The sequence below is a fragment of the Ptychodera flava genome, chromosome 2 (genome assembly GCF_041260155.1).
Source record: "Ptychodera flava strain L36383 chromosome 2, AS_Pfla_20210202, whole genome shotgun sequence".
NCBI lineage: Eukaryota > Metazoa > Hemichordata > Enteropneusta > Ptychoderidae > Ptychodera > Ptychodera flava.
The window spans coordinates 34807458-34949012 of NC_091929.1; the positions used below are offsets into that span (position 1 = coordinate 34807458).

The 141555-nt window shown below is 37.2% G+C and overlaps 2 protein-coding genes and 2 long non-coding RNA genes across 4 annotated transcripts in view; all 4 read right to left on the reverse strand.

Moving 5' to 3' along the window:
• Positions 1-52656: 52656 nt before the first annotated feature.
• On the reverse strand, positions 52657-120160 carry LOC139119607 (arylsulfatase B-like). Its single transcript, XM_070683452.1, has 17 exons — positions 120008-120160; positions 119504-119594; positions 117966-118028; positions 117645-117756; positions 117004-117055; positions 116018-116121; positions 115261-115376; positions 114674-114765; positions 114216-114317; positions 113827-113893; positions 113536-113633; positions 112099-112235; positions 80963-81027; positions 80186-80306; positions 57163-57221; positions 54817-54912; positions 52657-54466 (listed from the first exon to the last, which is right to left on the reverse strand). The coding sequence occupies exons 2-17, from the start codon at positions 119550-119552 to the stop codon at positions 54288-54290; spliced, it is 1512 nt and encodes a 503-aa protein (XP_070539553.1). The 5' UTR covers positions 119553-119594; positions 120008-120160; the 3' UTR covers positions 52657-54287.
• On the reverse strand, positions 59100-60297 carry LOC139119627 (uncharacterized). Its single transcript, XR_011548959.1, has 3 exons — positions 60231-60297; positions 59679-59776; positions 59100-59231 (listed from the first exon to the last, which is right to left on the reverse strand). It is a non-coding gene; the product is annotated as an uncharacterized lncRNA (long non-coding RNA).
• LOC139148133 (uncharacterized) lies at positions 64645-65682 on the reverse strand. The gene is made up of 3 exons (XR_011555886.1): positions 65579-65682; positions 65074-65164; positions 64645-64706 (listed from the first exon to the last, which is right to left on the reverse strand). It is a non-coding gene; the product is annotated as an uncharacterized lncRNA (long non-coding RNA).
• A 9134-nt stretch (positions 120161-129294) lies between the features above and the next one.
• Positions 129295-141555, reverse strand: part of LOC139149908 (uncharacterized) — a 14054-nt gene continuing 1793 nt past the window's right edge. The window contains exons 2-5 of the mRNA XM_070721957.1: positions 134815-134871; positions 133990-134085; positions 133137-133253; positions 129295-131261 (exon numbers count right to left, since the gene is read on the reverse strand). Coding sequence (XP_070578058.1) covers positions 131154-131261; positions 133137-133253; positions 133990-134085; positions 134815-134871 — 378 coding nt within the window. The 3' untranslated portion in view covers positions 129295-131153. The remainder of the gene's footprint in view (positions 131262-133136; positions 133254-133989; positions 134086-134814; positions 134872-141555) is intronic.

Genomic DNA, 141555 nt, shown 5'->3' on the forward strand with positions numbered 1-141555 from the left:
CAAGCGACTGATAAAGGAACTCCTCAGGGTTCCAAAAACGAAAGTGTCAAAAGGATTATAGTGTCTCAGACATAACCGACCCGGCTTCGTTTTGCCATGGCTAATTCTAAGACAAAAAACCGACACTCAACATGCCAAGTACTGCCGCCAGGAAGTGTCCGGTTTCAAACCGCTTCAACCCGTGAAAATCACGGGGAACCCGATTAATTGACATGCATTTATGCATGGATTAGCCATGACGTGTTCATTTTCTATGCATATATGCAGAGCGTAAGCTGTCACTCAAGACAGTGATTGTTTACTTTGGTGACAAAAGAAGTCAAGTATCAGTGTCAATCCTTGAGTGAAACAAAAAATCCAAATCTTTCGTATGTAAAAATGTGAAAGAGGCTCCCCACCTAACTATCCAAAATGTTTTTTGTGTCGAGTTTGTGTTTGATTCGTTTCGAAAATGTGTTCCTACATTCTTATCCGATTGTTTGTGTTAATGAAATGTTTGTTTCGCTTCGGATATTTGTAGGGAAGTTTGGATTAGTGTGTACGGTAATGTTTTGTTTGTGTGGGGAAAGCTTATGGCGAGACGCAGCCGGGCCTATGGTGTTACAATGTTGATAGAGTGGCCCTTTGACGCTTGCGTTTCGAAACCCGAGTGTGGTTTCTCATCAGTCGCAGTGTAGATTCTTTCCTTAGTTTGTGTTTGTGAAAATTTATTTTAATGCATTTTAGTGGTCTTGCTCTTCGAGTAGCGAGGCAAGTATATTAATGTTTGGGTCTCGTTGTGAGTCCGTTTGGTGGTTCGGTTTGTTTGTTCTATGTTTCTTTACTTTTGTAAATTTTGTTTAGACTAGTGTGTCTTTTAGATTTTTTGCGGCGGTTTGTGAACTTTTAGGCAATAAGTACCACTGCGGGGTACGGATTTTTATGTTTTTTTGGATCAAGATACTTATAAGTATCATGGTCGATGTGTTTCTTGTCGTACATTTTGTTAAACAGTTCGTGTAGGCTACTTGTGTACTGTTTGTTCTGTGTCGTCACTGTCTAGTTGAGTATAATACTGAGTGTTGCGTAATTGCTTTTCGCATTTGTGTACGTAATCTTTATGTTGACAATGACGATACCCCGACCCTTGTCGAAGGGTTTTTATGGTAATTTGTCTATTGTTTGCAAGCTGGTTTATCGCGATTCTTTGGGCACGCGACATTTCTTGTTTCCTTGTTTGAAAGGATATCTCTAGAAGTGCAAGTTCAGCAGCTTCAGATAGCTTTCAAGTTCTGTGTTTTTTGTTGTTCGGGGAGTCCAGCTTGATTTTTCCTTGAATGGGTGTTGTTGCGATTGTTTGTGTCTCATGATGTAGCGCAGTCTCACTTTGCGACCATATTTGTTGAAATCCTGAAGCAGTTTTATTCTGCTTGGTTTTGTTGGTGTCAGAATGAATTTTAGGCCTTTTCCTAGTGCTATTATTTCGGTGTTTGTTAGTTTGAGCGATGGAAGGTTCTTGATGAATTTCATGTTGTTGTCGGCTTTTCTTTGGAAGATGGCTGATTTATTTCCACGGCCATTTTGTCTGTTACGGTGTTTTATCATTTTGTTTTTTTTTTTTAATGTTGTATTTCTTTTTTGTTGTGTTTACGATTTTTGTTAATTCTTATACAGCATAAACGTTGAACTCGAGAATTCGCTGTCACAGAGAATAATGGAATAAGAACTGCAATTTTACCGTCGTTCGGTCGACTGAAGTAGCAGTTGGTGTTTATACAAAGAGTACAAAAGAGCGTCATGGATCTGGAGCCCGCTTTTGTTCATCAGCTAATCCCAATTAACGAGGGCCATGGAAGTTCTCCTCCCACTAATCCAGGGAAACCGTACTTGATAGTCCTACGTCATCAGCTAACGCCTCATTATGCTGATTTTATGCCATATATTTGAATACATAACGAGCCTGCGAAACCGGACAATTCCTGGCGGCATGTTTTCTCATGAACGCAGTTCACAGCATATATATACTACACTTTTTTTTTTTTTTTTTTTTTTTTAACGTTTTATTGGAGTTATCAAAAATTTTCAAATACTGTCTCATTAAATCTGAGAAAAAAAAGACATTACAGAAATCAATAAAGTAGTGATCATACATCTTATTGTGTATGTCTGTTGTGCTAGGGTCTTGGTGGATATTAGTACTGTAAATTCTCCACTTTTTATATTATGGGCAAAAATTTATCTTTTCTCAAGGCAATGTGATACTCAGTTTTTTGTATAGAGTTCACAAATCTTTTGTATGCTGTAAAGTTAGGCAAGGTCTTTTTACAACGACAAATATAAATGTACCTTTTACCAATAAGCAGTAGGAAATTCACAATACTAGAAAGTTTGGGATCACCTAGTATGATCTGCCATATTTTTGGTCTTACTCTCAATTTTAATTTTTGTCCCCATAACATGAAAAATGCTTCCCAAAATAGTTGCACATGTTGACAATCATGTAAAATATGTAGTAAAGTGTCGTCTTTCTTCTTGCAGAAAGAACAAAGAGCATTATCAACTGTGGGTATGTTCATTTTACTCAGTCTAGCATTTGTATACAGGATATTGTGTAAAATTTTAAACTGAAATTCTCTCAACTTACAGTCGATAGTTACCTTAAATGGAAGATGATAAATTTCGTTCCAGTTAGTAACATTGATTTTAAATTCATGTTCAAAATACAGTTCTGATTTTGGTGGTATAAAATTAATGTCATTAATCAGCTGTGTGATTACTTTTATATTACATAGTTCCACACTGATTGACCTGTGTTTCGATACAATTTTTACTTCATCTTCATCATCAGCTGTACTTACTACACTTAAATAGTGCAATGTGCCATGCTTTCCTGTGATTCGCTAAACTGCTAATGTGGCTTTTAATTACAATGTTGCTTTCCAAGTCACCTACCCAACAATTTTAAAGAGGTGATCAAGGTGGCTAGAACAGCCAATTTTGCATGCGATAGATATATTGACGAGATAAACATTGAGAACAGAAGGATTAAAAGAGGTTTGACTGGTCCGACCAGTGCAGTTTCTGTGTGGGAAAATTGAATGGGGCGTACTCTACTTTTGGATTACATATTAGGTCCGATTATGTTTTGGTTGGCACAAAGGACTAAACAAGCTTACCTTTCTCAAAGATGGTTTGTCTCCAAAGACGTATAGACTGGTCTGTTTTCAACAACGGACGCTGTCCGGATGGAATGTTGTGGCACAATGTGTCCTTGCAGTTTGCTATTATTAGCGAACTGTCATGTGACAAAGCTTGTGCGCACGACACATAGTTTTGTTCTTCAGTATGTTTAAATGATGCTGCCGCCCTTCGGTTTAAAATTGTCGTAAGCTCACATGTAATAAGTGAATGATCCCATAATACATACATACATACATACATACATACATACATACATACATACATACATACATACATACATACATACATACATACATACATACATACATACATACATACATACATACATACATACATACATACATACATACATACATACATACATACATACTATGAGAAATATTATGAGAAAAAAACTATTTCTGTTTGGTTTAGAAAATTAACAGGTCGGCGAATTTGCTTTGTGAATCAGAAACTCCTTGATATAAATGTCGCGTGTTGCCAGGTACGGTGTAGTTCGATATTTGTAGTCGTACCTAGGAAAACCGTGACAAAAAGGCTGAAAGATGTTAGCAGCTGCGTTCTCGACCGAATCAGGCTCTTATTAAACTACTTTTCTTGCACGGTCACGCCAAAAATTTGACCGTTGTTCTTGATTGTGGTTGCAGGATAAGCCATTTACGGTCGGACTTTTTTAAATCGACCTTTGCGCACGTTTTCGTCTTTTTCCGGGTGGCTTTTGTGGCCCTTGATTGAGTTTTCGCCGAAAAGCGTCGGTGTTAGTTTGCTCATAGACGTAATAAAATGGCCTGCTTGACGTCAGAAATATTTGCCATTACATCATGCCGGCCACAGTTACAGGCACCGTCGCAGTTGACAGCGCTTTTAGTTCAGTAGTGCTCACTATTTCACTAAAACGCTGCTAACTACGGCGGTGTCTGTGGCCACAGTCACAGCCTGTGTATAAAAGAAAGACGTCTGTTGTCACGGTGACCGTGCCGCGTACCGCCCTAGTTTAGGCCGCAGTTGTGTGTACTGTGACGCTTCTATGCATTCTCCACCGCAGAGTTCTTATGGGCGCGTCTTTCCCACAATTCCTTGCGCTGTCGCCGATAATGACTCTGGCACAGGTGTCCTTTTTAGCTCACGTGTTCACAAGTGGCTAATGTCTGTCTGTCTGTCCGTGTGTGTGTGTGTGTGTGTGTGTCTGTCTGTCTGTCTGTCTGTCTGTCTTTTTACACGATAACTCAAAAACGCCTGAACAAATTCAAGTCAGACTTGGTAGACAGGTACCATATGCTAATTGTAAGAAGTGATTAGATTTTGGTTAGTGTGGCTTGCATATTAATGAAGTTATGTCAAATGCCATTTTTAATTAGAATGTTTCCCTATGGAGACTACTCATTTGCATATTTAATGAACTTTTGCTATTAATGAAATAACTCTGAAATTCCTGCACTAAACTTGATAATACGTGCAACAAATATTGGTCTGATAAATATCTAATTATACATGGAAGCATTTTGGCAGTTTCAAGTTAATAAATAGCTCATTTGCATATTTTATGATGTTTTATAATTAGTCATATAACTCCGATACAAGTACACCAATTTGATGAATTCTGCTACAGATACTGATGTGACTTACATCTAACTGTGGTGTAAAGCACTTAGTAGTATCAAGATAATTAAGGGTTCATTTTCATATTAATGAACTTTGTAATTAGGTATATAACCCTGAAATTACAGCACCAAAGTCAGTGTAATCTGGTACAGATATTGATTTGAAAAATATTTAATTGTACTGACAAGCAATTGGGCAGAGTCAAGATAATAAATAGCTCATGTGCATATTTTATGAAGTTTTGTAGTTAGTCATATAACTCCGAAATTACTGCACCAAATTTGATGGAATCTGATGCAGATACTGATCCGACAGATATCTAACTGTGGTGTAAAGCAGTTAGTAGTGTGAAGTTAATAAAGGGTTCATTTGCATATTTAAGTTTCCAAGACAAGAAATTGACCAATTTAAACAAACAATTCTCTAGTGTTTAAGAAGCTCAGAACCCCCGTAAATTGTATATTTTCGGAAAGCCTAGATATAGGGGAACAGTTTGGTAACCATAGTGTCACCATTGTTTACATAACTATCACGTGACAGGTAATTTGCATAACCATTTAAAAATCGGTTTTCCCTATGTTTTGTTTCAACGCTTTGAGATATATGGCTGAAATTTGTGTGAGTGCAAGCTGTCCTAAGGGTCTTCAAAAGTGTGTCTCAGAATTTTTTTAAACCTTCTTAAACAGTTTTTATGTCAGAAAAACTTCCAGAGCAGTGAATTGAACCATAGTTGATTTCTTTAAAATTGTGCTAAAAAAAAACTAAGCAAGATATAAAAAATCTGAGACACACTTTGGAAGAGCGTTGTCACAGCTTGCATTCCAGCAAGTTTGAGTCAGATATTTTGAAGTATTGAGACAAAACATAGGGAAAACCGTTTTTTGAAAGGTTATGCAAATTACCGTGTCACGTGATGGTTATGTAAACAATGGTGACACTGTGGTAACCAAATTGTTTCCGTATATCTAAGCTTTCAGAAAATGTATACTTTACGGGGGTTCTGAGCTTATTAACCGTTAGAGAATTGTTAGATTAAAAAGGTCAAATTTCTTGTCTTGGAACCTTAAGGGCTCATTTGCATATGTAATGAACTTTGTAATCAGTGATATTACTCCAAAATTGCAGCATTGTATTTGATGAAACTTGCTACAGATATTGATCTGATAAATATTTAATTGTACTTAGAGCACTGGGCGTGTCAAGTTAATAATTCAGCTCATTTACATATTCAATAAAGTTTTGTAATTAGTGATTTGACTATGAGAGTACTGTGCGAAAGTTGATTGAACCTGCTACATATAATGTTACAACAGATATCTGATTGTTCTTATTACACGCCTCACACGAGTGTGGATATTTAGGTATGAATTAGTTTATTGACAGGAATATTGAAAAACATAATACAATAAATCTTCGTCAGAGATTGTTACTCTGGCAGAAGACCGTATACACGGCTAGTCTTACCTGTCAGTAGTCTGTCTGCCACTCCGCGTCAGTGCTCAATTGAACTGCTGTCAGAATTTGTCATTTCTGTCTTGCTCTTGTGTTTTGGTTGTGATTATCCTGAGGTCAGCAAATGTTGCGTAACATCTCCTTGCTCGTTGTTTGTATAATTTAATATGAGACAGGTCAAAGGTACAATTGTTTTACACAACTTCAGAACAGTCAAAAAGTATGCAGTAATTCATGTCATACTGTATTATTTCATGCGTCCAGTAGTGTCTGATAATGTCAATATATGTCGAGTCATCAGAAGTACATTTCAATGCTTGATAACCAAGTTTGTAGTTTTGTCAAACTCAAATCTGTACAATATTCCTTCCATTCAGAGGTCACATAAGAGGTCAAGTTGTTGTGTTTAGTAAATGAAATTGAAGTCTGTTTACTGATATCCAACATTCTGTGAAGCGAACTATTATCAATGAACCTGTTGTGAACACGTGAGCACTTTCAGTTCATATTGGTTACGTGGTGATTTACCACATACCGATCCGCCGTACCGGAAGTACATCAAAACCATGAAAGGACGGGATTTTTTTCAGAAATAAAGGTGAATTAGTTTAACTAATCATATTTAATGTAAATGTGTTGATTTTTTTCTGGAAAAGTAAATATAGCTTAGGAATTACTTCTTTTTAGCGTACTTATTCTGAAAGAAACGCGGTTTCAAACTTTGCCCTGACCCTTGACCTCAAAACTGTGATTTCCAGTGAACTGTCTGACAACAACTTGTTCCTTCAATAACCAGACTGAAGAATCGATTTTATTGCCATTTCGGTTGTGAAGGGGTATAGACTTGACAGTGCTCATTGTACAAGGACAAAGGAGATCAGTGGTAGCATATATATATATATATATATATATATATATATATATATATATATATATATGGTGGAAAAGTAAGACACAAACTTAAATCATCATTGAACGATCATTCATACAAGACAAATTCTCACAATTGACACCAATTTCTCATTGTTGATGTCCTGGTTTCCAGTATTTAATGGATTGCAAGGTTTATTTCATGTAATTAAACCTGGCCAGGTTTGTCATAGAATCACAATTGTGTCACTGTCTTAGTGAGTGAGACTGTTAACATTTAGTCATACTGGTTTAGATTATGAATTTCAGAATTCCCCCAGAGTTTAGTAGTACAATGTCTGATTGCTTTGAAGTTTGATGTGTAGTTCACTTGGGTTAACTCAGTAAGGTTTGTTCAAATGATGGTGAAATTTGCATAATTGCATTTCTTGGGCAGTTTTTGCTGTATTTTTGTAAAACAATCTTCTTCTCTGAAACCGCTTATCAAATTGCATTGAAATTCAATATGCAGGTGACCTCGGATACATTTCTTCAAATGTTGGTGAAATTTACATATTTGTATTTTTTAGGCAATTTGTGTCAAAAAAATCTTTGAAAATCTTCAAAACTGTAGGTCAGATAGCTTTGATATTTGGGAATTAGGCTCCTAGGGATGACCAATTTCATGTTTCTTCCAATTGTGCAGAAATACGCAAATTTACATTTCTAAGGCAATTCTTGCCATTTTCTGTCAAAAATTAATTTTACCAAAAGCAATTGTCTTATAGCTTTAACATTTGGTATACAGTTTCTTAGGGGTGATCAAAATATGATATATTCAAATTATGATAAAATTTATCATTTTGCATTTGGGGGTTAATTTTTCCCTATTTTGGTCAGAAAATTTGTTTCTCAAAAACTATACTCATCTGATAGCTTTGATAGTTATATACGTTCCTACAGATGAAAAAAATATATTTTGTTGAAATTATGATGAAATCTACAATTTTGTATTTTGGTGGCAATTTTTGCCATTTTTGTCAAAAAATTCGTTTCTCAAAAACTACCCGTCTGATAGATGTCATATTTGGTATAGATGTTCCTGGGGATTATCTTATGTATGATGTATTGAGATAGTGATGGAATTTCCAAATTTACCGTAAAAGAAATAAGGTGCTCACCTTTCTGTTTTCAAGAAAATTATTGTTTTACATTTTCTGAAATTTTAATTTATTTTTAGTGACAAATGTGATTGCCTGATCAAAACATTGGCAGGAAGAACACTGATCTTATTTTTTAATATAAAGAAAATAGTTGAAAGATATCTTGAGCAAAGTACTTATACAATTTTAGAGGTTTGTACCATGTAAGTTTAATAGTAAATGATGTATTTCATCAACAAAACACATGTATCCAAACATGTTGATTCATGCAAATAAGTATCACTATCATTTGTTTAAGCATCTATACATCAAAGCAAAACTATATACAAATTAAGTGTTTGCTATATTGGTATCTGGCAAAAGTGTGTATTTCAAACATATTGTGCAACTGAAAATGAACACAACATATATATTGATGAAAGTTGGCCTCATGCACAGTCCCACCACCACATATCTGGTAAGGTGACTATATGCACAGTCCATCCAAAACACACCTGGTAGAGTGACTGTATACCCAATTGCACAGACTCATCACCACACATCTGGTAGAGTGACTATATGCAGAGTCCCTCTACTAAACCTCTGATAGAGTGACTGTACCCAATTGCACAGTCCCTCCACCACACATCTGGTAGAGAGACTGTACCTGACATACATAGCCCCTCCACCACACTTCTGATAGAGTGACTGTACCCAATTGTAAAGTCCCTTCACTACACATCTGGTTGAGTGACTGTACCTCATGCACAGTCCCTCCACCACACAGCTAGTACAGAGACTCTGCATCAGGTCTACCAGATACAGTCGCTCTACAAGATATGTAGTGAAGGGACTGTGCATGAGCTCATGCACAGTCCTACAAGATGGTGGCAGATGTGTTATATTCTGTACTGTTGGATGATATGGGGTAAAGTCTACAATACTGTCAAACTTCTAACTTTGAGTTTATATATAGAATACTATGGGAATAACCTCATAAATATCAGACATGCTGTTAGTATGTTTATTCGACCATTCCCCTTTTGATAAGTTAGACAATACTGGTATGAGTGACTTTATCTCATACTATCGAAGAAGACATCTTCTTAAGCATCTGCTACCAACTCCCTTTCTGCAATATTTGACTGACTTAAAATAGAAGTGAGACAATATTGTCAATTTTATCTTATATTATCAGACAACATAGCTTTTTGTATATCTGTTGATATCTCCCTTTTCTAATAGTTGCTGCTTACATATTGATTTCACTTCTTTTGCTTTTGCCCTTTGTGTCACTGCAAAACTGCAGTGACTAAACAAGAGTGATAAATGTGGTCTTTGAAAATGTACGCTATCATTATCAGCGCTTGTCAGCTGGTATACTGGACTAGTTTTATATATCGTAATGAAGATCTTCCGCATAGGATCGAAACTTTGAAAGTCTTTATCTAATAAAAGTGTGTTGAACCATGGAACCCGATGCTTGTTCCATTTATCAAAACTATTTCTCCTACTCAGAAAATTAACTATAATTGTTCAATCACAGTGCTGACATGACAATCACTACACTCTGGGGCAAAGCTGATTCATGAGAACCATGTACATGTACAATGTGGTGGAGCCAACAGCCAATCAGTAAAACTGACAAGAATTCAAAAATTAAATGTTTATATTTTTAAGTCTTGTGTGCATGATGCAAAAGTGAAACATTTGACTGTTACTGAAAACAACTATGAGGTTATCTGTATGTACATGATTGAAACACTTCTAGCAACTCCTTGTTTTATCTTCATTGTATCATATTTATATCCTGCAAAAGATTCATCTACAAAGTAATGTTGCAACAAAAATTAATACAGGTTTCAGACTAATTTAAATTTATCAATATGTCTGTCCTTTTCACATTTGATTCAATACTCCCATTGTTTTGACCATCTTATTTACATGACACATTAAAGCCCCACCATTTGCAGCTCATACATCAAACAATGCAAGAAACATGCAGAGACTGAGAAGGGTGAAACCTTTAACATGATCAATACATGAACAATCATCATTAGTATTTAGGGTTTTGCCATTATATATATACATATATATATATATATATATATATATATATATATATATATATATATATATATATATAATATATATATAATATATGTGTGTGTGTGTGTGTGTGTGTGTGTGGTGTTTGTGTGTGTGTGTTTCATTAACATACTAAATTTAATTCTGGGCAATTTATTCACGACGAATATCACATAAACAGTCGATGTCAACAAGCACTAATACAGGAACTAGGGATTTCAGACTGCCCCTTTAAATAGAAGTTTTTAAGTCGGACAAAGTCCCCTTTTTACCTTTTCATGCAGCACAATTAGCTTTTTTGATTTAAGAAAATTAGCACAAATGCATTTGTAAACAACTAGTGAGTATGCAGAATACTAGTACAAATCCATGCATACTTAGGTTTCAGCTCATTCATGGCATATATCCTATGTAGCAGATTAATTTGCAGCTTAACTATAAACCAATCTATAAAAGCCTGGTAATAATAAACTGCCGTAGATTAACAACTCAAGAGACTACTGAAGACACAGTATACTGTCTCAGGGCATATGAAAACAAATTTATTTTGTACAGCCTTGAAGCAATTTCTTTTCCATGTCGTCGGGAGAGACAATTTTTCCCCTATTAATAGCCAGCAACCATTTTTTTCAGAACATTCTCCAGCCCCACCCTCAAAAGTCAAATGGTTCATCCTTAAAAGCCTGTTAGTTCAATCCTTCTTTTAATCAACATTTTACCACATGTATTTCAACCACACTGTACCTCAATTATTCCAACTTCACTCTAATGAAACAGTCAAACATGGCAAAAACTTTGCATTTGAAAACATTCACTAATAAAATAAAAAATTCAAAATAATTTTTTTTAGAAAATTTGTCTTTTAAAGATGAAAACTCAACCATTTCATATTTTTCTGCAGGTTCCCTCAAAAATATCCACACGGTCTACCATGAGCTATTGTCAACGTAGCCGACTCAATATAGGTACGTCGTGCTGTGTGAACCGCTGGTACACGTTCCGTTCACTGTGTACCCTACACTACAATGGGTCGAGGGAAACATACTGGATGAACACAAATCGCCGAACGCAGACTTAGGTGGCTGCAAATTTTGCCCAGACCAAAGACTACATGTAAATAAAACAAGAGCCTCGGTGGCTACTCTTGCGTCTGCAGGCACGCTAGTCCGCCCTGTGCGACAGGGCTATAATACGGCTACAGCGTAGTCATAGCCGAGCACTCTTGACTCATACCAGCCGTAGGGTAATAGCTTACCATAGTGCATCGGTTGATACCGTGACAGAAAATTACTTTAAAAGTTAGAGTTCTGATCTACCTTTGATATTTGGTATACAGGTTTATAGGGATGATCAAAATATGTATTCAAATTATGATGAAATTTACAATTTTGTATTTTGGAGGCAATTTCTGCCTATTTTGGTCAGAAAATATGTTTCTCAAAAACTACTCATCTGATAGCTTTGATATTTGGTATACAGGTTCCTACAGATGAACTAAATATATTTTATTGAAATTATGATGAAATCTGCAATTTTGTATGTATTTTGGGGGCCATTTTTGTCATTTTTTTGTCAAAAACATTGTTTCTCAAAAACTACTTGTCTGATAGCTTTCATATTTGGTATAGAGGTTCCTAGGGATTATCTTATTTATGATGTATTGAGATAGTGATGAGATTTTCCAAATTTACCGTAAAAGAAATAGGGTGCTCACCTTTCTGTTTTCAAGAAAATTATTATTTTTTGTTTACATTTTCTGAAATTTTAATTTATTTTTAGTGACAAATGTGATTGCCTGATCAAAACATTGGCAGGAAGAACACTGATCTTATTTTTTAATATAAAGAAAATAGTTGAAAGATTCCTTGAGCAAAGTACAATTACAATTTTAGAGGTTTGTACCATGTAAGTTTAATAGTAAATGATGTATTTCATCAACAAAACACATGTATCCAAACTTGTTGATTCATGCAAATAAGTATCACTATCATTTGTTTAAGCATCTATACATCAAAGCAAAACTTATGTACAATTTAAGTGTGTGTTATCTTGGTAACTGGCAAATGTGTTCATTTAAAACATATTATGCAACTGAAAATGAACACAACATAGATATTGATGAAAGTTTGCCTCGTGTACAGTCCCACCACCGCACATCTGGTAGAGTCCTATATGCACAGTCCCTCCACAACACATCTGGTAGCGGGATTGTACCCAATTGCATAGTCCCACCACCACACATCTGGTAGAGTGACTATATGCACAGACCCTCCACCACACATTTGGTAGAGTGATTGTACCCAATTGTACAGTCCCTCCACCACACATCTGGTAGAGAGACTGTACCTGACATACATAGCCCCTCCACCACACTTCTGATAGAGTGACTGTACCCAATTGAATAGTCCCTCCACTACACATCTGGTTGAGTGACTGTACCTCATGCACAGTCCATCCATCACACAGCTAGTACAGAGACTCTGCATCAGGTCCAGTGCTTTACCAGATACAGTCACTCTACCAGATGTGTAGTGAAGGGACTGTGCATGCGCTCATGCACGGTCCTACAAGATGGTGGCAGATGTGTTATATTCTGTACTGTTGGATGATATGGGGTAAAGTCTACAATAATGTCAAACTTCTAACTTTGAGTTTATATATAGAATACTATGGGAATAACCTCATAAATATCAGACATGCTGTTAGTATGTTTATTCGACCATTCCCCTTTTGATAAGTTAGACAATACTGGTATGAGTGACTTTATCTCATACTATCGAAGAAGACATCTTCTTAAGCATCTGCTACCAACTCCCTTTCTGCAATATTTGACTGACTTAAAATAGAAGTGAGACAATATTGTCAATTTTATCTTATATTATCAGACAACATAGCTTTTTGTATATCTGTTGATATCTCCCTTTTCTAATAGTTGCTGCTTACATATTGATTTCACTTCTTTTGCTTTTGCCCTTTGTGTCACTGTAAAACTGCAGTGACTAAACAAGAATGATAAATTTGGTCTTTGAAAATGAACCCTATCATTTCTCCCATTCATTGCACCAACGCTTGTATTCTGGCATTCTGGACAAGTTTTATCTATAGTGATAAAGATGTTCCGCATAGGATCGAAACTTTGAAGTGTGTTGAACCATTGAACCCGATGCTTGTTACATTTATCAAAACTATTTCTCCTACTCAGAAAAAATTAACTATACAACAGTGTTGTTATGTTCGATCACAGTGCAGACATGGAAATCACTACACTCGTGGACAAAGCTGGTTCATGGGAACCATGTACAATGTGATGGAGCCAATAGCCAATCAGAAAAATGACAAGAATTCAAAAATTAAATGTATTTTTAAGTCTTGTGTGCATGATGCAAAAGTGAAACATTTGACTGTTACTGAAAACAACTATGAGGTTATCTGTATGTACATGATTGAAACACTTCTAGCAACTCCTTGTTTTATCTTCATTGTATCATATTTATATCCTGCAAAAGATTCATCTACAAAGTAATGTTGCAACAAAAATTAATACAGGTTTCAGACTAATTTAAATTTATCAATATGTCTGTCCTTTTCACATTTGATTCAAACCTCCCATTCTTTTGACCATCTCCTTTACATGGCACATTAAAGCCCTCCATTGGCAGTTCATACATGAAACAATGCAAAAACAGTGCAGAGACTGAGAAGGGTGCCTTTAACATGATCAATACATGAACAATCATCATTAGTATTTAGGGTTTTGCCATTATATATATATATATATATATATATATATATATATATATATATATATATATAATATATATATATATATATTCAATTCACGACGAATATCACATAAACAGTCGATGTCAACAAGCACTAATACAGGAACTAGGGATTTCAGACTGCCCCTTTAAATAGAAGTTTTTAAATCGGACAAAGTCCCCCTTTTTACCTTTTCATGAAGTACAATTAGCTTTTTTGGTATAAGAAAATTAGCAGAAATGCATTTGTAAACAACTCAGTATGCAGAATACTATTACAATCCATGCATACTCAGGTTTCAGCTCATTCGTGCCATATATCCCGATTATTTGCAGCTTAACTATAAACCAATCTATAAAAGCCTGGTCATAATTAACAGCCGTAGATCAGCAGCTCAAGAGACTACTGAAGACACAGTATACTGTCTCAGGGCATATGAAAACAAATTTATTTTGCACAGCCTTGAAGCAATTTCTTTTCCATGTCGTCGGGAGAGACAATTTTTCCCCTATTAATAGCCAGCAACCATTTTTTTCAGAACATTCTCCAGCCCCACCCTCAAAAGTCAAATGGTTCATCCTTAAAAGCCTGTTAGTTCAATCCTTCTTTTAATCAACATTTTACCACATGTATTTCAACCACACTGTACCTCAATTATTCCAACTTCACTCTAATGAAACAGTCAAACATGGCAAAAACTTTGCATTTGAAAACATTCACTAATAAAATAAAAAATTCAAAATAATTTTTTTTAGAAAATTTGTCTTTTAAAGATGAAAACTCAACCATTTCATATTTTTCTGCAGGTTCCCTCAAAAATATCCACACGGTCTACCATGAGCTATTGTCAACGTAGCCGACTCAATATAGGTACGTTGCTGTGTGAACCGCTGTGTACACGTTCCGTTCACTGTGGTTACCCTACACTACAATGGGTCGAGGGAAACATACTGGATGAACACAAATCGCCGAACGCAGACTTAGGTGGCTGCAAATTTTGCCCAGACCAAAGACCACATGTAAATAAAAAAGGCCCTCGGTGACTTCTCTTGCGTCTGCAGGCACGCTAGTCAGCCGTGTGCGACAGGGCTATAATACGGCTACAGTGTAGTCATAGCCGAGCACTCTTGACTCATACCAGCCGTAGGGTCAATAGCTTACCATCGTTCATCGGTTGATACCGTGACAGAAAATTACTTTAAAAAGTTAGAGTTCTGATCTACCTCCATGGTTAGTAGCTCGCTACGATCGTGGAGCCAGGAGCGGAGCTAGTACCTTCATGCTATACGGCACGCATTGATACCTTGGTCATTTCATGCTAGTGTTTCGAATGTCGTTTAGGTCTGCATAGTTTTACCTCTTTGATGAACATTAGGGATGTATTGAAGGGAAACTGTGCGTAAATAAGAAAAGTAAAATCATGAATTTTAATAGACGTGGTGGATGTGGCCGATTTGCCCCAAATAGGCCATACGCAGCACGTCTAAATATGTGTGGGGAAAAGCTGTCATGAACCATGCGTCGGTTTTGGTGCCATTGTTTTGCATCTCCGGGTCAATAAATGCTAAAAAGTCATATTTTCGTGGATTTAACAATTTTCCTTAGTAAACCGTTGCCTAGATACTTCAATCCTTCGGTATCGCCTTAAACAAACTATTGTATATATGAAATCTTTACAACACTATTCCTTTGGCAAAACTAATATACGAAAACATTACAGGGCAAACTATAAAGGTAATGGTATATGTAAACTTTTATGCGATTAAATAAAAGACACCTACCACTTTCTTTTCACATGTAAATACTTCACTGAAAAGATAATAATATAATCTCATACCCCAAGGACCCCGGGTCTCACACGAGCCGCAGGCTAGTGTAAGACAAAATATCCCTAAACGAGTGTGAGAAATCTGATCCCAGGTCCTACATGACTACAGCAAAATTCACATTGGAAATACTGAATGTTTATCTGTATCAGCGACTAGCCTACTTTGTGACCATCTAGTATTCAGTCACTCAAGCGAACTCCGTGGCGAGTTCCACTGCCGATACGTCAACTACTGCTACGGACGAGATGTCCGATAGAAAAATTGCTACGGAGGAGATGTCCGATAGAAAAAATTGACTATGTCCAATGGTCCAAGTGGCCTATGTTCAACTGTTTTTTGGAAAACTGGGCCAGCTTTTGTCAGTCTGTCACCCATGACGTACAACATTATCCAAAAGCGTGACAACGCTGTCGTCTGCTACTGTAATCTGACCTCCTTTCTTTGTAGTTTTGGTCCGTATGCCACTCATCGTGCCATTAGATAAAATATTGCCCATGGAACGAAAGGTGGTTAACCAGAAGCTCATTTACTATATACTGCAGAGCGTGGGACGATTTTTGAGAGTGTGGGGTCGATTTTTCCAACGCCGTCGATCCCACACTCCCAGTGACCAGGAATGTGAGAAATTATTTTTACCTTCATTTAAATGAAGTTTCATTCTGGCAGCTTGAATTTTAGATTCAGCATTTTATATATCAGGCCCTTGCGGGGATAGACCACAACTTGGGAGACAATGTCTCAAAATTGACAAAGACCTATATAAAAACTCTGGAATCTAAAGAACACTGCTAAGAAAGACTCACAACTTATTTGCATTTAACGATGTACACTCGTTTTCCTTTAGCGTTTACTTGTGTGTATTTTTGTACTTACTGCCACTGCTTTTTTCAGCAGTGTTTGCTTTGGTTTTTAGAACAGTTTCGAAGGTAAATGAATAAATCAAAACTTTCAAAAATTTTTGAAAGTTTTGATATCTGTGAATGCTATGATTTGTATTTTGTAATCATCATTGTTGACATACCGATCATCAACAATCAATTCGATGAATCTGTAAATATAATGTTCACCTAGATTACGTAAATTTCAAACAGGAACTCAGAAACGTTTGTACAGGTGAAAGAAAACAACATATTTTACTTTACTGTTAGCCCTACTTAACTGATTACAAAATAGATATGGCATCATCCATCGATATATGGGCTTTCAGAAAATGTATTAAATAGATAGGGATGTGAAAGCTCAGCTGTTTGCTGCTTATTCGTTGTTTAGAAGGACCCAACAGCTGAATCCGTAAGTAAAAATGCCACTCATTTTGACTGTAAAAGGTTTACTTGTTTTTGAATGGCTGAGGTCAAAATCTTTATGGTGTTATGGTCGACCTGGTTAAAGAAATGCTTTCTTATAGGTTGGGAGAATTACATCCATAATCAAGGTATGTGACTTAATAAGAAACACAAAGTACTTGTTTGTGTACGGAATTTCTGTCTCGCCTCCAGCATGGGACACTCTGGCTAGCCTATTGTCTGGAGGTCGGCTGTTTTCTTGTCGGGTCACTTATTTTCTAAAGAAGCCAAGCTGACTCTAAAAATAAATTGTGATCAAAAGATGTTTATCCGACTCTTCTACTATTCAGTCAAATGACAAATATACACAAACACTACATGTCATCATTGAGGTTTGAAAAGCTCAATATTTCAAAATATATTTTAAAAAAAATCTAATAATACTACAACAGCAATAGCTTTCACATGAACAGTTCTCGTCGCTAAATTTGTGTACAGCTGGATTATGTGTTACACAAATTTCAATTCACTTGCATAAGTTCAAGTTGACAAAATATAGCAGTGGATCCTGAAATTAATGTAAGGAGTTCATGAGCTGAAAGGGCATTCTTTTCAAGATCTCCAGATTATATGTGAAAATCCTCGCTTAATTACCATGCTGAAGTTAACTTATCAGGCTACAGCCAACCTCCCAGCTTGCCACGTTAATTGTTAACGTCTTTCAAAAGTACAGCCTTCTAAGCAGTTGGGAGAATTTGCTTATAATCAAATGTGTAACTTGTATTGAAAAACACCAAACCTATGTACGTGCAGGAATGCTTGCTTATCTTAGCTCAGGGACAAGATACCTATTAAGTCTCTGTCTCTACAGATGTTATATTTACTGACAGTGGTAATTTGCTTATGTTCAGCTTATTCATAGACAAAGTCATTGACACAGTGACTATGACCTTCCTATACTTGAAAGCAAATCACAAAAAACAGTTACATGTGTTTGAGCTACTAAATATCAGAAGTGAACGATAACAATTCACCCGACAAAAGATATTGCACAGGGATCTCAGTTTACTGTAATATCTTTGCTATAATTTCTTAATTAGTTCTTAATTAAGTGTCCGTTAATTATATTGCTTATGTTTTAATTTTAGTAGCGAGTAGTGTACTGTCATTGGGACAGCCAATTGTCTGGAGGTCGGCTGTTTTCTTGTCGGGTCAAAGAAATTGTTGACCATAAATCGTAAACAATGCCTGAAGATAGGAAAATTGCAGATTTCATCACAAACTATATAGTATGTATATATATATATATATAATATATATATATATATATATATATATATATATATATATATATATATATATATATATATATATATATATATATATATATATATATAGGTATCACGTGGGATTTCACTCGCTTTTATTATCAAGAGAGAAACAGTAACTTTGATATGTTGTCGGACAGCTTCTACACGTATGATTAAGTGAATGTGTTTTGTACACTCAGTACACTTACACAAATAATAGTCATATCTCAGCTCAACCAGAAGCTCTTGGAGTCAGTTTGTCTCCTTGTCCAGTAAATTGGGTCAAGGAATTCGTATCTTTCATTGCCTGACATGTACAACCCTAAATGTGCATACAAATCCAAGATGGACACCCAAATGTCTGTTTCAGTATGTAAAGAGTCATATCTCAATACATTATGCCACTGATTTTTGTGTTTTTTGGCAGGTGTCAAAAAATTGGTATTTTTCGACTTTTGTAATATATTTGCTGTATTAGTCAGCCATGAAAATCTTAAATCGATACTAACAATCCAAGATGGCTGCCAAGCTGGTTTTCACAACAAACATCAAGGTACATGTATATCTTAGCTGAAATTGCATCCTAGAGACTAATACATGAGATATGGAAGGCTGAAGGATACGTTTCTTTCGTTACATAAAATGTAAAATATTTCATTGAAAGCCAAAATGGCCATCCAATATCAAAGATGGACAACAACAATGGATGCCACAAAAATAATGAGTCGTATCTTAACCAACCAAGCATTCTTGAGGCCTATTTTGTTGTGTTTGGTCAGGTTTTATTGTCATAAGCTTACAGAGGTTTCATTTCCCGTTTTCCTGAGCTCGAAAAATCTTACTTCTCATAGAGGGATTTGATCCCGCATTGCCGCTATAATGGTTGCCTAAAACATTACACCATATCTTAATTTATCCAGAATCTATCTTCAAAACAAGGTTGAACGTATTTGGGTCCGTTAGAGAGGTCATGGAATTCACATTTCCACTCATATGAAGGTCAAACCATGCATTTACATTCAATTATGATGAACTATATCTTCCCATACTACATGAAGGGTCATTGTATCATTTGTCAATCAACCACAATAAATGAGCTTCACTTATTTTAGGCAAATTTACTGAGCATGACTTTGCACTTTCATAAAGCTGACTTATGTTTGGTCATCTTTGAGCCAACCTTAGTCATCTGTCTTGTTAATCTTTTGCGCTCACTTAGTCAGTCAGATCACTGACAGAACGATCTTTACTATTGATGACCTCTAAATATATGATGGCAAGTGGGTGTGACAGAAGCCTTCTATTACTGCTTTTATCATTGCGGGCATGGTTTTCTGTTTTGACAATTAAGATACATGTCTTTTTGCCACTTTTTACGACCAAGTTTCATGTCGTCCGTCTATAGTTCTGCTATAGGCGGCAGGAATACCAATCTCTTGTGTTTGATACCAACTCAGAGCACTTTGAACGCCTAATGTATTAGTCTCTAGGATTAAATTTCAGCTAAGATATACCGTGATATTTGTTGTGGAAACCAACTTAGCAGCAATCTTGAATTGTTAGTATCAATTTTTAATTTTCAGGGTTGACTTACAGCAAATATAACAAAAGTTACCAATTCCTTGACCAATCAAACCTGCTGTAAACACCAAAATCAGTGGCATAGTGTATTGAGATATGATTCCTTACATACTGAAACAGGCAATTTTGCGGCCATCTTGGAATTTTATGCAAATTAAGGGTTGTACATGTTAGGCAATGGAAGATATGAATTCCTTGACCCAATTTACTGGCAAAGGAGACCAACATGACTCCAAGAGCTACTCATTGAGCTGATATATGACTTTTTACCTGTTTCGGGGGTCGTTTGGCATCAATCTTGGATTTTTTATGCAAATTAAGAGTTGCACTTGTTGGGCAATGAAAAAAAAATGAATTCCTTGGCCCTGTTTATCTGGCAAATGACACCAAATAATTTCCACGGTAGTATAGGCTTTGAAGATACAGAAACCACCGAGAACCATTGTGGGGCCGAAATTTTCGGTTTGGTGCTTCGGCACCAGACTATGAGGTATGTTTTGATTGTCGAATTAGGCATTGACAATATATTTTCTTATAGTTACACCTGGCACAACTTAAACAAATTGTCAACTCTCAGGTGTGACATATAAACGGCGCTAAACGTGGGGCATTGACTGGAAAAAGGTGGTGCCCAGTATCCAGATCAGGTGGTAAACAGTTGATGAAGAAGTATTAGACCAGCTTTGTCTGTTGCTTAGGAGTATTTGCATTTCGATAGCATTATCAAGTGTATAGTGTTACATAAATTTCAAAGTGATTTACTTTAAGTTGCTGTGTCCTGTGGCTTGTATTCGCAACTGTGACTTGCACAACAACAGGAATGGAATCGGATGAAACAGCCCCTCGTTCGTTGGGCATGGCTGGCATGGCTGTCCCATCAGCAGATACAGCAGTCGGTAGGAGAGCTTGCGAGCCACAAGACTTTACCCAAAAATATATAGAGAGAGATTTCACTTAGGCCTAGAGCAAGAGAAAACAAAGATGGAGAGCTGAAAGATGGTAAACAGTTAAACCAGGCAGCAAAGGAGCAATGGTTTTCAGATGAAAGACAAGCAAGAGAGGTTTGAAGACAGCCAATCGGGAAGAAGTAGAAGAGAGGTATAGAGAAACGAGAAATTGAACAGCGTGATTGGGAGCATAGAGAACAGTACAGGTGTGCGAAGGAAAACTGGGATGCTGATGATGGAGTCAGTTGTGGTGCGGTAGGAGGAGCTCGTGAGGCCCAGAGTACGCCTCACTAGGCGACCAGACCAATCTAGATCGCCCAATTTCACACCTGCTACAGGAGAGACTTCACGCCCCAGATCAGCAAGGCCGAGTATAGGAGAGTACAACATAATGACCTCTTCCCGTCAAGACTTGTTTGAAGACGAAATCGCTCGTCTAGACAATGCATTAGAGAAAGAAAAGATGACCATGGGAACATATGGTAAAAAGTGGCAAACTGCCGGCGCTACCCCTACGACCTACAGATGACAGCGATGGTAATTATACAGCATGTGATTGGGAGACAAACACAAGTTAAGTACATTTTCTGGTGATGTAAACCGCAAGTCTGATGTAGACTTCCAGACATGGGAAGGGGAAGTCATGACGTACACACATGGAAATAAAGAGTCTGCCTTGTCGATGTTAGGAACTATTAGAGCGTCGTTGAAAGGCGTGTGGTTTGACTAGTTGATGGAATGGGACCTACAGTCACGTTTGACCAAATGTTGAGAAAATTACACAAACGCTATGATAATGTTCAGTCAGCAGAAACCTTGCTTTCGAACTTTATAGTATGGGTCTTCAAAGAGACAATGAGATTAAAGCTGAGTTTGCTAACCGCTTGGAGGAAGAATCGAATAAGGGTACAGCAAAAGGATGGTATACCTAAGGAATACATTCTGGAGAGGTTTACGAGACAAAAGTGTTAGAGACAGTATTCGTCATCGCGTAAGCCAAGTTAACGATTTCAATGAAATGGTAGGGCATTCATGAGAGGCTGAGGAGGAGTCCGCGACTGGAGACAGCCCCATCTTTCGACATCGCATTCGAAATCATTGTTGCCACCAAATGATTGCTGATGAAGATCAGCAGATGGCAAACAACTCAAAGAAGACACTGCTTTCTGAAGAGGACATCAAAGATTGTACGGCTAGAGAGTTTGCCCGACAATTGGAGCCATCTCTGATTTCAGTTATACAATGCTTGGATATGTTAGAGGCGAAAGTAAGTTCTACTTTTGGGTATGGCACACAGGGTTCATGCTCTGCTAGCAACATCAACCAACCCAGACTAAGGCAACAAACAGATAGACGGTATGAGGCTTGCTGCAGAACACCTCGACGCTGTTTTGGATGTGGCGATGTGGTCCACCTGCTGCGTGACTGTCCAAACTCAAAGCAACAGAGCTCAACATGCTACCACTGTGGAGAGGAAGGACACTTCTCCATGGACTGTTCACAAAAAACCAAAAGACGACTCTAAACAAACATCGTCGGCATCTGGCAAGTCAAATAACAAGGATCATAAGTCTAACAAGGGTCAACCAAAAATGTTCGACCAGAACATGACCCACCTGCTAGGTGTCACGCAGGCGGTTACAACGTAGAAAACGGTATCATGTGTTCAAACAGAGATGACAGCACAACACCACAGGATGGAGACACAGCTGGTCCAGCAGGTGATGCAGACAGATATACGCTGCAGAGTAGTTGGACCAGTCATAGAAAGAGACGATTGCAGTGGATGCCATGATGCTCGCTGCCTAATGGACACAGGTTCGCAAGTTACTACTTTGAGCAAAATGGTTTTATGACAAACACTTTTGGACCACCGATTGGAAGCGTCAGCTGATGATTTGCGTATACTTGGAGCTCGTGACCAAGCAGTTCCGATGTTGGGGATCCTAGGAAGTACAGGTGAGACTGCCGTCAGCGGTAAATGGCATAGAACAGACGATGGACGCCCTGGTGATAGTTGTCCCTGACACCGAATATGGAGACTGGATACCTATAATCTGGGTACGAATGTGTTAGAACCATGTTTGCTAGCTGCAGCAGTCATCAGACAAATCAAATCGCAAAAAAGTTGACAAGATTCTGTCCCAGGAAGACAAGCGTATGACAGAATTCAGTCCAGGTACCGTTTCGCTGGCAAGGATGTCCATGTGGGGTCGGCACATGCCCTCCTGAAGAAACCAGTTACGATTCGCCCAGAAAGTAGCGTCATCGTGACCGGCAAATTGTCAGGCGCAACTGCAAATGATGAATACATAGTCAGCGTGAACCAGCAGTATCACCCACTGTGCAGCAATGGCCAGTCCAGTTGTTACAGTGATGCATTGCCAAGTGGATCAGTCTACAGTTCCTGTCAGGTTATACAATGGTAACAACCACAATATAACAATCAGAAATCGGAAATCAATGCAATAATATCTGTAGAAAGCGTCCCTATCAATAGACTGGATGCAACTGTAAACAGTATACAGGCTGATACCAACAGTGACTAATGTGATGAAATTAAAGGCACTACTATATAGGGTGTTAAATTTGACCTAGACCCGGCATTGTTGTCCAAAGAACGTCTTGGAGTGGTGTGTGATTTGTTTCGTCGGAACTAGGGTACATTTTCTACTGGCGATACAGACCTTGGGAAGTGTGACCTAGTGAAACATCGCATTAGACTCACAGACGACATACCCACACGAGAAAGGCATTGTCGACTACCGCTAGCAAAGTACGCTATTACCGCAGATTCATAGAGGCTTCTCCAAAATCACGAAACCCCTGAATGACTTGACCACATGACTCTACGTAAAGCACAGGACGAAGGACGGGAAGATGGTACGACAGAAGCCACCAGAATTTGTGAGGACAGAGAACTGTCAAGTGGCATTTGACACCTTAGTTGAGCGAATCACAAACCCTCCTGTCCTTGCATATCCTGATTATTAACTGCCCTTAGAGCTGGACACAGATGTGAGCCTACTCGGGCTTGGAGCAGCACTAAACCAGGTACACAAAGGTAATGTAAAGAGAGTAATGGCATACGCCAGTCGTTGGCTCTCAAAAAGTGTGGAAATATCCAGCCCACAAGCTGGAGTTTTTAGCACTAAAGTGGGCTGTGATTGATAAGTTCTCTGACATGCTGCTAGGCCGCCACTTCCTGGTACTGACTGACAACAATCAACTAGTGTACGTTACCACAAGTGCCAACCTGACGCTACTGGACATCGTTGGATGGCAAGGGTGGCAGATTATGACTTTCGGATTGAATATCAGAGTGAGTTCTCAACGATGACCAGTTAAAGCGATGAAATTCGTTTCTTCGCTTCGATGTAGTGTGTATGTGCGATGTATGATAGTGAGCATGCGTGCGTGAGTGCTTCACGAACTCTACAACGTGTTGAGCGGTCTCAGTCAGAAAAATGTAACAACTTAGCCGGCTATTGAACCACTCTTTTTTGGGAGTGGAGATTTAGCCGACTGGTTCTGTCTCAGGCCTCTCAGCTAGGCGACTGATGCCGTATGTTGTGGGTTCGAATCCGATTGAAAACTATCCGTATTTTCTATCCTGGGTTGGTAACACTGCTGGTGGACAGAATTGTCCCCGAGGTTATCGTTCGCCCAGTTAAAGCGATGAAATTCGTTTCTTCGCTTCGATGTAGTGTGTATGTGCGATGTATGATAGTGAGCATGCGTGCGTGAGTGCTTCACGAACTCTACAACGTGTTGAGCGGTCTCAGTCAGAAAAATGTAACAACTTAGCCGGCTATTGAACCACTCTTTTTGGGAGTGGAGATTTAGCCGACTGGTTCTGTCTCTGGCCTCTCAGCTAGGCGACTGATGCCGTATGTTGTGGGTTCGAATCCGATTGAAAACTATCCGTATTTTCTATCCTGGGTTGGTAACACTGCTGGTGGACAGAATTGTCCCCGAGGTTATCGTTCGCCCAGTTAAAGCGATGAAATTCGTTTTCTTCGCTTCGATGTAGTGTGTATGTGCGATGTATGATAGTGAGCATGCGTGCGTGAGTGCTTCACGAACTCTACAACGTGTTGAGCGGTCTCAGTCAGAAAAATGTAACAACTTAGCCGGCTATTGAACCACTCTTTTTGGGAGTGGAGATTTAGCCGACTGGTTCTGTCTCAGGCCTCTCAGCTAGGCGACTGATGCCGTATGTTGTTGGGTTCGAATCCGATTGAAAACTATCCGTATTTTCTATCCTGGGTTGGTAACACTGCTGGTGGACAGAATTGTCCCCGAGGTTATCGTTCGCCCAGTTAAAGCGATGAAATTCGTTTCTTCGCTTCGATAAAGTGTGTATGTGCGATGTATGATAGTGAGCATGCGTGCGTGAGTGCTTCACGAACTCTACAACGTGTTGAGCGGTCTCAGTCAAAAAATGTAACAACTTAGCCGGCTATTGAACCACTCTTTTTGGGAGTGGAGATTTAGCCGACTGGTTCTGTCTCTGGCCTCTCAGCTAGGCGACTGATGCCGTATGTTGTGGGTTCGAATCCGATTGAAAACTATCCGTATTTTCTATCCTGGGTTGGTAACACTGCTGGTGGACAGAATTGTCCCGAGGTTATCGTTCGCCCAGTTAAAGCGATGAAATTCGTTTCTTCGCTTCGATTAGTGTGTATGTGCGATGTATGATAGTGAGCATGCGTGCGTGAGTGCTTCACGAACTCTACAACGTGTTGAGCGGTCTCAGTCAGAAAAATGTAACAACTTAGCCGGCTATTGAACCACTCTTTTTGGGAGTGGAGATTTAGCCGACTGGTTCTGTCTCTGGCCTCTCAGCTAGGCAACTGATGCCGTATGTTGTGGGTTCGAATCCGATTGAAAACTATCCGTATTTTCTATCCTGGGTTGGTAACACTGCTGGTGGACAGAATTGTCCCCGAGGTTATCGTTCGCCCAGTTAAAGCGATGAAATTCGTTTCTTCGCTTCAATGTAGTGTGTATGTGCGATGTATGATAGTGAGCATGCGTGCGTGAGTGCTTCACGAACTCTACAACGTGTTGAGCGGTCTCAGTCAGAAAAATGTAACAACTTAGCCGGCTATTGAACCACTCTTTTTGGGAGTGGAGATTTAGCCGACTGGTTCTGTCTCAGGCCTCTCAGCTAGGCGACTGATGCCGTATGTTGTGGGTTCGAATCCGATTGAAAACTATCCGTATGCACCCCTGGGAAACCCTGTCAGGATATTCAACAGATGCTGAAGGAAATCCTCGTTGGCTTGATTGGGTCCATCCAAACCCTCAAGAAACAGCCGTAATGAGCAACCAGATAGTCGCGGCAATTCTTGAAAGTAAACTTGTCCCCATGGTACCAGCCATGGAAATAATCGGCAAAATTCCGAGATATGATGTCCAGACATTGGCTGACATGGTGCCAGAAGGTACTGCGACATTACCCACCATTAGTCGTGCTGAGTGGAAGGATCTACAAATGGCAGATCCGATGATCGGCATGATATACAACTATGTCCAAAGAGGTGAACAGAAAAGAGTTACTTACCACCCAGCCATAGAGAGACTGCCATGGATGCAATACACGACGAGATGGGTCATCTAGGCCAGGAGCACAGTATAGAACTGATGCGGTCACGATTTTACTGGCTGGGTGTGACAGATGACAGAATCAACAGAATCCGTCAGTGTGAGAGGTGCACACGCCGGAAGATTGCAGCTGGAGGTCGTGTAGTTGCTCCCTTTGTGCCTATATTGACAACAATGCCCTTAGAGTTATTGTGCATCGACTTCCTCTCCCTTGAGCGATCAAAAGGAGGATACCAGGATATCTTGGTCATGACAGACCATTTTACTAAATATGCCATAGCAGTGCCGACTAGAAATCAACAAGACAACTGCAAAGGTCTTGATTGACGAATTCTTGCAGGAAGTCGGCATCCCTACCAGGATCCATTCCCATCAAGGTTCGAACCTGTTTTCGACAAAAAACACATTGCCCGCGCCCATAGGAAAACAATGGCATCTACTATCTGCAAATTCATTGCCGCTATTGTGCCGATCACTTGCTTCAATATATTTATTTCATCAGCTACGAATGATATCGTATAAACTTAATGAGAGAAAAGTACACATAGCTTTTGACTTCAGCAAGATATCGAGCTGTTCTGAAGGTTTTTGAATTTGTACATCTAAATATCACCATTAGAAAATAGAGCCTGGAATTTTGCAAAAAATGACTGGGTTCAAATAAATTGACTGTTTGCAGATACTTGCTAAAGAAGAAGTAAACTTGTCACCAAAATGGTACAACCAAGTCTCCTCTTTGCAGCATTCAACCCGCCAAATGTATTCCTGCGAATAATAAAACAGGGCTCATTGGTTTTCAATTACCCCTCGAATAGACAGACATCCAAAGAAGATCGAGTAATTGATAAGTAGATCTTTGACGACGAGGGACAAACCCACAAAGCTACTTTGTATAGTAAACCCATCGGAAACAACGAGGCTTTGAACTTGGCTTTATCTCGCTGAAACACCAGCACAATAAATACTCTTTTTATTAGATGACAAGCCGAACAAATCTACTTCCAAAAGGAAGGTTTTGCCACCCTCACTGATCATTTAGAAGTTTTCGGTCTCTCGAAATTATTTGGTCTGTCATGAATTCTAGTCAGTGAGCATCATATTTGATTTAAGGAATGTATGGTCGGAACTAAAGTTTCTCTATTTATTGCCCATCATTTGACATTTATTAGGCACAGACTACTTTTCGTGGTTATAAAAGGGGAATTTTGTAAATCATCTTCAACTCTTTACCAAAATATTCTTGAATTGCAAGTGCAGTGACATAATGACAAAAAGGAGAAACATATTTCAGCTGTCTGACTATGTTGAAAAGAACAGAAACTGCTTACCAATACAGTCACAAGTTGATGGATTAAATCAATATTGGCCTGAACATCGCAAAATGCATCCTAACCAGCAGTGCGCTGGCTGCCGTCGTTCCTGCCCTTTCTGACACTGCCATCGAGATCATCAACACTAGCTCTGAGGTGGCTGGGAAAAAGTGAAAGATACAACCAGTACTACATCTTATAAAAGATGTGGAAGTACAGCTGGTTGCTTGCGAGGTATGGGAGCACCTGTGGGAGATCTCTGGTGCTGCTGACTTGGCTTGAAATCTATATGACCAAAAGAGAAAAGTTCGTCACCCGCCCAGAGATGTATTCTGGGACGTATTTGCCCAAGGAACACACAGGACACAAATGTCTGGTTTGCCAGCCCTGACATCCACTACTGGCCCAAGCACTTAAAATTTGCTATTTGGTATGCAACGAGCTGGGACCAATTTTTGGACTCCAACCTGCCCTTCGGATGATATCCTTTCTCCGTTTCCATGTGTATTTTACTACCAGGCACATTCTCTTTGACATTGTGGTTGTACTGCCTGCAGCTGACGATAGCATTTTCAAGGTTTGGAACAACCACCACGACAAAGTTGTCTACGAAGCCTTCTGCGAGGAGTTTGGCATCAGTAACAACAAATACTTCAGGTACAACCGGGTCGAATGGAGGCAATGGCAACAGCTACATGTATGTAACCCACAACGCCAAACTGCTGAGTAAAGGCTTTAAGTTTAAAGGCCAGGACTTTTTCATCAGCCGCGATAGCAATATTTCTACACCAAGGACCTCTTTGGCCGGAAACACAAACATACAAGGCCAGACAGTGAAAGGGCCAACTACTATTTCTTCAGAAATGATTGGGCAAAAGGTAGTTTAACTGGTTTGTCAAAGCATGTGGTCGCAGGGGCGCATTCGGCGGATTGATGAAGTCGGTCAAGGCCAGACTGAACAGAAGCAATAAGGGCTATGTTTACTGTGTTCTGTGGATCAAGCTTTCATTAGGAGCACCATGCATTGGCAGAACAGGATGTACTGAACAGGTACAGAAAGAGCTGGGTGAGCTCCCTGAAGATGAAATTGCCAACCTAGACAAAGTCGCAGGCTACAGAAGATGGAATGACACGATTGTTGCCACCAATGAAAAGCTGGACATGGCGGTTTCGCCGTTCTGCTTCTGATCCAAGCAAGATGCTGATAATCACCGCAGCATCAAAAGGTACATCAACGACTGGAGTATGCTAGGGCAAAATGCATTTACTACACTCTTTTCACACCTTGTCATTCTTATTGTTCACTACCCCACACTTCAGGAATGAGTACATCTTTGGTCACAGGTCAACATATGCAGTAACAGCGCATCTGGTACACTCGTCCTTTATGATACCCAGCGCCTTCTTATTATCCCTGCTGGGGAGAAGTGCTCTGGTGGGCAGTCGATGTGTCGTAGAGGCCCTGGTGCCAGGTAGACATCCTCTGTCTGGATACTGAGGAGAAAGGAGTCGGTGTCTGTTAGAGCAGCTTGCAGCACTCCCTGTACAGGGATTTCATCTGATTGTTGAAGAAGTCATTTATGATGAGCTTTGAGAGGTCCAGGATGCTCATGCCCGCTTACACAGGGTGGTGGAGGACAAGTCAGCACTTGTTGACCTGAACCACTGGAGATTGTCATCGAAAATGTCAGCCTTTGCAAAGATGGGGCCTGCCATCAAGAGCCAAAACTTCCCTTATCATGTGCGTGCAGAAGCTACATGTTGATCCCCTTGTGGAGGTTCTCCATTGTCTTCCCGATGACGAAGCTGTTCATCAGCTTGTACAAGTCCTTCTAAAGGTACTGGTTGCACTTCTCTGGAGCTTTGTGTTCATCCTTGTGTAGGACTCCATCCAATGGCTCTGATGTGAATTTAGAGCCTTAAAGATCTTCAGGTACAGGGCAAGGGAGAGATACAGCTAAACGTTGTTGTAACAAAGCACATAATATTCCTTGTCGCATATAGGGTTGGAGACTGGCTATTCAACCTAAGAGGGCCCCACTTCCTCCCAGAGAGGTCTCTCTGGTATGCTGGAAGGCACTTTCCTGAACCACCGTGCACTCCATGGTCAGAGGGTAAGTGTTGTGAGACTCATACAGTTCGACAGGGTATTCGAGGTACCCTCTGAGAATGTAATCTTCAGGGCTCCCCAACAGATGGAAGACAATGGTGGCATGAGCTGGCCATTCCTCAACAACCTGGAAACCCCCTGTTGGCAGAGCCTGACTCATTGCCCAGCCGAAGAGGTATTGCCATCTAGATAGACGATGTTGTTGGGCTTCGATGGATCATGGCCCTAAACTCTGTGTATCTTTTTGCACCATGAATATGCTTCCACAAAAACCCTTTCTCGATAAAGAGATCCTGTTCATAATCTGTGAGCAGGTCGAGCTCTATTCCATGTGCTTTAGCAGTGGACCCAAGAGAGGCTAGCGCTGGTGTATCAGTGGGCATGATCTAGTCTGCACTGACGTAAGCATGTCTTCCGGCCTATTCTGGTTATGTACTCATAAGGGTAGACGCCCTTCTGGAGCAATAGGCCGCATCATTCTCTGCTTGGCTCGTGCTTGACTGTTATTCGGAAAGTCTCAGGCTGGTTGGCTGCCTCAAGCTTGTCGAGGGAGGCCAGCAAGAACATGGCGCTGTCGATGAACCAGAGCTGCCCAGGGAAGAAGGAAATGTATTTTCTGTGTTATTAGGGATGCAGGAGATCTCTCACTCCATCCTAGAGATGGCCTGCATCAGGAGATGGGAGTCATAGCCCCACAGGTTGCAGAAGGCGATGGATGTGGCTGTGATTTTTGGGCTCAGCTGCATCTTGATGTTACAAATGTTGTGGGCTGTGCCTCAATACTGCCCTGTGATGTTGCTTTAGGATATGTGGTTTTTAGGCATACCACAGGGTACTGCAAGTTGGCAATATTCGTCAATCACTGAGGGCCAGAGACTAGGAAGCCTCATTACTCGCATAAAACAGCATGTTGTTCTTCCTTGCCATCATGTCCGCTTTTCTCTGTAGTGATCTCACTTTGTTTTTCTGTGAAAAAATCACTTTTTGCTGTTATATACCCCTCCCAGTACACAGAGCTGGTTTCGAACGCCCAATCGACATTTCGGGTTTGCCTTCTTGCCACTCCTCTTCCGGAGCCCAGCGTGGTGAATCTGAAAATCCCTTCCTTGCAGTTCCGGCCACACAGCTGCCAAGAGCCTAACAGCAGCCTCTGCATATGTTTTCACCCTTTGTCGTATAATGTATGACCTTTGACAAACGTATATCTAACAGTAGAATATATGCCATCAACATTTCAGAAAAATTTTGAAATGGTAACAGGGTTTATAAAAAAGTGAAATACAGTTACGAGAATGATTTCTGTGCTGAAACTGGTACTCTACTTGGTATCACAAAATTATATTTAAGTTGAGAATAAAGAAAACAGATCAATTGTTATTCTGTTTTGTCAAATAATGGAATCCCCAGTTAATGAAAAGACATAAAACGGACAATAACCTGCTATATGTAATTTAATCATAAATCAATAAAGGACGATCAGAATAGGATACATTGTACCATGTATTGTGTTGCCTTACAGGACCCAGTAGTAAAATTAAATTTCAGACAAACATTTTGTGAGAGAGAAAAAATAATGTTTATTCTAATTATTGATGTCATTAATCACAGGCGCAACAAAAGTGCCGAATCCATCAAAGCTACCGCCAAGACTCTAGTTGTTTTAATTTGTGTACAAGTATACTTGATGTTGTGATTTATGTACAACGCATGTGCAGCATGCAACATATTTTTCCATTCAAGGCAGCGAACAAAGCTTTAAAAGAGTTCATAACGGGTTTTCTGCTAGAAAATATCTCTTGGTGGAATCTGCATAACAGATACAACCACACGTAACAAAAATAATGTTTTACAGCCCTGTGGGTGTATAAGGAAAGAGATTCATCAAGAGAAAAGCAAAATTGATTGATAATGATCACATCACATGTTTAAGGTCAAAACTCCGAAACAAACAAATGTACTGCGTTTATAAATCCATTTGAAAATGTTGAAACAATATTAGTTTAAGCCAACGAAAAAGCAGCATTTTGTGCATTGCACAAACTAGTTTGTGTTCTGGCCACGAGTTAACAGATTCACATAGCCATTTGAGTGCACTCCAACCAAATTCTATTGAAAAACTATGAATACATAGTTTCAAAAATTTACATGTCACCACGACACTAGTCAATACGTGTCAATGTGAACAAAATTGACGCAAAAATTAAAAGTCCTAATCCTGACATATGTTGGAGGTGCCACTGCAATGTGTCATACCCAAGTTCACAAAGTTTTGACACTCGAGCATACTGTTATTAAGCGAAATGTTGACTTAAAATAATTTTTCTCAATAGATCCTAGTTTGCCAGGGTACAGATTATCACAAACAGTCATAAACCATAACATTTATAGCAGTGTGCATTTTTAAATTGACAGGAACAGGCAGTTTGCAAACGGAGACAATGGAGCCGGTGTTTTTTGATTAGCGTCAACCAAACTCAATTGGCAACTACACAAGATCACTAACTAAACCTTTGAAGTTTGCCTTCGATAGAATTAAACGTATACATGATTTTTGCATGCAGCTAAAAGGAGTTAAAGAGACCAGTATATTGATTAATAATGATCAGGTCACATGTTGAAGGTCGCAACCTCGAAACTGCTAAGTCCAAACACCCCACAAGATGTTGACAACAAACACTGGACAAAATGCTTGATATGCCTTAGCATATTTACGTAATAATACGTAGATGGAATACAATATTAATTGCATACGCAACGTATATCTTTGTACATGGAACATTCCAATACATTGATATGTGTAGCGTATTTCAATGCAGATCACGAGTATGCGTAATGAAGATCTTTGCACACTAAGTGTACACTGTAATTTTGCATTTTATCAGTATACGTGTATACGTACATATACGACACATGAACAGAATCAGTATATGTGTATATATTGTTATACATCAAGCATTTTGCCCACTGAAAGTTAGTTTTCGGCGCACCAAAAGTACCATTTTTGCTGCCTTAAATATGTTTGTAATCTAGCGATGGTTGGTCAACAGGTTAAGCAGAACCTTTTTGAGTACAATTTCAACTTAATGCTTAACAAGATATATTGAAAACTTATGATTGCGTAGTTTCAAAAATTTATACATCACCACGAAAGTATTACTATACATGTCATTCAGAGGAAATATGAGTAGAATTATTGCTACACAATCCATATTCTATATCATACAAATGTACATGTCAGATCATGGGCCATGAATCGGGAAACTTTAATTCTAGTGAACATCATGCCTTCAAAAACTCTAACGTGTCGAAAGACCAAAAACCTTTATAGCAACATACATATGAAGATCGACAACAACACAATAGTTTTTGGTTAAATTTCGCTAAGTTTATCATCGAGCCGAGTAACATCCATTACTTCATTCATCACGTAGAGGTGCAATAAAACTGCCGCATCCATCCAAAACACTTATGGGTACCCTAGTTTTTCGATTTATGCACAAGTACTCTAGTTGTAGTGATTTATGGACAAGTACTCTAGTTGTTGTGTTTTATGTAAACCCCTGTGCAGAATCTCACGTATGTCCTTTCAAGGCAGCAAACAAAGCTGCTAATGTGTTCCCAACGGATTTTTATGACTAGAACTGGGCTTTTCTAGAATCACAGAAAACATTACGCAACCACCAATAACATGCTATGTTATTATGTTTTGCTTTACCGAATTGTCACTTCACTTACCAACCATGCAGCCAAAGTGTATTTTTCATAAATAAATTTATTGATAATTGTCAGATTACATGTGAAAGGTCGCAACCCTGAAAATATCTCCAACATTTAATGACTTCACACACCCACTTTAATATGTTAATAACAATTATAGCTTCGGCCAACCAAAAACCACAAACATGTGCTAGCGACGGGTCAAGAGGTCAATGTATGTATTTTTGTTCAACAAAGAAGTATGGACAAGGTGAAAGAATCAGAACCGTATGATATTGCTGGTCTAATTTGAAATGTGGTCTATATATCATGAGGGAGGTAGCTCTCTCGTATATTCCAGAGCAGTCACGATATGCATTTTAATATATTTAAGATGGCCGCCAAAACATGTAAACGGTAATATCTCAGCTCTATAAAATGTTGTCAAAATGATTTTGGTGCCAATCAAACAGGGACAAGAAATTCATTTCTTTCACTGCCCGACATGTGCAACTCTTAATTTGCGTACAAAACAAAATTGCTGCCCAAATAACCTGGAAAACGGGTAAAATGCCATATCTAAGCTCCATGAGGAGCTGTTGTAGTCATGTGGTCTCCTTTGCCAGGTAAATGGGGTTAAGGAACGCTTGTCTTTCGTTGCCTGACATGTACAACCCTTGATTTGCAAACAATCAAAGATGGCTGCCAAAACGACGTCCAAAAACAGGTAAAATATCATATCGCAGCTCTATGAGAAGCTGTGGGAGTCATTTCGGTATCCTTTGCCAGGTATATCTGGTAAAGCAATTCATATCTTTCATTGGCTGACATGTTCAAGTCCTTAATTTGCAAAGAAAAATCCAAAATGGCCGCCCAAATGCCTGTGTCAGTATGTAACTAGTCACATCTCCATACACTAATGCATTGATTTTGTGTGTCTTTCGGCCTAGTCATATCTCCATACACTATGCCATTGATTTTGGTGTCTGTAGGCATGTTTTATGGGTCTAAGAATTGTTATCTTTTGTTATATTTGCTGTAAAATCAACCATGAAAATCCGAAATGGCACAGTCCAAGCGTCAACAAAGACAACACACACTTCTCAACATAAAATTGACAGCATTGAAAATCTTTGGATTATGCCTGACCTAAAACAAAATGGTAGACATGATGTGCTCTATTAAGCTGCATGGCTTTTTTCTACATAACTTAAACAAATGAATTATGATCACATCAAATGTCAAAGGCGGCTAATCTTACACATGCCTGTGTTTTCACGGAGCTCATGCACCAACTTGATCATAATGTTAGTGTTAGTGCGCCTGAAGAGCACGTTTTGTGTGCATGCCACATAGTTGTTATTGACTGGCGACGGGTTGGCTGGAGATTAAATAGAGTCTTGTAGGTAAAATTTTAAGTTTTTCACACTGCAATGCTTTAGAAAATTAATAGAACCCTGTCAAAGATATATTAACGCATATATTAATAGATTTTCGAATCCCAAGACGCCCATTTTGTATTTTAGCAACGTTTTGATGTGCAAAAGTCATAAAATGGGAATGTGGACTTTATCCTACAGTATGTAATGACCGAGTCAACAAGGAATTTCACGTTGTTTCCTTATTTTGGTATTCGCTTTGGTGAATGTTAAACCCAAAGGAAATTAATTGAAATCTGATTACTGTATTACAATTTAGAAATTTGTATGAATATGAATCTATTTCTTAAGATTGGCCAAATTCATAAATCATAGGCAATCGCCTGAACATCAGCAACTCCTCATCATATTGCTAAACACCGTAAACGGAGGTAATGCTATACAAATGTATCTGCAAATATAGAAAAAAATATTTGTATCATTAGGGGACGACTGCATTAACTTGCATGGTACCAGAAACCCAAGTCCTTGCCTGAGCAACTCGGTTGACAAACAGAAGACTTTTAATCCCTAGGTGTGAATGTTCCATTGTTATGTTTATCTAATCCAGCTGGTGCTATTGTAGTACCATTGCAGGAAAGGCAGGTCTGTGAAATTGATCCTGTAGGGAAGTAGGGTATTCCCAAGTTAATGGAGCCTTCCCTTAATGTGTTCAATGTATCATTACAATAATGCAATTTCAAAATCTTTCAAGTAACAAAATATTTTCCGTTTTATCTGCAAATAATTGTTCGGGAAAATGGTAGCAATTTAGTTATGTCTACATATTGGCTTAGAATCGCCATGTTAGCCGCGAGGCCAGCACGCTATCACGTTGTCACAACACACACGTTACCTCTGTGCAAATCGACCATGCTTCACTGATTTCAAATGTTTGGCGCAGCTTGCACCGAATATTACAGGTGGATATTTTATATAACTTGAATTGGTAAATAATTCAGAATTCAATGTATCCCAGCATTCATTCCATCAATGCTCAGATTACATTTTTACTGTTTTATAATTATAATTAAGAAACCGTATTCTCCCTCTTGGTGCCGCAAATAGTATTGCAAGGGAGCCCAATGAGCAACAGGAAAGACACCGGTCAGGCATACTACAAGTTTGAGAGAGAGAAGAGAGAGAGAGAGAGAGAGAGAGAGAGAGAGAGAGAGAGAGAGAGAGAGAGAGAGAGGTCTAAATAGGTGACTAAACAGGTGTAAATTTTGGTTACTTATCTTTCTCTACTACTATAAAAGCTACATTTTGTCTTTTTATTCTACAGAAAAGACTGATGTAAACGTACTTGGCACCTGTAGTATGGTTCCGGTATAACGAATCGTGTAGATGATGTCATAGTTTCGATACGTGCTGAGGTCGATTCTGTACATGATATAGATCGAAGACGGATTTTGCGCACACCTAATACTTACTCTACGCATAGAGATGTACAGAGTGTGTGATTTAATCTGGGCTATTTTTTCCATGGGTAGGAGCAAGTCGTGTGGCAGAGAATATCATCAGGAGACTTGTCATGAGAAAGATGAATAGTTGGACTAAAAAGGTGTATAATAATAAGATTATTCTCAAAATACATGGATTTATATCCTCGTACATTGTACTCTTCGGTATTGTCTGAGACGCTACGCGTCTTGGACAATACCTCCGCTGCACGATCACGGTACTCGGACGTAAATTCCAGCGTTTTGTGAATAACCTTATAATAGTGTTACTTTAAAGAATCTCAAAGTTTGTGTGGTTTTAAAAACCAAAAACCAGGTCTTTGACTTCCCTTTGTCAATTACTAACAAGGGGTCGACTTACTCCAACATAAGCAAGCTATCTTATCTTTGTTTATCACAAAAGCTACACATTATCAATTTGGACCAGCACAATCTCGCAACGTTTACCATGCCTATCCCGACGTTTTCTGTAAATGATTAATGCAATATTCTGCCTCGAATGTTATTAAAATCTAAGCAATACAGACATGTGAATATAATGTGACCATGAGGTTAACAATGTCAAGATATGCGATTTCTCAATGTGCAAAGTACACTTAGGGCGAAGTGCCAGTCGTGATATTTGTGACAGTTTCTATCTTAGATCAACTCAATCAATTTGATCACCATTCATTGTGTTCACTATAAACTTCCTTTATTTAGTTTTAAAGCCCTCCAAACGCGTTGTTTTAAAACAACTACATATTTAACAGTGCAGGAAAATAATCACAATCATACCAATCAATAAAAAATAACACTATGTCAAAATTCGTTATACAAAGTCAATTGTTAAATCATAGACACAAAACAGTACAGAACAAAATGTAAAGAAATTAGTGGAAATTGCAACACATCTCCACGCAGGTACTGTTAGAGCAACTTGTCTCAGCAAAGAAAGAGTATCTGTCTCATAATGTATCTCATACACTATACTCGGTATATCACTTGTATCGTCATAGCAATTGGGAAAAGTCTGTAGAATTTCACCTGCCGGGCAAAATCTACCTTTACTGATCAATCTCTTGAACAGGAATTTCTTATTCTGCTTTACTTTCCACTGATATTCGTCATTTAGGGAGCCTTCAGTAATTACAGGGGGTGGGTGGGCCAGGGGAATGGGGGGAGGGTCAATTTTTAGAAAAACAGTTCAGGGGGGAGGGTAACTTTTATAAACCTATCTTGGGGAGGGTCACTTTTGACAGAAGCTGATGAGGAGACTTTCTTATGAGAAGTATGACCAGCCAGTAGATCTCGGAGAATGAGAGATTTAGTATGGAAGGGAAAATATGTTCTTTGCATTCGACTGTTCTGACAATTTTTTTTTCCCTTCAAGATTTTAATTGCGCCAAATTGTATTAAGCATACGGACATCAATATGAAGAAAAGTGCCAGGCCGGTGGTTTCACTTAATGCTCCATGCTTTGGAAGTTATTTTTATCGATATCTCTAGGTATTCCGACAGAAATCAAACGTAGACATGATGTGCTGCACGTATTAAATGAAACAGGTTGAGCAGAGATAGCAAAACCCATGTAGTCGAATTTACTATTTTTTTCGAGATAAGCATGATTGATTAATAATGATCAGACCACACGTCAAAGGTCGCAACCCCGAAATAAGCTAGGACATTTGCTGTTTTCACATGCCAATTTGCAGATGTTGATAACAATATTTGTTCTGGCCCGACCAAAAGCACCGTTTAGTGCATGGCACAACATGTTTGTTGTCTAGCGGCGGGTTAACAGGTTACACAGAACCTTTTGGTAAAATTCCATTGGATTCCTAACCAGGTCAATGAAACTATTTAAAAATAACGAATATAAGCACAAAGTTTTACACGTTACCAAGACACTAGTTCTGTACCTGTACCTGTAAATGTGAACGATATTGGCTCTACAATTAAAAAGTCCTAATCCTGACATATAGGAGGTGACACTAGAATGTGTCATACCAAATGTCACGAAGGATTATTATAAACTTGAACCATATTTAAAACTCAAATGTTTTACATTAAGCCACAACTTGACTTCAAAGATAAATACACTCACTTAACTTTTTCTTAGTTTTCCAGGCAATAGCTTGTCACAACCAGCTATTAAACCGTAAAGTTTATAGCAGTGCGCGTTCCAGATTGATAGGGACATTCATGATTCAAACGGTGACAATTTTGCAGCCAATGGAGTTTTTAGTTCAGCGTCGACCAAAACAAGAAACATTTCCAACCGGGAAGACAATTCGCAAACGCTTTGAAGTACGCCTTAGATAGAAATCAAACATATTACGTGAAGTGCCGGATACAGCTAAAAGGCATTAAAGAGACAAACAATTAAATCGATTAATATGATCAGACAACATGTCAAAAGTCGTAACCCCAAACAAGCCTATGCAATTAGTGAGTTCACACACCCAAGTGAAGATGTTGATAGCCAATTAACTAGATAATTCTGGCGTGCCAAAAAGTAGAATTTGTGCATGCAACAAACATGCTTATAATCTTGCGATGGTTGATTAACAGGTTAAACAGAACCTTTTGAGTACAATTTTAAATTCGTCAATGGTCGATACACAAGCTTCAATTCAATTTAACATCAATTATTCATTTACTGGATGTCTAGCAGTCGAAATATTTTATCGTTTTCGGAATGGATGTTGACGGGAAAATTAAATGTTTTAGACACGTGTCAAAATCTAAAGATCTGCATACGTGTACGTTATATATACTAAGAAATGTGATAATTTCAAGTCATTCTGACCAGAACTTCAATAAAATATATGGCTAGCTACTCTGAAACGCCAAATTCAAACAGTGTAAACGAAATTGCCACGTAAAATCGATAAATATAATGAAAAGGGTAGGTATTGCCGTTTATTTGACATTCGCAAAAAGCTTCTAGCCAAAGATTCGTAGAATAGATGTGAGTACTTGTTTGTTGAACCTATATTAACTTATCAAACCTGCATTAGAATGTATAGTACTATACCTGCCTGTAGCAGAGCATTTGAATTCTCGAAGGCAGAGTGTATTGAAGTTTTAGCTGTTTGCGATCAGATGTATCCTGGCAACACCATAAACCATAACACATTTACGCCGTACATTTAATAAATGACGGTTGAGTACTGTAATCAGCCTCGTGTATTTCGTGTATTGGAACCTACTTTCAAAGAATAAAGGGTGTAGTGCGAGAGATTCTGATTGGGAATGGCACAAGAGAATCTACAAGGCTCACAAACTGTTACCATATTCGTAATCTCTCACAACCATCTCCTAAGCCTATTTGATTCACCATTAAAGTTCAATCCTCAAATAAATTTGTTGACAAGGGGAATTTCGACTGCTGCTCATTCAAAGCTAAGAGCATGGCAAATGCTTAGACCTCAACACATCCTGGACTCAAACATGTCCCAATGTTTTCAATTGAACTTGATTCCCACACAGTGTATCGAATTTTTATACATATCTTGTTGGTATGACGTTGTAGAACTTTTAACAGTTTCAGTACCGGTTTGTTGTTTGAGATATTTTCGTCAAATGAACTTATTTCCATTACGCATTTAATTCCAATTGTATTATATCTAGCGAGACCAGCCCGATCTACGAGTCAATTTTTTTTCACTGCCTTAGTTTTAATGATGGCGTTATGGAATAGCCGTAAACGTATGCGCAGTTTGACCAAGGCAGGTGCTCGGGAACGGGATTGGGAACTCAATTGGGTGAAAAACATGTGCGGTGTTTATACTCTTTTACCTCATTTGGCCAACTTGGATTAACTTCGTGTACCTTTCTTTTGAATTTGGGAGAAATGGGATAAACACAATCTCTTAAGACCATATGATGGTAGTGAAAAAATAATCTTGGCAAATATCCGGCCTACCAAGCCCTAGGGCAGGGGTGTACATAGTCGATTGTGGTTCGATACACGGTGAGGGCCCCTGTCGGCATTAAAAATATTCTAACTCTTGTCTGTACGTACAGAGAAAAATTTACGTCAAGGAAGCAGTAACAATTGTTGACCTGAGGGTCAGACGAATGGCCTCGACAATCAAAGGTAGTCCCCTTTTTGGACAATGTGGAGAGGAGACAAAAACAGTGTCTTCACGATGTCTGTCCGTGTTTACCTGTCTGCCTGTCATTCCATTAACCTTTGGAGAAATTCGTTTGTCACAACTTAAAACCGACTTCCACTTCATACTTTCGTACATATCATCATCAGGGGAGATTTGGATCAAATTCGATTTTATAGTTGATATGGTCTGCGTAATTTACTATCATTTGCATAATTGATGAACTTGTCTATAAGGCTATACAACAATGCATTGTTTGGTCGTTTTCTTCCATGACCAAACAAGTTCAAGACCGTTTAGAACCGTCAAACCAACAAATGTCATGTTTGTGCCTGTTGAGTAACCCTTTCTCCCAATAATAAACATTTTGATACCCAGTAACGCCAAAAATGTACCATGCTTTAACTAGTATAACAAACCACATTATTGAATTAAGTTGATATACTTGACTTAAGTGTCCTGGGGCGACCTCTAAATTGTCCCTTGACAATCTCATGATGATACACTTTTGCTGTATTGTCCAACAGGTTTACTGATGTTGCAAATGCAACAACAATTTTTAGCCAAATGTGTCAACATTGGCCTATAAAATGCCCTGTGATAATTTGAGGATGATATGCTTCCACTAATGTAATAATATTGCCTTTGTGCAATTAGTTTGATTTCAAAACCGCCTCTGTTTAATTTTGTTGTTATTAATATAATTATGATAATTAAAAGATATATTTGACTTCAAAAGTGTTCCTCTTGACCGCTTACGTGTTCAGTGTAATTCTGTTGACTCTATGTTTCCATTGCAATATCTGATTGATTTTGTTTAATGTAAGCAAACCCTTTGACTTCAAAGGTGTCGCAGAGAATCTCAAAATGTTCAATGATAATCTGACCATTTAACCTTTCCACTGTTTGAACCAAATGATAGTGTTAAAAGAATTAACATTTGACTTCAGAAGTGACCCAATTTCCTCTTGAGTTTCCCATGGTTATCTGATGATTATATGCTTTCACTGTTGTATCAAATACTTTTTTGCTCACGTGTTTCACACACGTGAGCATATGGTTTAGCAATGTCTGTGTGTGTGTGTGTTTGTCTGTGTGTCTGTGTGTCCGTGTGTCTGTACCCCATTATCTCAAAAACTGCTGAACGTATTTCAGTCAAATTTGGTAGACATCTTCAAAATTCAAATGGCTAGAACTGAAAAGGTTTTGGTGGGCGTGGCTTGCATATTAATCCAGTTATCACATTTTAATTTTTCTGATACATGGTAGTCTATGGGAAGCCGGTATCTGTGGTTTGAGGGCGCTATCCCCACGTTACACTCTGGCTAGACGATGCTGAAATTAGACTCGGTTTCGGATTCGGTTTCGGATTCAGTTTCGGATTCGGTTTCGGATTCTAGAGACTGAAAGAAATTATATTTTCAGCCAATTGTTACACTGTGGAATACTGGATTTCCTTACTTTCCCTGGACCCTTTTTTCAGCTAAAATAATATCTAATCACACTAAACAAAGTGAAAATAAGTATATAGGGATAACTTAGCAATACAAATTTTTTGACAAAATGTCATGTGATCTCGATGACCTTTGACCTTAAATATGAGTATATGTCCATAACTCAGTAACCACAAGTGCTACACCCTTCATATTTGGTATGATGGGAGACCTTATGACATCACATCCTGTACCTCATTAATTATGCGCATATCTAATTCTGAGCCAGCCAATAGAGCTAGAGGTCTGATTTTTGGTATATAGGGATAACTTAGCAATACCATTTTTTTGACAAAATGTCATGTGACCTTGATGACCTTTGACCTCAAATATACATATATGGCCATAACTAAGTAACCACAAGTGCTACACCCTTCTTATTTGGTATGATGGGAGACCTTATGACATCACATCCTGTACCTCATTAATTATGTTCATATCTAATTCTGAGCCAGCAAGTAGAGCTAGAGGTCTGATTTTTGGTATATAGGGATAACTTAGCAATACAATTTTTTTGACAAAATGTCATGTGACCCGATGACCTTTGACCTCAAATATACATATATGGCCATAACTAAGTAACCCCAAGTGCTACACCCTTCATATTTGGTATGATGGGAGACCTTATGACATCACATCCTGTACCTAATTAATTATGCACATATCTAATTCTGATCCAGCCAATTGAGCTAGAGGTCTGATTTTTGGTATATAGGGATAACTTAGCAACACAATTTAACTTGATTTTAGTCATTGAAACTTGCTATATACATCAAAGATACTGTGATATAACATTATTGAAAGTCAAAAGACATTTTTACTACAGCCAATTCCTAATTTGCATATTAAATGAATTTCATACTTAGGGATAATCATCTGAATTGACTTGATCAAAATTGATGTAACTTGCTATGTACATTTCAGACACTGTAATACAATATTATTGAAAGTCATTAATCATTTTCTCTTCAGCAAATTCCTAATTTGCATGTCTAATGAACTTTCCTAATTAGAGATATATATCTGAATTGACTTGACCAAAGTTGACAAAACTTGCTACATATATTGCAGATACCATGATACAACATTATTGACAATCACTAAGCATTTTTACTTAAGTCAATTCCTAATTTACATATTTAATGAACTTTGCTTATTAGGGATATATACTGGGATTTACTTGATCAAAGTTGGCAAAACATGACAACATTGATGATTATACCTGGTTAAAACAATATCGAAAGTCATTTCACATTTTCATGTCAGCTAATTTACAATTTGCATCTCTAATGAGCTTTCACAGCTCGGCATATATGGCTTGAAGGACTTGGCCAATGGTTATTACACTTGCTATATAAAATGGTGATACAATGACAGCAGTCAAAGAACTTTAATATTTTTATTTCAGCTAATTACATATTTGTATACTTCATGACCTTTGAGAATTAATCAGTGGTGATTATTGTTCATTATGTTGATCATAATTCTTTCAATGAAGTTGCAAACATGTGGCAAAGGTTCAAATTTACACATAACTGTATGAAACACGTGAGCTTTTCAGTTCATATCTGGTTAAAGGAGCAAATACCTAGATCTCAAAGTGCACCAGGTAACCTGTAGAGATGTGCCCTGATGATCTGATCACCGTACCCTTCAACCATTAATCCAACATCCTGTATTCAATGAAATTATGTATGTCAAGTGTCCTATGACCTCTGAAGTTGCCCTTGATTATCTGATGATTTTAAGATTCCACTACCATGTAGAACTAGCAGCATCCAATACAATACAAATCGTTTGACTCCGAAAGTGTTCCTTGCTGATACGATTACAGCACAATTCCAATGTTTGTCTAATTATTAGTGTTGAATTGAAAAAAAAACTACTTTATATGCTTCCACTGCTGATTCCAAGTACTTTTCTTTTATTAAGGCGACTTGTAAGACTTTTAATTTTTATATCTTTAAATACAACAGCCCCTTCTCCAGGCTTGCATTTTATATCCAACTTGGATTGTTGGATAGCAGTCATCAGTATGACTTAAACATTTCTCATATCAATAAAAAATATATCTTTGTATGAAAAGTATATTTTTTTAAGAACACATATAATAGACTTAGTTCTTAGATCTTTCTTAATATTTAATGTTATTCAATATTAAATAGCAGCAAGAATCCTTTTGAAAAGGAGGCATATCTTTGAAAATCATGAGTCCCAATCCCAGTTTCTTCTGTACCGGGACCTTATCTCACATCGTAATCAGACTTGATGTATTCAATAGTAGCAATTAACATGACTTCAAAGATCCGTTTGACCACAAATGTATCCCTTACTTTTAGAGTAATGCGAGTACAGCTAAAACGATGGGCAATTACTGCTTTTATCCGGCAAATGGCATCAACCCAGTGGGTGTAGAATGGCAAACTGTACTACAAAGGCTTGAAGCTAACATACAGTGGATGATGAAGACAATACACAGATATGTCATAAAGGAAACATAAATGCGTTGCAGGATTTATAAGAGATGTCCTTGGGAGCACCATTTAGAAAAGAACCAGGTAATCTAGGACAGGATTTCTGGATGGAATAACCTCATCACCGAATATGACTGAGCTGTTCACCCAGAGAGACAATAAACTAAGCCTTGGCCCATCTGGTTAACATCCTGAGCTGTCACCTGAGCTCAAAACCATGCAAATATCTACCACAGTATCGAAGCGCTTCTTGAGATTATCAGGACGTTTATGAAAGAATAGCTCCAACAAGGCCACTGAAAGAAGGGCTCAACAATCCACATATAAAGCTAAAAGCGAAGTAAAAGTGGCTGTTCAAATGGAAAGGGCTAACCATCGGAGTGAGGCTAACAACCACAGGGCTGGCCATCACAGCACTCCGCAACACAAAAAAAAATCAGAAACATATTTCAAGTGCAGGGAGATTTGCATGTAAAATTAAAGAACCGTGGTGCATACCTCAGTCTTTACAGCTGCTAATGTTGACGTAAAAACTACAGCCGGTTACCAGCGCAGTAATAAGTTGATGGGTCGAATCAATTTGGGCCTGAGCAGCGCAAAAGGCATCCTCATCAGCAGCGCACTGGCTGCTCTTGTTTCTGCTCTACTGGCAGCAAAATGGGCAATCGCCGTTTCTGGCGTCAACACCAAACAGAGTTTGCAGCCTACGATTATACTGACAGTATTTCGCTGAAATGCAATATCTGCACCACTGAACTTGCAATATCTTTTGATGCTAACACGGAATAAGGACAAAGTAATATCGAGTGATACTGACAATAATACTGAAAATGCTGTAGCTGCTGATAATACTTACTGGCACTGCAATATGCAGTGATTCTGACAGTACCACGTGCAATTTATGATGATTCTTAAAGGAACATCAAGATGGTAATGTCCTATGATATTACCTAACAGTATCACAGACAGTACATTTTTCTTCACCTGCCGACAATTTTTCCCTTAAATCTCAAGGCATCCCCGAAATAAATTTGGTTCTCCCCTTACCAGTAACTGTTACTCAAACTATAATTATCAATGTAGTGTAATCGACACCAAATTTCACTAGCAAAAACACAATCAAAGGAATCTCTGATGAATTAAATGGCTTTGTCCGACTGAGTTCCATGTTGACCACTTCAAGCAGTCTTGACTTCTCTTGACTTCTCTTATTATTGTACGAAATCATCAGCCTGGAAATCTTAAAAACTAAATTCAGCATTTTGACTCACTAAGCCTGATTTTATCACATGATTCCCTATACTTAAGGTTCCAACGAAAATCATTATATTTGAACTGAAAGTAATGGCATTATTAATGTACAATGTTGAATAACGGGCTAATAGAAAGTGAGGCTTAACTAGTGATTGTATTGAACTACTATCTGAGGGGCCAATAGATTGAAACCAGTGCTGCGCGCAATATCTGGTCTTACTGACAGGTGTCTTGTCTTTGTTGACGCTGAACTGTGTCGATGGTCACTTCTCAGTCAAAGTGACAACATTGAAAATCTTTGGATTACGCCTGGCATGAAAAAAGTAGATATGTCCTGCATGAGGCTGATGACGTTTTTTCGAGATAAGTAAAAAAAAGATGAATAATGAGTAAATCAAATGTTAAAGGCGGCTAACCGTACACAAGCCCGTGTTTTCACTGAGTTGAAGCACCCACTCGAATATGTTGAATATATTGTTAGAATCAGTGCGCCTGGAAAGCACGTTTTGTGTGCATGCTGCATAGTTGTTCATTGACTGGCGACGGTTTGGCAAGATATGAAATAGAGTCTTGTTGGCAAAATGTCAATTTCTTTCAAACTGTAATGCTTAAAAAGTCAATAGAAATCTGCCAAAATATATTAACGAATATATTCATGCCCATTGTAATCCCAAGACGTGCATTTGGTATTGTAGCCAAGTATTGATGTGCATATGATTTTCACTCATTCAAAAAGTCATACACAGGTGACAGAGACGGGCTATTGTAGGATGTAATGCTCGAATCAACAAGGGGTTTTAGGCTTTCTGATTTTGATATTCTCATTTTGTGAATGTCAAAACCAAATGAAAAAAATGTAATTTGATTGCTGTCCTTTGATTCAGGATTCTCATAAATATGAAAGTGTTTGTGAAGATTGGCCACATTCATAAATCATAGGCATTCGCCTTAACATTAGCAACATTTCACCATTTGCTAAAGACCGTAAACTGAGGTAGTGCTATACAAATAAACCTTAAAAGATAGAAAAAATATCATGTGGTCAATGTATCATTACTATAATGCTATTTCAAAATATTCCCGTAACAAAATCCTTTCTGTTTTCGATCCTCAATAATCGTCTAGTTTGGGAGAATGGTGGCAATTTTGTTATGTCTGCATATATGGTAAGAATCGCCATGTTAGCCAACAACGCCTGCACGCTATCATGTTGTCACATCACCCACGTTGACTATGTGCACGTAGACCTTGTTTCACAGATATGGAATGTTTGGCGCAGCTTGCATCGAATTTACAGGATAGAAATATTGGATGGGTAAATAATTCAAAACTTAATGTATCCAAGAACTCATCGCATCAATGCTCAAATAACTTTTTACTGTTTTTAAAATTATAATCAAAACCTTATTCTCCGCCTAGGTACCGCAAATGGTATTGGCAGGGAGCCCAACGGGCAACAGGAGAAAGAGAAGGTTAGGCATGCATAGAAGTTTTAGAGAGAGAGAAACAGAGAGGAAGAGAGAGAAAGAGAGGGAGAAAGAGGGGAGGGACAGAGGCGGGTCAACAAGTGTAAAATTCGGTTGGTTATTTCTCTACTTTCACCAACGCTACATTTTCTCATCCCCGTCGACACAATAGACTGATATAAACATATTTGACACCTGTTGTTTGGTTCTGAAGGAATGCATCTTGTTGATGATATCAAAGTTTTGATACGTGCTGCGATCCGAGTCTGTACATAATATACATCCGAGACGGATTTTCTGCACACCAATACTTACTTCGCGCATAGAGATGTAAAGATATTATGATTCACTTTTGGGCTATGTTGCCATGGGCGTGGCAAGTCGTGTGACAGAGAATAACATGAGAGACTTTTTATGAGAAAGGTGACCAGCGAGTAGGCATTTGAGACTGAGAGACTATCGTATGGAAGGAAAAATAAGTTGTTTGCATGGGACTGATATCAGATTTTCATTCCTTACTTCAAGATTTTAACTTCGCCCAATTGTATTTTATACATACGGACATCAAAATGGATAAAAGTGCCAGACGGTGGTTGCACTTAATACTTCATGTGTTTGAATTTATTTTTATAGGATTTCTCTAGGTGATCCAAAATTGTGTAGACCTGTGAAAACACAAATCCACCGCGGCTATAATGCATAATTTCATCTTGTCATGAGAAGAACTGATTTTCAAGAAAATATATTCGTCAACTATTGTATCTACACATTCTTGGCCCAGGGTGGAGTGATTATGTGGTATCGCAACCAGAGAAGTACGCCGCCTTCGACAGACGTCAAACGTAGACATGATGTGCTGCATGTATTAAATGAAACAGATTGAGCAGACGTAGCTATTTTTGGGAGCTAAGCATAATTGATTGATAAGGTTTAGATCACATGTCAAAGGTCGCAACCCCGAAATAAGCTAGGGCATTTGCTGGTTTCACATGCCAATTTGCAGATGTTAAACAATATTTGTTCCGGCCAAACCAAAGCCCCTTTTAGTGCATGGCACACACATGCTCAAGGTCTAGCGGCGGGTTAACAGGTTACGCAGAGCCTATTCATCAATATTCCAACTGAATGCCTTAATACGTCAATGTAATTCTATTTAAAATAACGAATATTAGGCTTTCATTTACAGCCGTCAGGCGGCGAAAAATCGCCGCCTGACGACGGAGGATCGCCGGTTGAAAACATATATCGATATTACTTCTTTCACCGGATTATCGGCGTTTACAAAGAAAACGGAACGATCGCTGGTTGAAATCAAACACCGATCGTTCCTTTACCCTTTATGATGGGCTTTTACACAAATTATAAAAAGTTGCATGTGAAAATGTGATCTACGCTTCAATTAAGGATAAATCTATACCGAGAACTTGCCTCGCTAACTTACTTCCGCATCATACGGCAGCTTCACTCAAAAGTCAGATAATGCTATGATCTAATTGTCCAATCAAGTCGATTGACATTGATGCGTCGCATCATCTGATTGGTTTTGTCCAATATCGTCAATGTCGGATCCTGTGATTCGTCTATTGTGTAGCCATAAAATCTCAATATTTTCTAGGGGGAGACCCCCTAACACCCTCCTTCGAGAAGGGGGCACATCCCCTATCTCGAGCTCTCCCCACTGTCCGATGGCCTTCGGTGATCGGCCGCAGCGACCTTCGGTCGCTGCCTAGCCTCCTGATAAATGTTTTCAGCCTGTAGATAAAAAAAACTTAATGAAAATCCTGTGAATATAGTCACAAAAGTTTATGTGTTGCCAAGACACTAGTTCTGTACCTGTAAATGTGAACATAATCGGCTCCATTAAATAAGCTAGGGCATTTGCTGGTTTCACATGCCAATTTGCAGATGTTAAACTATTGTTGTTCCGGCCCAACCAAAGCCACATGCTCATGGTCTAGTGGCGGGTTAACAGGTTACGCAGAGCCTACACATAAAATTCTAACTGAATGCCTTAATAGGTCAATGTAATTATATTTAAAAAAATAACTAATATAGTCACAAAATTTTACATGCTGCCAAAACACTAGTTCTATATCTGTAAATGTGAATATAATCGGCTCTAAAATTTAAAGAGTCCTAATCCTGACATATAGGAGGTGTCACTAGAGTGTGTCATACCCGACTTCACGAAGGATTGTTATAAACTTGGACCATACTGAAAACGCGAATGTTTTACATTAAGCCACAATTTGACTACAAAAAATACACTTACTTAACTTGTTCCTATTTTACCAGGGTATAGCTTGTCACAAACAGCCAGTTACAGTAAAGGTTTTATCAGTGTACGTTCAAGATTGATAGGGACATTCATGATTAAAACGGTGACAAATTTGCAACCAATCGAGTTTTTAGTCCATCGTCGACCAAAACCAGAAACACTTCATAACCAGATAAGATAATTCACAAACTCTTTGAAGTACTCCTTTGATAGAAATCAAACATATTACATGGAGTGCCTGATGCAGCGAAAAGGCGTTATAGAGACAATAAATCGACTAACAATGAAGAGACGATATGGGAAAGGTCGTAAACCCTAAACAAGCCTATGCATTTTGTGAGTTCACACACCCACGCAAAGATATTGATAGCCAGTTACCTAGTTAGTTTTGGCGCGCCCAAAAGTACATTTTGTGCATGCAGAAAAACATGTTTATGATCTTGCGACAGTTGGTCAACAGGTTCAACAGAACCTTTCAGTACAAGCCCTAGGGGGAGGGTGTACAGAGTCGATTGTGGCTCAATACACGGCGGAGGCCCCTGTCGGCATTAAGCATAATTCAGATCAAAGAGGTCAGCAGCAATTTCTCAGCCTGAATAGACTCAATTGACACAAGGAACAGTAAATGTAAACAGTGTAAACAAAACAGCCACAGAAATCGATAAGAATAAGACAAACAAAGAAGGTGTTGGTGATTAGTTGATATTCACAACAACCTAAGCCAAAATTTCACAGAAACGATACTAGTCCTTTTATGTTTTACCTAAATTAACTTGTCAAACCTGTCCTAGAATTAACAGTTTTACCAGTCCTGTACTGCAGCATTTCAAGTCTCGATGGTTTAGTAGTTTGCAACCAGGTGCATGCTGGCAGAACCATAAACCGTATCGATACCAGATTTGTGGTACAATGATGCCGTACATTTAATAAATGACAGTTGTGTACTGTATACATGTTATATTCTTGGTATGCTGGAACCTCTGAGTCCTTTCATGGAATAGATTATGTACAAATTGTGTATCTCGAAAGATCCCGGTGTTGTATTGGCAAGAGGGCATCTACAAAGCTCACAAACTGCTATCATATTTCTAGTAATCTATCAAATTCAAATTTGCAACCTACTGTATTGTCCTAGCAAAGACGTCAGTAATCCAAAATCATTTGCAAACATCCAAAAGGTGGCCTAACAATCCTTGTCTAATTCCTTCCAACCATTCTGATGTAAACGTCAAGCGAAAAACTGCCTTTTGCCCTTTTAGCTTTGTGATTTTTCACGATAACTTGCGCCCTCATCGTTCGATATGAATATAACAGAAAAGAGATTTACCTAAACAACATTTTAATTACCTCGTTTCAATAGATCAAGTCAAGACTAATTTTACATGACAAAGTCCCTCCAGGTGATTTGACAGTATGGCCACTGCTGCAGGCAATTCTCAAAGTAACAAAAGACTCGATGATAAATCATTTCCGATCATTCCCGCGTTTCCCTTAATCCATGAGCCACACTGAGCTATTGTTATATCGATGCCTGTGTGTCTGCCGATATCTGTCTACGACTGTCTCTGTGTGTCTTATATCTTTTGACGCGAATGGCTTATACGATGGTACATAGCAATGATAACAAGTTTTTAGATCCACTTATTTGTTTACCAGTATTTATAAAACAAAGAATACCACCGACAGGATATACATTACACTCGAGAATAATATTATTTACTTAGTTTTAAAAAGGTGTTGTGCTTCATTCCTCACTACCATTGTACTATCTTCAAAGTATCCTCTCACAACACCTCAAAACGCTCTTTCATTATCAATTAAAGTTCGATGCTTGTATAATTTGTACACAAACGGAACTCCACTCATGGGTCTTATAAATTGTTGCAAATTCAAAGGTAAAAACGTGATTTCTTTCGAACAAGAAGTGTCCGTTTCAATATTTACACTTGGCAAAATTCTTGATATACAACAATCTATACACATATACTGATTCTGTACATGTGTCAAATACGTTCAGAATACACGTACGTATACTATAAAATGCAAAAGTACAGTATACACTTAGTGTGCAAAGATCTGCATTATGTATACTCTTGATCTGCAAAGATATACGCTACGCATATCAACGTATTGAAATGTTCCATATACAAAGATATACGTTACGTATGCAATTAGTATTATGTTCCATATACGTAAATATACGTAAATATACTGAACGTATAGCAAGCATTTTGTCCAGTGTTAAATATTGTTCTTTGCCATTCAAAACCCTAAAATAATGTGTGTACTAAACTTGTAACATCACCTCACCAGAGTTTAGTTACGAGCAGCACCTCTTAAATTCATTACAAATGTATGTTTGCAATCAAGAAATACCCTATGAACTTCATGCAAGAGAGCGTTCAATGTCCAGTTTTAGTGTCACTGTTAAATGTCATATTTTTGCAGACTGTACTTGATTTTTATTTACTGAATGTAGATATTTCAGGAGATTCATTGATGATTATACTTGATTTAATCACAATCTCCTTTAACATCAATATTGAAAGACACGTGTGTGAGTTTGTGATGTGCTAGATCTTCTTCCTCTGCCTTATTTTGTATTGGTAGGGGAAAATAAATTTGATAAGACTTGCGTACAATAATATGGTAACTTCAAAATGCTAAGGTGATAAATGTGTCTTAATGTCAGGGCCATTACTTCTGTTTCACTCAGATGACGATGTAAATGTGATGGTACATTTTAAGGAATTAAGGAATTAACAATATAACGGATGAAAGTATACATATATTTCATTCCTAAACAACTTGAACATTTTTAATATTCAGATAAACATCTACCAGCTGCATTTACAAAATTTAGTCAACTGAAAAAAAACAAGTTTTAAAAAAACATGCTTCACAATGTATTAGCGTAGTTAGTAGAAGTCCTCTCTGGTATCAAATGCTAAAAATGGAAACTACTGAACATGAAATTAACAGAAGAATTTCTGACTCACCCAAATCAAATCAGACATTGTAGAGTTTGTAGCGCAAGAGGCTCATAATATTCTGTTATTTGTTTATTGAGATAGTGAGTCCACTGCATGTAGTAAATCAAAGCGCCTTGGAGCTTTTAATAAGATATTTTAAAGCAAGACAGATACCTTTCAATCTCCTGTTGCAATTTTACAAGTTTTTACAAATCTGATATTCTTAGGCTAACATTGTTTTTGCTGCTATCAGCGATTTCCCTTGACGTTGTAGGATTTTCTTTTCGAAAAAGTTATGATCACTTTGCATGTGGCGATTTTTTGTTTGACAAAAACTTTAAAACTACTCTCCCTCTTTTGAGACCCGTTCGGTTCTCTCACACTGTCCATCCATTTATTGTCGTATTGTGTGATTTGCGGCATCCGACAACATTGTTAAACTATTATTATTCAACAGTGCGCCCTCGTAGTTTTAAAATTTAAGATACTCGAATGCAACTAATGCATGAGGAAGGAGGCTTTGTCATCGTCGCAGTGTCAAATTGTCAAGAGAATTTTATTTCTGCTGATTACATTCAAATCTGATGATTCTATTTTTATTCGGAAGCCTGCTAGTTTTGCGTCTGGCTTGGTTAACTGAAGGCAATGTGATCAAACAAACTGTACGTGCCCGGATGCTCTGCGTTTCTGATTTTCTCAGGGATGGCGCAATTGATATCTGACGTAAATGAGGCCTTTTTAGTAGTTGATTTAGAGTCAGGTTTACCAGAGGCATCAAATAGTGCATTACCAAAGGAGGTAGGGTTAAACGTCCGTCCTTTGAGTGGGGTAGGGTTAGAGATGTCGTGGTCTCAGCACAGGTTTCTTGTTACTTTTGACTGTTCTGTTGCCAATAAACATATACACCACCAAACTTGGGTGTCTTGGTCATTTGTTTTGTTGAGATGTATCTTTTCCTCCTTTACTATGTCCCTTTACTATGTCATGCATTTGTCCTTTGCCAATCTTACGCGAAGATTTAGCACGATGTGTCGTCTACTTTCTGGTAAGATTACCTACCGTGGCAACATCTATGCATTATTTTTTATCTGTGGTGTGAAGAACAGCTGCTGAGCCTCTGAAAACACATATATTGTGATGTTGATAAATTATGATATTTTCAACTCATTTGATGATTTTAATGTTCCATGGTAAATCTTGAAGAAGAAAGATATCGAAGCTGAGACAAATAACTTCTTGAAAGGGGTCTTCAGTCACAAATAGTGATGTAAATTTTATTAAACTATAGACAAGAGATACACTATGAATAAAGTTGATTGGACAGAAGCATCTACACCACATACCTTTGCGAAGGGTAAATGGGTAATAACATTTGTACTATTCTTCTGTGTTTGCACGTTTTGTTTTCATGAATAATGAATATAATGACAAGAGTCTGTACCATACATAACTAAGACCTCACATTAATAACACATTTTAGATTCTAGTATTTGACACAATTCATAACTACTGAGGTTTAGACTGTGCGATGAATAACTTATCGATAGGATGTAGTTTTAATCATAAATTAAAATGTAAAGTCAGGTCGAAATTGTGATGTTCAATACATTATAGATTTTAGTTGATTGTACACCATCCAGTAGTCCACCAATTGTCTGTGAGGGCGGGATCACAGTTGGGATCGTCTGGAGGGAAGTCGGTCCATGTCACCGCTCTATATTCGTCCAGTTTAGCCTGCATCTGTGCCACAACATCCGGGTTATCATCGGCTACATTGCATTCTTCACTTGGATCAGCTGAGAAGAAAAAAGTTTGTACATTTTTAGAAGCTGCAGTTGCTGTTAAAATGCGGAGGTCTTATAAAACCCAGAAGCAGTGTTCACACAGATTTCAGACGTAATAAAAATAGTTGTGTCACAGTGTTGGCATGAAATGTATTTGTTCAGCTTCGTCTCAGTAGCACAATATTTAAAAAAGCGAATATTCCTTTTGTTTGTTTGTTTGTTTGTTGTTACTGTTCTTCTTCTTGAAGTTGTCATTGTCGTTGCTGTAGTGATTTATCGATGTTTTTTTCATAATACACAGTCATGTGTATGCACTCGTCAACATCAGGAAATAAAGAATAATTTTTCCAGAGTATCATCACCTTCCATGTCGAAAAGAAAGATTGCATCTTTATCAGGTAATGGTAAGTCTGCTTTTTCGTCAGGTTCAGTGTGGTAAGGCGTCTCATACCAGTACACTGTAATTGACATAAACATTCAGTTACCAATTGACTCTTAACGCGACTCATTACATAACGATTTGTCAAAGAAAATACAACTCTATCCATGTACGCATTCTAACATCTAATTGAGACGTTTTAAATGCCGCTGAAGATGTGTACAGCAGTAATCTGTAATATTTTTGTAATTTGTGATACTGCAGTAAATTGTAATAAACTGTGGAGTAATTTGTAATAATTGAGCTAGTGCAATTTGTAACAAAAGTTGGAATAATTTGTAATAACAGTCACTGCAGTGAATTGTAATAAAATTTGGAGTAAATTGTAATAAAGCTTTTTTTAGTGAACCAATCTCTAATTTGAATGGTGATACTAACTAGTCCATGAGCAGATGCTGATTACATATCCTTTCATTTCGAGCAAACATGTTTCCTTTTAAGCATGTTTTACCACAGTTTTAACATGTAAAAGGCATAGATGGATTTTCAGGTAACAGACGGCCTTCTATCTATCTAGTATCCACGGTAGGGGACGCAATGCTATCCTTTCTCTGAGAACCGAAACTTTTGATTAGCTTAAGCGGGGATATAGCACACTAAATTTTATGTCGAAAGAATCAAGGAGTTCATTGGTTATGTTTTATACCTGGAGCTATAGTGGCTGACTCCTTTCCATGCTTATAATTCTTGCATTTCTTTAAGAATAATAATGATTGGAACATTTTCAAATGTTCTGCAATGTATCGAAATTTTGAAGAAAAATCTTTGGAAATGGTAAAGGTATAGGATATTTTTCATGTAAATAGTACATGTTTGACCCAGAATTGCGGGTGGATCGTGCAGCGTTTAAAGAAAAGGATGTTTTTGAGCGAATATCCATACCCAAAGGCTCATGACACCTTCCGCCTTTTTGTGGTCGACGCGCTAAAAAGATATTGGTAGGCGACGACCTGTGAGTTGTGCAGTAGCTTTCCATTTACAAAGCAAGGAAATTCTTGGCATATTGTCAATTCCTTGAAACGTTTAAATGGTTTTCAATACAAGTAAAACAAAGACGTTCGGCCATGCTTGTAACCACCAATAAGATACAGTCACGTTAACCAAGAAATGTGCTTAATTGTAAACTTGGTCAGAATATTTTAGATTCTGTAAATGATGAAAGACGCCAGGGAATTGTTATAGCTCACACTTGAACTTGGAGTCAAATACAGATTTAATAAAAAGGTCAGCTTTATGTAGACGTACAATAGGGTATTTACCATTAAGCACCAGAAAAACATATTACAATGCACTATATACTTATCGATTTACACTTTTGCTACAGTGCATGGGGGACTAGCGAAAATATAAACAAGTTATTCAAATTACAGAAAGGCGCTGTGTGTGTTATGATGGGCACTAAGTATAATTATCCTATTGATTGGCTTTTTAGATTGCATATTTTGCCTTTACCTGATAGAATATTATGCAAAAATATGTGTTCAGTGTTGCAATCCTTAAAAGTTATAGCCCAATAGCATGTGATGGAAAATGTTCCAAATTATGTCAATCAACATCACAGCCGTGTGACCAAACCTAACTTCCTTGATATCCCTACAGCCAAACTGGATGTTTTAAATAAAAATGGTCAGTACAGGGAGTTATGAAATTGAATAAGTTGTAAACAGAAGTTGTATGTTCTGGGACACTTGTCTCTTTTAAAAGCAGTTACTGCCCATTGATATAATTTGCATTTCAAAAACATTCGCAGAATTTTAAATATTTAATGTTGTCCCTCTTATATGTGGCTGTTGTTATATGTGGTTGCTTGTCTTTGTAGTTTTTAAAATTATTTTTAGCCTTTGTTTTTTAAATTTTTGTAATGTCGAGGAGATAAACTCTCTCTAGAGTTTACCAGGCTACACTCAATAAAACCTAATAAGAATAAAATAAAATAAAGATAAAACACTGAAATGAGAAGTTTTGAAAAACGAATTCAAAAAGTGGTATGAAAATCCTAGATTTCAAGATAAAATAGCCAGATTATTCCTTGGTATACAAAGGAATGTGTGAAAAAAGTGACTCGGCATTTTTTTATCTTTTGATAAATATACTGAGATGAACTTTGGTTGTGGTCATCTCAAATTTCTCCGAAAGTCGCACGGGGGCTTTTGTTTTTTGTATGGTTGTTTTTACCTTTTTAGTTGATTACGTGGGATGCCGCTCATTAAAATTCTAAAGAGTAAAACTAATTATCTTGATGACACAAACAAAAACACAATTCACTCACGATGTTGTTCAGTAAAACTGAATGCCGGATATCCTTGGATGAGTTTCCATTTTCCATCTCTGTGAAGATAAAACATAGGATATCTAAGTTTGCCAAATGGAAAGCTGTTTGTCGCATTGATTTTTTCTTATTTTGCTCAGGACATATCAACAACTCTTTGAATGCCAAAGTCGGTTTAGTCACCTTTATCAAATATAACCAAGGCAATTTTTCAGCTCTGGATAGTTTAGATTTTCAACATTTTTCGATCAAAATCCGTTGCTCATCATGAAAAGTGATATCAACATGAGGGGATTGGCCGACACAAACCATGTAGGTAGACTAATCTCCTGAGAGCGGAAAATTCCGCATTACCGACTTAATAGCTTATGACTCCCCAGAAAGTAAATAAATACCGATCAAGTAGAACAAAATATCACAATGTTTATGAATATGACATCGCCCGTGATATTTGTTGAGCAATCACCAATTGACAGTCAGTTCACACCTCAAGTGAGGTATATTTTCATATGGAAATGATTTCGAACCTTCAGCGTTTGTGCCGGGGAATCTTGGCATGAATTTGTCGAAAATCATCAACATATTACAGGAAAATCCATAACAAGTGGTAAAAGTTGCACTAATATTTAGGTGGGAAAAATTACAGCACTGTAAGGATGAATGAGGACGTTCCCTGTAAGAGATGCAACTTGTCGGCATTACCTCAATCATACATATGAAAGTATTTTTTACCTTATAGCGGCTCCGTAGGACTCATTTGGAATATCTTCATCGATCGTGATCAAAAACCAGACCTTTTGGATTTCTTCTGTTTGGTAATCATTTTCCAGGCACTTACACCATCGATGTCGTCTGGCAACGACGAGTACATATCCAGAGAGAGAAGAGTGTAGAACAATCCAAACATTTCTTATATATAGTGCGCATTGTATGCACGTGCGCATGCGTGCGTGTATATTTAGGTAGGTAGGTGTAAATGCCAATAAAACATTTAATGGATGTACAGTTATGTACACACTTTCAATGTTCTTCTGATATTAAATGTCTACCTCGTAATCTATCTGTCTATAAAGTCATATATCTACATGTATATTCCTTCAGCGATCTATATATTATATTCCTTCAGTGATCTATCCATCCGTCTGAGAAGTCTTACATATGTAAATAAAATATATTCCCTCCACGATATATATATATATATATATATATATATATATATATATATATATATATATAATATATATATATATATCTGTCCATCTTTCAATCAATCAATCCATCCATCGATGAAACTCGTATTCAACATATTATATATGTCTATCTATTTCAGATTGAAGTTCTCTAACATACACTTACATTGTTTAGTTTTGCCGCCGGCAGCCTCAATTAAAGTAGGGAACACATCGACAGCATGCATCATCCTGCAGGTAAAATACTGTAGTTACGAACTTTTTCTTTCAATTAAATGAATAAGGTACCATTAAACGAAATCGATGTAAATTGTATAATGTATTTTGAATACGTTGACGTACTAGCTTGCAGAATAACGCGGTTCAAAATTAAATTTGTGACAATTACTTTAATCGTAGGTACCATACAATACCAGTAACGACATGATGGCATTGTTCGTTGCAACTATTCTGAATGTGAAAATGTTAAATATTTTTTTTTAGTCAACTGAAGCTGTGGCCGTATTGACAGTGTTGTAAAGTTTGACATATATAGACCAAATCAAATCCGGAGGTAGGTTTATCAATCAGTTTTACTTCAACGTCTGACCGCTGACCTCTATCTGGGGCAGCTGAGCTGAATCTGTGCAATTAACCCTTATATGCATTGGAGTACCAGAGGTCACCAACTTGGTTACGTACACTAAAGAAAAACTACCGAGAATTACAATTACTGGGACTATACATGATACACAATACTTACTCATTGCTTACGTAACCTGTCTTTTCAATTCCTTTGCCATGGGCCATGGCAACTGCCTTAATACCACCATCGAAGTACGTTCCTTTGTTTCCACGGAGAGGGAAGTTGCTCGCTGCGTATTTGACGTCCCCACCATTCTGATGATGTCAAAAGATAGCGTGCTAGTCATACAATTTTTGAAAGCTTTAATATCGAAGCTTAATACCAAAGCGATTTTTTTGGTTTTAAGGTTTACTTTGTTTTGTTTTTGTTTTTTTCTTTCTATGATGAACAAGCATCTTATTAAACTAAATTTGAAATTATGATATTCGTTGTCGGAATATTACACTATTTAGCATTTAATTAGATTGAAATGAGTCATACTATAACCCTTTTTAAGTGTCCTAATAATGTGAATAAAGTGTCAACATATTTATCACTCTAATGACGGAAGATATTTCCTCAATACACATTAGCTAATGGAGTTTTCAGTGAGCTTAAATGTCTTCCGATCGTTGCAAATTACATGTGATGCCATGTGTCTCTGATTCAATTATAGACTTTTAGGAAATAGGAGAAAGTGAATAATGCTATGCTATGGTCACATCAGAATGGAAAAGAACGAATGTGTCGTCCCACATTCCAGCGTCTTCCAAGGCGCTTCTAACGTTACCAATGATTTCATCCATAAGCGTCACCTGACCTAAAGATAAATACATATAGTATAATGGATACTGAGAATAATACGGGTGTGAAGTTTCTTGCAAGAACGTAGCATGGAAATGGTTTGTAAAAGTTGCACTACTTAACTCTTTGAATGCCAAAGTCAAATTTTTGTCGCCTTTACAACATATAATGTGGACAATTTTTTATCAGTTGTAGACAATATTTTTATCAGATTTTCTCTAAACTTTGGCTCATGCATTGTAGCAAATGAAAGGTGATGTTAATTCGTTCCAAAGTTATCAATTATATTAAATTTAAAAAAATTTTCAAATTTGATTACTTATACACAAAAATTTCTATGGCAAAAATTACGGCACCCAAAGGGTTAATTAATAAGTTGGCCATGGCTCATGACTTCGTTGTATCGCAATGCGGTACGCACATGCTATTGTCAGGGGGGCGTAAATAAAAACCGGATCAAGTACACATACCTGAATATGTCTTCCGATCATCATCAGTAACAATGCCATCATACATTTCTTTATATTCGTCAGGTACCTAAAACAAAGATAAAGAGTAGCAATCTTTGAGATATAAATGTAACCTTTCCGTGATGAACATCATTCAACTACTGATGTGGGTTTTTGGCTCTATGTAAATGTAACGATGTAAATTTTAAGTTATACCACTGTATTTCGTGACGATTTAGAATATTGACAACATACGCTCGAAATTAGTATTCAATTTTACTAAAAAAGAGAAGTTGTCCCATGCACTGATCAGAAGGAAGATCGTGGTAGCCGCTTTAAAACCTGGTATGATCTTACTGTAGCGGAAGAATATCTACTTACAGTGAGCGGTGAATGGGGTAGCTGGAACGCTAGGTAGAGGTACATCGGTGTGTTAGCGTCATGTCCATTGATAAAGCTCAGGAGTTTTTCACGAAATAATAGCTAGAAACAAAGACATCAGTGTATTGAGAGATGAGGTAAAACTAATTACATCAATTTGACGACACAATACTAGGTATGTGATCTCAAGCTATGAATCTAATCGTTGGGCTTTTGCACCATGCCATAACATTGCAAGAATCGACAGATTTCAGGCAGTGATTTTTCACACATTAATGAGAACGCTCTCGCCGTAATGCGAGACACCTCTACCGATTCAATGACGTAGTTTAGATCACGCGTGATTTTAACTTTTCTTAAACTCACAAAAATTTACCTTTAAGTTCAGAAAAAGCCTAACATGATAAGCTTTGATAAGGATAAATCCTTTTTCACATGCGGAACTTTCCTATTACACTTACGGATGAGTACACGCCATCAACGCCCTGTCCTTCTACTTTTTCACCATCATCACGGAAATCGAAACCATTGTATTTACCAATATCATATGGTCCTGTATAGAGAGTTGTTAGAGTTACATACTGTAGTGTTAAGTTTCAGTTTTCTTCTACAAACTCTATAGGTAACTCAGTTATCTATGGCTACTGTCCCAGAATAAACTCTTGGCCTGTATGCCTTATGCCAACATGAAAGTAGATATGTTTGTTCTTATTCTCTGGGGGAACACGGTTAAGACACAACGTGGTACAGGATAGTACGAAAATCTGAAAATGCTGTTTCTGAAAGCATGTCCCTCCTGGCACAGCAACTACGTTGATTATTATACAATCTGGTCAATAGTAAACAAATAGTTTAAATGGTTGCTGAAAGGGTGATCATTTCAAGCCTTTCCCGCTGATCATGTGACCGTGATGAAAATAGCAAAACGCGTTCCTCAAAGCTTGCCTTTAAGATAAGTGAATGAAAAAGGTGAAACACTTTTTTAAAATAAATTTTGTTTTTCTTTGTTCGTCTGGTCAACTCTGAAACTACAGAGCTTCCTCTGGTACAACTTACCTCTCTCTGAAGTGTAATGAGTGTAGTAGTCGACAGATCCGAGATAGAAACCGTAAAAGTGATCAAAACCTCGGTTGGTTGGGATGTAAGACTCGTTGCAGTAGCCTAAATGCCATCTGAGGATAGAAAGTATAAAGTGGGGTCAGTCTTCTGACATAAACTTGTATGTATGTATGTATGTATGTATGTATGTATGTATGTATGTATGTATGTATGTATGTATGTATGTATGTATGTATGTATGTATGTATGTATGTATGTATGTATGTATGTATGTATGTATGTATGTATGTATGTATGTATGTATGTATGTATGTATGTATGTATGATGTATGTATGTATGTATGTATGTATGTATGTATGTATGTATGTATGTATGTATGTATGTATGTATGTATGTATGTATGTATGTATGTATGTATGTACGTACGTATGTATGTATGTATGTACATGCGCGTGTATGTATGCATGCGTGTGTATGTATGTATGCATGTATGTATGTCATGCATGCTTGCATGTACGTACGTAGGTATGCACGCATGCATGCATGCACGCACACAACGCACGGAGGGAGGGGCAGACGTACGGACTAATGGATGGATGAAGGATGGCTTGATGGATGTTTTGCATGTATAGACGAACGAATAGAGAATGTATGTATTGAAAGAGACAAAAAGAAGCAAACAGAGACTGAGAGAATTAGCTTGGATTATAACAAACGCATAATAAGCCATGAACTCACCGACAAGAAAACTATACCATATAACAACTTTCTCGATTAATTGAACTCAAGAATTAATTTGAATATTCGGGTGCCAACTGACGCCAGAGAAACAATAATCACTATCAGACAACTCACTTTCCAACTCCGTACGTCGTGTATCCCTTGGACTGTAATACCTCAGGCAACGTAGTCAACCATGTAGGCAATCCATGTGGACGGTCAGGTATATAGACGAAATGCTGAAATACCAAACAATATAAATCATGAAATAGTGTATAAAACACGTTTCTTCAGACAAATTGTCATATATTTGCCATCTAGAGGTTAACGTTACACTATGTCGATTGATATTTCATCAGTCGACAACCCGAAACTGATAATTCAGGGTTCTTTCTGGACCACATCATTCACAAGAATTGTTCCTTCAACAATGTAACTTTTTCGCGAGTTCAAAATATTGATGTTTCTGATCGGATAAGTCCAAGTTTAATCCAGGATGGTCGACATGTTTCATATGTTCTGAATCTAAGACCTGCAAGAACTGATAAAGCTACCTTTGCTGAACATTCATAGAGTAAGCAAAATTTGCAAAAACATGAAAAATGATTTTAGTGTAACAGAGTCCGTCCACTGGAAGATTTTATTAAGTCTGTAATGAGTACAGCTGAATTTGTAAAAGCGAAACATGCTGAGATCTGAGTGTTAGTGTTTGTCTGTACACTTATTTTGATGTTTAGGATAAAATTACGGAGACAGAAAGTGAACTTTCGCCAGCGCCTAACAATGTCTTTTCGTAAGGTTTGTCACTGATGTTCTCTTTCAGTATGTTCGTCTTTCAAATAGCTGATTTCCTCTCTTTCGAGCATTCTTCATTTGTCTTCTGTCTTTATTTTTCTATTAATTTATTACCTGAGATCCAATCTTGGCTGAATAGTAACCAGTCATCAAGCAGGAACGGGTTCTTAAAGGAGACGAACAAGTGAAAATTCAGCGACTTGGAAAATCGGAAAAGCTCTGGACTACTAGTTATACTTTAATCACGTGACCTCAAGTGACTAATGCGGATAGGATGTTTGAATCACTATCATAAATAGCTACACAGCATACCCACAAGTTAACATCTATATTTGCTTTTGCGCACTTAATCCGGTGAGCTATTTTAAAGTTGAAGTCCGAATCATTAAAAAATGAACTGAGATAACTTTGGCAATTTACTTTATAGTGAATTTAAAAAAAAGCTTGGAATTACAACAATAGAGTGATAAGAAAAACATTTCTGCATTCATTATCAACGTTTTCTTCGACAGATTTTACAAAAATCCAATAAGACCTCCATTGTGCCAGAGTGAACATGAGTGTTGCCCATTGAAAAACTCACCCGTACACTGACTGATTGAACATTCATATTGACTTTATCACATTTCTCGTCGTTGAAACTGCACAGAACGCTAACGACAGTCTTTTTTCTGTGAAATGTTTACGGTCAGTACGACGATTGATGTTTCCTACACAGAATATATTTTGTATGTGAGAACAGTGGACTTTGTAGTTGGTTCAATTGTTGCGAAATCTATCAAAGGAGAATGTATGACAATGTAAAGAATGCAGATGGCGTTATTTTCTATCGCCAGAAACGTTTTTCTAATCATCCAAGCATGTTGTAATTCTGAAATTCTACGTTATTATATATTTGTTTTTTATGGAAGTAAATATTGACTGTTATTTACTTAGAATTGCCCCAAGTTTGTGGGCATATAAATGCCAAAACAGAGTAAATTTAAAGCTGATGGAAAAAATATACTTTGTTAGGCTTCTCCATATATCGCGTAGGGCTAGGCAAGCCTGTAACTACTGCGGAGAAAAGCCAATTGATTGAGGCCAGTTTATGATGACGTAGCATCAAATTAAATGACCGATCACCGGGTTTTTAACAGGTGAATCTTTCATTTTTATTACTGATTGTAGCAATACTTACGGACTGCAAGATGTCTGTACATACATGTTGTCCAAGATAACACCATTGTCAGCCAGATCTTGTAGGTTTGGTGTGATCATAGTAGGATTGTGCCAACTTATATCATCCCATCCTGCAAATGAAAAAGGAAATTACAATATGTCTCCAAGCAGAAAGTAATCATGCCAAACACTTGTTGCGGGAACTTCGCTTTCTCTAGCTGAAGCAGTTATCAAATTCAGAGTAAAATAAGAATACGTTAAGGATGCAGTAGCCTAACAGAATAAACTTTAACATTCGACTGTAGATAAATATCTTATCAAGATCGTCAGCCACCATGTGCAAAATATGAGTTGTTTGTTCTTATTCTTGCCCGCTGAACCTGAAATACAAAAGGCTGCTGTATGTAGGAAAACATTGCAAAAATACACAACCGTCAGTGACATATAATATGGGAAAAGCAGTTTTAGTTGAGGAGGTCGAGTACCCAGTCAGAGATTCATCTTCTCTCGCGACGAGTTGTCTGTACATGGCACGTTGTCAATCCCTTGTTCAGATCTCTTGGTTGGATTGTCAATTATCTAAAATTTAGCTTGAGAGTAAAAGCAACGGCTGAAGCCAAATTCCATTATCGGCAAACTTTAGATACTTTTCATTCGAGGTGAAAGTCGATCAATATCTCATCCACAACCCATTGCGATTGGCAGACGTGCAACTGATCATGACACGAGTGACAAGATAATACTAACCACGGGATGCCAAGCAGAACAAGGCAAACAGAACCACGATCTTCATCTTCCGTCGAGAGTACTGGAAATCAGCACCGGATAAGAATTTCTGCTGCAAATTACGGCAAAGATTAGTCTCATGATAACTTAAAATTCTCGTGAAGTCAAGTTTTCATCCAGTAATCCACGCACACTGTTGAATGCATGTCTTCAATGGAAAGGACGACGTTTTACACAGAGACTGTATCTCAGTAACGTTGCTCAAACGCGAGGTCTTTATTTGACATGAAAACGTACGTTGATAGTAAAACAGTCGATGAGTATCTTGTCGACGACACCCTAACAACTGCATTCCGCCTAATACCTTGCAATCACGTTGTCATAGCAAACACTCTACATACCACTGAAAAACGAATTTCGTGCATTGCAATCCTTTGACATGTCACTATCGCCAGGACGATTGATCGAAAATATGTTTTAGAAAGTAACAACTGCAAAGCACTGACAGAAAAAAAGATGAACTTACCTTTTTTGACTAACAAGCTTGAGTGAATTTTCCCGTTCATCGATTGCGCGCTTCTTAAATACTGTGATCACAATGCGCGATTGTAACTCTCTGTTTGTTTGCAGATTCTTCAAACAACTATGAAAATAAACCTCACGTCTACCAGCACATTTTGACATTTTCATAAAAATCATGAACGGGAAAACAGACAGGCAGTCTAAATTTAAAGCACAATGGATTGCAGCCTTGTCTGTTGTGTCTAATCGTAAATTCGAATAAAGAACTCAGCTATTGCGAGGACATTAATTGTTCTTTCGTTAAACGAATGTTTATCCAGTTCAACGATTGTAGCCTTTGTTGTAGCTTTTCAAAATACAAACTTAAAAATTCCGTTTACTTTAAATTCGATTGATAAATAATTGCGCCTGATACGATATCGGAATCAATTTTGCCGCCTTCAGCTTGGTTGACTTAATTTCCACACTGCATAGTCACGCCACGAACTGCTATTCCTTGGTACAGACACTTTCAGTTTTGTACCCGTGAAATGAAATATGTTCTTAATATGATAGGAAATCATATACTATAAAAACACTTAATACGAAATAAAGTATAATATGAATCATGAAAACCATACGTTAAAATATAATATTACAGAAAATATTGGCAATATTCTACTTTAAGACAAAAAAACAAATATGCCGATGTTTGTACAAATATATACAACTGAATTCTATGATGTCTCCTGTATGACTGAATACACAATCCGATATGCCAGTATCTGTCTTATACTTAGAATAATTACATTGTACACAATTTCTGGACATTGAATATGCATATCAGATGTGCAAAGTATTCTGGTTAAAGTAAAGGGACTCTCCGAAAATGCAGATTGCTGGTACCACTGACTGTGAAACTAAGTCTTTGCATGCCACCATAAGTTAAAATACTGAAATCGTGAAAATATACAACTGGCGCATATTGTTTGCTGTCCGCAGTTACGAACAAAACCTTCAGTAACTGGATAGCGTCATATGTATAATATGTCTTTCATATCATATAGCAAGATTTTACTCATTATTGAATGACATGTTCACAGTGCATTGTTTATTTACTTTTCTACTTCAAATATGCTCTTTGACACATAATCTGGTTTCAACAGGAATTACTCCTGTCCAACGGCTTTAATCCGCTTTACTGATGAAATTGCTAGTAATGCTATAAAATCTAAGTGTCTTTAATAACAACTCATCAATGGCGTAGTAGTCTGAATGAAACAAATGCCTCATTTTCTGTAGAAATAGCTGACAGTTCGATCTCATAAGTACATTCAGGTGGAATATTTTGGGGTAACACTTGATGAAACCTTATCATTGAATCTCCATATAGATAATTATGTAAGAAACTTAGTTAACGCATTGGTTTACTTGGGAGTGTGCGTTCCTATATCTCTTCTTATGTATTATGGTCTTACTCAGAGTGCTTTAGATATTATTGTAATGCTACGGGTAATACAACCATTATTACATACTTCAAAAGAGAGCGTTACGTACGCTTTTTGAACTAGGAATTGATTTTCCTTCAGATGCTTTATTTTCTACATTTAATGTCTTTGTGTTCTATTAGAGCTGTCTGTGACCAGTATGTGTACAAAGTGGGGTTAGGCCGAGTGGTTTTGACTGTGATGTCTTCGCTAGGTAACTGGGTGCCGTACGCTGTGTCTTTCGCCCACGAAAGTGATGTATTCATTGCTCTGATAAAGTTTGTGTACAATGTGTGATAGCGAGTATGCCTCATGAACTCTAGAGGGACTGCGTGTGGAGCGGTCGCAGATAGAAAAACTGTAATAACTTAGCTCGACTCTTAAACATTTCTTTTTTAAGGGTGAGGATTTGGCCGAGCGGGTTTGACTGTGGTGTCTTCGCTAGGTGAATTGGTGCTGTGCACTGTGAGTTCAGTTCCGATCGAAACTATATAGAATTTTCTTTATACTGGATTTTCTTTATACTGAAATATGCCCTTTAATTTGTGTAAACTAAATAGTATACAGACAAGAGTAACCATTTTCATGTTAAGGTTTCCGAAAACAACTTGTGATTACAAATTTAACATCCATTTTAACGGTTCATTTATTGTTTGTGTAAGGTCAGATGTACTCTAGCAGAACCATACACCATATCAATGTCGGATTTACGATACATTCAATAAAAGACGGCAGGATACTGTAATAAAATACCTTTTCGTTTATTTATATTTGTTTTCATGAAATAGAGGATGTACAAATATTGTACTGAAAAAGATCCTGGTCGGGTATGGCACGAGAGAATTTACGAAGCTCACAAACTGTTATCCTATTCGTAATCTCTCACCGTTAATCATATTCTAAACCTATCCACTTAATCATCATAGTTCAATTGTGCTTGAATATCTTGTAACACCAACTGAACTTCACTCATTGAGCTAGACTGTGGCCCATTTAATGCTAAGAACCTGATTTCTCTAGTTAAGGAAAGCAACCTGGCAAAAGTTTAGACCCAAAATACTTCCCTGATCTCAAAATTTCAATTTGTTTTCAGTTTATCTTGATTCTCACAAGATCTCACAGCCATTAATCACGTTCTAAACATATCTACTTACTTGAATATATTGTCCCACAAACAGAACTTCACTCATTGAGCTAGACTATGGCTCATTTAATGCTAAGAACCTGATTTCTTTGGTCCAGGAAAGCAACCTGGCAAAAGTTTAGACCCCAAATACTTCCCTGATCTCAAAATGTCCCATTTTTTCAGTTTATCTTGATTCTCACACAATCTCACAGCCATTAATCACGTTCTAAACATATCTACTTACTTGAATATATTGTCCCACAAACAGAACTTCACTCATTGAGCTAGACTATGGCTCATTTAATGCTAAGAACCTGATTTCTCTCGTTCAGGAAAGCAACCTGGCAAACGTTTATACCCCAAACACTTCCCTGACCTCAAAATGTCCCGTTTTTCAGTTTATCTTGATTCTCACACAATCTTATGATTTTTTATTCATATTTTGATATGAGATTCTAGAACATTTACAGTGAATTGCTTTGAAGCATTGGCATTAGACGAACTAGACATATTGTCTAAATCGAGGTGTTGCTAACACTGTCGGGTGCAATTAACAGCAAAGCGGTAACATGAATCGATCATAAAAAATCAACTCTGCAAAAGTTGAAACATTGTCTAGTAGGAAGTCAGACGTAGTCTAAACAAAACCACCACATATGTCTAAGCACTGTCCAAGTCTTATCACTTCTTTCAGGTGTATTTGTTTTGACTACATCTGACCTGCTGCAAGACAATGTTTCAACTTTGGCAGAGTTGATTTCTCCGTGGTCGACTGGAATTACTGTTTAGCTGTTAATTGCATTCGACCACGGAGAAACCACGAAGTGGTAGCACTGAATTAATTGAAGTTATTTGACTTCAAAAGTGTTCCGGCTGACTTCTAAAATGTACCTTGCTAATGTGATTAAAGTAAAATTCCTCTGCTTTGCCTAATAATTGATAATTAATTGAAAAACTACACCTGGCTTCAAAAGTGTCCCTCATGACCCCTTAAGTGTGAACACTCTGTTGATTATATGTTTCAATTGCTATATCAAATTTCCATTTTTGTAAAATGGAAGCAGATACATCAACTTCAAAAATGTCGCAGAGAATCTTTAAATGTCCATTGATAATCTGATCATTTTGCCCTTCCGTTATTTGATTCAACAACATCTATAACAACATCTGGCTTAAAAGTGTTCCCACGACCTCTAAAGTGTCCAATGATTATCTGATGACCATGTACTTCCCCCGCTGTCTTAAAATACTTTCATTAAATAGAAGCAAATACTTAGATTTGAAAAGAGTCTTCCCAGTTAAGATGCCCATTGAATCTTATCAGATACGCTTTCACAACTTTATGCTACAGGTGGTATTCAATAGAGGCAATATTTGACCTTTCGAGTGCCCGATGATTATCTGATGATTATATCCTTCACTACCAAAATAACCAGCAGCATTGAATTCAAACAAAATGTTTGACTCCAAAAGTGTCCCAGGTGATCTCCAACGTTTCCTTTGCTAATCTGATTGCAGCATATTCGACTGTTTGTCCAATAATTAACATCGAATAAAAAATCATTGTGACTTCAAATTTTCCCTAACGATATGCTTCCACTGCCACATCAAAGTACGTTTCAAAAGTGCATATCTCGTGAACCCACCAGCCCCATCCCCTAGGCTAATTCTGTCGCAAGCCTTACTCCTACATTCAGCTTGAATTATTACCTAGCAGTAATCAATATGACTTCAGAATTATCAATATCACTTTAAATTCGTCTCTTGGTCGGCATTGTGCATTTTAGAAGAATGCTAACCATAGACCTTTTCAGGCTTTTCTCATATTTCAATCTGATTTAATATGAAGTATTTACTAGCAGTAAGCATTTTGAATTCAAAACCTTCCTTTTAGGGGAGGTATATTTTTGAAATCACGAGTTCCCACTCTTTTTAAGTTTGTACCGTGCCATTATCTCATATTTGTTTGTATTTGAAGTATAAATAATAGAAATCAACATGACTTAAAAATGTCTTCAAGACTTCAAATATGTCCTTTCTTTAGAGTTGTAAACTAGCCCTTCAATTTATTTATTCTTCCTCTAACCCTAATATGGGTTTTTTTATTCGGTTTGAATTAGTAAACAGCAGCAATTAGTATGATTTCAAAAATGTGCATGTCTTTAACAGCATCTCTGAATAGACGAATTATTTTTTGAAAAACTCAAGCCTTCCCGCTTGATAATTCTTATTGAGCCCTAACCGTGTATTTTATGTGCGTCTTCAAATAAAAGATAATAGCAATAAGTGTGACTTGAAAATTGTCTATATGCCTTTAAATGTGATCCATAATTTTTGGGTAGGTATATTTTTTTTTTAAATCAATAATGATACATCATTTGTAAAAGCCAAAAGAGACGTTTCGGCCTTTTCCCTCTGTGATTTTTCACGATAACTTGAGCCCTCTATATATATATATATATATATATATATATATATATATATATATATATATATATATATATATATATATATATATAATATATATATATATATATATATATATATATATATATATATATATATATATATATATATATATATATATATATCACATGAACTGGCCCGTATCTCCACCTGTGTGACGTACACCAGCACAGATAAGAAATCCATATTACCGCTGTTGTACGTCATCAACCGGAACTTTTTTTCCTGCAATGGTACCGTTCGTACGTGCACGTCGCGACACAGACCGATTTGTCGTGATCGATGCCGTGCTCTCATGGCATTTTGACAAAAAGGTGACCCGATAAATCCAGATACGGAAACATAGAAGGCATGCCCAACGAAATTTCGAGTCGCTAAAGCTTTACTATTCCCAAGAATCGAATGAGGATACCGTCGATCGTTTGGCTCAGTAACGTCACGGTTCCAGTTGCAAGGCTAATGTGGATATCGTCGTACCTGGCGATCGCCAAGCGACGTCGTACCTGGCGATCCCGATTGGCGATAAACCCGAAAGATACACCTCAACGAAAGTGCAACTTAATAAATGAATACTGTATAAACTTCGGGAAAGCGACATAGAACGCCAAATATCGACGAACAACGATAAATTTCCTTCATCACACAAATACTATTCCGTTGTTTCTCGATCGGAATCAAGCCTAAGCTGTCGAACTGTACAGCGTAAACTCTGCAGTGCAGCGCTGTAGAATCCGATGCATTTCGAAAGTTGACTCGGACAACACTCACAACAGAACAGAGTTCTCGTCAAGTAACAAAATTGGGAAGTACCTACGGGCGATATATGTGTTACAGCAAATATCAAAGTCCGTATGACGAAAACATTGACGACTGAGATGGCCACCGGCGGAGACCGGTGACGGCAGTGCCCACTACACAAGCGTACACTGTCACAGTGTGTGTGTCATCGATCTGAAACTTTCGGGCTCGCCAAGGCCGTAAACTTGATATTTTAAAAGCCACAGCATCTCTAAGAATGATAACTACTGTTTCGATCGTGCCGTTGCATTCGCTTTATAAATATAATTCTAAATATTCTAAATAACTCAAAATACTATCGTTATCAGTCGCCAGCGCGGTGAAAGCTATGCCCGGCGATGGCAGACTTGCCCTGGCATCGCTCCAGCGCGAGACAATGATTGACACGCGCACGTGACCGAATCCGTATGTCTGATTGGTGGAGATACCATTCCATGTATCAAAGTTTTAGCTTAATGGGATTTATGAATGAAAGTACACCTGTAAACATTTGCACATCTCCTAGGTGACGGACCGCTTTACTCATTAAATATAAGTAATCCGCGTAAATAAAACACAAAATCGCGATAAAAATCATGCAATTTGTTACAATAATTTTGATCCATCCACATCAAAGAAAAATAAGAAGACTGTTCATGTGATAAATATATAATCCCATGGAATTTTTCTCTGTTTGACGTCATCGTATATTCGTGTTTTTCGCGGAGCCGCACAACTTCTCGCCTTCGGCTCGAAGTTGTACGGCTCCGCGAAAAACACTCGTATACGATGACGTCAAACAGAGAAAAATACCATGGGATTATATATATATATATATATATATATATATATATATATATATATATATATATATATATATATATATATATATATATATATATATATATATAACGAATGAGGGCTCAAGTTATCACGAGATATATCAACAGAAAAGAGGTTAACCTGAACAACATGTTTATTACCTCGTTGTAAGATATTTAATAGATCAAGTCAAGACTAATTTTACACGACAAAGTCCCTCCAGGTGATTTGAGAGTATGCCGCTGCTGCAGGTAATATATTCTCCAAGTAAAAAAAAACAGACTCGATGCCAAATCGTGTCCGATCATTTCTGCGTTTCCCTCAATACATGAGACACAACTGAGGTATTGTTATATCGATGCCTGTGTGTCTGCCGATATCTGTCTACGACTGTCTCTGTGTGTTTTATATCTTTTGACGCGAATGGCTTATACGATGGTACATAGCAATGATACACGTTTTTTTAGATCCACTTATTTGTTTACCAGTATTTTAAAAAAACAAGGAATACCATCGACAGGATATACATTACAGGCAAGAGTAAACTTATTCACTTTGTTTTAAAAAGGTGTTGTGCTTAATTCCTTACTACCATTGTATTCTCTTCAAAGTATCCTCTCACAACCACCTCAGAACGCTCTTTCATTATCAATTAAAGTTCGATGCTTGTATAATTTGCATACAAATGGAACTCCATTCATGGGTCTTATAAATTGTTGCAAATTCAGAGGTAAAAACATGATTTCTTTCGAACAAGAAGTGTCCTTTCAATTATTTACATCTGGCAAAATACTTGATATACACGATATATACACATATACTGATTCTGTACATGTGTCATATACTTTCAGAATACACGTACGTATAGTAATAGAGTACAGAGTACACGTAGTGTGCAAAGACCTGCACTATGTATACTCTTGATCTGCAAAGATATACGCTACGCATATCAACGTCTTGGAATGTTCTATATACAAAGATATACGTTACGTATGCAATTAGTATTATTTTTCATATACGTATATATACGTAAATATACTGAAGGTATAACAAGCATTTTTCCCAGTGATTAAATATTCTTCTTTACCATTTAAAAGCCCTTAAATGATGTGTGTGTACTAAACTTGTAACATCACCTCATCAGAGTTTAGTTACGAATGCATGTTTGCAATCATGAAATAGCCTTATGTACTACATGGAACAGAACGTTCAATGTCCATTTTGAGTGTCACTGTTAAATGTCATATCTTGGCAGACTGTACTTGATTTTATTCAATGAATGTAGACATTTCGGGAGATCCATTGATGCTTACACGTGATTTAAACACTCTCTCTTTTAACATCAAATATTGAAAGGCACGTGTGTGAGTTTGTGATGTGCTATGTCTTCTTCCTTTGCCTAATTTTGTATTGGTAGGGGAAATAACTTTGATAAGACTTGCGGACAATAATATGGTAACTGCAAAATGCTAAGGTGATAAATGTGTCTTAATGTCAGGGCCATTACTTCTGTTTCACTCAGATGACGATGTAAATGTGATGGTACATTTTTAGGAATTAAGAAATTAACAATATAACGGATGAAAGTATACATATATTTCATTCCTAAACTACTTGAACATTTTTAATATTCAGATAAACATCTACGAGCTGCATTTACAAAATTTAGTCAACTAAAGAAACAAGTTTTAAAAAAACATGCTTCACAATGTATTAGCGTAGTAAGTAGAAGTCCTATCTGGGTATCAAATGCTAAAATTGAAACTACTGAACATGAAATTAACATAAGAATTTCTAACTCACCCACATCAAATGAGACATTGTAGAGTTTGTAGCGCAAGAGGCTAATAATATTCTGTTGTTGGTTTATTTAGACAGTGAGTCCATTGCATTTAGTAAATCAAAGCGCCTTGGGCCTTTAATTAGATATTTTAAAGCGGGACAGATACCTTTCAATCTCCTTTTTCTTGAATTTTACGAGTTTTTACGAGTTTTATATTCTCATGCTAACTTGGCTTTTGCTGCTATCAGCAATTTGCCTTGACATGGTAAGATTTTCTTTTCGAAAAAGTTATGATCGCCTTTGCATGTAATGAATTTTGTCTGACAAACAGTTGCAAACTACTCTCCTACTTTTGAGAAATCATTTCAGTGGTTTTCTCAGCTTGTTCGTCCATTTATTGTCATCTTGTATGATTGGCGGCATCCGACAATTATAACAAACATCGCAAAACTTCGATTACTAAACAGTGCGCAGTCGTGGTTTTAAAATTGAAGATACTCAAACACGACTAATGCATTAGGAAGGAGGCTTTATCATCGTCAACATGCCAAAATGTATATGCATTTTTTCTGCTAATTAATTCAAAGGCTGATGATTTTTCTTTTTACTCAGAGGCCGGCTAGTTTTGCGACTGACATGATTAATTGGAGGTAACGTTATGAAATAAACTGTATGTGCCCTGATGCTCTGCGCTTCTTTTTTTCTCAAGGTTGTCGTATCTCAAATCTGACGTAGATGAGACTTTTGTAGTAGTTACTATAGAGTCAGATTTGCAAGAGGCATCCAATAGTGTATTGCCACAGAAGGTAGGGTTAACGTTCGTCCTTAGGGTGGGGCGGGGTTAGAGATATCATGGTCTCAGCACAGGTTTCTTGTTGTTTTTTGTTTATGATATTATTATACGTTTGGCTATTCTATCTGTTGCCAATAAGCATTAACACTACAAAATTTGGGCACCTTTGTCTTATCTTATCATCGGTTGAGTTGATATTACTCTTGTCCTCCTTTACTATGTCATGCATTTGTCCTTTGCCAATCTTACGCAAAGATTTATCACGATGTGTCGTCTATTTTCTGTTTGATTGCCTTCTGTGTCAAAGCGAGCATGGGTAAGTCACTAATCTATGTAAGCTGTCACCAGATTAATACCGCATAAACTTTGACAAAGTAAAATCATCCATTGGTATTTTTTATTATGTTCATACCAAACCTGCATAATTTGACTTGGCAACCGTTTAAATGCATTTACATGCTGTGTCGACTAATTATTTTACATTTGACCGCTATAAAAGTAAATACTAAAGACATAAGCTTGTATTGAGTAACATCAAGGAAGCAAATCTATAATGGCTTATTTCTAAATTATTAAATTCGATTTGTCATTATTGTAATAATCAAACATAAATCATACATTTTCAGCGGACTTCTTTGTACATCAGAGAGTTGAGTTTAGCAGTGGTGTGACCAGAACGGCTCGGGGTCTCGGATTTTCTATCATGTCAGACGGCTGGTTAAGTCTCTTATCTTGTATGACAGGAGGGGGTCAGAAAAATATGATAATATGTTTTGCACAGTCTTGAGGACCGCGTGCGTTTTGTATCCTGTAGTAAATGTCTCCGCTCGCTGACATAACCTCCTTCCTCTTGAATAGCATGCAATCTATCTGAAGACAAGGTGCACGATTTCCCTCATGGAAGTATGTGTACAAGCACTTCGTGCTGTTTGGTCTGGACTGATTCTAGCATCACATGCCCTCGCAAAAGGTAAATTTATGTCTTTGTTGTCGTCAGATTTCTTGTCCTGGCAACGTAGTCGAGAGTCCTTAAAGTTCAACTACTTCAACTCGAGTGAACGACATACATCAGAAGCCTGATACATAATGAGACTTAACCGTTCTTTTTCACATCTAGTCACTGTTGACTGGCAGTGTGGCAACATCTGTGCATTTTTTTCATCTGTGATGAGAAGAACAACTGCTGCGCTTCTGAAAACACATATATTATGATGTTTTCAACTCATTGGATGATTTTAATATTCCATGGTGAATCTTTAAGAAGAAAGATATCAAAGCTAAGACCAATAACATCTTGAAAGGGGTCTTCAGACATAAATAGCGATGTAAAATTTTATTGAACTTTAGATAAAAGATACATTATGAATAAAGTTGATTGGACAGAATCATCTACACCATATACCTTTGCGAAGGGTAAATAGGTAATAATATTTGTGTTGTTCTTCTGTGTTGGCGCGCTTTGTTTTCATGAATAAGGAATATAATGACAAGATTCTATACCATACATAACTAAGACCTAACATTAATAAACTCATTTTAAATTCCAATATTTTTCACAAATTCATAACTACTGAGATTTAGACTGTGTGATGAATTAATAATCGATAGGATAAAGTTTTAATAATAAATTGAAATGTAAAGTCAGATCGAAATTGTGATCTTCAATACATTATAGATTTTAGTTGATTGTACACCATCCAGTCGTCCACCAATTGTCGGTGAGGGCGGGATCACAGTTGGGATCGTCTGGAGGGAAGTCGGTCCATGTCACCGCTCTATATTCGTCCAGTTTAGCCAGCATCTCTGCCACAACATCCGGGTTATCATCGGCTACATTGCATTCTTCACTTGGATCAGCTGAAAGGAAAAAGGTTTGTACATCTTTAGAAGCTGAAGTTGCTCATACAATGCGGAGGTGTTATAAAACCCAGAAACCCAGAAGCATAGTTCACACATTTCAGACGTAATTTAAAATAGTTGTGTCACAGCATTGACATGAAATGTTTTTGTATAGCTTCGTCTCAGTAACACAATATTTGAAGTAGCGAGTATTTCTTTTGTTTGTTTGTCATTTCTTTTCTTCTTGTTGAAGTTGTTGTTGTCGTTGCTGTTGTGATTTAACGTATTTTTGTTCATAAATACACATGTGTATGCACTCAAAAATTTGGCCAATAAGAATAAAATTTATAGAGTATAATCACCTTCCATGTCAAAAAGAAATTTGCATCTTTATCAGGTAATGGTAAGTCTGCTTTTTCGTCAGGTTCAGTGTGGTAAGGTGTCTCATACCAGTACACTGCAATTGAAATAACCATTCAGTTACCAAGTGACACTGAACGCGGCTCTTTATATAACGATTTGTCAAAACAATACAACTTCATCTATGTACGCATTCTAACATCTAATTGAGACGTTTTCAATGCCGCAGAAGTGTTTTTTTAGCTTTAGTATACCGTCAACAAGTATATCTTCAATTTCTATGAAATTAAGATACCAATACAGGTGAAAAAGAAAACAGTGGTAATTCTTGCAGACACACGCCTTTCACACATCAAATTACCTTTAATTCTATAAAGGTGTTTTTATATTTTGCAGACACGCAGAAGCTGCACATTAAATTAACACGTTAGTATGCAATTATATGAAGATCTGTCAACATCTACTGTCTCCTGCAACCAGTTGACATTGTCTTTAAACCTACCAACTGATTGGAGGAATGTCCCATATCTTTAAATTTATATTGTATTCTATTTACATATTTTAGAATTCGTTTGGGGGTTTTGAGGGCGGTTGTAAACCGCCCCAGCTCCTAGAATTTAAAGTATTTTCAAAGTAAGCAAGCTGACTTTGATTTGCATGATTTAAATTGAAAATATTTTATGATCTTTGAATATAAAATGTTTTTGTATAAAGAGGCTATTGTGAACATGCCGCACCGGTGACTATCAAGTGACAGGAGTACATGAGTTCACTAAATGCGCAAAGATTATGTCATTTTAATGAAAGGGAGAATTACAAAGAGAATATGAAATTAAATGATACAAAAAGAAATCAAGTTGGCGCTTTGAATCTGTAACATTTAATAATTTTTAGCTTCATGTACAAGTACATGTTTGACCCAGAATTGCGGGTGGATCGTGCAGCGTTTACAGAAAAGGATGTTTTTGAGCGAATATCCATACCCAAAGGCTCATGACACCTTCCGCCTTTTTGTGGTCGACGCGCTAAAAAGATATGGGTAGGCGACGACCTCTGAGTAGTGCCGTAGCTTTCCATTTACAAAGCAAGAAAATTCTTTGCATATTGTCAATTCCTTGCAAAATTTATAGGGTTCTCAATACAAGCGAAACAAAGACGTTCGGCCATGCTTATGATCACACTTCAGAGATTGTCACGTTTACCAAGAAATGTGCTAAATTGTAAACTTGGTAAGTCAAATACTAATCCAATTTATGAAATTGTCAGCTTTACGTAGACGTGCAATACGGCATTTACCATTAAGCACTAGGCAAACATAATACAAAGCAATATATATATATATATATATATATATATATATATATATATATATATATATATATATATATATATATTTTCCTTCCTTGAGGTAAAGCTTATATATATATATATATATATATATATATATATATATATAAATAAACAGATTACTTCAAGTACAAAGTAATGAAATCTATTACTTAAGTTTCATGCATCTTGCAATCCTCAGATAGAGGATTGCAAGATGCATGAAACTTAAGTAATAGATTTCATTACTTTGTACTTGAAGTAATCTGTTTATTTATAACGCTCTGCTTTTTGCATTGAGCACTGTAATTTCCCTCGAGGACATCTGTATACTTCAGTATATGTATATATATATTATATATATATATATAGATATATATATATATATATATATATATATATATATATATATATATATAATGTACTTATATATTTAGACTATTGCTGCAGTGAATGGGGGACGAGCGAAAATATAAACGAGATATTCAAACTACAGAAAGGCGCCGTTAGTGTTATGATGGGCCCTTAGTAAAACTATTCTACCGATGGACATTTTAGATTGCATATTTTGCCTTTACCTGATAGAATGTTATACAAACATATGTGCGCAGTGTTTGAATCCTTGAAAGGTGTAGCCCAATTGTATGTGATGGGAAATGTTAGAAAATTATGTCAATCAGCGTCACAGCCGTATGACTACAGCTAATTTCCTTGATATCCCTACAACCAAACTTGATGTTTAAACAAAGATGGTCAGTAAAGGGAGCTATGGAATTGAATAAGGTGTAAATAGAAGTCAGATGTTTTCGTACACTTGTCCTTTTTAAAAGCAGTTACTGCCCATTGATGTAATTTGTATTTCAAACATATGCGCAGAAATTTAAATCTTTCATGTTGTCCCTGTTGAATGTGGCAGTTGTTAAATGTGGTTGCTTGTTTTTGTACTCTTTTAAAATTAGTTTTTAGCCTTTGTTTATTAAATTTGGTGTAATTTCGAGGAGATAAACTCTCTCTGGAGTTTACCAGGCTACACTAAATAAAACCTAATAAGAATAAAATAAAGTAAAGATAAAACACTGAATTAAGAAGTCTTTGTGAAAAACGAATTCAAAAGTGGTATCAAAATCCTAGATTTTAAGATAAAATAGCCAGATTATTCCTTGGTATACAAAGGAATCTGTGAAAAAAGTGGACTAGGCATTTTTTATCTTTTGATAGATATACTGAGATGAGTTTTGGTTGTGGTCATCTCAAATTTCTCCAAAGTCGCACGGGTGCTTTTGTTTTTTGTATGGTTGTTTTTACCTTTTTAGTTGATTACGTGGGATGCCGCTCATTAAAATTCTAAAGAGTAAAACTAATTGTCTTGATGACACAAACAAAAACACAATTCACTCACGATGTTGTTCAGTAAAACTGAATGCAGGATATCCTTGGATGAATTTCCATTTTCCATCTCTGTGAAGATAAAACATAGGATATCTAAGTTTGCCAAATGGAAAGCTGTTTATCGCATTGAATTTTCCCTATTTCGCTCAGGTCATATAATTAATCTTTTGAATGCCAACGTATTTTAGTCACCTTTATAAAATATAACCAAGGCAATTTTTCAGCTCTGGATAGTTTAGATTTTCAACATTTTTTGATCAATATCCGTTGCTCATCATGAAAAGTGATATCAATTTGTCCAAAATCATCAACATATTACAGGGAAATCCATAACAAGTCGTAAAGGTTGCACTAATATTTAGGTGGGAAAAATTACAGCACTATAAGGACAAATGTGGACGTTCCCTTTAACAGATGCAACTTGTCGGCATAATCCCAATCATATATATGAAAGTATTTTTCACCTTATAGCGGCTCCGTAGGACTCATTTGGAACATCCTCATCGATCGTGATCAAAAAACCAGACCTTTTGGATTTCTTCTGTTTGGTAATCATTTTCCAGGCACTTACACCATCGATGTCGTCTTGCAACGACAAGTAAATATCCAGAGAGAGTAGAGTTTAGAAAAATCCAAACACGTCTCATAGATAGTGCGTATTGAATGAATGTTCGCATGCGTGAGTGTATATTCAGATAGGTAGGTGTAAATGCGAATAAAAACATTTAATGTATGTACAATTATGTACACACTTTCAATAATCGCAATCATACCAATCCATAATCCAATGACATTAGGTCAGAATTCGTAAGACAATAGTTGTAAACATAGACACAAAACAGCACAGAAAAGACAGTAAATAGACGGTACTCAAACAAAGTCATTTTTAAGAAAGAAAACTATATGGACCTCTGGCCAATAAGACCAAGAAGTGATGTCAGGTGTTTCGAAAATATTCCTTCAGCGATCTATATATTATATTCCTTCAGTGATCTATCCATCCGTCTGAGAAGTCTTACATATGTAAATAAAAGATATTCCCTCATTTATATATATATATATATTATATATATATATATATATATATATATATATATATATATATCGATCTATCTGTTCATCTTTTAATCAATCAATCAATCTTTCAATCAATCAATCAATCCATCCATCCATGCAATCCGAATTCAAAATATCCTATACGTCTATCTATTTTAGATGGAAGTTCTCTGATGTCCACTCACATTGTTTAGTTTTGCCGCCGGCAGCCTCAATTAAAGTAGGGAACACATCGACAGCATGCATCATCCTGTAGGTAAAATACTGGAGTTAAGAACTTTTTCTTCCAATGAAATGTATAAGGTATCATTAAACGAAATCGATGTTAATTGTATAACGTGTTTTGAATATGTTGACGTATTAGCTTGTAGAATAACGCGGTTCAAAATTAAATTTGTGACGATTACTTTAATATTAGATACCATACAGTCCCAGTAACGACATGATGACATCTTTCATTGCAACTGTTCTGAATGTAAAAAACGTTCTAGTCCACTGAAGCTGTGGCTTTATCGATAGTGTTGTCAAGTTTTACATATATAGGCCTAATCAAGTCCGGACTTAGGTTTATCAATCAGCTATAATACAACCTCTGACTTCTGACCTTTACCTGGGGCAGCTGAGCTGAATCTGTGCAACCCTTATAAGCTTTTAAGTATCAGAGGTCACCAACTTGGTTACGTACACTGAAGAAAACGTGCCGAGAATTTTAATTACTGGGACTATACATGATACACAACACTTACTCATTGCTGACGTAACCTGTCTTCTTAATGCCTTTGCCATGGGCCATGGCAACTGCTTTAATACCACCGTCGAAGTACGTTCCTTTGTTTCCACGGAGAGGGAAGTTGCTAGCTGCGTGTTTGACGTCACCACCATTCTGATGATGTCAAAAGATAGCGTGCTTGTTAAACGCAATTTTTAAAACTTAAATATCGAAGCTTAAATATCAAAGCGTTTTGTTGAATTTTTAGTTTACTTTGTTTTGTTTTTGTTTTCCTTTAATGATGCGCAAGCACCTTACTTATTAAACTAAATTTGAAATTATGATATTCGTTGTCGGAATATTACACGATTTAGCATTTAATAATATTTTTGATAATAAAATTTTAAGTTACTTAAAATTTTATTATCCTGAGTTATACTATAACCCTTGATTTAGGTATCGTAAAAATGTGAACAAAGTGTCAACAACTTGAACAAATGGGCGGCGATATTTATCACTCTAATGACGGGAGATATTTCCTCAATACACACCAACTAATGTCGAAGCTAATAATACCTCTCACACCCAAGAAATAAAATGGAAACATGATTTCTTCACTATCGGCAAAGTTGACCTATGCTGATTTGCATGAAGGCTTACATTAAGGTAGTATGCGCAACGAAAGTGAAAGACTTAAACTTTAGCGCAATCTTTCATTGATTTAACTCTAAATCATATCCTAGTGCTCCGTCTAAAAATGAAAATAGGGACAACGTGCAAAGTTTGGTTCTACGGAAACAAAATACCAACACTTGGCGCTCCAGTGTTAACTGTAAGGTAAAATATTTTTTTTCGAAATACTATGCAAACCTTTTTTATACTAAGAACTTTGAAATAGGCCCCGAAATACAAGTGGTAAATGAAATCTATTATTAAACAATTGAGAGTCCGAATATCTGTTTCCGAATCGCATACTGCCCTATAATTACAAGAGCATCAACGGAACAAGCTTTCCGATTGAAAAGTTCATACTTGCACCTTTAGTCTACATATAAGTAATCTAGAAACATAGGCAACAAATATCTCTCGCGATATGAAAGGTTGAGTTTAAATGAGCTTAAATGTCTTCTCATCGTGCAAATTACATTTACTGTGATGCAATGTGTCTCTCATTCAATTATAGACTTTCAGGAAATGGGAGAAAGTGAATTAATGCTATGGTCACATCAGAATGGAAAAGAACGAATGTGTCGTCCCACATTCCAGCATCTTCAAAGGCGCTTCTAACGTTACCAATGATTTCATCCATAAGCGTCACCTGACCTAAAGATAAATACATATAGTATAATGGATACTGAGAATAATACTGGTGTGAAGTTTCTTTTAAGAACGTCGCATGGAAATGATTTGTAAGATTGCACTGCTTAACTCTTTGAATGCCAAAGTCAATTTTTTCGCCTTTACAAAATATAATGCGGACAATTTTTTATCAGTTGTAGACAATATTTTATCAGATTTTCCCTAAACTTTGACTCATATACCGTAGCAAATGTAAGGTGATATTAATTTGTTCCAAAGTTATCAATTATATTAAATTTAAAAAATTGTCAAATTTAATTACTTATACATCAAAATTTCTATGGCAAAAATTACGGCACCCAAAGGGTTAATCAATAAGTTGGCCATGGCTCATGACTTCGTTGTATCGCAATTCGGTACGCACATGCTATTGTCAGGGGAGCGTAAATAAAAACCGGATCAAGTACACATACCTGAATATGTCTTCCGATCATCATTAGTAACAATGCCATCATACATTTCTTTGTATTCGTCAGGTACCTAAAACAAAGAAAAAGAGTAGCAACCTTTGAGATATCAATGTAACCTTTTTCGTGATGAACATCTATTTAACTGCTGATACTGAGTTTTTGGCTCTATATAAATGTAGTGATGTAAATGTTAAGTTATACTTCTGTATTTCGGGACGATTTAGCTTATCAAGTTCATAGATTATTAATATTCAAATTTGAAGGATTTTGGCAACATACCTCGAAATTAGATTCAAGTTTACTGAAAAAGAGAAAAACACAAGCTGTTCCATACACTGATGAGAAGGAAGTTCGTGGTAGCAGATTTAAAACATGGTATGATCTTATTGTGGCGGAAGAATACATTTATCTACTTACAGTGAGCGGTGAATGGGGTAGCTGGAATGCTAGGTAGAGGTACATTGGTGTGTTAGCGTCATGTCCATTGATAATGCCAGGAGTTTTTCACGAAATAATAACTAGAAACAAAGACATCAGTGTAGTGAGAGATGAGGTAAAACTAATTACATGCAATCTGACGACACAATACTAGGCATGTGATCTCAAGGTACAAATTTAATCGTTGGCCTTTTGCACCACACAATAACATTGTAAGAATCGACAGATTTCAGGCAATACATTTTTCATAAATTAATGAGAACGCTCTCGCCGTAAAGCGAGGCGCCTTTACCGATGCAATGACGTAGTTAAGATCACGCGTGATTTTAACTTTTCTTAAACTCGCAAAATTTACTTTAAGTGCAGAAAAGGCTAAACACGGTAAGCTTTGACAAGGATAAATCCTTTTTCACATGCAGAATTTTCATATTACACTTACGGATGAGTACACGTCATCAACGCCCTCTCCTTCTACTTTTTCACCATCATCACGGAAATCGTAACCGTAGTATAACGCGTCCGAACCATAGGGTCCTGTAATGAGTGGAGTCAGAGTTAGATCGTGTGAAGCTTCAGTTTTCCTGTGCAAAGTGTTCTGATATCTCAGTTATCTAAGGCGAATTCTGCAATATAAACTCTTGGCCTGTCTGTGAACATAAATGTGAACATGTTCTCTCTTAGGCTTTTGAGGAACACATACACGGCGTGGTATTGGATATTTAAACAATAAAGCGCACCCAGAGACGGTGTACCACGAGATTTTGACCACTTCACGATATATATGCACGCGAGCGATACCGATTTTTGGTCAAAATCGAGTGGTATACTTTCGCTGGGTGTAATTTATTGCTAATATATCATAACAGTATATTGAAATTCGGCGGGGAACGTCGAAAACGGAATTTTGTTCAAGCTGAGAGCTCGCGCGTATGCCAGCCGTGTGTATCGCCAATATACCATGGTTCTTTCGCGTCTCGATCAATCCGATCGCTGTATTTGAGTAATCAATATATTGGTATGATATAATACAAAATATGTAAATGCTGTTATAGAAAGCATGTCCCTCCTGGCACAGCAAATTTGTCGACACTAATAAAAAGCGATGGATAAATAAGAAACGCTTTAAACAAATGCCCAAAATGATCATAACTTTAAGCCTTCCTAGCCGATCACGTGATCGTAATGGTAAAGCGCGTTCCTCAAAGCTTGCCTTTAAGATTAGTGAATGAGATTGACGAACTGTTTTTCCCAAGATTAATCAGCTTTTCTTCATTTCTTCATCTGGTCAACTCGGACCGACGGAGCTTCTCCTTGCACGTCTTACCTTTCTCTGAAGTGAAATGAGTATAGTAGTCGACAGATCCGAGATAGAAACCATAAAAGTGATCGAAACCTCGGTTGATTGGAATGTAAGACTCGTTGCAGTAACCTAAATGCCATCTGATAATAGAGAGTATTAAGTGGGTCAGTCTTCTAGCGTAAACTTACTTGTATGTATGTATGTATATGTATGTATGTATGTATGTATGTATGTATGTATGTATGTATGTATGTATGTATGTATGTATGTATGTATGTATGTATGTATGTATGTATGTATGATGTATGTATGTATGTATGTATGTATGTATGTATGTATGTATGTATGTATGTATGTATGTATGCGGACGGATGGATGGATGGAAGGAAGGGTGTTTTGCATGTATGTATGAACGAATAGAGAATGTATGTATTGAGAGAGGCATAGAGAAGCAAACAGAGACTGAGAGAGATAGCTCGGATTATGACAGGAGCGTAATAACCATGGACTCGCCGACCAGCAAACTATACCATCTAACAAGTTTCTCGATTAATTGAACTCAAGAATTAATTCGAATGCGAAGGTGCCAACTGACACCGGAGAAACAACAATCACTATCAGATAACTCACTTGCCAACACCATACGTGGCGTATCCCTTTGATTGCAATATCTCAGGCAACGTGGTCAGCCATGTCGGCAATCCGTGTGGACGGTCAGGTTTGTAGACCAAATGCTGAAATACCAAACGATATAAAGCATAAGAAAAGTGTGTAAAACACTTTTTTCAGAGAAATTGTCATATCTTTGCCATCTAGAGGTTAATGTTAGGCTTTCTCGATTGATATTTCACCAGTCGATATTGTACGCAACCTGAAACTGATAATTCTGGGTTCTTCCTGGACTACATCATTCACAAGAATTTTTCCTTCAACAATGTAACTTTTTCGCGAGTTCAAAATATTGATGTTCCTGATCGGATAAGTCCAAGTTTAATCCAGGATGGTCGATATATTTACATGTTCTGAATCTCAGACTTGCAAGAAGTGATAAAGCTACCTTTTCCGACCATTTATAGATGAAGCATAGTTTGCAAAACACGAAATGATTTTAGTGTAACAAAGTCCGTCCACTAGAAGATTTTGTCAAGTCTCTAATGACTAAAGCTGGATTTGTAATAATGAAACATGCTTAGAATTTGAGTGTTAGTTTTGTCTGTGTACTTTCGTTTTCTTTCCGTTTATTCTGATATTTAGTATAAAATTACTGCGACAGGAAGTGAACTTTCGCCAACGCTACTAAGAATGTCTTTTCGTAATATTTGTCTCTGGTGTCCTCTTTAAGTCCGTTCGCTTTTAAATATCTGATATTCGTAATATGTCTTGTCTTTATTAATCTATTTATTCATTACCTGAGATCCAATCTTGGCCGAATAGTAACCAGTCATCAAGCAGGAACGGGTTATGAAAGGAGACGAACAAGTGAAAATTCAGCGACTTGGACAATCGGAAAAGCTCTGGCCTACTAGTTATACTTTAATCGCGTGACCTCAAGTGACTAATGCGGATAGGATGATTGAATCACTATCATAAATAGCTACACAGCACCCCCACACGTTAATATCTATATTTTGCTTTTGCGCACTTAATCCGGTGAGTTATTTAAAGTTGAAGTAAGAATCATAAAAAACATGAACTGAGACAACTTTAACAGGTAATTTACTTTATATTGAATTTCAAAAAATCTTGGAATAACAACTATAGGGTGATAAGAAAAACATTTCTGCATTCATTACAAATGTTCTCCTTCGACAGATTTTAAAAATCCAATAAGACGTTCATTGTGCCAGAGTCAACATTGCTGGTCAGTGTTGCCGCTCTCCCATTGAAAAACTCACCCGTACACTGACAGATTGAACATTCTTATTGACTTTATCATATTTCTCGTCGGTGGAACTGTACAGAACGCTAACGAAGTCTTTACGGGTCGGTACGACGAATGATGTTTCCTACACAAAATATCTTTTGTATTTGAGAGAAGTTGACTTTGTATTTAGTTCAATTTTTGCCAAATCTATCAAAGGAGAACGTTTGTAATAAATGCAGATGGCGTTATTTTCTGTCGCCAGAAACGTTTTACTAATCATCCAAGCATGTTGTAATTCTGAAATTCTATGTTATTACATTTTTGTTTTATATGGCAGTAAATATTCACTGTTATTACTTAGACTTAGTTTTTGAGCGTATAAGTGTCAAAACAGAGTAAATTGCAAGCAGATGGAAACAATATACTTTGCTAGGCTTCTGCATATATCGTAGGGCTAGGCCAGCCAGTAACAACTGCGGAGAAAAGCCAAGCGACTGAGGCCAGTTTATGATGACGTAGCAACAATTAAATGACCGATCACCAGGTTTTTAACAGGTGAATCTTTCATTTTTATTACTGATTGTAGCAATACTTACGGACTGCAAGATGTCTGTACATACATGTTGTCCAAGATAACACCATTGTCAGCCAGATCTTGTAGGTTTGGTGTGATCATAGTAGGATTGTGCCAACTTATATCATCCCATCCTGCAAATGAAAAAGGAAATTGCAATATGTCTCCAAGCAGAAAGAAATCATGCCAAATCCTTGTTGCAGAAACTTTGCTTTCTCTTAACTGAAGCAGTTATCAGTTTTCTTGGAGCCAAAGAAGGATACGTTAAGGATGCAGTAGCCTAACTGAAAAATTAAAATTTAAAATTTGACTGTAGATAAATCTTACCCAGATCGTCAGCCACCATGTGCAAGATATGAGGTTGTTTATTTTTCTTCTTGCCCGCTGAACCTGAAGTACATAATGGTTGATGTCAAAGGCTGCTGTATGTAGGAAAACTTTACAAAAATACACAACCCCCAATGACATATACAATGGTAAACGCAGTTTTAGGTAAGGAGGTCGAGTCCCCGGTCAGAGATTTGTCTTCTCTCACGACGAGTTGTCTGTACATGGCACGTTGTCCATCCCTTGTCCAGATCTCTTGGTTGCATTGTCAATTATCTAAAATTTAGCTTGAGAGTAAACGCAAGGGCCGAAGCCATATTCCATTATCGGTAAACTTTAGGTACTTTTCATTCAAGATAAAAGTCGATCAATATCCGCCCCCCCCATATCGATTAACAGACGTGCAACTGATCATGACACGAGTGATAAGATAATACTAACCACGGGATGCCAAGCAGAACAAGGCAAACAGAATCACGATCTTCATCTTCCGTCGAGAGTACTGGAAATCAGCACCGGATACGAATTTTTGCTGCAAATTACGGAAGGATTAGTCTCATGATGACTTAAAAATCTCGTGAAGTCATGTTCTCATCCAGTAATACACACACACTGTCGAATGCATGTCTTCAATGGGAAAAAGACAATGTTTTATACATAGAATATATCTCACTAACGTTGCTCAAAGGCGAGGTCCTTACTTGTCTTAGATGCAAAACTAAGTTGATAGTAGAGCAGATTACAGGAACAGTCGATGAATTTCTTGTAGACGACATGCTAAACACTGCATTCCGCCTAATACCTTGCAATCACGTTGAACAAATGATAGCAAACACTCTACATACCACTAAAAAAAGAATTTCTTGCATTGCATTCCTTTAACATACCACGGTCGCCAGGTCGATTGGACAAAAGTATGTCTCAGAAAGTAACACCCGCAAAACAATGAAAGAAAAAAGATGAACTTACCTTTTTGACTTACAATCACGAGTGAATGTTCCCGTTCATCGATTGCGTGCCTTTTAAATGGTGTGATCACAATGTGTGAATGTAAATCTTTGTTTGTCTGCAGATTCTTCAAAAAACTATAAAAATAAACCTTATTTCTACCTGCACATTTTTACATTTTCATAAAAATCATGAACGGGAAAACAGATAGGCATTCTAAATTTAAAACACAATGGATTGCGGCCTTGTCTGCTGTGTCTGGTCATAAAATTCGTATAAAGACCTCTGCCATTGTGAGGACATGAATTGTTCTTTTGTTAAAACGAATGTTTACCCAGTTCAACCATTCTAGCCTTTGTTGTAGCGTTTCAAATCACAAAATTTAAACTTCCGTTTACTTTAAACTTATTGATAAATAATGAAGCCTGACACGATATCGGAATAAATTCTGTCGCCTTCAGCTTAGTTATTTTTATTCCAACTCTGCATAGTCACGCCACAAACTGCTTTTCCTACTGTACAGACACTTTCAGTCTTTGTACCCGCGAGTAGTTTCATGTAAAACCATACGTCCAAATATAATATTACAAGAATTATGGGCAGTATTCTGCTTTTTAAGGAAAAAACAAATGTGCCGATGTTTGTACAAATACGCAACTGGTTTTACGATGTCTCCTGAATGACTGAATACGCAATCCGATATGCCAGTATCTGTCTCACACTTAGACTAATTACATTGTACAACATTCCTGGACAATGAATATGCAAATCAGATGTGCAAACTATTCTGGTTAAGATAAAGAGACTCTTAAAAAATTGCAGATTGCTGGTACCATTGGCTGTGAAACTAAGTCATTGCATGCCACCATAAGTTAAACTACTGAACTCCTGAAATATACTAGTGGCACATATTGTGTTGCTGTTCACATTTCGAACAAAACTTTCAGTAACTGGATAGCGTCAGATGTACAATCCGTTTTTCATATCGTATAGCAAGATTTTACTCATTATTGAAAGACATCTTCACAGTGCATTGTTTGATTACTTTTTCTACTTGAAACCTTCTATTTGACACATAATATGGTTTCAACAGGAATTTCTCCTCCTGTCAAAGGGCTTTGATCAGTTTAAGTGATTAAATTTCAATTAATGCTAAAAAATCTAAGATTATTTAATAAAAAGTCATCAATGACGGAGTCGTCTTAATTAAACAAATGCCTCATCATCTGTAGAGATAGCTGGCACTTCTATCTTACAAGCACAATCAGATGGAATCTTCGGGGTAACACTTGATGAAACATTATCATGGAATCTTCATATAGACAATTTGTGCAAGAAACTAAGTCAACGCATTGTTTTAATTCGGAGATTGTGTTCATATATCCCTTCTGATCGTCGTTCTGTCTTGTATTAAGGTCTCAGTTAGAGATCTATAGCTCAGCATTATATTGTTAGGGGTAATACAACCATTAGTAATCTTGATAAGGTTTACACTCTTCAATAGGGAGCGTTACGTACGCTGTTTGAACTAGGAATTGAATTTCTTTAATAGTCGCGCGAGCGGCTTACTGACTACGCATGCGCTTATTCATAATATACTATGCGAGTAACCGGAAGTGTACCCTTCTTTCATGGGCGCCGCCATGTTTTATTTTTGAGTACTCGTAAATATAGTCTGGTTCCCTGACCCATTTCCCCGGTAGAGGGCGTGGGGAAATATAGGGTCAGGTACCGGCTAATGTAAACATGGACGCTATTGGGTTAAAATAAAACAAGCTGTGATTGGATGAAAGTAACACTTGTAACTTTTTCTCATGTTTCTTGGGTTTCGCACTTTCAGGCTCACTTGACACAACTTCTTGTTTGTACCACAAAGCCGTGGAGGTAGAAAGAAAGACTTTTTACCTCCATGATTTAGCCACTGTGATTTAGCACACCTCTTGATACTTTTAGAACGTCGACATGATGCCTGGCATTTTTCACGAAATTCGGACACCATTCTATCCATCGAAATCAATCGTCGTTCACAGTTCCAACAAAGTTTGCTTTCAATTAGCTGTGATATCGCAGCAGTACTTGTGGCGTGTATTGAACGTGCTCTGGTCATTGGGGTCACGCCACAGTCGGCGATGACCTCAATGACCCTAGCGCGTTCGATACACGCCACAAGTACTGCTGCGATATCGATATCACAGCCAGCCTTCAATCACCTCTCTTTCCCCGTACTTCTGGATTAATCCTTTCAGTTTATGTTTCCCGTCTCGTGTGCCAATGTTTTTGGTTCGGATACCAGTGTTCGAACATAATTCTGATCCAGTCAAAATTTGACCGGCGTTTTCATGGTAGCAGCCATATTTGTTGCAGCATGTTCTGTCAGGTGACTAACCTCCGCCATCTTGAACAAAATTCTGTTCAAGATGGCTACCCGGTACCTGACCCTATATTTCCCCACGCCCTCTACCGGGGAAATGGGTCAGGGAACCAGACTACTCGTAAATAAACAAATACGAAAGAAATTACTATTATATAACATGCCATTTATAAAATATACCTCTTTTATTAGCCAGTAAATGTTATTATGCACCTTATCGCTGATACAAAATATCGTTAATATAGATAAAGGGAGAAAACTGTCGTGCATATGAACAAGGGCATACGCAAAGAATGCTGGGATTGAATTTTAGAAGAGCGCCCCCTGTGTCAATAATTAGATTCAAAAATTGCCTGTTTTTAGACGGAACGCTGTTACGCTGTAGTTTTCAGCTTGCAAGTGGAAGGTGGGCAGTGCAGTTACCATTGCAACGATAATGATTGCACAATACGTCCCTTGTTTAACGCTGTTATTTAAGGCTGTTATCATTCTAAAAATTGCCAATTTTTGTCCGAAATTTTTACACGTTACAGAAAATCTATACCTGCACTGCTGCAGGGTTTGACGTCGTGTACGTACGTGAACTGCTTTCATCAGAGGGAAACTGGGCATAGTTGTCATATAAACGTTTATGAAATAACAATTAATTACATTTTATCATGAATCAATACAAATAACATTGCCAATCTTAACCCCTGGCGCGACACCAAGGGCTGAGCCCTATATAATATTATGCTTTATTTTCTATGTTTAATTTAATGTCAATTGGACAGAGAATTATTTTTTTATTTCATGGCAATGTACAGTTCAAGTATATGAATAGTTCTGGACCACAGTATTTATCTCATTTATTCACTCCACAAGAGAATGTTCATGATAACTTTACACGCTCTACTTCTCGTCAGGATTGTTATGTACCTAGATGTGTTTTAAATATTGGACAACGCAGTTTTCATTTCCGTGCCACTAAAGTGTGGGATTCATCACCGATTGAAATCAGGCAATGGCCGTCTATGTAAATTCAAAATGTAAATTGAAAGAATATGTTAAAGTAACGTGCCTTTATTATTTACTTTTTTGGTATTTGATCTTTTTCTTTTCTTCATGTATTTATGAGCCCCGATGAAAATTACTTTAAAAGAAAACTTCATTAAATATGCAAATTAACAATTAAATGATATGATTCTGCTCAATAACTTTGCACATTGTTAAAGCTCTAGTATATAAACATCCGTAAGAAGATCAATCAAATTTGAGTCAGTATTTATTGAAATATTACCAAAATAATTCATGAATTATGCAAATAAGCAATTAATTGACATAATACTGACAAATGTCTTCGTATGCTATTAGAGCTCTGCATATGTGACCACTATGTGTACAAAGTTTCATCAAATTTTGTGCAGTCTCTTAAGAAACCAATTTTTCCAAAATCACTAATCATGTAAATCAGCACTACTAGATTATGTGTGCTATACCCAAAACAAAGGACGTGCATATGTATACCATAGTGTATTATCCCTGTACCAAGTTTGAAAGGAATGTTTGATATATCTGCTTTTAAGTGATAATTCAAAAAACCATATTCTCTACCTTGGCACCGCAAATAGAATTAGCAGGGAGCCTAATGGACAACATCAGAGACAAAGAGCTATAGACGACCAGTCATACAAACAAAGAGCTACGGATTGGTCATTGAAACACTCTTTTTCAGGGTTGGGTTTGGCCGAGTGGTTTTGACTGTGAAGTCTTCGCTAGGTGACTAGGTGCCATACTCTGTGAGTTCGAATCCGATCGAAAATCTACTAATATTTATACCATGTGTTGATAGCTCTGCTGGTTGCATTGTGCCCGAGGCTGTCTTTCGCCTAGGAAAGCGATGTATTCATCGCTCTGATAACGTTTGTGTACAATGTTTGATAGCGAGTATGCCTCATGAACTCTACAGGGACTGCGTGTGAAGGGGTCTCAGACAGAGAAACTGTAATAACTTAGCTTGGCTATTAAACAACTCTTTTTAAGGGTGAGGATTTGGCTAAGCGGGTTGACTCTGGTGTCTTCGCTAGGTGACTGGGTGACGGTGACGTACGCTGTGAGCTCGATCCGATCGAAAATGTATAGAATTGTCTTTACACTGAAATCGGCCCTTTAATTTGTGTAAACTACATAGTATACAGACAAGAGTAGCCATTTTCATGTTAAGATTTCCGAAAACAGCCTGAGACCACAAATTTATTTTCCATTTTAGAGGTTCATTTATTGTTTGTGCAAGTTCAGATGTACACTAGCAGAACCATACACAATATTCATGTCGGATTTACGATACATTCAATAAATAACGGCTGGGTAATGTAATAAAATCCCCTTTTCGTTTACTGGTATTTCTTTTCATGAAATAAAGGATGTACAAATATTGTACAGAAAGAGATCCTGGTAGGTATGGCACGAGAGAATTTACGAAGCTCACAAACTTTTATCCTATTCGTAAAATCTCACAACAGTTCATCATATTCTAAACCTACCCACTTAATCATCATAGTTTAATTATGCTTGAACATATTGTTACACAAACAGAATTTCACTCATTGAGCTAGACTGTGGCTCATTTAATGCGAAGAAGCTGATTTCTCTTGTTCAGGAAAGCAACCTGGCAAAATTTAGACCCCAAACACTTCCCTGACCTCAAAATGTCCGATTTTTTTTAGTTTATCCTGATTTTCACACAATCTGGCGATTTTTTATTCATATCTTTATATGAGATTGTAGAATATTTAAAAATTATCAGTACTTGTTTGTTGTTCGTTCTTTTCGGCAAATGCTCTCATTTTCATTATGTCTGAATTTCCATTGCATGTTAGCGAAACCAGCCCGAACTACGAGTCAAGATTTTCACTTGCTTAGAGGGTTTACGATCGCAGCAACAGATAGCCGTAAAGACATGCGAAGTTCGTTCCAAGGCACTCGACCGTATTCACCGCATGTGCGCCGTTTGTGCTCGTTTACCTCTGTTGGCCAACTGAGATAAATTTGGATTACCTATCTTTTGGTTTCGGGAAAGGGAATAAATACAATCTCTCAACACTATCTGTTTGGAATAAAAACAGTAATCTTGGAAAATATCAATCTCTACGAAGCCCTGGGAAAGAGCTGTGCTAGGGTCGCTTGTATTTCGATACACATCGAAGGCCTCTGTAAGCATTTAAAAGATTCTAATTCTTGGTACGTGCAGAGACATAATAAGGCCAGGGAAGCTGTAATTATTTTTGGCTTGAGGGTCGGAAGAATGGCCCCGAAAATCCAAGGTAGGTCCAAGGTTTTTGGACAATGTGGAGCCGAGACAAAAAAATGCACATGTGTCTTTAGGATGTCTGTCTTTTTGTTTGTTTGTTTGTTTGTCTATCTGTCTGTCTGTTTGTCTGTCTGCCTGTCAGTTCTTCGGTTAACCTAATAAAAGATTTCTTTCATCACAATTTAAAAACAAAAGGTCATGCAATTTGGTAAAATAATCACAATCATAACTATCAATAATCAAATAACACTAGGTCAAAATTCGTAATACAATAGTTATACACATTGACACAAAAACAGCAAAGAACAGATAGTAAATCACCGGTACACACGACAAAGTCAAATTCATGAAAGAAAGATATATGGACCTCTGACCAGAATACCAAGAAGTGGTGTCGGGTGTTTCGAAAGTAGTACGCGCATCCTGCCCCACATGTGGAACCCGCCGTATATCAATCTGTAAGTCAAATAGGTCGTGGTCACCAAAAGGCCAAATGTCACTGATGCCATCAGCGATCATTTGTCGAAGAAAGATATCGTATTTTGTACCATCTTGTGATAACTGCTAAAAACCGTTTGAATGTAGAGACAAGTCTTTCTCTGTTGTAACCTCGTTTTAACAGTTTGTAAGAGAGACGGCTACGTCTCTCTACAAACTCTCCATATCAACTGCATGCTCTTGCAGTTTGAATAAGCTGGGAACTGTATACCCCATAAGCTGGTGAAAGTGGAATATTACTGATGAGGCGTGGGACATTGATGATACTAAAGTTGAAATCAACTCTCTTGTCATATAGCCTAGTAGAAATCATTAAATAGTATTATCATGGGGATCTACATTTTACTAAATTTTTGTTGATGAAGTCTGCATAACTAGCTGTCATTTGTATAATTAATGCACATGTGCATCAGGTTATATATTCAGAATTTCTCAACAAAACAGGATGAAATTATGCAGGCACTCAAACTAATCTATTGTCGTACTATACTGAACTTTAGATGGGTGTGGCTTACAAATTGTAAGCTCATTAACACATTAAGTGAGTTGCTGCAATGAGCTCTATATCATTATTGAGTGCGCAAATTTGACCAGACCCGCTTTTGCTTCTGCAGAAAGTTTGATAAACACGACGTGTTTATAAATACTTACATTATCCATGAAGTTAAACAGATCATGAGAACCTCATTTACATATTTATAAATAACATACTGTTTGTCGACCTATATCAAAGCCAAATACTGTTTTGTTCATTGTAAAATTTGAAGTATGATAAAAAACATTATTGTGTGTAGCATACACATACGTGTGCAACAAAATATTTTTGTTTTGTTTTCTCTTGTGCGAGAATTTTATATGAATTCCTTTTTTACGAAGCCTAAACAAAACCCAAGTTCTGCATATGCCTATTGAGTAGCCCCCTTCCCAAATGATACATACATTTTGATACCTACGAAGGTCATAATCATACCATGATAATCAGATTATTACATGCTTTCACTAGTATACAACTTACTTTATCGGATTGAGGTTATCTGCGTAACTTAAAAGAGTCCAAGGGGGATTTAAAGAGTCCCTAGACAATTGAGGATCGTATGTTTTCTCTGCTGTAACATAAATACGTTCGTTTTATTTAAAGGCCCAATAGTGTATCTTTTAGAATTATTTTTGTGATTTTACTTCCAAACTAAAACAAGTTCGTGGTAATGTACTTATAAGGGCTGTTTATACATGAAGAATAAACTGTAAACTGGGACTGTATGTGCAATTTTGAGCAAGATGAATAATAAACATTTGCCCAAAACATAGAATGGCGCCCTCATGCAATAAAAGCAAAAACACTGTACGCCGTGCATATATGCATTGGAATCTTCACAGAAACAACAGTGTAGTCATTATAATGTATAGTGCTGAATGTTTTCCCACTGGGACATCATATGCTTCGTTGTCTTTGTAATATTAACCGTTTTTAAAAACGGCGTGAAATAAAAATAATGGTTAAAATTCAAATTGTCCAATTTTTCAGTGGTGAAGGACTATATCCTTTAAATTTGTGGAATTAACGGAAACCAGAGAAAATAGACAGCCTTTTTAGATCAACAAATTTCAAGAGTTACAGCTACAGGGGCTTCAGCAACTGAGTAGCAAGCATCCTCAGGGCTTCATACGTTCACTGTGATAATTCTTATGTTCATGTTTATGCTGCAATATCCATTTACTTTCACATAATTGAAGCGATGTTTTACTTTAAAGTGACCCATATGGCTCGTAAGTATCAATCTCTTATCTGGTCATGGTGCATTTTCACTGCTTTGACTTTGTCTAACGACAGGAATTTGATAAACATAAAAAGTACGTTTGACTTACGTCCCAGGAGACCTATAAGCGTCCCTCGATTTTTTTTTTCATATTAAGCTCCCTTCGCTATATCTAAAAGCCTTTGTTTGATGTTAGCAAATACTTTGACTTTTAAAGTGACCCAGATGACCGGTGAGGTGTTCATTGGCATGATGCAATTTAACCCTTTCTCTGTTATAACAAACGAGTAGCATTAAATAGAAACACTATTTGACTTTTAAAGTGTCGCCATGACCCCTAAAGTCTCTATAAATTAAATCATGATAATATGGCTCCGACACAATATAGAAGTGGTAGCACTGAATTCGTGCAAGTTATTTAACTTCAAAAGTACTCCAGCTGACCTCTTCCTTGGTAATGTGATTGAAGTACAATTCCTCTGCTTTGCCTAATAATTGATAATTGATTGAAAAGATACACTTGACTTCAAATTGTCCCTCGTGACCCCTTAAGTGCTGTCGAATACTCTGTTGATTATATGTTTCGATTACTATATCAAATTCCAGTTTTCTAAAAATGAAAGCAAATACTTGACTTCAAAAGTGTCGTAGATAATTTTTAAATGTCCATTCATACTCTGGTCATTTTACCCTTCCATTAATAAATTCAACAACATCTACCTTAAAAGTGTTCCCACGATATCTAAAGTGGAATCTGTATTTTATCACAGATGTGTTTTGTTATTACACCTAGCTATCTGCCTTCCTTACATCTTCACTGTCGTCCCCTTAGCCAATCGGCTCTTCTACCCATGACTGTTATCAATCCTCCTTCCCAGCCAATCAGCCACGTTTGCACAAGACACTACATACCAAGCCTTTGTCTCATCGCTCCCATTCATTCTTTCATTCATTCATTCAGCCGCTGGGTTCATGCCATACCAGCTCGCTTTCATTGCTGTTTCGAAAGAACTGACATTTAACACTGTCATGGACTGCACACTTCGTTCGACCAGCAAGGCCATTGAAGAGGCTTGCTTTGCGTACTCAGACATTTTTCCTAGTTAACAGCGACGTTCAACTTTGCCTGATCCGTTCATTGCTGCTCCACATGGAAATCCCAGACCACCTTTTAGGTAGATGGTCTAGCAACTGCTAACGACTTACATGTACATCAGAACATCAAAATTTGCGTCACGCTTTTCAACGGCTAGCCTCCTTACTGTGTGAACACTCAACACTTATCTACTGCGGTCTATGTCGTCACTTCAAGTCGGCCTTATTTCACCTCATCAACAGACTCACACATTTACGTCTTGTTGTGTTTCATGTCTGCGTTTTGCCATCTGGACTCACTGGGTGCACACTCAAACACTTTTTAACAGCTGCCTATACGTCATTGCAAGTTAGTCTCATTCCATTGCATTATGACTCACACGTTACATGTCTCGTCGTGTTTCACGACTGTGTTCTGTCACCTAACGTTCCTACAGGTACGTTGTTTCCACCTGGGCTCGCACAGTTTACCTGTCCCCAGGACCCCCTCCCCCCAAGCCGTATCATCACCACGGTGATCCCTTGGGCGCGAGAACCTCGTCTTCGTTCCATGTTTCCACCCGGGCTCGCACAGTTTACCTGTCCCCTGGGACCCCCTCCCCCCAAGCCGTATCACCACCACGGTGATCCCTTGGGTGCGAGAACCTTGTCTTGTTCCATCCACGTTTCCCACCTGAGCTCGTACAGTCTACCCTGTCCCCAAGGACCCCCTCCCCCAAGCCGTATCATCACCACGGTGATCCCTTGGGCGCGAGAACCTCGTCTTCATTCCATGTTTCCCCGGGCTTGCACAGTTTACCTGTCCCCCGGGACCCCCTCAACCCCAAGCCGTATCACCACTGCGGTGATCCCTTGGGTGCGAGAACCCCGTCTCTGTTTCATCATGTTTTCCCCTGGGCTCGTACAGTTTACCTGTCCCCCAGGACCCCTCAGTTTCATGTCTGCGTTTTGCCATCTGGACTCACCGGGTGCACACTCAAACACTTTTTAACACCTGCCTATACGTCATTGCAAGTCAGTCTCATTCCATTGCATTATGACTCACACGTTACATGTCTCGTCGTGTTTCACGTTTGTGTTCTGTCACCTAACATTCCTACATGTACGTTGTTTCCACCTGGGCTCGCACAGTTTACCTGTCCCCCAGGACCCCTCCCCCCAAGCCGTATCATCACACGGTGATCCCTTGGCGCGAGAACCTTGTCTTCGTTCCATGTTTCCACCCGGGCTCACACAGTTTACCTGTCCCCTGGGACCCCCTCCCCCAAGCTGTATCACCACCGCGGTGATCCCTTTGGTGCGAGAACCTTGTCTTGTTCCATCCACATTTCCACCTGGGCTCGTACAGTCTACCCTGTCCCCAGGACCCCCTCCCCCCAAGCCGTATCATCACCACGGTGATCCCTTGGGCGGAGAACTTCGTCTTCATTCCATGTTTCCACCCGGGCTCGCACAGTTTACCTGTCCCCCGGGACCCCCTCCTCCCCAAGCCGTATCACCATCGCGGTGATCCCTTGGGTGTGAGAACCTCGTCTCCATTTCATCATGTTTCCACCTGGGCTCGTACAGTTTACCTGTCCCCAGGACCCCCCCCAGGCCGTATCACCACCGCGGTGTTCCCCTAGGTGCGAGAACCCCTTTACTAACCTTATTCTCAATTTCTTCCACCTTTTTGGGGTCACTTCAGTCATACTTCCTTCGTTTGGGCTTTGGATTCCATCCTGACCCCCATTTCTCGGGAATTCCACTCCTTTCCCACATTGCGGCCTCTCAGGATGGATTCATCATCAAGGTCATTCAGACCTTGACCCCAAGGTCACCAATGACCGTTGCTCGGTTGCTTGACTGAAGGGGCCCTCTCCCATATATTTTGCTTATATTTATTATAGGTTAGTTTGCTACTTCTATTTTGACTGTTTTGTATTGTAAGTTTTGATAGTACTTAGTTTGAGATCTGCGAGGGCACTAGTTCTATGCCCTTTACTGCTTTATATTTGCCCTTTCATCTTGTGCTTTATTCTATACTTTGTTGGCATTTACGTTCTCCTTTTTGCAATAAACCCTCCTGTCTTTCCTCAACTTAGCGGTGGTGTGTTCACAAAGTGTCCAATGATTACCTGATGGTTATCTTTTAACTTAAAACATTCCTTTCCTGGGAGCAAATATTCGGATTTCAAAAGTTTAGTCCCAGGTAACTTGTTACGATGCCTTTGATAATCTTATCAGATACACTTCCACCACTAACATGATTTTATATAAATGTGATCTCATCTGCTTTTCTTTTTACATTACACACTTGTTTTATGACTAATTGTTTTATGACTAATTTGTATTTTGCAATATTAAACTATCTGGCTCCTAAAACTTTTGAGAAATTTAAAGATTAAGAAAATCCAATTATCCCAAATTAGTTCTAATCGTGTTCTCTTTATCCTACAACTGGTATTTAATAGAAGCAATGTTTGACCTTTAGAAAGTCCGATGATTATCTGATGATTATGCTTCACTACAAAAAATAACCAGCAGCATTGAATTCAAAAAAATGTTTGACTCAAAAAATGTCACGGGTGATCTCTAACGTTTCCTTTGCTAATCTCATTAGAGTACACTTCAGCTGTATTGTCCAACAATTAGCATTGAATTGAAAAAATCAATGTGCCTTCAAATTTTCCGAAACGATCTCTTATGTTTCTCCTTGTAATTATGATGGGTATATGCTTCCACTGCCACGTCATCCGAGTACGTTTCAAAAGTGCATATCTCGTAAACGCACTAGCCCCATCCTCTAGACTAGTTTTGTCGCAAGCCTTACTCTTACATTTTTGCCCAGCTTGAATTATTACATAGCAGTAATCAATGTGACTTCAGAGTTATCAATATAACTTTAAAATCGCCTCCAGGTCGGCATTGTGTATTTTTGAAGAATGCTAACCATAGACCTTTTCAGGTCTTTCTCGTATTTTAATCGGATGCAACATGAAGTATTTACTAGCTGTCAGCAGTGTGACTTCAAAGCCTCTCCTATTTAGAGGAGGTATATTTTTGAAAATCACGAGCTCCCTTCCTTGTTAATTTTATACCTTGCCCTTATCTCATATATTTTGGATTTGAAGTATTAAATAACAGCAATCAATATGACTTAAAAATGTCTTTATGACTTCAAATATTTCGCTTACTTTTAGAGTTCCAAACCAGCCCCTTAATTCATTTATTCTTCCCAAACCCTAATATATTTTTTATATCCGGCTTGAATTAGTAAACAGCAGCAATTAGTATGATTTCAAAATGTGCACGTCTTTAACAGCATCTCTAAATAGACTATGATTATTCTTTAAAACAACTCAAGCCCTCCTGCTTGATAATTATTATTGAGCCCTTATCGTGTATTGTATATGGGTCTTAAAATACAATATAGTAGCAATCAGTGTGACCTTAGATTTGTCTATATGCCTTCAAATGCCATCTTTATTTTTATGTAGTTATATTTTTTTAAAAAACAATAGTGATACATCATTTGTCATAGCCAAAACAGACCTTTTGCCCTTTCGCTTTGTGGTTTTCACTATTACTTGCGCCCTCAATCATTCGATGTGAATATAATACAAATGATATTCACCTGGACCATATTTCTGTTATGGAGTCTTCAGTTTTGATGAAGGATTGGGCCGGAGGGCTTGAGGAGTGTCATATTTTACAAACTTGCCCTAAGGGAAGAGTCTCAGTTGACAAACTTAGCCTTGAGGGAGGGTCACATTTTACATTGCTAATTTTATGATGGATGCAAAGTCAGAATGATCTGTGTAAGACACTTCACAACAATACCGCCATGTACGGTAATCAACATTTTCTGTGAAATTCCAAAATCTAATTTCTTGTACACATATGTACCTTAACATACAATCCTACTTTAATTAAGTTCATTGTTATCAATCATGCAATTCCTGGCGTTCCCTACAGTTCCTGGCGTTACAGCATTTGTGTTCCTGAAATTGGATCGTTAAAAATTCACAAATCTGGCCTCGTTGTGTCGCTAAAAGTTGCCATAATTTGTGAGAAGCAACCTCTATGAGAAAAACGTGGGGGTCCACCTTTCTCCACCTGATCGCTACGCACACATGATGATCTTAACATACGCAGTGGGCCGCAGGTGTCAATGGTATTTTCTCAATGGAGGTTGTCCAAGTGCATGCGCCGCTGCCGCATAGATTAATCCCTTGCCAATCAAGACTTAATGGTAGTCTCAAAACCTAAAAACGTGCATCAGTTCCTGTAAATTTTCACGCAAAATTTCAGCCAGAAATACAATTTTCCAGACCAAAAGATTCTTTACACTCGAATATCAATATTGCAGGAATACTGTTCCGTACAAAACAAATTTTCCTGTTTCCGACACAAAATGGAAGGTACCTCTAATTTCATGCAGTATTTCTGGACACAGCACACTATAAGGCAAGTTCATTAAATATGCAAATTAGCAATCAATTGACACTACACTCTCAAATTCTTTGTACACTATTAAACCACTGTGTGTTCAAAATTTGCTCCGTTTCATCGAATTTCCTGCGGTATTTTTTGACATATCACTAAATTATGAAAAGTCATTAAATATACAAATCGTCAATTAATTGACATGATACTGGTCAATGTCTTTGCAGTCTATTACAACATCTGTACCACTTTTCATCAAATTTGATGCAGTATTTCTAAACATATCACACTTATTATAAAAGGTCATCAAATATGCAAATTAGGAATTACTTGACAAGATACTGCTACACTGTTACGGTTTAAGAATTCTACATCTCTACCATGTTCCATTACATTTGCTGCAGTATTTCTTGATATAGTACACTAATAAGAAAATTCATATAAATGAACAAATTAGCAATTAATTGAAATGATACCTCTGGATATCTTTGCAAATATTACAGCTCTTGTGTATTAACGTCTCTGCGAAGTTTCATGAAATTTGAGTGGGTAATTCTTGAAATATCACTAATGATTCTAGTGTCTTTCCACATTTATGCTTGGACAGAGTTTTGATTCAGATTCAGAGAAAGCAAACCTGAATACCAGACACATAGGTCAATTTTGGATTCAGATTCTGAGGATGTAGCTATGAATATCCGTAAAAAAGAAAATGACAAAATTTGATTGTTTTGTAATAACACGTTGCGTGCACTATCTTTAGCCATAATGTTCAAAAATCGCTGCACAAATGACTTACAAATCGTTTGTGAAAGATGACCTAATATATAGGTCGCAGCCTCTGCGCGAGCTATGCGAAGACGAATAGGCAGTTCTATGAAGGTTATACACACATTTCAAAATTCATATTTTGAAGGGAGGGAGGGTAGGGTCATAGCTTAGAAATGGGTATCAGGGAAAGGGTCAGGCTCTAAACAGGAGCATCAGGGAGGGTTACATTTTACATGATGAATCACCCTCAATATCCTCCAGCACAACGCCCTCATAATAACTGAGGACTCCCTTTTTAATTTCAAGATTACCAAAATTTATTAGTCAAGCCAGGAACATCTTATACATGATAAAGTCCGTCTAGGTTGTTTGACAGTATGCTTCTGCAGGTAATTATGTAAGTAACACAGAGACTCGATGCCCAATCCAGTCCGACCTTCCCTACAGTTCCCGTTGTCCATGATCCACATATGTGCTGTTGCTATCGGATTTCTAAGTGTCTGCCTTCCGGTATGTTTCTCTGGTGTCTTACATTTGTTGACCCTATCTCTCAAGAAAGGTTTATGGGAGACTTTTGGTGATAGGCTTGTTCCATCTTTCAATGTCTGAATTTGTTAAAAATTTGACGAGTTTTATGCTGTTGTTTAATAACTTGGGTAATAAATGTTTTTGCTGCCTTCAGCAATTCCTTTAGGTCGGTTGTATTTTCTTTTCGAATAAGTTATGATCGTCTTTCCATGTGGTGATTTTTGGTTTGACAAACATTTGCAAACTGCTCTCCTTCTTTTGAGTAGTCTTTTTGTTCTGTAAGACTGTTAATCCAGTTTTTTTGGGGTTTTTTTTATCGCGTCCGACAATGACAAACATCGCAAAACTTTAATATACTCAACAGTGCGCCCTCGTGGTTTTAAAATTGAGGATATTGCCAGAGGCTTTACTGTCGTCGCCGTACCAAGTTTCTATACAACTTTTCCTACTTATTAATTTCTTCCAAGGCTGAGTTCCGAAATTGATTATTTTATTTTGGCTCCGATGCCTGTTGTGTTGCGTCTGTCTTGGTTGACTGTAGCTAATGAAACATAATGTACGTGCGTTAACAGATCTATGCTTTTGATTTTCTCAGGGTTATCGCATCTAAAATTTGTCGTGAATGAGTTTTTTAGAAGCTACTATAGAGTAACATTTGCAAGAGGCATCAAATAGTGTATTACCATATGGGGTAGCGTAAATGTCCGTCCCTAGGGGTTGGGCAGGGTTTGAGATGACTTGGTCTCAGCATAGGTTTCTTGTTGCTTTTTTATGTTATTATTATACGTTTTGCTATTTTATCTGTTGCCAACTTAACTTTACACTACCAAACTTTGGTATCTTGATCTTATCTTATCATTGGTTTTGCAGAGATTTCTTTTTTTTCCCTAACTGTGTAACAAATTTGTCCTTTGACAATCTTACGCGAAGTTTTGTTACAATCTGTCGTCTATTTTCTGATGCGTTTGATTGCCAACTGCGTCAAAGCACGCATAAGTTACTAATGTTTGCACTGTGTCACCAGCTTTGTACCAGATGAACGCTTACAAGATCAACAGCATTCTTGCGTGGTGTTTTAATAATGAACACATAAAACCGATGTAATTTGACTGGACAACCGTAAAAATGCATTAACATGCTGTGTGAACTAATTATTTTACATTTGCTACCCCATAGAAGTAAATACTTCACATATAAACCTGTATTGAGTAACTTCAAGAAGGCAAGTTGTACTATAAAAGTTATAAAATTAGTAATCAGTTTATGAAAGGGATATTGAAATACGAGGATATGTTTGCACATGCAGCCTTGAGGATCATGTGCGTTTTGAATTATGCAGTCAGCGCCTCCGCTCGCCGACATTATCTACTTTCTCTTGAAGAGAATACAAGAAGACAAGGTGTGCGATATAATACCCCTAATGGAAGTATGTTTAAAAGCACTTCGTTCTGTTTTTCCTGGACTGATTCTAGCGCCACATGTCCTCAAAAGGTAAGCTTACGCCTTCGTTGTCGCCTGAGTTCTTGTCCTCGCAAAGTAGTCGAGAATCCTTCAAGTTCAACATTTGCTTCTCGAGTGTACGACATACACCAGAAGAATATATTATGGCCCTTAAACAATGTTTTTTATACCTACATTGTTCACTGTCGACTGTTAGAGTGGCAACACTTTTTTTTTATCTGTGATGTGAAGAACAATTGAGATTGGAATTACACAGAATGATCATTCAACTCGTCGGATGAAATTAATATTCCATTTTAAATCTACAAGTAGCAAGATTTCAAACTTAGACCAATAACTTCTTGAAAGCCTTGTTTAGTTTTAAATGGCAATGTAAAACTTTATTGAAATTAAGATAAGAGATACACTAAGAATAAAAAGCTGAGTGTATAGCATTATAAACATCGCATTCCCTCACAAATGATAAATAGATGATAACATTTTGTATTTGTTGTTCTTTGTTTGGTCGTTAGTTTTCATGAAGACAGAATCTTATGACAAGGATTTGCACCATACACTCTTAGATCTAACATTAGTAAACTAATTTCAGATTCTAGTATTTTACACAAATTGATAACCACTGAGATTTAGACTTAGACTTGAATTACTAATCGATAGGATATTGTTTAATCATAAATTGAAATGTAAAGTCAGATCAAATTGTGATCTCCATTACATTGTGGATTTTAGATTGTACACCATCCAGTCGACCACCAATCGCCGGTGAGGGCGGGATCACAGCTGGGATCTTCGGGAGGGAAGTCGGTCCACGTCACCTGTCTGTATTCGTCAAGTTTAGCCTGCATCTGTGCCACAACATCCGGGTTGTCATCGGCTAATTGCACTCTTCACTTGGATCAGCTGAGAAGAAAACAGGTTTGAACATCTTAAGATGCGGAGGTTTTATGAAACCACCAACAGGTGTTCACAAGTTTCAAACGTAATATAAACTAGTCGTGTCACACTGTTGACATGAATTATTTTTGTTCAGTTTCGTTTCACTAACACATCTACTGGTACACAATACTTGAAAGAGGGTGTATTCTTTTTGTTTGTTTGGTTGTTTTTGTTGCTTTTCTTGTTGTTGTTTTCGTTGTTGTTGATTTTGTGATTTATCGTATTTTTTTCATAAATACACATGTATACTCGTCAACATCGGCAAATAAAGGATAAATTTTCCATAGTATAATGACCTTCCATGTCGAAAAGAAAGATTGCATCTTTTTCAGGTATTGGTAAGTCTGGTTGTTCGCCAGGTTCAGTGTGGTAAGGCGTCTCATACCAGTGCACTGCAATGAAAATAACTAAAACTGAACGAAATTGTTTAACATAACAAACTGTAAACGAAATACGACTTCACCTAAACATTGAGACGTTTTCAATACCGCTGAATGTATTTTTGTTGGATTTACCAACCGCCAGCAGATATCTTCATCTTTTATGAAATTCAGATACCGACACAGAAGAAGAATTTATGCAGCCATACGCCTGTCATACATCAAATTACCCTCAATTCTAAAGGGTGGTCGTTATATTTTGCCCGGATAGACAGGCAGAATCCGCGCTGTTAAATACCATGTAATTATGCAAATATTTGAACATCTGTCATCACCTACTGTCTCCTGCAACCAGTTGGCATTGTCTTAAACTCTTCCAACCAGTTGTAGATATGTCCCATATTGTAATATTAATATTAATATTTATATTTGCATACTTTGGAATCAGGTTTTTGTAAACCGCCCAAACTCCAGTAATTTAGAGTATATTCAAAGTAAGCAAGCGAACTGTGACTTTTACCCTGTGTAAATACTGCATTCATTGTGACAATGGTCTGAATTGAAAATATGTATGGTCTTTGATTAAAAAAAATTGTGGATAGAGGCTTTTGTGGACATGCTCCACCGGTGACTATCAAGTGGGGGGAGTATATCATTTCACTACATGCGCATACATTACGTTGTGTTCATGAAAGAAGAATTACTCAGAGAATATGAAATAAAATCGTAAAATAAGACTTTTAAGTTGCGTTTTGACTTCGTAACATCTAATAATGTTTAGTTTCATGTCAATAGTGCATGTTTGATCCCAAATAGTGGGTCGATCGTGCAAAATTTAGAAAAAAGGTTGTTTCAGGGAGCGAATGTCGGTACCCTACATTTGACAAAGTGCTTGATATGCACTTAGCATATTTACGTACGTATATTGACGTATATGGAACAAAATATTAATTGCATACACAACGTTATCTTTGTATATGGAACATTCCAATACGTTTATATGCGTAGTGTATATCTATGCAGATCATGAGTATACGCAATGCAGATCTTTGCATACTAAGTAGTACACTGTACTTTTGCATTTTATTAGTGTACCACAGTAAGTGAGGCTACCCACAATTCCCCTTGATTTGTTCACTCAGACATTTTTTGCTAAAGGCTTTTTCAATTTTATCAGTTTCTTAACAATTTTTAACTTACAATTTAAGTTCAGGATTATTTGTTAAAACTATGTTCCAAAATGTTTGATTATGCTTAAAATTCAAGAGTAAATTGACTGAGAAGTCGATGTTTGGAGGTGCTAAAAATTGCACACTTGTCAAGATAAAGTTATCAGCAACTAAGATGGTCTCATCATACCACCTGTCAGACATGCAAATTTCCTTTGTTACGAACATTAAAAAAAATCAATACCCTTTCTTTTGCCAACACAGATGCAACTTATTCCCTTAGTTTACTTGAAAATATTGTGTATGGCTGTCAAAAATCTGTGTCGACAAATTACAAAATTGCTATCTCCTCCGCGGAAAAGGGGTTGATCTTCTCATTATTCACAGTGAGAAATCAGAAAATTATAGTGATCAGAACTATGTTGCCAGAATTTTGAAATATGGACCGAGTTGTTCTCTGTACAGAAGAAATTTGCTTCAGTTCAGTGGAGTGATCTCCGTGTGTACAGATCATGGAGAATTATGGGTAGCCTCACTTACTGTGTATACGTACGTGTATACTTAACGTATTTGACACATGTACAGAATAAATTAAAAGTGTATATATTGTTGTATATCAAGCATTTTGCCCGGTGCTAAGTCTCATAACCGTTTCCCCTTTTTTGCAGCGGATGCCCTCAAAATAATTAGGGTTGGGACGACCAATGAGTAACGCAGTAGCTTTGCATGTACAAAGCAAGAAAAGTATTTTTGCATATTGTCATTTTCTTGAAACATTAACAAGGTCATCAATAGAAGCAAAACAAAGACCATGCTTATGACCATACATAAGAGATTGTCACGTTTACTAAGAAATGTACTTCTTTGTAAACTCGGTCAGAATATTTTAGATTCTATAAATCATAACAGACTTCTGGGAAATACTGTTGATCGACACTTGAACTGGAAGTCAAATTCTGATTCAATTTTAAAAAAGGTCAAAGTAAATCTTTACTTAGACGTATAAACGCGGTATTTACTAATATTATATAGGGTTCAGCCTTGGTGTCGCGCCAGTCTTTGAGATTAAACATGTTATTTATATCGATTCATGATTAGTAATCAAAAAGGATGAAATAGAATTAATTGTTACTTTCTATGTACGTTTGTACAAGTATGACCGGTTTACCCTTTGATGACAGTTCACGTACACGATGTCAGACCCTGTAGGTATAGATTTTCTGTTATGTGTGAAAAAGTTTTACATAAATTTGCAATTTTTACCACAATTACTATCTATTGTGTTTAACAAGGGACGTATCGTGCCATCATTAACTTTGCAATAGTAACTGTACCGCCAAACTTCCGATATTGTAAGCTGAAAACCAGCGTTACTTCTAAAAACGGGTACATTTTGCGCATAGTTATTGACACAGAGGGCGCCTTTCTAAGATTCAATCCCAACATTCTTTGCGAATGTTCTCCTTCATATTGCACGACAGTTTTCTCTCTTCTTTTAATTTTTAGGGGTGATAAGAAATTTTGTATCAGCGACAGGGTGGATAATAATAATTACTCGCTAAAAAAAATATATTTAATTAATGGCATGTTATAAATAATAGAGAGCACGTTTCGAATTTGTTTATTTACGAGCACTCAAAAAAACATGGCGGCGCCCACGAAAGAAGGGTACACTTCCGGTTACTCGCATAGTATATTATGAATACGCGCATGCGTAGTCAGTAAGCCGCTGGCGCGACTATTAAGCACTAGACGAACATATTACAATGCCTATATACTTCCCCATTAGGACAATTGTTGCAGTGGATTGGGTGCACATATCAACAAACCCAATACACCTGTAACAATTGCCACAAAGTATAATTATCCTACCAATTGACGTTTTAGATCATTGCATATTATGCCTTTAACTGATAGAATTTTTATATAAATTATGGGTTCAGCGTTTAAATCCCTGAAAAAGTTCAAATATGTCAATCAGTGTCATATTCTGCTGACCAGATCTAGCTTCCAAAATAGGCTTGATATCCCTAGAGCCAAACTGAATGTTTTTAAAAACACGTGGTCAGTACAGGGAGCTTTGAAATGGGGTAAGATGCAAACACAAGTCAAACTTCTAAGGCACTTGTCTCTATGAAAAGCAGTTATTCAAAATAATATTAGGCAGAATTTTACATTTTTTGTGTTTTTCCTGTTAAATGTTTGAAGTCATTTTCAAAAAAAGGAAAACAAAAATGTTGTTACAATCCTAGATTTTGGGATAAAATGGCCATACTATTCCTTGGTGTACACAAGAATCTGTGAAAAAAGTGGACTCATCATTTTTTACTTTCGATAGATATACTGAGATGAGATGTTTGCCGTTTAGTAATTTCGCGAGATCCGTGCATTAAAAACTTTCATGGGGAAAAGAATTGTCAAAATGAAACAAACAAAAACACAATTCACTCACCATGTTGTTCGGAATAACGGAATGCCGGATATCCCTGGATGAATTTCCATTTTCCATCTCTGTAAAGATAAAACATAGCATATTTTATATTTGGCACATGGAAACTTGTTTGTCGCATTGAATATTCCTCCTTTTCGCTCAGCTCATATCTGAAACTCTTTGAATGAAGAAACCTGGTTAAAACAGCATTGAAATTAATTTCCTTTATACAATATAATCAAGGCAATTTTTCAGCTCTTAACAATTTTTTTTAGATTTTCAAAATTTTTTGATCGAAAAATTTAGTCCATGATAAGTGATATCAATTTGGTCAATGAAATATTACAGGAAAATTCATAAGAATTTGTTAAATGTTGCACGGAAATTTAGGCGGGAAAAATTATAGCACTGAAAGGGTGAAGGAGGGTGTTCCTTGTAGGCGATACATCTAGTCGGCGTTACTTCAATTAAACATACGAAAATAGTTTTACCTGATAGCGGCTCCGTAGGACGCCTCTGGAAAATCTTCATCGATCGTGATCAAGAAACAGTTCTTTTAGATTTCTGCTGTTTAGTAATCATTTTCCAGGCACTTACACCATCGATGTCGTCTTGAAACAAAAGTAAAAATGCAAAGAGAGTAGTTTAGAATAATCCAAACACTTCTTCTCATGCGTAGTTTGTGTTGCATACATGTGTGCATCCGTGCGTGTATATATAGGTAGGTAGCTGTAAATGCCAAGTACAACACATTGAATGTACGTATTCCATACGTTCTCATTCTGTACAATTATGTACACACTTTTAATGATGTACTGAATTTTAATATCTACCTACTAATCTGTCTGTCGGCAAAGTCTCATATATATATATATATATATATATATATATATATATATATATATATATATATATATATATATATATATATATATGGCACTGTATTGTCAGAATATCTTCGCATTGCTCGTGCAACACTTCTAATAGAAGATTTTCTTCCAAGAGTTGCCAGCCTGTACAACAGGATGTTGTCTCAAGGAGGACAACAACCTAAAATTATCAGACAGTATCATAGAGCTATGTCAAGACATCCTCAACTTTTTGAAAAATTCAATGTAACACCGAAAGACATCATATATAACATCAGACTCATGGTGTTGGTACATGATCAGTACTGCTTGGGGAGCCAAGGCAGTTGACTGTATTGTTTTCAAATCCCCGAAACAGTCGCCTTGGTAAATAAGTGATGAACACCTCGGAGATTTTGATGATGTTATTTCTTTGCTGTATATTAATTGTTATAAACTAATCCTGCTGATGTCATATTTTCATCATTCATATGACACAATCATAGAGAACTCATAATGATATATTGCTTGCACTTGCATGACGTTACTTTACATCATTGCTGTATTTATTTCAATCCGAGTGAATTTAAACTGTTTAACTACTTTTGACTATATATATATATATATATATATATATATATATATATATATATATATATATATATATATATATATATATATATATATATATATATATATTATATATATATATATATATATATATATATATATATATATATATATATATATATATATATATATATATATATTTATCTATGTGTTCGTCTTTCAATCCATCAATCCGCCCATGTAACCCTCATTGAACATATGCTATATATCTATCTATTTCAGATTGCAGATGTTTGATATATACTCACATTTTTAGTTTTGCCACCGGCGGCCTCAACGAAAGTAGGGAAGACATCGACAGCGTGCATCATCCTGTGGTTAAAATACTGGAGTTACGAACTTTTTCTTTCAAGAAAATAAATCAGATACTATTAAATGAAATCGATATTAATTGTATTACGTATAGTCTTTCAGAATTACGAGGTGCAAAATTTAAAATTTGTGGAGATAACCTTGATCTTATATACATGTCGTTACCAAGTAACGACATTATGACATCGTTCATTGAATTTTCCTGCATGTTAAAATGCTAAATATTTTTCTCGTCCACTAAAGCTGTGAGTGTAATCCTAGGGTTGTCAATTTTGACATATATAGGCCTAATCAAGTCCAGACTTAGTTTATCAATCAGCTGTACTACGGCCTCTGACCTTTGTCTGAGACAGCTGAATTCGTACAACCCTGATATGCATTGGAGTACCAGAGATCACCGACTTGGTTACGTACACTGGAGAATTACAATTGAAGAATTACAATGAGAATTACAATTATTAATAATTTACATGATACACAACACTTACTCATTGCTGACGTAACCTGTCTTTTTAATTCCTTTGCCATGGGCCATGGCAACTGCCTTAATACCACCGTCGAAGTACGTTCCTTTGTTTCCACGGAGAGGGTGGTTGCTGGCAGCGTGTCTGACGTCACCACCATTCTGATAACGTCAAACAAATAGCATGGTAATCATACGCAATTTTTGAATGCTTGAAATTGGAGGGTTAAATATCAAAATGTTTTGTCGAGGTTTTTTGGTTTTCTTTTCCTTTGTTACTATGATGTACTTGTACAAGCATGTTACCTATTAAACTATTCACATTGTTTGCTAATGGTAATAGGCTGCACTATTAAGAAAACCTAAAACTAAATTTGAAATCATAATTTTCGTCGTCGGAAGATTACTCTACTAAGCATTTACCGTTTAGTTGGATTGAAATTTTACGTGCCGTAATATCCTGAGTCAAAATATAACCCTTCGATTAAGGCATCGTAAAAACGTGAACAAAGTGGCAGCAACTTGACTGAATAGCAGGCGATATTTATCACTCTAACGATATCTCCCCAAAACAGACATCTAATGCCGAAGGTAATAACACCTCTTACCATCCAGAATAAATCAAACACATCAGTTATGTCGGCAAAGCTGATCTATTCTATTATGCATGGAGGCATATAGTACGTATGCGCCTCGAAAGTGAAATACTGAACTACCGTACTCGTTCGATTATAAGACCCTGCTCGAGTATGAGACCCCCCCTTTTTTTAGAGGATTTTCAAAAATGCTACACATCCGTATATAAGACCCCTCCCTAGTTTCGTTCAAAAAGCAAATATATCACAACTCATTGGTAAGACTTCAACGAAGACATATGCGAAGTTGTTGCTGACTGACCAACTAAAGATTTCGCTGAAGCTCAAACTTTCCTCAATTTAACTTTATACCATATCCTATCCTCATTTTATTAACAAAAATAAAAATCAGGGAACAATGTGCAAAGTTTGGTACTGGATAAACAAAATACCCAACATTTAGCGGTTTTAAAATTAAAAGTGGCCGTCACTTCTGTGTTAACTCAATGGGGAATATATTGTTTTTCGAAAAACTAGTTATTAAAAACCTTTCTTATTTCAACTTTAAAATGGGCCCCCACAAATGGTAGATCAGAAAATTATTATAAATAAATTAGAGACCGAATATCTGTCTCCGAGGCTAATTCTACCTTAACATTACAATGCAGCAACGAAACAAGCTATTTGATTGAGAACTTCACAATTGCACATTTAGACTTCATATTTAAGTTAGAGCCATAGGCAACAAGCATCTCCCGCGATATGAAAGATGGAGTCCAAATGAGCTTAAATGTCTTCCGATCGTGCAAATTACATTTACTGTGATGCCATGTCTCTGATTCAAATATAAAATTCTAGGAAATGGGAGAAAGTGAATTAATGCTCACATCCGAGTGGAAGAGAAGGAATGTGTCGTCCCACATTCCAGCGACTTTCAAGGCGCTTGTAACGTTACCAATGATTTCATCCATGAGCGTCACCTGACCTAAAGATGAATATGTACAGTATTATGGACACTGAGGAATATATGCTTGTGAAGTTTCTTGTCATAATGTCCCACGGAAATGATTTGTAAAGGTTACACTACTTAATAAGTTGGCCATAGCTCATGACTTAGTTGTAAATGCACATGCTATTGAATGGGAAGAGTAAATAAAAACATGATCAAGCACACCTACCTGAATATATCTTCCGGTCCTCTGTAATAACTGTGTCATCGTACATTTCTTTGTATTTGTCAGGTACCTAAAATAAAGAAAAAGATTTGAACAACGTTTGAAATATCAATGTAGCATTTTTGTGTAGTGTACATCTATTTAACTGATCATGCAGACTTTTGGCTATATATAACTGCAGCACTGTAAATATTAAGTTATAATGCTGTATTTCATGACGACTTAGCAAATGAAGTCCGTAGATTTGTAATATCTCGAATTTGAAGAATTTTGGCAACATACGATGGAAATTAGTATTCAAGTTTGCTAAAAAACAAACAAAAAGACATGTGGTAGCAGTTTTAAAACCTGGTATTTTTTATTGTGGCGGAAGAATACATTTATCTACTTACATCGAGCGGTGAATGGGGCAGCTGGAATGCTAGATACAGGTACATTGGTGTATCAGCGTCATGTCCATCGATAATATCTAGGAGTTTTTGCCGGAATAATAACTAGAAAGTGAAAAAACAACATCAGCGCCGTGAGAGACGAGTGCCATACCTTGAACCTAATAACATCAGACGAAAGCGAGCGTTTTGCACCAATACTAGACATGTGATCTCAAGCCATGAGTTTAATCGTTGGCCTTTTGCACCACACCATAAATATTTGAGCATCGACATATCTCAGGAAATGAACTGTTCACATTATCGAGAACACACTCGCCGTAACGCGAGACGCCGTAATTTAGATCACGCGAGATATTGAACTATTCCTCGGCTCTCGAAATATACGTTTTTGCACAGGAAAGGCTTAATACAATGAGCTTTGACGAGGATAAATCCTTTTTCACATGCATTACACCTACGGATGAGTACACGCCATCAATGCCCTCTCCTTCTACTTTTTCACCATCATCACGGAAATCGTAACCATTGTATTTACCAGTACCATATGGTCCTGTATAGAGAGTTACATACTGTAGTGTTAAGTTTCAGTTTTCCTCTACAAACTCTTTTAGGTAACTCAGTTATCTATGGCTACTGTCCCAGAATAAACTCTTGGCCTATATGCTTTATGCGAACATGAAAGTGAATATGTTCGCTCTCTCTCTTGGGGAACACAGTTAAGACACAACGTGGTACAGGATAGTACAAAAATGTGAAAATGCTGTTTAAGAAAGCTTGTCCCTCCTGGCACAGCAACTTCGTTGATTATTATATAATGTGGTCAACAGCAAACAAATAGTTTAAATGGTTGTTGAAAGGGTGATCATGTCAAACCTTTGTCGCTGATCATGTGATCGTGATGAAAATAGCAAAACGCGTTCCTCTAAGCGTGCCTTTACGATAAGTGAATGACATTGGTGAAACACTGTTTTTTTTAAGAAATTTTGTTTTTCTTTGTTCGTCAGGTCAACTCTGGACCGATGGAGCTTCTCGTTGTACGTCTTACCTTTCTCTGAAGTTAAATGAGTATAGTAGTCGACAGATCCGAGATAGAAACCATAAAAGTGATCGAAACCTCGGTTGATTGGAATGTAAGACTCGTTGCAGTAACCTAAATGCCATCTGAGAATAGAGAGTATAAAGTAGGGTCAGTCTTCTAACATAAACATGTATGTATGTATGTATGTATGTATGTATGTATGTATGTATGTATGTATGTATGTATGTATGTATGTATGTATGTATGATGTATGTATGTATGTATGTATGTATGTATGTATGTATGTATGTATGTATGTATGTATGTATGTATGTATGCATGCTGCATGCATGCATGCATGCATGCATGCATGCATGCATGCATGCATGCATGTATGTATGTATGTATGTATGTATGTATGTATGTATGTATGTATCTATGTATGTATCTATGTATGTATCTATGTATGTATCTATGTATGTATCTATGTATGTATGTATGTATGTATGTGTATGTGTGTATGGATGAATGGATTGATTGATTCATGGATGGATGGATTGATGTTGGCATATATGTAAGAACAAATGAAGAATGTATGTATTGAGAGATACATAGAAAAGCAAACAGAGACTGAGAGAGAAATGGCTTAGATCATGAAATTAACGTAATAGCCATGAACCCGCCGTTCAGCAAACTATACCATCTAACAAGTTTCTTAATTAATTGAACACAAGAATTAATTTAAATATATCAGAGAAACAATAATCACTATCAGATAACTCACTTGCCAACTCCGTATGTGGTGTATCCCTTGGACTGTAATACATCAGGCAACGTGGTAAGCCACGTAGGCAATCCGTGTGGACGGTCAGGTTTGTAGACTAAATGCTGAAATACCAAACAGTATAAATCATAAAGAAGAGTGTGTAAAACACGTTTATCAGAATTTTAAAAACTGGACTATCTAATTACTTCCTTTGCTTATTTGTTAGTTTTGCTTTGAAATGTTAGAGGGTTTGTTTTTTTAAAGAGAAATTTTCATATCTTTGCCATCTGGGGGTTAAAGTTATACTTTCCAGATTGATATTTCACCAGTCGATATTGTATGACAATATTTTAAACTTGAAATTCTGAGTCTTTCCCTGACTACATTCACCAGAATACTTCCTTTAACAACGGACCTTTCGACGAGTTCAAAATATTCATCTCTGATCGGATTAGTCCACTTTTAATCCTGGATGGTCGAAATACTTTACATGTTCTGACTCTTAGCCTTGCACGAAGCGATGAAGCTGCATTTTCCGACCATTCACAGATAAAGCAAAGTGTGCAGATCACGAAAATGATTCTAGTGTAACAAAGGTCGTCCACTGGAAAGTTGAAGAAAGTCTCTCAAAAGTCGAGCTGAATTAAATTTGTAGTGACAAAACAAGCTGTATGTATGTATTGTTTGCCTGTGTACTTTCGTTTTTTTACGCTTTTATTCTGGTGTTTAGGGTAAAATGACTGCGATAGGAGTGAACTCCGGCCAATGCTATCAACGTCTGTTTGTAACATTTTCTCTGATGTTCTCGTTCAATCCACGGTCTTTCAAATTTCCGACTTCCTCTTTTTTGACAGTTTAATTTATCTTTTATTTATTATTTTATTTATTTATTTATTTATTTATTTATTTATTTTATTATTTATTTATTTATTTATTATTTATTTATTTATTTATTATTTGTTTGTTTGTTTGTTTGTTTGTTTACTTATTTATTTATTTACTACCTGAGATCCAATCTTGGCCGAAAAGTAACCACTCATCAAGCAGGAACGAGTTCTGAAAGGAAACGAACAAGTGAAAATTCGGTGACTTGGAAAATCGGAAAAAGGTAATTTGCAATGCTGCTACCTATTAATTATATTTCTGTCACGAGACATCAAGAGGTTAATGCAGGCGCAGCTAGGATGTTTAAATCACTATCATGAATAGCAACACAGTACACAACTACACATTAACACCTATTTTTGCTTTTGCGCACTTAATCCGGTAAGTTATTTTACAGCTGAGATTCCAATCATTAAGATTGAATTAATTGAACTTTAATTGAATTTTTGTACGTTATGTATGTAAGTATTGATTGTATTTACCAAAACTTGCCGCAAGTTTGTTGACATATGTGTTAAAACAGAGTACATTGAAAGCAAATGGAAACAACATACTTTATCAGGCTACTGCTCAGATCGTGGTGTGAAAGCGATGGCCAGGCCAGCTTGTAACTGGTGCCAAGAAAGGCCAGGCGACTTGACCTAGTCTATGATGACATAACAATATTGTATGTATAAAGCCCGAAAATCATCAGCGGGTTGTTAAAAGAGGAATCTTTCCTTTTTCACTAATTACTGATTGCAGAGGTGGCTATACTTACGGGCTGCAAGATGTCTGTACATACATGTTGTCCAAGACAACACCATTGTCAGCCAGATCTTGTAAGTGTGGTGTGATCATACTAGGATTGTGCCAACTTATATCATCCCATCCTTAAAATAAAAAAAAGAAATTACAAATGTCTGCAAGCAGAAATAAATCATGCCAACTTGAAACACTTGTTTCGGAAACTTCGCTTTCTCTGAACTGAGGCAGTTACCAACTTAAAACATTTTATCGGAGCAAAATTAGGAAAGGTTAACGATGCAGTAGCCTGATTGAATTCTCATAATTTGACATTTGACTGTGATAAATGTCTTACCAAGATCGTCAGCCACGATGTGTAAGATATGGGGTTGTTTTTTCCCCTTCTTGCCCTGTGAACCTGAAATATATAATGACTAATGTCAGAAGCCGATACATATAGGAAACCTTAACAAAAATACAATGCCACTTAATGATATGTAATACAGACAAAATTGTTTTGTATGAGGATGTCAAGCTCCCTATCAGAGATCTGTCTTCTCTAAAGACTATTACTTATTACATCACCATTGTCCAATCTCTTGGTTTCATTGCCAAATATGCAACATTTAACCTGAGGGTAGAGGCCGAAACTATTCTCTATCATCGAAAAGTTTTACAGTGGAATTTGATTGAGTGTCCGGTTTGCCTTGCAGAGCTCGACCAGTCTACATGTTGCTTATCATTAGAAAAGTAAACATATGCAACAAATTCAGTCTTCGTCTTTGGTTGGTGTTAGATTACAGCGCGCAGCAAACGTTTCCCTACACTGTCTCGTCACAATCACTGCAGTCGTTTCAGCATGTCACTCACAACAAACATAACACTGCACTACATGCACATCACCAGTTTTCTTTTAGGTGTTTACTTTTAAATTGGGAACTTTATGAAGAAACAAGTAAATTCTTTTTTAAAAACTTTTCTTCTTCTCTCGATGTCAGCAATCACGGCAACAGTTCCTTCAGCATGCAGTCTGTAGCATTGCCAGTGCAGTCTACTCTATCAACAAGTTTGACACCATACAACACTGAATATTGTCAACCAGAAAATGCTAAACTCTCCTGCATGAAACTTTAATCCCGCTTTATCTTTTATCTCAGCTAAATGAAACTTTCTCAATTGACACTTCTCTGAGCTACAAAATAGACTTGAAGATTTTGCACATGCAAGTGCAATTCAATCAACATGGTACATTTTGTGCCATTGAATAACACACCCAGTCTTCTGAAATAATTTACAATATTTTGGCACTTAATTTCCCGGGCAACATCATACACGGCAACGGGTTAGCATTGAGGGGACGGTGATATCTCTCTGCAGCCTTCAAAATATTCTTTACCCAGTGAAGAAATACAATGTTCTACTATAATAAAACGCCCAGGGTCAGTCCGGTTGATGTTGAGGACTTTCCTCGAGATATAGATCCGACACTCGAAAAATATGCCAGTGAGTTTTGTCTGAGTTGTACCAAATCAAAGTACATAAACAGCTGAAAGAAAACTTTGATGATGTGCTATAGCTATAGTGCGGTGTCAAGCTTGTTGTGCATGAGTGGCATGCTGAAAAGACTGTAATGAGTGTAGACTAGACAGTGTATGGGAAACGTTCGCCGCGCGCGCTGTATAATCTAACATCAAAGACTCAATTTGTTGCAAATGGTTACTTTTCTAATGATTAGCAACATGTAGACTTGTCGAGCTCTGCAAGGCAAAACGGACACTCGATCAAATTCCACTGTAGGTACTTTTCACTCGAGATTAAGGTGGATCGACATGCCCCTATAGCGATTCACAAACGTGCAACTGATCATGATACGAGTGAGAAGAGAATACTAACCACGGAATGCCACCACACAGAACAAGGCGAAAAGTATCGCGATCTTCATCTTTCGTCGAAAGTACTTGAAATCAGCCCAGGATACGAATTTCTGCCGAACGGAATGACAAATTGAAAGTCTCGTGAAGTCATGTTTTCATCAAGTAATACACACATATTTTTCATCTATGTCTTCAATGAAGAAAAGAGATGTTTTATGCAAAGACTATAGCTCAGTAACGTTGCTCAAAAACGACGTTCTTATCTGACGTGCAAACGTAGAACCGATTACATATGATAAAAACAGTCGTTGAGTTTCTTATAGACGACAAGCTAAAAACTACATTCCGCCTGATACCTTACGATCACGTTGAGTAAATGATAGCAAATACTCTACATACAATTGAAAATCTAATTTCTGGTATTGCATTCCTTTAACGTACCTGCGTTGCCAAGCTGATCGAACGAAAATATGTTTTAGAAAGTACCTTAAGCAAAATACTGAAAGAATATGTATAAACTTACTTTTTTGGCTTCCAATCACGCGTGAATGATTCCGTTCATCGATGGCTCGCTTTTTAAATGGTGTGAACACATTATGCAAATGTGAATCTCGATTTGTCTGCAGATTCTTCAAAAAACTATAAAAATACACTTCATAACTACCGGCACATTTTGACATTTGTATAAAAAATCATGAACGGGAACAGATGGGATACTAAATTTAAAACACAATGGGTTGTGGCCTTGTATGAGGTCTTCTCTGCTGTGCCGGGTCATAAATTTGCATAAAAGATCTCTGAGATTGTTCTGCGGGTACTAAATGATCTTTTGTAAGCGTACGTTTACTCGGTTCAACCAGCGTAGCCGTTGTTGTAGTGCTTCAAATTACAAAGTCAAAACATCCATCTACTTCAAACTGCATAATGAATTACAGCGAATTTCAAAATAGCTTGGAATTACAACGTGCTTGGTGATAAGAAAAACGTTTCTGGCGATAGAAAATGAAGCCACCTGCGCTCCTTACAAACGTTATGCTTCGCTGAATGTTGCAACAATTTAACCCAATACAACGTTCACTGTGTCACAGTCAACATTGTCAATGTTGTCGAGCTCAAATTCAAAATTCACCCGTACACTGACTGTTTAAACATTCTTATATTGATATTATCACATTCCCCGTCGATGAAAGTACACATAACGGAAACGTTAGGTTTCTTCTCGGATCAGTGTGTAAGGGTCGGTACAACGACTGGTATTTTCTACACTGAACTTGTTCTGTAAATGAGAACAGTAGACGTCGTATTGGGTTAATTTGTTGCAAAATCTCTCAAAGGCGAACGTTTACAATGAAGGTGGCGTTATTTTCTATCGCCAGAAAAGGTTCTTTCCAATCACCCAAGCACGTTGTAATTCCAAGCTATCTTGAAGGTCACTATAATGGTGCCAGATTCGATATTCGATTCAATATTCTTGCTTTACACGCTTGGTTGGCTTTATTCCCGCACAGCATGGTCACTCTACAAAGCCGTCATTCCCACTACAGACACTTTCAGCGTTTTACACAGCGAGTAGTTTCGTGAAAAGTATATTTTCAAATATAATATTATAACCATTATGGAAACTATTCTATTTTGAGGAAAAAAAAAACAAAAAGTGCCTAAGTTTGTACAAATAAATAGCTGGTTCCATGACGTGTGATGAATGACGAAATACACAGTATATACAATTAGATCTGCCAGTAACTGTCTTAGACTTCTAGTAACTACATTGAACAAAATTACTAGATAACGAATATGCAAATAATATATGCAATTCTGATAAAGTTAAACAGACTCTACAAAAAGTTCAGATTGCTGGTACCATTGGCTGTGAAATACAACCATTGCAAGCCACCATATGTTAAAATACTGAACACGTGAAATATAGAGCTGACACTTATTCGTTGCTCTCCGCCTTTCCAACAAAACTTGTAAACGGAAAGCATCAGATGTATTGTCTTCAAAATCTTATATAGCAGATTTTACTGATTTATACATCTACGAAATCTACAAACCTAAGGAGTTTCCTCGTACTGTTCATTTTGGTAGCTGGGGAAATGGAGTGAAATAACATTGATGCGGAGTCCAATAAATTTGGATGTTGTTGGACGGTATTTGACCTTGACCTTACAGCAGTATAATATAAACGACCGGTAAATAAGACAATTTTATAAAGAAAATACATCTAACTATAAATAAGTTACCCATTGAACGAAGACCAGTCCAAAACTTGCAATTTCTGTAAGTGCAATCTGGCAATACTTTTCGCTTAAAGGTGACTCATTCGGGCGGCGCATAGGCGTATACATGCCCGCTCCCTACAGGTTGCGTGGGTCTAAATTTCGTTTTAACGCTACAAATTAGCTGGTGTGATGGACTCGTTTCAAGCCTTAGGAGATCGCGTGACGCAAAGTACGGGGGGGATTCTGAAAACACTATACTTTCGATACATTACTCACAAAACCAGATATGAACTGAATGTACTCACGTGTTCTACAACAGAATGTTGGATATCCAGCAAACAGACTAGAAAATTTTAGCATTTACTCAACACAACAACTTGATTGCTAATATGACCTCTGAATGGACGGAATGACGTTAGAGATTTTTAGTTTGACAAATTACAAACTTAGTTCTCAAGAATTGGAATTGACTGCTGATGAGTCGACATGTATTGGCATTTATCAGACACTACTGGACGCATGAAATAATCCAGTATGACATGCTGCATACCTTTTGACTGTTATGAAGTTGTGTAAAACAATTGTACCTTTGACCTGTTTCATTTTAAAGTGACAAAACAACGAGCAAGGACATGTTAGGGCTAATGTGCAGCACTGAATAAGATCTGTCCCAATTGGGTAGCTGAATCTTACCAATATAATGAAAACAATACAAATAGACTCCCTAAGTGGCTGTGAATAGTGAAAATACACAAATCAGAGAAAGAGCTTATTCTAGCTGCACATCAGCAGTGATGTTACGCAACATTTGCAGACAGACAGACATTGTATATTCTGACAGCAGTTCAATTGAGCACACGACGCGGAGTGGAAGACAGACTACTGATAAGACTAGACGTGTAGACGGTCTACTGCCAGAGTAACTATCTCTGACGAGGATTTATTGTATTATGTTTTTCAATATTCCTGTCAATAAACCCAATTCATACCAATATAATCGACAACCGTGTGAGGCGTGTAATAAGAACAATCAGATATCTGTTATATCATTATATGTAGCAGGTTTCATCAACTTTCGCACAGTACTCTCAGAGTTAAAATCACTGATTACATAACTTAATTTAATATGTAAATGAGTTTATTATTAACTTGACACGCTCCATGCTTCTCAGTACAATAAAATATTTATTCGATCAATATCTGTAGCAAGTTTCATCAAATGTAATGCTGTAATTTTTGAGTAATATCACTAATTACAAACTTATGAAAATCAACCCTTAATTAACTCCACACAACTAAATGCTTTCCACAGAATTAGATATTTGTCGGATCAGTATCTGCAGCAGATTTCATCACATTTGGTGCAGTTATTTTGGAGTTATATGACTAATTACAAAACTTTATAAAATATGCAAATGAGCTATTTGTTAACTTGACACTGTCAAATGCTTGTCAGTACAATTAGATATTTATCAGATCAATATCTGTACCAGATTTCACTGACTTGGGTGCCGTAATTTCAGAGTTATAACCTAATTACAAAGTTCATTAAATATGCAAATGAACCCTTAATTAAATTGACACTACTAAGTGCTTTATACCACAGTTAGATATCAGTCAGATCAGTATCTGCAGCAGAATTCATCACATTTGGTGCAGTTATATCGGAGTTATATGACTAATTATAAAACTTCATAAAATATGCAAATGAGCTATTTATTAACTTGACACTGGCAAATGCTTTTGAGTATAATTATATATATATATATATATATATATATATATATATATATATATATATATATATATATATATATATATATATTATATATATATATATATATATATATATATATATATAATATAAGGTCAATATTTATTGCATATATCATCAAGTTTGGTGCAGGAATTTCAGAGTTATGTCACTAATAACAAAAGTTCATTAAATATGCAAATGAGCTGATAATTACCGTCTCAATAGGGAAACCATTGTACGGAAAAAATGATATCGCATAACTTAATTAATATGCAGACCACACTAACCAATCTAATCAGTTCTTGCAAGTAGCATATGGTACTTGTGTACCATATCTGACTTGAATCTGTTCAGGCGTTTTTGAGTTATCGTGTAAACAGACAGACAGACAGACAGACAGACAGACAGACAGACAGACATACAGACACACGCACACACATACACACACGGACAGACAGACAGACCGACATCGCTTTGACATTAGCCTATGTGTGAACACATGAGCTAATGACGGCATTTATATCATCGTGTATCATCTTCTTTGGTATTGTCTTGTTTCGGACAATACATCCACAAGATATACTTGAACACCAACCACAGTATTTTGTGAATAACTTCTGCCAAGTTCATATATTCTAAACTCACAAAAAATATATTTAATTTGTAATTATCTTTTGATTAAACATTTACATGCTGAATCTCTTGCCTTGCATTCCAGAAATAAAGGAAAGCCGTCAAAACATAAATAACAATACTTTCTGTTACCTCGCATTGCAGCACTCTATCATTTTAAAGAGGTGATGCTCAAAATTGCGACGATATCAGTCGCGCAAGTGACAGAGTTTTACATAGGCGCGCCTAACCCATTTATGATAGGCGCGTTTTGAAACGTCCTTCCCCTGCCGCATGTCAAAAGACAGAATACCCCGGATGTGAATGACAACCCAGTGAAAGAAGCTCAAATTTCAAAATCTATTACCTCATTTTCGGTTGATCATATAACTGAGAAAAGTCATTTTACAACACCGATACACATACGTTGATGTAGGACAATCATGATAACATTGCGAAGGCGGGTAAACAATAAATTTGGTTTCAATTCGCCCAATGCAGAACACGCATAATGATTGTGCTATAAGTCATGCTTTAAACCAAAATCTTGTGTCGACCACGCGGAGTGAGGTCTATAGAAGTGATGTGAGTCTAGGATAGTAATCTAAACTGCTTTTAGATGTTATAGGAAGACGCTATTTATTAAACCAGCAAACCAAAGGTAGATATGAAATGATTGTGTCTTTCTCAAATAAATGAATGTGTTACTTTTTCAGCCCACGAGTAGTTTCATGTAAACAGTGCGTCAAAATATCAGATTTGAGTAATAATACATGTACTACGGTCAATATTCTATTTTGAGGAGCAAATAAACGATCCGGATGTTTCCCGAAAAATGCTTGTAAAAAATGTTTTATGATTGTTTTATAATGGTCTTTTGACGTCTATTAAATGACGAAATACACAATTCGATATGCCAGCAACTGCCTAACACTTCCAGTGTGTAAACTGCACAAGATCGTTTGACAATGAATATGCAAATCAAATATGCAAAGTTTCCTCGTTAATTTAAAAAGGCCTTTTATAAGTACAGATTGCTGGTACCATTGACTGTGAAATAAAGTCATTGCAATTTACAATATGTTAAAATACTGAACACGTGATGAAACGATGAAAAAATCGACAGATTTTGGCTGCTATGTTGACCACCTTTGAACAGTTCAACAAGTAACAGCGACCAAGCGAAGGGAAGAAACGTGTCTTAGCGTTCCTACAGCAATGTCTTACTTAATTCCATCCGTTGTTTTTGATAGATTGACACAACACCTACTGCAGCGGCAAAAGATTAAAGTTCGGGGTTGATGAAGTAACCAATCCCACATATGGTTCATTTTCAACTGTCGATTGAAGGCAGGTTGCTGAACTCTTCCAGGGGAATCAACAAACAGTCGACCACGGGCAAGGTTACCATGTTGGTTACGCTAAGTAATGAATTGACAATAAACTGAATTTCAAAACTTTTAGATGAGGTGCTATAGGGACAGGTGCTATACCCCAGATGCGAATTTTAGCTGCGGCACTCTGAGTAAATATAATTATATTGGCGACCATCCCGAATGGCAAACTGGAGTGTTTCATCATGCTGCTCTCGACCATGATTAATCAAGGAACTGACACAGATACCAATAAACATGTACAATATATTTACTACATATTAATCTGCCTTTCACTCTGTCACGGTCATCACCGTGAGACTATGGTATAATTGGAAAATGACTTGCTCCGATGGCTTATACACGCTTTGTGTTATGCAACATTGGGTTTCGCGAACTTCATTATTCATAATGCCAGTTTATGATTAAATGTGGGACTGAAAAATGCTTAATAATTTTACGATTAAACCAATTTCAATCCGATGTCCGGTAAATTTAGATAAGTCTTTTTCGAATCTGTAAACCATTGACCTGTAATATGATAATTCCCCGTAATATGTTTCAAATAGTTTCAACATTAGAGAAAAAGTTAAGTCACTTTTCTAACCAATTTTGTTGCCTCAAGTATGCTATATTTCAGCAGCTAATAATATTTTTATGATAATCGACTGAAACTCGCATTTTGTTGAAAAATCAAACCCAACATACGGCTTTTGGCCGAAAAGTAAAATATTATCATATGTGAAAGAGTCCGCCCTCTTAACCTCCGTGACGCTAGCACTAACATAACATTTCGCCCACTGTTCCGGTCAGTAACTTCCGTCTCAGTCAAACTTCTCCTCCAATAAAGTTGAATTTTCGAATGGAAGGATGTTCCATATTGACTATTTTCTGCCGGCATGCTGCTCATATGGACTGATGTTGAACAGTATTCCTCTCTGATAAATTCGAAAATTTAAGTAAATTCAATTTAATGGTTAACATTGAAATGGCAGTCCATTTTGACTATAAAAAGCGAGCAAATTTTAAGAATTTGCTTCTTTAATTTTTTATTTGTGATCGGTGATTCCTGACTCCATTGTTTGATTGTCATGAAAAAATGACTTCGAAGATGAAACAAAATAGGAAACATTTTGTGTTTCAACAAACAGATTTGCATTAGAAAAAGGTAAGTCGAAATTTCTAAAGACAATAGTAGCCATATCATCCAAAGGAGAATTGTCAGCTGTTAAGCTAGTCAATACTGCTTTTCTCAAACAGAGCATTACGAGCAATATCCAAATTGTACAAGGATAAAAGCACACCAACGACTTTAACAAAAAGCGCTAAATTTATTACGGTCATATTTAATACTTTTCATGCAGAACAATAAATACATCATTCTTTTTTGTACTGGTACCGAATATATCATATCACTTTTTGTAGCGTATGTTATAAACTCGGACAGGTCACATCTATTTTTAAAATTGATTGCCAAAAATGAGGGAAGATATATAACTTGACATAAGTTTGGCATGATTCACTTTGAACTTCACAGACTTAAACTTATATGGTATTAAAGGTATTCGGTCATCTGTTTTTTACAAGCCAATCACAGATTATAAGCGGGTGGCCGCTTTTTCTCAAGGGCGCCCCCACGCCCAGCCATGGCATACTTAGCAGCGTCGTCTGCATGTCCTTTGACGTATCAGATATGGAGGACTGACAGCTTCACGTGTTACGGGGCAGTACGATAAGCCCTTTACAATATATGAAATATGCAAATTTATGGTGACCGTGTACCTTTAACAGGGACGTCAGAATGTACATAGCCGTCGTTTCTTGCATATTTCAGTGCAACCGTCAGAAATACATTACTTGACAAGGATGTGTATTACTTTGTTTGGCCACAAAATAAAAATAACTTCATATCTTAGATGCTAGCTCTCCGTGTGCAACAGTAACTACATACAGAGCTACAGGAATTAGAACTATGGGAGGAAAATGTTTCGCGTTTGTAAACATTTTGTCAGAGAAAAAATATATTGTTCCTCGGATTGTTTGCAAAGCCTCACAGGCGGCGAGGGTGTTTTTTCCCAAAACTTTGTAAAATATCCAACTAATAACATTGTCACGGGCGACCTGGAGTCTAGTTTTTCAAATGATGGAGATATTACATATACCGACAATGTTGCACACACAAATAATGAACATTTCCGTTTGTTCCGAGAAGAAAACTTTAAAAGTATGCATGGCAAAAATGCGCTAAAATGACTATACGAAATTATATATTTGCCGCAATCTCAGATACGAAAAAAGAAGTCAAATAGGCTAAAAGTAAAACGACGATTCGAGGAAAAATTTAAATATTCTTCCTGGCCTTACTGCAAGCGAGGGGCAGTATGGTGTTTTTTTCTGCATAAACCCTCATATGATAGAGATATTACCAAGACGTATGCAAAAAGTTAAAACGATGATGATAACAATAATTGATAACTGCATTTACTGGCGACACATGAAAGACACGCCAAGACCAGAATTTATGTAAACTTCACGTGATAAGCTTATAATCGTAGGTGGAAGTGATCGTCACAATTCTATGCTGCAAACACTATGAGGTACATTATAACGTGGTTTTTGTCAGCAAACCAAGGCCATTGGTGACTTTACTAAAATTTAAACATGACCAGATGTCATAACGTAAACTGTGCGTGACCTAAAAAGAAAGATATTTTTGAATTTCCGATCAAATTATACGGGCAGTAAACACTCACCAAAGTGCTCTAGAAACAAACCACTCAATATGAAGTGTAGGGATAACAATTCGCTGTTAATAGATGACGTTAAAATGTTCAACTTGGCGCCTAAAAGTTAATGTGACCAGTTATGTAAGAATTATATGAATCTCGACACGTTTTTCATTTATCATATACCCTGCTCTTCCATTATCAACGGCAGCTGATGCAGGCCAGGAAAGCGAATTTAAGCCATTGCGTTGTCTTTAATAGGATTAGCGCCCTCTACTGTAGATTTGGAACGAGGTAGAATCTGCTGCACCGATGACGTACATGTATTTGGGCTAAAATCCAATTGGTTTTATCAACCTTTTGTTTGAAGTTCAACTTTTATCTTTCCATGGCCTTTCTTCTTATATATTTTGTAAACTTCCCATATCGGGAAAACATGACCTCCGACAATATTGAGAATGTGAATGATATTAAATATACATATCGCCCACGCTCGCTTGGTCGGTTACAATATTTCTGGACTACTGACTATGATTAGAAGTTATATGCTCATGTGACACAACCTTAACCTGTAAGTATAATACTGACAGGCGTCACTGCTCCCTGCTTCAATTATATAAAATTTAGTCATCTGAGTTACGAAATCGCAATTGCTCAATTGTACCTGTTAAAATAGGCTTCCGCTGGTACGTTGGTTATCAATGAGAGGCAGGAGATGTATCTCCATCTTTAAAAATACTTGTGGCAATGCAAAAAACTGTCATTATATAACTGTCCAGCTCTTTTCCTTGATATGAAGGTTATGGCTACTTAATTACAGAATGCGGTCGAATTTTACTCCGTTGCGCTCTCAGAAGTTAGGGATACAGGGAAGATAGGATTGTCATTTGCTTCCATTTAATATTTTGGCCGATGCACTTTAAAGTAAGCAACTAATTCCAGTTGTATAACTTGTCATTGCTGTATCTTCTTATATACAGTCAAGATTTCTGTGATGGGAAAACGAATAAGAGCAACAACACCTCCAATCACTTACTTTTGAGCCATGCAAATTTAGAATTAAGGAACATTACTGGCCTAGGATAAAGTTCACATAAACTTACAATTTTTTAATTTATTTTGCACCTTTATGTAATCCCATTCAATATCTTTCTGCAGAGTGAGTGAACGGAAACGTCCACATGTTTGCTCAAAGGACAGGCTGTTGGTTGAATTTCGATATATTATGATTTTAAGTCCCGTTGGGACCAAGTGCACATTATGATTAAGAATTACTGATGTGAATGTGATTAAAATTTCTTACAGCAGCATGCCATCCCTTTCCAATAAGCAAATGGTGATTCAACACGATTTTCTCAACACATTAATCTTACGCAGCTCCATCACATGATCATCAGAATCTGAAACATTTATCATTGATTTTACTTACACTTTATTTTAGTATTCAAACGGTTTACAACAATGAATGACAGTGCTGTAGTAAAAGTTACAATATTTGCTACATTGGTAATTAAGCAATCAGGCAGTTACCAAAGATCTCTAAATGCAAACAAAGATTTCCTGCTTATATAAAAAATTACATTTTCGTATATGGCACCCCTAGGTTTGCATCTTACTGTAGTTTTCTGCCTAATTTTGACGATATTGCAAATATTAATCCAGGCTGGCGGACACTTAAAGTCTCGGTTATATACTTTGTTTAAAAATTCAGTAAAATATTGCCTGATGTTGCAATACTTTTAAAGCGATCATACCAAGTACAGTATTATCGTTGCGCACATTGGACTGTGCAACAACGTGATGATCACTCAATACCAATTTCAGGGAATATTGATGCTCAGAAGTCTATCACATTCGCATTCACACAGATTAGCAATTATTTTGACTTATCGGACACTTTTAAGGAATATCTGTTATTTTCAAGATGATCTTTCAAGGTTATGCACTTATTATGACTATGTAAGAAATAATAAAATGAGATAAATGCAAAAATACTCTGATTGATGACAAGTGACTAACTTTACATGGCAGTCCAGTTCATCATACTTACGACAGACATCGTGTCACAGTTTATTTTTTCGGAGACTATATGTCTATGTGGTGTGGGGGGAATATCGAGAATTCTTATATAAAAGTAAATTGGTGGCTACAATCCTATGATTGGAAACACTGTACGGCAAAAATGCCACATTCACCCTCACACCTAGATCAATGTCCTATAACATGTAAGATCAAAGTCCTATAACATGTAAAATATTAAAGGCACTGTGACCAAGCTTGGCACAGACTTGTCAATTCATGATTACATTATATAAGTTAGTAAAGGACCGGTCTCAGAAAAACTAACCACACGAACGAGATATATGCGTAACGACTCGAATATTTGAAAAACGACAGAAAATTTCGAAAGGATATCTCAGAGATCAATCACAGCAGATGTTTCACAGTTATGTGAATTCTACGCATTGGCATCATTTAACAATAGGCCTGCCTTTTCATCATCAACAACATACTCCGGTGGCGGTGAGGAAGATACTCGGTCGTAATTATTTGAAGCAGCGCCCTCTACAGCAGCGATGTTAGGTGATGGATGCTGCTGTCCAGGAGGCAACTCCCGTTGGCCTTGCTGTTGTTGCAGTTGTTCTGGTGGCTGCTGCGGTGTTCGAGCCTGTGACTCAGGTATCTGCAGATTTTGCCGAGGCCATGCTTGCTGTGGTGATGGCGCTGTTGGTAATGGCTGCTGTATTGATCCCGTTTGCCGAGACTGTGGGCGTTGTTTCGTAATAGTTCGGAGGTTGAACCCATTGCTGTAAAGTTGGATGTTGCTGTTGTGTCATCATTGGATGTTGCAGAGGCTGGTCATGAAATGACATCATTGGTGCTTGATAAGTTGTTGCCGGCACTCCATACAGGTGACCATTGTGCAAATCCAAATTATATGGATGGATCGGGGTGAGAACCGCATAAGTAAGTTGTTGAGTCATTCTGTTGCCATCTGACGATGCACTAGGGTGACTTCCAATCGTATGCTGTTATTCGATGTTCCATCTCCGAGAGTTTGTATTTGCAAGGGAACACCGTACATGACCTGAAATGATAGACAATCAATATATAAATGTTTATTGCAACAAATTATAGAAACAAGCGTTAATCTCTCTCTCTCTCCTCTCCCTCCCCCCCTCTCTCTCTCTCTCTCTCTCTCTCTCTCTCTCTCTCTCTCTCTCTCTCTCTCTCTCTCTCTCTCTCTCTCTCTCTCTCTCTCTCTCTCTCTCTCTCTCTCTCTCTCTCTCTCTCTCTCTCTCTCTCTCTCTCGTTCGGGGTATGACCATAATAAGAGAAGAACTCGTTTTACTCTTAGCTATCTCAATAAGTGTCTCTCTCCTTATGTATTCCGTGCCAAATGGTATTAGGATTAAGTAAAACTCAATTGGACACGACTGCAAAAATGTGCTGCGCATTGAAATTTTTAAATGTTACTATTTGGAATAATTGGAGTTTTTAACCTGCGGAATTGATTCTCTGTCTCCGAAAGGAAGTCACTCGACTGGAAGCATTTCACTCACCTAGATTTTAGTAAAGGCCTTGACAGTATTGAACTGAGGGGGGGGGGGTTCGACGTCTGTGCTTTTCAAAAACCTATTTTAATAATTGAGGAGGCAGTAAAAGAAACTGATTCTTTACTTTCTTGCCAGTTAGCTCATTTTAATGTGTCATTTTGACTGTTTTCACTTTGTATTTCAGATACCATTAGTGCATGAAGAGGTGAGACTTATTTGAAGGTGAATATATTGGTATAAGCAAGTAATTTGAATAGACATGTTGATGATTCTATGTACGTTTGAAATTATTCTATCATAAATATGTCTTTTACTTTCAAATTTAAAAATGTATGCACTGTAGAAATTGTTTACGTGGGATATTTGTGTGTACAGGTACAGTAAAATAGTAAACACGATTGGAACTAATTTGGGATAATTTGATCTTCGTATTATTCAAATTCTCAAAAATCTTAGGTGACCTACAGCTTAATGTCCCAATATTACAAATTACTCATAAAACAAGTGTGTATGTAACAGTAAGAGAAAAGCAGACTGGCTTACATTTGCAGATTTTAAGGACATTGCTTCACCATCCAATTATCCGAAATTAGTTCCAATCGTGTTAGTACAGTGTTCTATCTCTACATTTGTTGCAGATATTTCATGATTCCTTCTGCACATGAAATTACTTGCTTCTGTGCAATTATATTTTGAGCACAGCGACAATATCAAGGGTCTTTTTCTTTATCAACCCACAAAATTTCAGATCCCCAACCCGATTTATGCACAACATTAAATGTCCTGAGGCTAAACTTGCATGAAAATTAGTGACCCTTCCAAACCGCACACTGTGTTAAGTCTGTCCACGAAGAAGCTGTCTAACAAAAACAAGAGGGTAAACACATATACATACATGCTTGCATGCCTGCATGCATGTATGCATATATACATACATGGATGATTGAATGAATGCATGCATGCATACATGAGTGCGTAACGTACTTACGTACGTATGTACGTACGTACATACATACTACATACATACATACATGCATGCATGCATGCATGCATGCATACATACATACATACATACATACATACATACATACATACATACATACATACATACATACATACATACATACATACATACATACATACATACAAACATACATACATACATACATACATACATACATACATACATACATACATACATACATACATACATACATACATACATACATACATACATACATACATACATACATACATACATACATACATACATACATACATACATACATACATACATACATACATACATACATACATACATACTACATACATACATACATACATACATACATACATACATACATACATACATACATACGCACACTTTTTTTATGATATATACTTACGTTCTTTGATCCACAGTAGCAGACAGCTCTGCAACACAATACAGAGGCGATGATACCGACCGCAGTTTCGATAGCTGCTATTACCAAGAGGAGCATATCAACCGCAAATTGAGGAAGCTGGGTAACCAAAACAGCAGACACTGAATTAATATTTATACTGCTATCGTTTTGCTGCCAGCAAGTTGGAATTCATTTCAGGGAGTGATATTCAAACTCTCAATTTTCACAACGCTTTGCTTGCCTGCTACTTGCAAGTGCTCACCATGAAGTGCTGAGTACTAAACGTCTTGTATTTGCAGAATCGAAAATTCGATTCCCCTCAAAAGAGTTAACCCAAGGTAGAAGCCATTTTGAATTTAAAATATCGGCAACTTTTAGGAACCTTGCTTTACCAGTATCAAAAGTTAAAATGTTCTGTTTTATTCCTGATTTTTAAGAAAAATGTCCTATCTTTCCGTCAGGGAAATTCGAACAAAGTTTAATTCTTTCAGTTGCGAGGCGCGTGCTGCCTTTATTAGTCATAGGATGAAATATTAGGGTACGCGTAAGGATGACATTCCGAACTTTTTATTTTCAACAATGCTGTAGCACATCAAGAAAAAGACATGTTAATTTTTCACAAACTATAGACAAACTTAATGTATGTTCCATGTAACGTTTAACGTCTTGTGTCTTGTGCATGGCTTGTTAATGGTTGCGAAACAAAACCACTTAAGCGTTCTTGAACGTTGCTCTATTAACCTGATTTATCATCGAGGTATGCAATAATATGTACGTACACACACGGTAACGTTATATGAATTGGGAAAGGTTGATATAATTAAGTAATAGGCCAGAGAATCCAATCACCTACATAATATTCATTTGTAATTGCCAATATACTAATGACACCAAGAATGGGTAGAGCCAACGACGCCGATATTATTGATAGAATCATAAATGCTATAATCTGCGAACAAAATAAAAAAAGCACGTAAACTTCATTGGAAATATACTGAAAATAAACTTTGTCAATAATATGAAAGACAGTTCATCAATAATGCAGAAACATTACATGAATAAGCTTATCATAACGCAAAAAGATGTAAAGGCCAACAACTGCCTGATATGTCTGTTAACTATCCCATGTTAGTATGTTGTAAGCACAATACAGTTTTGAAAACTCAAATTACAGACACTCCGTATTTCCTTAATTGAATAGTCATTCTGGAAAAAAAACATACTGGAGGGTTGCTCTTGGTTTTCAGGTATGACAGTCTGCTAATGTGTGCAGGAACATGTAAAGCTATTGGAACGCTTTTCTGATCTATAACTTGTGAGGGTCCTAGTTTTTCGAATATCAAACATTTTATATTTCCTAATAGAGTTAACACAGTAATGGCGGCAATTTTGAATTTGAAATATCGGTAAATCTTTTACGTATATTTTTTTTTCTAGAACCAAACTTTGCACCGTCAGACCCCTCCCATTTTTTCTTCTTGATTTTAAAATATAATTTTTGAAGAATCATCGATGAAAGTTTAAACAAAAGTTTAAGTCTTTCACTTACGAGATACATACTAGCTTGATGATTTTCAAATTATTAAATTTAAGGCATAAAACAGAAGAATACTTATGACAAAGTCGTTTCTTTGAGAATATTGTCGCAAGGATGATATCAGCCAAAGGAATCCCTTACCATCGCTCTGGTCTTTTTGCATACAGATACTAGTCCAATAGAGCCAGATGCTGAAAACTGGAATTAAAGTTACATACAGCATTTGAACATGTCTTTATCGATTACAAGCAACCTTGGATAGAAAGAACTGAATTGGTTACCTAAATGTTACATGAATGTCAAAAGGATTGTTATTGTAGCTCAGACATTTTCGTCGTTGTCCATTTTCTTTCGTATAACTCTACAATTTCTAAGGTTCAGGAACTATTTACTGCGGAATGAATAAACGCACAACAATTTTCAGTATTTTGCTCGAGTACCCTGGTTGTGACCTTTTAGTTAGACAACGCATCGAACTCATACTATGTTATATTTCAGTCATGGGATAATCCAGCTAGTTCCTTCAATTTTAAGAGTCCTAAAGTCAGTTTTTGATGTCTCAAGATCGAATGACTTAACACTTTGGTGTAAGTAAAGTTCGACTGTATCTGCCCCTGGTTTAATATAGGAATAATTGAATGTTTTCTTTTATTAGCATTTCTTACTTCTTATACAGAAAACAATTTTCATTATGTGCATCTCGAGGGTTGCAATAGAAAACGCTATACTTACTAAAATGCCACACCATATACCAGTGCCTAGGACAGCAAATGAACATAAAATAAAAATTGAAATGATCCCGAGAATGACAGCCAATCCTCCAAGAACGATTTGACAGATACTTAACGCGGTGATGGCATGTATTGGGAAGCCTTGCCTCGCCACATTGGTAGAAGATGACCATTGCTGTACGGGTGCCGTTGTATTACTCGCTGTAGGGGATAGTTTTGTTGCGGATACTGCTGCATCTCGATACAAAGCTGAAATGAAAATACAATGTTCTTGCGAATTAAGAAATATTTAAAACTCTAAAACCTGACGATTCATCATCACGTGATATGGTAGACATGAGTAATAATATTACTCATTGGCTTTTCAGAAGTGACTTATTTCCAAACGAGGTCACGAGAAATGGTTCTACTGTCGAAATTTTCGATGACGATATGACGAAAGCATTCGTTATCACTACTGGACAGGTTAGTTTCACAAAGGAACAAAGCCAAACACTTGACTTTTGAACTTTATCACAAACTCTTCCCCTTTGGTAACCCTAAGCACCCCTATCTTGACTGTTGCTACGCATGATATTAAATCCTTGATTTTCTGTTAGAATTAGCAGATATTCTGTGCACATTTTCGGTATAGGCCTATAACATTTCTCTCATCGCTGATTTGTATTGCCGCAGCGTAGAATAAATGACTTCTTCGACTGAAGATAAAGCTCTTCACTGATGTGATAATAAATCAAGTACGAAGTACTTATCAGCTGAAAATTAAATAAATGTAATAATATCGTCAACCCCTTCCCGTTTTTGACCCTATCAATACGCTATTCAAATAGTCGTTTTGCTTGCATATGTCTTCCCTATGTACATTCTAGTGACTTCACATATCTATCTACTACTTCAAATTTTCATGGATCGCAATATTATTTCGGCCTCATAGTACAACGCATGGGCTCATTGTAGTCTGGTTCTGTTGTTAACCCCATAGATAATGACTGCTTCATTACCTGCTACTTTACCATGCAAAAGAGCTTGACCCTGCTTCTTCATTGCCGGAATATTACAGTGTGACCACAGCGAACTTTTCATTTTCCACATTTCTCCGTTTGATCAAAATGATGTGCGAATTATTTGCCTCGCTTTAGTGTCAACATCACATTTCATACAATAATCTCATTACCAGTCTTTGTTTAAACCTACCTGCTAAGTCCTGACACTGAGCTGTCAAGTTACTCGCCCACCATCACATGTGAATTCAATGGTGGCAGGGGTACCTATCTTCATTGATATTTTTACATGCCAGGTAGAGCACTTATGTTGTTGGTTTTTATTCTGTACTACATAAAGTAAACAAAACGACGATGTTGGTTTTGACAGTCTCATAAAAAATAGCTGTCTTTTCCATTAGTCAAGATGGCAAATTTTCTTTATCACCAGTGAGATTTCTCTGGCGCCCTAAACGTTTTACAAACGAAACTTAAATTAATTAAATTAAGATGTTAACGTACCGTGCCTTAAAACAAGCAAATTAAGATGTTAACGTACCGTACCTTAAAACAACCACGTCTGTGAAAGACTTGACAGACTTTACTTGTTTCAAAGGATAAGGGACGCTGCCTTCATTAGTTGCTGTGCTTTTTATGTATGACGAGCATTTAAAGGAGAGCATGCGCAGTACTAATTTCCCCCAAGGCATATGCGCCCTAACGCACCCAAGAATACCGCCTCTAGCGTAAAATTATGCTTCCTCTTGACGACATGTAAGCTTATATTGCTTCGGCTATTTTACTGAACGGCTGTAGACAGTAATTAAATGGTATGGCTTTTTTTTCTGCAATTTTATGAGCACGTCTATACTATAGGAACGTCAGAAGCAGGAAGGCGAGACATTTTCGCTAGAAGAATACGTGGCAATGTTATAATACGCCTTACAGTATGATTGTTATCATTTAAATCGGAAGTAGCATGCATATTTTCAACCGCTGAGACTATGGTCATCAAAATGAGTCACCGAGACTATTGTTCTCACGCCCTTTGTATCCACTGTCAATGACGACAGGGATTAGCGAAAGTCTTAATTCCACGTCAACCACTGTCGAAATGAGATAACGAAAAATACAAGCGGCAAAAATTTGGTTCTTGTGGTTGTCGCCCATGCTTCATATGTATCTACACACGTACAGAGGAACCTGCGTAGTAAATATATTTTTAGCAATTGACATATTGCCTCACGTCCTCTCAAAAGGGTAATTTCTCACGGAAATATATGGGCCACAAAAAGTGAAGTCATTATTTCATTTTTGCACTTAATCAACTGACTTCGCATTAGTATTTGCCGGGTAAAATATTTTTTCATTATTGTTTCGAGAGTTTCCATGACACAATGTTCAGCTTAGGTGGCGATACCCAAAATTAGATTCGACTTGCAGCCTTTCATTGACATTTTGTACGAAAAATACCACCGTTTTGTTGTCAAGGTAATGATGCTTGTTTGACAACCATTAATAAAACGATACAATATATCTGTCGTGTGTGTTGTTCAAGACGGCAAATTTTCTTTATCTGTAGTTCGATAGTTCTTAAATAAATAAATCTTTTTACTATAACCCAAACGGGATTCGAACCCCAACACACTTCACGGCAACATCGCCTAGCTGCTAGGCCTCACACAAAACCAGTCGGCTACCGTTTCCAACCCAAAAGAGTTGGTCACAGCAACCGACTTAGATGTTACAATCCTGTGCACGACCGAGCAACACAGTGTGCATGGAGCAGACGACACACAGACACAGTACAAACACACACATATAGTAATCGGAAAAGCACGAAGCTTTTTACTGAGCTATCAGACAGACTCGGGGACAAGTAAATATCCACCAGCAGAAACTGTCCACTCAGGTTAAAGAAATAATTTTTTTACTATAACCCAAACGGGATTCGAACCCCCACACACTTCACGGCAACATCGCCTAGCTGCTAGGCCTCACACAAAACCAGTCGGCCACCGTTTCTAACCCAAAAGAGTTGGTCACGGCAACCGACTTAGATGTTACAATCCTGTGCACGACCGAGCAACACAGTGTGCATGGAGCAGACGACACACAGACACAGTACAAACACACACATATAGTAATCGGAAAAGCAGGAAGCTTTTACTGAGCTATCAGACAGACTCGGGGACAAGTAAATATCCACCAGCAGAAACTGTCCACTCAGGTTAAAGAAATAATTTTTTTACTATAACCCAAACGGGATTCGAACCCCCACACACTTCACGGCAACATCGCCTAGCTGCTAGGCCTCACACAAAACCAGTCGGCCACCGTTTCCAACCCAAAAGAGTTGGTCACGGTAACCGACTTAGATGTTACAATCCTGTGCACGACCGAGCAACACAGTGTGCATGGAGCAGACGACACACAGACACAGTACAAACACACACATATAGTAATCGGAAAAGCACGAAGCTTTTACTGAGCTATCAGACAGACTCGGGGACAAGTAAATATCCACCAGCAGAAACTGTCCACTCAGGTTAAAGAAATAATTTTTTTTACTATAACCCAAACAGGATTCGAACCCCCACACACTTCACGGCAACATCGCCTAGCTGCTAGGCCTCACACAAAACCAGTCGGCCACCGTTTCCAACCCAAAAGAGTTGGTCACGGCAACCGACTTAGATGTTACAATCCTGTGCACGACCGAGCAACACAGTGTGCATGGAGCAGACGACACACAGACACAGTACAAACACACACATATAGTAATCGGAAAAGCATTATGAAACGTTTATGTTATACAAACGAAAGTTATGGCTATCTATGAACTGAACCTTTTAGAAGTTGATGTACCGTATCTTAAAACAACCATGTTTTGAAAGACTTGACAGACGAACTTTCTTGTCTCATGGTTAACATTTATATGTATTCTAATTACCAATGGAATATATAAATATTAGTTTTTTGTAACAAAGAATAGGGAACGCTGCCTCTATAAGTTGCTGTGCTATTTTCGTATGTGTGATACAGCCGAGGCCTCACGAAGAACACAACTTCGCCCAAAGCATACGTGCCTAGGACTACAGCAACGAGCGTTACAGAATGCGTCCTTTGGACAACGGTTGCATTGCTTCAGGTATTTTTGCTGAATTGGCATTGGCATAAAAAGTAAGAATTACCATGTTAACGTTTCGGGGGGAAATGCTATAAGTCACATCTTTAAGGTTTAACTGCAATTTTCGCTGGTGAGTCTCTGCTATTTGAACGTCACAAGCAGGAACGCGAGAGATTTTCCCTAAGAAAATGCGTTGCAAGAACTAACATACACCTTATAGTCCAATTTATATCATTGAAATTTTCATTAATAAACTGTTTGGGGGAAGTCCATATAAACGTCACCGTTTTCTTTTGCCTAACATATTGAAGTCAACTTTCAAATTTTACTTCGCGACGTTTAACGATTATATATTTGATGACAGTACACCTACCTTTTCTGACATAACAAGGTCAAGTTCTGTATGCGAACAATATTTATATTTCTTTATTCTTTGGTTCAAAAAGTAGGTTAATGAATACTTCTCATAATTTACTCAATACATCTTATCTACTATACGATACGATTTCATGATATTGATATATCGCTGACCGGAAACAACAATGCTGATCTACCAATCAGAAACCTTAGCTTTCCAGAGAAGGGCAATTGAAATGTGGCGTAACTGATAAAATGTGTTTGTTCGAAAGATTATATATAGATTAGAAACCAATATAATTCTAAGTCCCTTATGAATGCATTACTACTGGCGTGAAAATGATTGGATTCCTTACAGCTATGTGCCCTATCTTTCCCATAGCCATTATACTACTTATATTCGATTTTCTGTACGCTGTAATCTAATGCAGCTAAATTACGTAAAAGTCAGAATGTTTACAGTTGCTTTTACACTGTATTTTATTCTGCAGTTGTATTCAATAAGTACAAAACAGCAATATACATAAACGTCAGTTAGAGCAGTCAAAGTATAGTTAGATTGTTACCATGGATCGCATACCAATACCAACATGTACACAAACCTATAGTGCAATATCAACTTGCTTTCAGCTCATTTGCATAAGGAATGACAACTTTTCGTACATACATGTTTTAGCAGACCACTGTATCATTTACAATAGTTTTATGCCTCTGCGGACAACGTAAGTCTCAGTTATATACCTTGGTTGAAAATCGGGCACAAAATATTGCCTATTGTTGCACCAGATACAGGAAACTCTTAACAACTACAGTTCTATCATTGGGCATATCGGATAATAAAGTTACGTTTACTAGATACAAGTTTCAGAAGCTTGTGCTACAATGAAGACAATGACGTTGGCATTCACAAAGATAAGAAACTATATGACTTAAAAACTTTTTCTGAATATTTGTTGCTTTGTCGATGCTCTTAAAAAGGGTTAACATGCGTGTTATGAATAATAAAAGCGATAAATCAAATCAAGGCGATAAATGCAAAAACAATTGCATTTGATTACGCGGTCACTACTCTCTCATGGTAGTCTAACTCATCGGGAATGTAATATGCATATGGCAGAAGTAATTTGCATATGGCAGACATCATGTCCCAGCATCTTTTTGGTAGACCACTATGTTTTTATGTTGTGTAGATTTGCAGCGAACTCTTCCGGTATAAAATTTATGTCGACTAGCTGGAGTTTACAATCCAATGATTGCACATTTTGCAGTGTTTGTCCTTCAACCAAAACCATATGAAGCTTTGTTAATAACGGTATTGTGACCAAACTCCGAACAGATTTCTCGACTTATGAAAAAAATTACATAGTGTAGTAGTAAACGGCAGGTCTATAAAAAATTAACAACACGAACGACACATAAGCATTTTCATTCTTTATATATTATTTAATAATATTTAATAATACTTTAATAATAGGGTGTCCTTTCATCATTAACGCCATACTCTGATGAAGGTGCCGAAGGTAATTGGTCATATAAACTTCAAGTTGAGCCCTGTACCGCACCTAAATTAGGTGATTGATGTTGCGGAGCAGAAGGCAACACCTGCTGGCCTTGCTGTTGTTTCAGTCGTCGTACTGCAGTCTTTGAGACTATGACTCAGGTAGCTGCAGCTGTTGCCTTAGCC

Coding starts and splice junctions, on each gene's coding strand:
- LOC139119607 (XM_070683452.1), bottom strand. CDS start 119,552: ATGAAGATCGCGATACTTTTCGCCTTGTTCTGTGTGGTGGCATTCCGT. Junction 117,757..117,965: donor CATCGTGGCTGACGATCTTG/GTAAGACATTTA, acceptor TTTTATTTTAAG/GATGGGATGATATAAGTTGG. Junction 114,766..115,260: donor TCATTTAACTTCAGAGAAAG/GTAAGACGTACA, acceptor CTCTCTATACAG/GACCATATGGTACTGGTAAA.